The following is a 144179-nucleotide window of genomic DNA, read 5'->3' as shown; positions in this document are numbered from 1 at the left end:
GAGCAAACATGGCCAAGGGCTGAGTAAAACTTATTTAATAAACTTACTTCTTTCACATCTTAACAGACGCTTCCTCAGACTTTAATAAAACACAGCAGGAATCAGCATCATTTATACTCTGTATCACACATAGTTATGTGAATCAATCAATGCTCATAATATCTTAAAGCAACAAAGCATCCTAAAAAAATTCATATATATTATAATGCATCTAGTGTATAAAAACAATACTCTAAATCAAATTATTATATATATTTAAACACATTTAAAGAATTCTGTAACATCAAAGACAATAACAAAAACAACAAACATGATTTTAAATCCAAGAATATATTCCAAAACTAAGGTCTTAGCAAAATGTAAAGACATTGATATCTATTGAACTGCTCAAACCCTATAGTTAGATACTACATATCTAGAAATAAAAATTCATTAAAATCTTTTTAAAAATTCTTTTAAAAAATATTTTTCTAACCAACTATTATATCCAATGTCCTAGTGTTTCGGTGGCCTTTCTAATAAAAATGGTTTTAGCACTACTTTATCATTTAATCCAAACCCCTTGTCGGCTTGCATTCTAATAGTCCATTTCAGTTCTCTTTGTTCTGTGAGATTCTTGATATTGCCCAACCTATTATTGCGATGAACAACCTCAAGCACTAAAATAAAAACTTATGACTGCTTCCATGATTTAAAACATGTTGTGCTAGAGTGTTCCTTTCATCTTCCTTATTTATAGTGTAAATATGCTCTCTAACTCTCTCCCTCTGTGTACGATTAGTCTTCCCTACATAACAAGCAGAACATTTGGTGCATGAAGCTAAATATATTACGTCTCTCGTTTTGCAGTCAGCATAATGCTTAAATACATAGGTTACATTTGTAGTAGGATGAACAAACATGTTACTATTGCACATATATGAGCAGTGATTACAGTTTCTGCAACCAAATGTGCCTTGTCACTGGGATTGTATTTACTTAGTTTGAACATTGCCATCATTATAACATAGTAGTATCTTCAGAGACTTGCTATTGCGATAAGAGAAACTCGGTTGGTTGTCAACTATGTTTCTCAATTTCTCATCAGAAGTGAGCATTTGCCAGATTTTATTAATAACTTGAAGTAATGTTTTATTATTGTTAGTGTAGGGTAAGATTATTCTACACTTCTGAGTGGTGGTTGATGTCCCCAGTGGAGGATCATGAGATCCGTCTCTATTGTAATTTCTAAAGTAAGGTCTCCCTTTATTAGTTTTATCTATAAAATCAGGTTTACAAAGTTACTCATATTCATGTGCCTTATAACCTCTAGCTATAAACTCATCTTTCAAAGTGCCTAATGCTTTCTCACAACTTGTCTCTGAGCTAGTAAGGCATAGAGATTCTAAGACCTTGGCTCTGTATAATGTTTTTGTAAAAATGCCTAGGATGCATCCTTTTTCTGTGAAGGAGGCTATTTCTCCTACAATCCTTTCTAAACATTTCGGTGTAGATCTCCTCACCTTCCTTCCATATGGATAGATCCAAAAATTCAGTAGTCTCAGCAGACCATTTTCCAGTAAATCTGAGAAAATGTGTGGTGGAATTAACATAATCCAAAAAGCATAACAACTCACTCTCAGAGCCATTTCGAGTAAGGAAGACACCATCTACAAAACGTTTGTAGTAAGGTATAAACCTAAAATATATTTCATTGTTCAATATAAACTCCTTCTCCCATTGTGTCATCACCAGGTTTGTGCAGGAGTTAACGCATGGTGTACCCATGGCTACTCCATTGGTTTACAAAAAATATTTACCATCAAAACAAAAAACATTATTGGTCAGAATCAGATCTAAAAGCAGACAATATAAATGAATCTTATCTGTAGAGACATCACTGGTTCTTTGGAATTGTCTAATATAACCAATTCCTATCTCATTTGGTATCTTAGTGAATAAAGATGTCACGTCCAAGGTTACAAAAATAACATTCAATTCAAACCCTTCAATAAACACATAATTGGATAAAGTACAAAGAAAATCTTGCGTATGCCTAAGGATAGTGTTGGTTTTATCAACCAAGCACCTTAACTGTTTTTCCATTAAAATAGATATTGGTGCAGTCAACCAACCCTTACTAGATGAGTGGAGGATTAGAACAGTCCTTATGTATCTTAGGAAGACCCCTAATGCTAAGATGCCTCCCCCCCGTTGTAGAAGGAATTAGAAGTCCATAAAAACAACAAAAATTGATTGGCCAAAGAAGAGCCATAGAGACGATAGAGTGGACTATTGAGGATAAGAAAGAAATTATGTATTGTTACTATTATGCAAAAAGCCCAGAATTTCCAGACACAAGATATACAAAACAATTAAGAGAGAAATTAGAGGAAAGAAAAATACTTCCGCAGGAAAAACTGTCAGAAGCTTCAAATAAAAATGTACTTTCATTAATACAACAGATTTTTCTGTTTGGAAAAAGAAGCATTTGAGGAAGTGAGAAAATATAAACAACAAAACCTAGAGATATTTGAAAAATATAAAAAAGAAATATAGACATGGGAAAGAAAGAGAGATTTGATATGGTGCAATATTTATGCAAAGGAGAAAGCCAAGTTAACTAATATAGAGAAGGCAGTCTCAAAGATATTCGAAGAGAAATACAGGCAAAGGCATCCTGATATGGAAAATGTCACAATAAAAAGATTAAGAGCACAAATATATAATGTAGAAAAGATGATTAGTAAAGCAGAAAGTAAAGAAATAGAAGTTGAAGTTATGGAGTGCCTGCAAAGTAAAGGAGTTAACGTAGAAGGTCTAAAACAGACTACATCACAGCATGATGGAGTGAGTCCCCAGAATAAGGAAAAGCAAGGAGATCAGGAGACATGTGAAGAAGAAATATGAACAGGGGAAAGGAAAAGAGATTTAATATGGTGTAATATTTATGCAAAAGAGAAAGCAAAACTAACCAATACAAAAAGAGCAGCACCAAAGATATTTGAAGAAAAATATAGGGAAAGGAATCCAGACATGGAAAACTTTACAATACAAAAAATAAGAAGACTAAGAGGAAAAGTAGAAAAAGAAACTAGTAATGGAGAAGTCAAAGAAATAGAAACTGAGGTTATGGAACAGCTGCAATGAGAAGGATTCAGTGTAGTAAATCGAGTACAGAAAGCACCACAACAGGATAGAGCAATAGATATCCAAATTAAGGGGGAAACCAGTGGAACAGGAAGCAATTGGTCAGGTGCCATATCAAGATATTTTGGAGCCTTCCACAGGAAACCAGTATAAACGTTCATTTGAAGCTAGTCAGCAAGGAAAGGAACAGGAAACTGTGGAAACTCTGATGCAGTCAATGTTGAGGAGTGATAGTCCAGTGATTTCCCATATGACAAAACAACAGATGACAGAGGATGAAATTGAAGAGAATGTGCCACAGGAAGATGCTATAGAACTTTCTATAGAATGTCCACAGGAAACAGAAAACAAGGGATGTGCCCTCAGTATGGAAGAAAAGGAGTTAAGAGAAGAGTTGCTTGAATTAATAGACAAAGACAGATATATCAGGATCAATGAGAGAAATAGACTGCAGAAGGTTACTAAAACCCCAAAAGTCAGAAGCTTGATAAAACAAATGAACACAGTAATTACCACTGTCCATAGAGACCCATGCGATATAACAGAAGTAAACAGAATATATTACTGTGCTGCTAAATTAATAACTGATAAAGTTCTACCACAGTTACACAGGGTAGCAAGGGAAAAGAGGGGGCGAAAGTGAATACCATCATGGAAATATCGAATAGAAAAAACTATAAAGCAGCTAAGACAGGAAGTGTCACTGTTAGAAGATTATAGAATAGGGAATAGATCAACAAAAATACTAAGAAAGATAGATGTGATAAAATCAATGTGCAGTATTAGAACAGACCAGGATCTATTATGTACTATTGAAGATAACAAACTAAAAATTTCAAAACAGGCAGAAAGACTTAGAAGATACAAAGATAAATATAAGGGAGAAGCACAAAATAAGCAATTTATTGATGACCCAAAAAAGTTTTATAAAGAATTGGGAAAAAAGGTAAAAGGAATTGAAAGACCACCAATAAAAAGGAAGTAGATACATTTTGGAGAAGTATCTATGAAGTTCCTGTGGAACATAACAAAGATGATAAATGGATAGAAGAAGTAAAAGAAAGAATAAGACGTTTAAAATACAGAATATGAAATGGGATGAAATAACAGCCAGAGAGATTGAAACAAAGTTGAGAAAAGCCTCTAACTGGAAAACCCCAGGCCCAGATGCAGTACCTAACTTTTGGCTTAAAGTATTAACTTCTTTGCATGAGGACTTAGCCATGAGTAAAAACTATTTATATGTGCTCCCTGAACACACACCGCACTGGTTAACAACAGGACAAACAATGCTCTTACTTAAGAGTGAAGCTGCAAGCTACCCTAAAAATTATAGACCAATAACTTGTCTTCCAACGATGTACAAACTATACACGGGAATTGACGCTGACAGAGTTTATAGTCATTTAGAAGAAAACTCAATTATGGCAGTAGAACAAAAGGGCAATAAAAAGAAAGTCAAATGGAACAAAGGATCATTTGTTGTTAAACAAAGTTATAGTGGAGAACTGTAAGAAGGGGAAGAATCTAAGTATGGCATGGATTGACTACAAAAAAGCATTTGATAGTATTCCACATTCATGGATAAAAGAGTGCTTAAAATGTATAAGATACACCCTACACTGATTGACTGCATTACAGTAACCATGAAACAGCGGCGGACCGCTTTGCAATTAAGCCATGATAAAGGACAGATTATTATCCCAGGGATAAAAATTCAAAGGGAGATATTCCAAGGTGACTCTCTGTCATAGGTTCATAGGTTCATAGGTTGGTACTAGGCTATCGGCCATAGGGTCTATACAAGCCTAGCCATAACAATTCCCTAGATATTTCTTCCCACAATATTTACTTCTCTGGACCCCTGTCTAGCAGGGTGACTGACATGATCCCCGGGGTGAATTTCCTATCTCCCATCCAATCATCAAGGTTCCTTTTGAAGAGGGCCAAAGAGGCACTCTGGTTGACATGTATGGGCAGTCTATTCCAGAGTATGGGGAGTCTCTGGGACAGGAACCTATCCCTCCAGCATGTTTTGTTCATTGTGATGACAAAGTTTCGATCCCTGGAGTGTGTGGCTCTGAGAGATTGGGATTTCTTTAAGTGGAGCATGTCCAACAGCTCAGGGTTTGACATGGCCTTGTATGTTAAGCAGAGATCACCTCAGAGTAGACAATATGACACAGAGTATAGCTGCAGTTTTTTTCAGATGGTCAGCATATGGCATCTGCTTTAAGCCTGTGATTTTTTTAGTGAGTTATTTCTGTGGCCTTTCCAGCTGTTGCGGATGTCTTGTGAGGTGCATACCAAATGGGGCATTATACTCTATAATGTGTCTAATGAGGGATGAGTACAGTGGGACAATGACCTCCTTTTTTCTGGATGAAAAGTCCTTAGTGATGAGGTGTGCCACATAGAAGGATTTCCTGATTGTTGTGGCAATGTGGTTATCGAAAGTGAGACCACTGTCCACCTGTGTCCCTAAGTCTCTCATCACACTCTTGATGTTTAGTGTACTGCCACCTATGTGGTAATTCATGGGTACATGTTCTTTTCCAAAGGGGATAACTATACATTTCTTGGCATTAAGCTTGAGCCCATGGCTCTGGCACCAGGCACCTGTTTCTGTAAGGCCCTTTTGTAGAATATCCACATAATTTGGGGATTTAATAATGGCTCCCAGTTTGCAGTCATCTGCAAACTTTGTTAGCTAGAGTCCCTTAGTGTTGGCCTGTACTTCAGAGAAGTAGATGCCAAACAAGAGTGATCCCAGGACTGAACCTTGAGGTACTCCACTTGTCACTTGTCTGGAGCTGGATTTGGAATCAGCTACTTTTACAGTCTGGGTTCTGTCAGTAAGCCAGTTGGCAACCCATCGAGTGATGTAGGGATTTATGCCCAGCTTAGTAAGTTTATCTACGATTCCAGAGTGGGGAATGGTGTCAAAGGCTTTGGCAAGGTCCATATAGGCTGTGTGGACCGCCTTACCCTCGTCCACAGCTCTGGAGACTGATTCGAAGAAGTCAATCAGGTTCAGGAGACAAGATTGGCCCTTCACAAACCCAAACAGGGTGGGGTCCAGTGTTTGAAGGTTGCCAATGTCTTTGTTTATAAGTTCCATGATAATGCGTTCCATGCCCTTGCAGATCAGGCTCATCAGACTGATGTGACAGTAGTTCCCGGGATCCAAGGTGGATCCCCCCTTGTGGAGTGGGATAAGTGTAGCTGTGCGCCACTCAGTGGGCACGGAGCCTGAGGTGAGGCTATGATTAAACATGACACTTAGGTGAGGTGCCAGTTCATTTTGTAGTTCATGTAGTACACAGCCTGGGATGTCATTCTTAGCTTTGGAGTGTGCGGTTTCTACCTGTGTTGCCGTGATTACTGGAATTTGGCAATATTTTGGTATTGAGATGGGCCCTTTAGGGGGTGAGAGGGGGGGTGAAGTTGGCACTAAATCAATCTGGCAGGATATTGGCAATATCCTTGGGATCAGTATATTTAATGCCATTCTGCTGAAGCTCAGAGCAGATCTGAGCATTGCCATTTAGATTCTTGACATAACTATAGAATGCCTTGTGGCTGTCTTTGGAATCTTTGGCAATTTTATTTTTGTAACTAGCGTTTGAGGATTTTATGAAGGATCACAGCTTCTTACTGAGGCTGGTGAGGGAGTTTTTTGCATCCTGGGATTTTCCTCTTTTCTGCAACAGTTTCTTCCTTCTGTTGTATAGTTTGTTTATAGCAGGGGACTACCAGATTGGCTTCCTTTTTTTGGAGGAGAGCATCTTGGTTCTATTTGGGATGGCACAATGCATACATGAGTGGATGTGCTTGTACAGTGCCTTAGTGTAGGATTCTGCAGTCAAACTTTCAGATCCCGTCTGCATGGGTGTCATGAAGTTTGTCACTTCTGACTTCAGTAGCAAGAAGTTCGCTTTGGAGAAGTTGTTTAAGGAGGTTTCCTTACTGGGGGTGGGGGGTGGGATGTGGATGTCAAGGGTGATTTGCTTATGGTCAGACCTGACCAATGAGGGGGTGACCACTGGTGTGGAGCATCTATCTCCCATGTTGGTAATGACCAGGTCTAGGATACTGGAGCCCCTGGTGGGACAATGGATTAGTTGATCCAGGGCATTGGAATTTATGAATTCCAAGAACCATTGGGAAAAGGAGTTGGTACCCAAGTAGTTTTCCCAGTTAATGGGAGGGTAGTTGAAATCACCCAGTATTAGTGTGCCTGGTTGTATCTTAATATTTTCCAGTATGTTTAGAAAGGTTTAGTGAGAATCTTGGGGCATGGTGGGGGATCTGTAGCAAGCTACAATTTGGATTGCAGTCTTACCTAGTGTTAGTTGCACCTTGAGAATTTCAAATGCATTGTGTTGGGCAACTAGCCTGGAGGTGTGAATATCCTTGGTGAATATGGACACTCCTCCACCTTTAGTGTATTGGTCTTGGTTTTGTGGCTGAAAAGTGTGGTAAGAGTTGTAGCCTGGTATTGCAGGGGGTGATCTCTGGAGCCTTGAACCAAGTCTCAGTTAATGCACAGATATCGATGTTCTCCATTTTTAGGAGTGCCTCAAGAGTGCATTTTGAGGTTTAGACTTCTAGCATTGAGTAGCATTACCTTCAGATTTTGCATGCTTGTATCTGTTGCGGTGGTAGTTTTGTCCTTTGAACCTTGCCTAAAAAAGGCACTCTAGGGGTGGCAAGAGCTTTATCCAGTAACCTGAATCCCAGGGGTGACAGGTGCAGACCATCGTGTTGCTATTCTGCCTTGCCATTACTCCATTAAGCTGTTTACTTAACAGCTTAGACCATGGCTACAATTTGGCTTCTGAAAAACAACAAAGTCTAATGACTTCTCATCTTCTCTTTGTTGATGATTTAAAACTGTATAGCTCATCAGATGAGGAACTGAAAGCACAGCTGCAGGTTGTCAATACCTTTTCAGATAATATTGGAATGTCATTTGGTCTTGATAAATGTGCAAAAGCAACCTTTAAAAAAGGAAAACTGCAGCACCAGGAAAACATAAGTTTGGGACAAGAATGTAATATAAAAGAACTTGAGCAAGAGGGAGTGTATAAATACTTGAGAATTGATGAAGGATAGGCAATAAAACATGAACAAATGCAATTAAAGCTCAGTAAGGAGTACTTTAGAAAACAGCAATGACGTCTAGGAAGAAGATCCAAGCCATAAATCAGTTTGCTCTTCCTGTCCTAACTTATAGTTTTGGAGTGATTGACTGGCCCCAAAAAGTGTTGGATAGATTGGATATTAAAACAAGAAGGATGCTTCATGCTTACCAAATGATTTATAAAAATCATTGTATATCAAGATTATATATTCCCCGCTCCGAAGGAGGGATGGGCCTCCTTGAAATTGATTACATGTATAGATCTACAATCATGGGACTCCACACATATCTGCTGACCTTACAGGATCCAAATGTAGTGAAAGTTTTGAAACATGAGGAGAATAAATCTAAGATGACATCTCTGCTTAATTTAGCAGAAGGATATCGACATCAAGCAGGAATGGAAATTATACCAGAAGTAGATAAAAAACAGGCAGCAAATGAATGTGCTAAAAAACAAAAGAAAGAATATAAGGTGAAGGACCAGATGAGAAGGCAAGAAATGTGGAAAAACATAAATATAGTTGCAAGTATAGAAAACATTTGGAAGAGCCTCATGTTGATCAAGAATGAACACAGGAATGGTTAAGGAGAGGTGAAGTCACATCAAGAAATGGAAGGTTAATATTGGCAGTCCAAGATAGTGGGCTATGTGCACTCTGGTTTACAAAGTCCATTGAACATGTGGGAGAAACAGACATATATAGGTTTTGTAAAACTTAATTGGAAACAGTCACACACCTTGTTGCTGGTTGTGATGCACTAATGACATAGGGACTGTATATTGAAAGGCATAATAATGTGGCGAGACTGTTACACTGGAGATTGTGCAAATATTATGGTATTGAAGTGGCTGAAAAACACTGGAAACATGAGCCACAAAGAATCATAGAAAATTATGAAGTTTATATCACATGGGATTACCCAATACCAACACTTCAAAAGATGGATGCTAGAAAACCGGATATAGTGGTCCAAGAAAAGAAGACAAAAATAGCATTGATCTTTGAAATCGCCACACCCAGTGACTACAGTTTCTTGCGTACAGAGAGGCACAAAATCATAAAATACCTGGATCTGCAGGTAGAAATGAGAGCCATGTGGAAGAAAGATACTCAGACAGTTCTAGTAGTAGCAGGAGCAACTGGTCTTATAAAAAATAATTTACAATCGTATTTAAATATGTTACCAATTCATGTAACACCGTAACACCGTACAAATTGCAGAAAGAGTCATTACTGGGCACATTGCTGGTGCTCTGAAGAGCACTTTTGGCTAACATCAAAGAGTGAAACAATACTAATTTCATGAACTTTAATTGTACTTTGACTTAGGAATGGAGTCTATTACCATCATGATATTAGAAACCCAAAAGACTTGGAGAAATTAAAAAAACTACTGATATAGAGGTTTTCAACTAAAAATACTTATAAATATCAGGGCTGATTATATTTGAAATCAATAGCTCATAGAGGCTGCTATGTACATCATGAATCAGTCTATTCAATTGTTCATTACTTAATCTGGAGTTGACATCATGTTCATCAAGCATATCATTCATTTTCCTAAAATAATCAGCTGTAGTCATTATTACGATTGCACCCCCTTTATCAGCTGGGCGTATGGTAATTTTATCATTATTTCTTAAAGATTGCAAAGCACTATACTCATTGGAAGTCAGGTTATAAAAGTCTTGCTTCCTTTTATTTACATTATTAAAACTAATAATATCATTTTCACAAGCCTTTTCAAAGGCTTCCAAAAGAGGGTGTTACACAGTAGACCTTCTAAAATAAGCAGCATTGCTTTCACCATTACCATACAAAAAATGAAGCACTGCATTTCTACAGAACATTTTAATGTCAATAATGCTATCAACATTGTCCGTTTTCAATGAAGGAATGAAAGACAAACCTCTTTCAAGCAACCTGAGTTCATCACCATCTAAAGGGCAATCTGAAATATTGAGAACTAATTCAAAGGCAGTCTCTTCCAAGCCTTTTTGCTCTGCATTTTGTGGTTGTGATTCTCTGAATTTATTCTCCATTTCCTTTGTCTGCTCTGCAAGTGTGGTAACTGAAGTTGCTGCTGTTTTATAGGTAGCAGAAAAACTGGAAAAATAGGTTTCTCTTGTTGCTTTCGTATCTCTTTCACTTTCCTTCTAATGTCAGGTCTAACAGAGCTGGCTGCTGACACAGTAGGAAGTTCCATAGCTGCATTGGTCATGCCCTCTGGTATATGGATGCTTTCTGATTGGTTAGGGGGTGTCAGTCTCGTGGTTCGAATGTTGGCTGAAGAATTCTTCGTCCAAGAAAACACTTCACCTTTCTTAAAGTCCATAAAATGTCTATGCAATTTCTTTTTCTTTTGAAAAGAAGTGTCTGCTCAAAAGCAGAAACATGAGTAATTAGTTGCTCTATGAATACATTAAGTATAGCAAGTGATGTCACTGCATTCAATCTCTCTTGTAAGCTCGCTAGTTCAGTCTTAGGTTCACTGTCACGCACAACGCAATGCTGAATCAAGAGCCTCATATAACCATAACTGGTCTCTGTGTTTAACTTCTGCCACTTACAGAGTAAGTCCGGATAGGCAGTGCCATAGGTAGGCATTTTCAAGTTCCTCAGACCTCTTGGCACTATTTTAAAATTGAGACAGGCTTCCATATGTCTCCGTTGCCACTGAAGACGCTTTAACTGTAAAGTCTTGTTCTCTATATATCGTTTAATTAATAAAACATTTTCTGGATCATTTACCTAGTTATCTTCTTGTGTATCATCACTTTCAATAAAGTCCATCAAGGGATTATGGTCAACATAAAGTAGCTTCTGCAGGGCATCAATCCTACCTGCTGCTCCCTTACAAACAGGATTATACTCCAATTCAACCTCAAGCCGTCCGCCATGCTCCACCAGTCCAAAGAAATAAAACAATCCAAAGATAAACAAAAGACCAGCAAATTAAGCTCCTTTCAATAAAAAGTCCAATAAAAAAAATACAAAAAAGAGAGAGCAAACACAGCCAAGGGCTGAGTAAAACTTATTTAATAAAGTTAGCGCTTTCACGTCTTAACAGATGCTTCCTCAGTCTTTAATAAAACACAGAAAGAATCAACATAATTTATACTCTCAATGTATCATGGATAGTCATGTGAATCAATCAATGCTATTAATATCTTAAAGCAACAAAGCATCCTAGAAAAATTCATATATATTATACTGCATCTAGTGTATAAAAACAATACTCTAAATCAAATTATTATATATATTTGAACACATTTAAAGAATTCTTTAACATCAAAGACAATAACAAAAACAACAAACATGATTTTAAATCCCAAGAATATATCCCAAAACTAAGGTCCTAGCTAAATGTAAAGACATTGATATATATTGAACTGCTCAAACCCTATAGTTAGATACTACATATCTAGAAATAAAAATTCATTAAAATCTTTTTAAAAATGTTCTGCCTTTTATGTAGGGAAAACTAATCGTACACTGAGGAAGAGAGTTAGAGAGCATATTTACACTATAAATAAGGAAGATGAAGGGAATGCTCTAGTATGACATGTTTTAAATCATGGAAGCAGTCATAAGTTTTTATTTTTAGTGCTTGAGCTTGTTCATCACAATAATAGGTTGGGCAATATCAAGAATATCACAGAACAAAGAGAAACAAAATGGATTATTAGAATAATGATAAAGTAGTGCTAAAACCAATTTTATTAGAAAGACCACTGAAACACTAGGACGTTGGATATAATAGTAGGTAAGAAAAAAATATTTTTAAAGGAATTTTTAAAAAGATTTTTAATGAATTTTTATTTTAGGAAAATGAATGATATGCTTGATGAACATGATGTCTACTCCAGGTTAAGTAATGAATCAGTAATATCAGCTATTGATGTGGGATATAATCAGCCCTGATATTTATAAGTATTGTTTGGTTGGAAACCCGTATATCCCTAGCATTAGGGGCCTTCCTAAGATACATATGGACTGTTTTAATCCTCCACTCAGACCTACTGTGTCTAGTAAGGGTTGGTCGACTGAGCCAATATCTATTTTTATTGAAAAACAGTTAAGGTGCTTGGTTGATATAACCAATATCATCCTTAGAGATACGCAACATTTTCTTTGTACCTTATAGAACTTTGCATTTTCTGAAGGGTTTGAGTCAAATGTTATTTTTGTAACTTTGGACGTGACATCTTTATTCACTAAGATACCAAATGAGGTAGGAATTGATTATATTAGACAATTCCTAACAGCTAGTGATGTCTCTGGAGATAAGATACAATTATATTGTCTACTTTTAGATTTGATTCTGACCAATAATATCTTTTGTTTTGATGGTAAATATTTTTTGCAAACCAGTGGAGTAGCCATGGGTACCCCATGCGCTAACTCCTATGTGAACCTAGTGATGGCACAAAGGGAGAAGGAGCTTATATTGAACAATGAAAGATATTTTAGGTTAATACTTTACTACAAATGTTTTGTAGATGATGTCTTCCTTAGTTGGAATGGCTCTGAGAGTGAGTTGTTATGCTTTTTGGATTATGTTAGTTCCACCACACATTTTCTCAGATTTACTGGAAAATGGTCTGCTGAGACTACTGAATTTTTGGATGTATCCATATGGAAAGAGGGCGAGGAGATCTACACTGAAATGTTTAGAAAGTATTGTAGGACAAATAACCTCCTTCATAAAAAAGTATGCATCCTAGGCATATTTACAAAAACATTGTACAGAGCCAATGTCTTAGAATCTCTAGGCTTACTAGCTCAGAGAAAAGTTGTGAGAAAGCATTAGGCATTTTGAAAGATGAGTTTATAGCTAGGGTTATAAGGCCCATGAATATGAGTAACTTTAGTAAACCTGATTTTATAGATAGAACTAATAAAGGGAGACCTTACTTTAGAAATTACAATAGAAATGGATCTCATGATCCTCCATTGGGGATATCAACCACCACTCAGAAGTGTAGAATAATCTTACCCTACACTAACAATAATAAAGCATTACTTCAAGTTATTAATAAAAACTGGCAAATGCTCACTTCTGATGAGAAATTGAGAAACATAGTTGACAACCAACAGAGTTTCTCTTATCATGATAGCAAATCTCTGAAGAGACTACTATGCTATAATTATGGCAATGTTCAAACTAAGTCAATACAATCCCAGTGACAAGGCACATTTGGTTGCAGAAACTGTAATCACTGCTCATATATGTGCAATAGTATCATGTTTGTTCATCCTACTACAAGTGTAACCTATGTATTTAAGCATTATGCTGACTGCAAAATGAGAGACGTGATATATTTAGCTTTGTGCACCAAATGTTTTGCTTTTTATGTAGGGAAGCCTAATCGTATACTGAGGGAGAAAGTTAGAGAGCATATTTACACTATAAAAAAAGGAAGATGAAGGGAACGCTCTAGCACAACATGTTTTAAATCATGGAAGCAGTCATAAGTTTTTATTTTTAGTGCTTGAGCTTGTTCATCGCAATAATAGGTTGGGCAATATCAAGAATCTCACAGAACAAAGAGAAACGAAATGGATTATTAGAATGCAAGCCGACAAGGGGTTTGGATTAAATGATAAAGTAATGCTAAAACCATTTTTATTAGAAAGACCACTGAAACACTAGGACATTGGATATATTAGTAGGTTAGAAAAAAATCTTTTTTAAAAGAATTTTTAAAAAGATTTTTAATGAATTTTTATTTCTAGATATGTAATATCTAACTATAGTGTTTGAGCAGTTCAATAGATATCAATGTCTTTACATTTAGCTAGGACTTTAGTTTTGGGATATACTCTTGGGATTTAAAATCATGTTTGTTGTTTTTGTTATTGTCTTTGATGTTACAAAATTCTATGTTCAAATACATATAATAATTAGATTTAGAGTATTGTTTTTTTAAGATATTATTTGCATTGATCGATTCACATGACTATCTGTGATACATTGAGAGTATAAATTATGCTGATTCCTGCAGTGTTTTATTAAAGTTTAAGGAAGCGTCTGTTAAGATGTGAAAGCGCTAACTCTATTAAATATGTTTTACTTGGCCCTTGGGTATGTTTGCTCTCTTTTTTGTGGTTTTTCAACCAAAGAATCCACCAAATTAGCCCATTTCGTCAGTACAAAAGAGAAAAACATACTTTAGAATATTTGTTTGCTCAGCAAGAAAAACAATATCAGTCAAGTTGTACATCTGCTTAACAAGTCCATTGTTTTCTGTAGAGGTTGCTAATATCTCCTGTGACCTTGGTCTTGTCCCTGGCTTTGTCGATGACTCCTTCCTCATCAACTGGCACTTCTCATCTGCATGTTGGTGTTCCTCTTTTCTTGCGCAGTTTTAATTGTAATATTTTCATTAGAACTCTGTATATTAGAACATTACTGTATATATTTTTATTCTTGTTTTCTCCCCAGGTGTTGTGCCTTAATTGCCTCTGGCTGTTAGCACACACACATGAAATGAGTGACAAAAGTAACTGAATTTATTTTATCTTTATATATTTGTTATGTTCCTTTTCATGATTGCCAAACGTCTAGCCACCTTCACTTGGGCATTCATTTTCATCATCACAGTAAGAAAGGTTTTTGGTGCAGCTCTCATTCAGGCAGCCGTGAGAGGTTTTTCAATTTTAGGACCTAACCTCTCCACTGGCAGCTGACATGAAAGCTTGCTAAGACTTTCCCTGGGGATGAGTGCACACTTTCTCATGCTTTATGAAGGCAGCACATCCCTGCCCCCCCCCTCACACACACACACCTTCTGCTTTGCACCTTCTCTTTCTCTCTGTGGTAGGTATCAACATTGCAGCATGCTGGGTCACTTCTCCTCCAAGATGGTGAACTAGGGAGGACTGCTCACTTCCATCCTCCTGTACCTTGATCCTCCAGTTGACACACCTCTCAACAAAAAAAAAAATCAAAATGCCCTCCAGAGTTGTCAGAGTTAAGAACAATAAAAAAAGTCACTAGTTCCTTGCCATAGCTGATAATCATAACATCCAAGCAGTATTTTAGATAATTTAAACAGTCATAATATTAAACATAGTTTCTTAAAAATTACCTAACACTCTTATTGTCACTCAGCTCTGTCAGCACCATTGACTTACAGGAATTGAATGGGGAATTCAATGGCACATCTTCTACAGTACCAGTCATGCCCCCTAACAACCTTTGCCCTACCCTAGCTATGACTTTGGTAAATTAATGCATACTAAATGACTAAAGCCATACCTCTGAGCAGATGAGCACAGAGTAGAAATGCATCAATATGGAAGATGGGAAGGATCCAAATCACATAGGTCTGTACATTCCATTACCAGCACCACAAAAACTATACATACTTTTACAGACAGTCAATACAGACCTTAAAGTACAGGTGTAATATGACTGGAACCTGTCAGTTATTTGTGTGCTCTTTCAATGAGTGCCAGTGCTGAGAACTAAATCTGCTGAAAGTCACTTTCAGCTCCAATACAGTTTGCCTTTTTACTCCACTGCTGTGTGACCACAAGGTAAGTATGTATAAGGACAGAGATATACTAGATGTCCCTGACATGGGAAACCTTAATCTGAGACTTGCTAAAGTGACTTTCAGTGATTTATTTTTTGTATCTTGAGAAGCAGTCTCACAATCAGGTGATGTAAAAGTTCTTGGGGGTGATCAGACAGTCTGGTTACATAGACTATGCACTGCTTGATATTCAAGAATTATGTTTTGCTTGTTTCTTCTTGATAGATGTATGTATGTAACCAGGAACTTTTCTCCATGGGCCTCTGCTGAAAATGGACTTGTGTCCAGTCGGACTTTCCTGGTAAACAAATGTAAAATAAAATAATTGTCAACTTTATAAAAGACCACAGATGATCAGTTTGATGCAAATGAGTCCTTTCTAGTCAAGAACACTGTTCTTTCATGGAAGATCTTACACTAGTATGAGAAACAAGATCTCCTCTGTCTTAGCTTGTACTTCAAGTGCTTAAATCACCCCAGTGACATTTCCGTGTTCCATCTGGTGTAAATCTGTCTAGAGCTCAATATCAGGTTCCGGTTTGAATACCCCACACAGGAAGGAGTGCATGAACTAAGGTGAACTGATGGCAGCAGTGGTCACAGACTTGCAATAAACCACAACTAAATGGTCAGGATTCTTTGCAGTGTAGCCTAGAGACAGCTGGTAGAGGAAAGGTACCAATTCTTCACAAAAAAATCATTGCTTAAGTTCTTGTAATCTACTAGCTGAAAATAAGGTGGTCGCATACAGCTGAGCTGTAATCCTAACTGATAGAAGCAGTGATCAGACCAAGACATTAGGTCCACACCAGATCAGAGATCACAACAACTAGCCCAATTATAAAGCTCAATGAATGTCCTTTACAATTGCTTGTACAGGTAATCACCAGAGCAAACCAAAATCTCTGCATAATGCACAAGAATTAATTCAGAAGAATGATAGAATAAGAACCAAACCCAATAATGAAATTTCCCATAACAGGACAGTTATGGTAAATCAGCAGGTGGTGATCAGAAAGCCAGTAAACGGTTCTAGAAATGCACTCAAGCTACCCGATAGATGGCAGACGAAGAGAAACCTATGGTGCTTTGTTAGCTTTCTAAGGTGTTAGTGTAGTATTTAAAAATTGTCCCTGATTTTGGGCTTTTGTTTGTCAGTATTTTTGGCTTTGTCCCTCATGCTTGAACAATGAAGTTGAGAACTAGGCAAAAGAACAAAATAAACCAGTGACTTACAATAACTGTTTTTCTGCAAATATAAACAATACAAGACTAACAATAGCAAATACAATTAATAATAATCCCAGAATTGCTGCTCTGATGGTGTAGAGGGATGAAGTTCTAAATTCAGCCGAGATGACCTGGTTTTGGTTACTGGCTCAGGCAGATTGACAGAGTGGCAGGGTGGGTTGGTCACTTGCTTGTGATTCTCCGTAAGCAGAGAGATGGTCCAAACCAGAGAGTTGCCCTGAGATGCAACCCGTGATGGTGAAAGTGGAGAAAATGGAAAAGTGGGTAGGGCATAAAAAAAAAAAAGTACCAGACAGAAACACAGACAGCCAAGCCCCCGGAACATCCTTAAGATCCATGAAGGCTTTACTGGAAAAGCTCACTCATACTGTCATAGATTGCTGTGAGGGAAAAGGTTAGTTTGTGTTTGCTTTCTTGTATTTTGTATTGCTTCATTGCCTTCTATTTTGCATATTTTGTGTGTTTTCTTTATACTGTATTACTTGTATTCTGTGTTCAGTTTTATATTTAAACTAAGAAAGACCACAACTGTTAGTAACACAGAAATTAGAACAGGTCAAATAAGCTTAATTACCTGTGAACTGAGGGTATAGCTAGGAGCTAAACCTTCTATTCAAAGGGTAAAATAAAACATTTCAAAGATTTACTGGAAAAGCTCACTCAGACTCTGCTATAGACTGCTGTGAGGGAAAGGTTTGTTTTTACTTTCTTGTATTTTGTTTTGCTTCATTGCATCCTTCTATTTTGTATATTGTGGTATATTTTCTTTATGCTGTATTTTTCTTGCATTCACTTTCAATTGCATATTTAAACTAGGAAAGTGACTACAGATGTGTTTCTTTTTAGTCACACAGAAATTAAATTTCCCCCACCCTCTCACCCTGGTGCTGTTGTGTTTTTAAACTCAACTGTAATTATAGTTGCCTGTCCATTATGTTAAATTCACCACATATTTCCTTCCATCTCCTCTTTCACTGGCTATTGTCATAAGCACAACATTATCATTTTGTGAAATCACTCCTCTTCAGCTAACATTTATTGGCAATCCCAGTGTATTCCATAGAACCATAATAAAAAGTGATGACCCCCCCCTCCAAGTTATCTTGCTCTTTTATAATCAGTGGCGCTCCCCTTAAATTTCTAAAGCAACTCCCCTTTTTCATATCTTAACTGCTTAGTGCACACTGCAACTCTTAGCACATCAACCTATTTTCCATCTTACCTTTAAAATTTGCAATATCTCTTCCAAGACCACAAGTTATTGGAGAGCTCACACCTTGGAATTAGTGCTTCTGTTTTGCCCCTGGTGAGAAAAAGCACATACGTACTTTATTTCTTGGAAACTGCTGATCACCAGAAAGTCTGATAACTGTTTCATAGGTGCCAGTTTGGAATGTGTATCTATATTTTGATCCTTATGAGAGAAGGAGCAGAGGGTATTGATTCCTGATGGTTTCTGACTGGGCAATGAGTTGCTGTGTTGGACCTTCCTGATTGGTCTTGTTTCTCTTCAAGGCATCTACAAGGAAAAGGCTACGACAAGCCTACAGACCCATACATCATTTGGGACAAAACTGTTGCTCACCAAAGAGCTTGTGGCCTATTTCTCATCTTAGGATTGGCACTATTGTTTTGTTTCTGGTGACAGAAGAAACAAAGGAGCATTGTATCCCTGTAGCATGAAGCTGTGATGAGACCAGCACTAGTAGTATCCAGGCAGCAGTGAATCAGATGAATCCCCTCTTTTTATTATTCTTGACAAGCTATTTTTTTTTCTTTTTAGTACGCACTCTTTGATTAGCTGCTGTCTAACCTAACTTCAGACAATATCCTAAACTATTTCACCACTAAGTCATCTGGGTCGACTTACAATTTTCCCCTCAAGTGTTTGGCAGTGTCCTGTACAGACATAGGCACCTTGAGTTGACATTTGTCTTGTAAAAGCACCCTTGAAATTTCACCAATACCTAGTTGCACACAGGGCAACTATTTTGTATTGACAAGCATGGTCCCCAGACTTGCAAACCAGATACTGCTGACATTGCTTTATATTTTCTCTGCAACCATCTAATCAATAAAAAAGGCCTTTTGCCATGGATATGAACTTTCTCTGTATCTCTGTTACAACCTGGTGGATATGGGCATCCAGAAGCAATGCAAAAATTGTCTCATGATTGCTGACAACCAGCTAATTCTCAAACAAACTGATAAGATATATGAGTGATGTATTTATACAATGTCACTGGCGGCAATACTGTCACATAAAAGCGCTCCTAATATCAGTCAGGTTGTCAGTAGCACACACACATTGCACCCATCACACACAGCTCAAAACAGACACATAGACCCACATATGTTGAGGCACCTAAATGTAATCTTCCTAAACCCAAATACCTCCTAGAAGAAGTACACATAACAAATGCCCTCAGCAGCCCCACATGCACACTTTCAAAACAACACCCACATCAACACATAAAGCCACATCTCATGGAGCCTGTACTTCTTAGCCTGTAAGGCAAGCCACTACACAATCTACCATTCTGGTCACTGAAGACTCCATTGTGAGACACACTGATATCCTTGTCACAATGCTGAGTAAGGAGAGAGCCACGGTCAGTTGCTTATCAGAGGTTAGGATCAGTCACATTATGCATGCACTCAGGTCACTGGACCACAAGTACCAGTATGACTCACTCATAGTCAGTGTGGGTGTAATTGACTTGATATTTACCTCCCTGGACTATATGAAGAGAGGCATGAAGGGGGTCTCAGAATATGTGTCTCAGGTTAGTATGAGACTAGCATTGAGCAGCATTTTACCTTCTCCAAGGATAATGCCACAATAAGAACAGAAGATGACTGACTTTAATAATTGCCTTAATTTCTGGTGTAATTCTAGAGGGGCGCAATATTTGTTAGCATGGAAGGAGATGGTCAACAGACCCCACTGGTTTGCCAGAGAGATGGTCTGCACCTCTCCAACTCTAGGCTTTCAGATATTAGCTATAACAGTCCTCCCCATAGTGCCTTTATTAGGCAATGCCAAACTGAAAGTACTTCTGACACAACAAATCAAAACCAAGAAAATCTAAAGATGTTACTGCTCAATCCTAGGAGTCTAAAGAGGAAACTTTACTCCTTACAAACTCTCCTTACCCTAGAGAATGCTAATGTCTCTGCAATCACTGAGACATAGTTTAAAGTTGTGGACAGCACATGTGCAGTGCAAGGCTATAATACCTTAAGCACATTTAGACCAGCTACAACACAGACAGGGACTAAAAGTGGAGGTGTCTTGATTTACATCACAAATAAATATACCTCAAGGCTGGTTAAACATGATTATGCACTTGACCTTCTCCATGTTCAAATCACCGTAGGCAAAAAATCCATACCACTTCCTTGCAAGCTATGGGTCTCTTCATGGCTCAGGAGACCCCTAACATGTATTTAAACTTAATGGAAACACACAACATTTGACCCAATAACATATTCACGGGTGATTTTAATTATCCCACTATAAACCGTGAATCATATACAACACCAAACATGCAGAGAGATTCCTAAATTTTGTAAACACAAACTCCCTGGACCAGATTGTGAATATGCTGACTAGGGGAGAAAACATACTGGATCTGGTCCTGACTAATAGGGAAGGGTGCTGCACACCCACTAGTGCTACATCTTCTCTGGTAAGGTCAGACCACAAAACGGTATCTTTTGAAGTAAAATATAATGATTTCTCTGGTAAGATCAGACCACAAAACAGTCTGCTTTGAAGTAAAAATAAACCCTGATACCCCAGCTAACACTGGGATGTTCAGAAACTACTGTAAGGCTAACTTCCTACCATTAAGTGATAACCTGGCAAAATTTCAAGCCCCAATAAACTTTGAAAACACTGCTTGCTACATGGAACTGTTCATAGAAACTTTATACAAATATGTTAATAGCTACATAGAGGCAGCTGTACCCACCAGGAAGAAGTACAGAACTAACTGAAAAAAACAAACCACACTGGTGGAATCACAACATCAGTAGGCTATATATCAGATGGAAAAAAATCAATACAAAAAAATTAGGATAAAAGCATTCTCATCAAACTAAACACACTGAGCAGAGTGGATGAGAGTTGTTGACCACGACTGTTAGCTGAGATATATAAGTATTCTATTTTTTTTTCGATTATTTATACAGATTATTGTTTCTAACAATTAATATATAGCACTTTTATTGCCTGCTTTTTAGTCTTTGAGTGTATTTTATTGCTATTAACTAATCTGCACAAGTAACTGATTTTTTTGCAGTTAAAAGCATTCTGTATCTTTACAAATCTTTATCTGTTTAAAAACTTTCATTTGTGGCTTTCTCTAGTGCTTACTATCTGTAGGTTATTGTTTTTAGCTGAAGCCTTTCTATAACTTGGCCAGATTGTGTTAATTGTCTGCTGGCTAGTGGGGGCTGGTTCTTTTGTGTTTTTGTAAAAAAAAAAAAAAAAAAAAAAGTTGTTCTTCTGGTATTTAAGCCCTAACTTTGATAGGGTTTCTGTCTATACACACTGAGCAGAGTGGATGAAAGTTGTTGACTGTTGTTAAGCTGTTAGCTGATATATATAAGTATCCTGTTTTTTTTTTCAATTATTTATACAGATTTATACAGATTATTGTTTCTAACAATTAATATATAGCACTTTTATTGCCTGCTGGTGGCTTTGCAGTTGCCCGCCCCTACTGTAAATCTGATCTGTGACACTCCTCCCAGTCTAGAGTCATTAGCTCATTCTACCTAATACAGAGAGAACATTGGATAAGGCTTTTTGTTTCTCCTTTTTCCCTTTCAAAAAAAAAAAAAAAAAAAAAAAAATTTTTTTTTTGCCTGAATCTCCTTGTGTTCTGACTGTGCTTCTCAAACATTTTGGAAATATAGAGTATATTTCAGAGCATTTATTATAACTGTAATTGCCTTAATATTGCTACAACTCAAGTGCTCTAGGTTGCACTGTATCTAAAGTGTTTGTGTGTTTTAGCTACGTTTCTGTATATATAGACTTCTCTGTTTCTTTAACTAAGCTCTGCAAATTTGTTTTATTGCATTCCTGCCTGTATTTCTGAGTTTTTTGCACTTTTAAAGTTTGTTTTTGCTTAGTTTAACTGGTAGGCTACACACTCAAGTGCGCTAGCCGAATTAAAGCATTTGCTGTGTTTCTGTACCTAATTTCTGCTACTTTGTAAAAAAATATCCTTGTTTCCCGCCTTTACTAAACTAGAATAGTCCAGTCTTTAGGTATTGCTGATCTCTGGGCTGTGTCATAGTTCCTGTGTTACCCGTATCCTTATCTGGATAGGAGGAAGCTTCTTTGGTCACCAGTGAGAGTGGGATGCTCTGAGCAGCCTATCTGTCCCTTGATGAGTGGTTCCAGCCCAGTGACTTGTAGCTTATTGGCCATTTTGGGCCATTTCCTATCTCTTTCTAACCCCCTGATTTAAAGCCAGCTTTAGCGCCCTTTTGCGCTTGTAATTTAAAGTTTGTCCTGTTTGTTGCATTTACCTGTTGAGGCTACACACTCAAGTGTGCTAGCCTGTGTTACATATTTATTGCATTTTCCTGCTGTTTGTTGCAAAAAAAAAATTATCCTTGTTTCCCGTCTTTCCTGACCTAGAGTAGTCCAAATACAGGCTTTGCTGTATTCTGGACTTTAGGAAAGTTCCTGTGTTGCCCATTTCCTTTCTTGGATAAAGGGAGGCTTCTTTGTTCACCAGTAGCAGTGGGGAGCTTAGAGCAGCCTATCTATCCCTGGAGGAGTGTTCCCAGCACAAGAATCTGGTAGTCTATTGGCCATTTTGGGCCAATTTCTAGCTCTTTCAAGTCCCCCTGTATAAAACCCACTTTGGCGCGGTTTGTGTGCTTGTTACTACTCAGCCAAGCTCCTTCTGGTCCTGCAGAGTGGTGCTAGCAGCAGAGAGGCTAAAAGAGTGACTGCTAACCTGATAAAAGTGTTTTTTTTCCTGCTACTACCTGGGCGACTGTCTGATCTAGCTAAACTGCAAGTATTTCTGCTTCTTGAACTGTTTTAAACTGTTTAAAGTTGTTTTTGCACCTGCACTTTTAAAGTTTGTCCTGTTTGTTGCATTTACCTGTTGAGGCTACACACTCAAATGCGCTAGCCTGTGTTACATATTTATTGCATTTTCCTGCTGTTTGTTGCAAAAAAGAAAAAAAACAAACAAATTATCCTTGCTTCCTGTCTTTCCTGTCCTAGAGTAGTCCAAATACAGGCTTTGCTGTATTCTGGACTTTTAGAAAGTTCCTGTGTTGCCCATTTCCTTTCTTGGATAAAGGGAGGCTTCTTTGTTCACCAGTGGCAGTGGGGAGCTTAGAGCAGCCTATCTATCCCTGGAGGACTGTTCCCAGCACAAGAATTTGGTAGTCTATTGGCCGTTTTGGGCCAATTTCTATCTCTTTCAAGTCCCCCTGTATAAAACCCGCTTTGGCTTTCGCTGATTTTGCATAGCAGCATTGGCAGCGCCGCTTAATTGGGTTTAAACCATTCTCGGCTCCACAAAGTCTGCTCTTCACTTTTTCCCTTAGAACTGATCTAGTTCTCATAATAAACACCCTATTCCTACTCTAAAGCCTGGCACTTGCTCACTAAAGCAATTATATAAGTCAGCACTAAAAAATTAAAAGCACTACACCCTCACAAACTCCCCTTGAGTACCTTGTTCCCCATTGAGCCTTTTTTCAATTATAAAGGAATTCCCAATACTATTCTAGCATGTCCAAAGGTCAGTTGTCAATCTCCTCTCTGGTCCAGCTGGTGAATCTGGGAATCTTGAGGCAATGTTACAACTGCCTCATGTACACAGACAACCCTCTCCTCCTCCCAACAGATTCCAACACATGTGAGAGATGCAACCATATAGCCAAACTGGAGGCTAATCTCTCTCAACTCAGTACTGGTGTAACCAGTCAGGAGGAGAAGGAAACCACACTCACTACAATTCCAGTCTCACATAGACCTACCACGACAGCAAACCAAACACATAAACACACAAAAACATACTCGGAGGCTCTAAATAAAAATCTGCCTAAGCAGCAGAGACCTCCAAAGCAGACACCCAAGCAACCGCTACCCCAAAACAAAACAGGTGCAACACATAGCTCAAAAAGCCAGTGTGCCAAACAGTCACAGCCCTTAAGGCTAAACAACACACCTGATACACTTGTAATAGGTGACTCTATTGTCAGGCACACTGATGTCCCGCTCACCAGGCTGAACAAGGAGAAGGTCACGGTGAGCTGCCTGTCTGGCGCTAGGATCTGCCACATAACACAAGCACTCAGGTCACTCTAAGGCAAGTACAAATATGACTTAGTCATTGTCCATGCTGGTGTGAATGACCTGAGACGTACTTCCCTGGACTACATGAAAAGAGACATAGAGCAGCTCTCTGAGCATGTAGCCCAGGCCGGTATGACCCTGACCTTGAGTAGCATCTTACCCTCAACAAGAATGATGCCACAATATGAAGACAAAATGATCAATTTCAACAATTGGCTTAAGTATTGGTGTCATTCAAAGGGGATCCAATGCCTGTCAGCCTGGGATGACATGCTCGACAAGCCATGATGCTTTGCTAGGGACGGCTTGCACCTGTCACCCCTGGGCTTTTGGATATTGGCAAAGGCTCTTGCCACCCCCATAGTGCCTTTTTTAGGCAAGGCTCAAAAGACAAACCCACCTCCATAGGTATCACAAGTGATAAGAAACTAAGAGTAATGCTACTCAATGCCAGAAGTCTAAACCTCAAGATGCATGCACTCGAAACTCTCCTTAGCATGGAGAACATCGATATCTGTGCAGTAACAGAAACCTGGTTCAAGGCTCCCAAGAGCACCCCAGCACTACCAGGTTATACCTCATACCATGCTTTTCGGCCCCAAAACTTGGACTGAACCACAAAAGGAGAGGGAGTATCAATATTCGTCAAAGATACCCACACCTCCAGGTTGGTGGCACAGCATGAAGCATCAGAGACTATCCATGTGCAACTAACAGTGGGTAAAACTGCCTTCCAGTTTATAGCCTGCTACAGACCACCCTCCCAAACCCAGGAACCCCACTCAGCCTTCCTGAAAACACTGGAAAATATGAAGGTCTCTCCAAACACCATTATATTGGGTGACTTCAACTACCCAAACATAGACTGGGAGCATTACTCTAGCTCCAACACCCTAGCCCAAAGGTTCTTAGAATTTATAAACTCAAATGCTATTGAACAACTTGTTACCACTCCCACAAGAGGGGAAAACATACTGGACCTGATCATCACCAACATGGGGGCTCTATGCTCCAGACCAGAAGTGTATCCCTCACTGGTAAGATCAGACCATAAACTAATCTCACTGGATATTCACATCCCAACCCCACCCCCTGCCCAGAAAACCACAGTGAAAAACTTCTCTAAAGCAAATTTCACACTCCTCAAAAACCGAGGTGGAATCCTTCAAAGGCCCCGGGCCTGTGGAAAATACGTCCCAGACTGCAGAATCCTTTATAAACGCATTCTATGAACACCTTCAGGAATGCATGGCTCATGCAATCCCAAATAAAACCAAGACCCAATCCTCCAAAGGCAGGCATCCTGTCTGGTGGACCCCAGCCATAAACAAACTATACAATAGAAGGAAGAAGCTGCTACATGATAGAGCAAAATCCCAAAAAGGGAAGGCATCTCTGATCAGTATTAGCAAAAAACTACGGGCACTCATAAAATCATCTAAGGCCAGCTTTGAGAGAAAAATTGCACAGGACACTAAGGATAATCACAAGGCTTTCTTTAGTTATGTTAGGAACCTGGGTGGGAATTCCCAGATATGCTCAGAATTAGTCCAAAATGACAAAAAATACACCGAACCCACAGACATTGCCAACATCCTAGCTGACAATTTCAGTGCAAACTTTTCCCCCCCCTCCCCACCAAAAGGGCAAATATCTATCCCAGCAGAGTGCTGCCCCCCTGACATCTCAGATGCTCAGGTAAGAGCCGCCCTCTCCAAAGCAAAAAACACAGCATCAATGGGACCAGACAGTGTCCCAGGCTGCATCCTACATGAACTCCAAGAAGAGCTAAACCCAAACATAAAACTACTGTTCAATCTCAGCCTTACTACAGGATATGTACCCAAAGAGTGGCGTACATCAACAGTGGTCCCTCTCCACAAAGGTGGTGCCTCAACAGATCCTGGAAGCTATTGCCCCATAAGCCTGACTAGCTTGGTCTGCAAAGCTATGGAAAGGATCATCATGGACCTCATAAATAAAGATATTGGGGACCTACAGACACTGGGTCCTACCCAGTTCAGCTTTGTTAAGGGCAGATCCTGCCTCTTAAACCTGGTCAATTTCTTTGAAACAGTCACCAAGGCCATTGACAAGTGGAAGGTTGTCCACACAGCTTACCTGGACCTCGCAAAAACCTTCGATACAATACCCCACTCGGGCATTATAGATAAGCTCACCAGCTTAAATATAAACCCCTATGTCACTAGATGGGTTGCAAACTGGCTCAAGGACAGAACCCACATGGTTAGAATTGCTGGAGCCATGTCAGACTCCAAACCAGTTACAAGTGGCATCCCACAAGGCTCAGTCTTGGGACCTCTCTTGTTTGTTATATATTTCTCGGAGGTACAGGCCAACAAGGAAGGACTGTGGCTGACCAAGTTCGCAGATGACTGCAAACTAGGCACCATAATCGACTCTCCAGCCGACACAAGCATCCTACAAAAGGTCCTCATAGAAACAGACAAGTGGTGCCAGAGCCATGCCCTCAAGCTAAACGCCAAAAAGTGTATAGTCATCCCCTTTGGCAAAAACAAAGTGCCCACAAATTACCACATAGGTGGTAATCCATTAAGTACGGAAGAAGTAATTAGGGACCTGGGGATCCAAGCTGATAGCAATCTCTCATTTGTAAACAACGTGGCCAAAGTGGTTAGACAAACATTTTATATAGCCCACCTAATCATGAAGGGATTCATATCTAGATCAGGGGATGTCATCGTGCCTCTTTACTCATCCCTCATCAGGCCCATAATTGAGTACAATGCCCCTTTTGGGATGTACCTTACCAGACAACTGCAGCAACTGGAAAGACCCCAAAAGTACCTCAACAAGAGGATCAAAGGGCTCAAACAGATGCCATATGCTGCCCGGTTAAAGAAACTCCAGCTCTACTCAGTGGCATACTGCCTGCTCAGAGGCGATCTGTGCCTGACGTATAAAGCCATGTCCAACCCGGAATTAATGGACATGCTGCACCTCAGAAAATCCAAATCCCATCGAGCTATGTGCTCGAGAGACTTGAACCTCAGCACTGAAATAAATAGGACATGCTGGAGTGACAGATTCATAACCCAGAAGCTCCCTTTACTCTGGAATAAAATCCCAGTCTAGGTTAGGCAGAGTCCCTCATTGACTCTCTTCAAGAGGAATCTTGATGAGTGGATGGGAGATCGTAGGTTTACCCTGGGTATCACTTCTGTGTCACTGTTAGACAGAGGCACAGTATACTAACCTCGAAAAAGGGCATAGCAAAATTAATTTAAAATGGGTGGCGAAAGCCAAACACACTCTAGCTAGGCTTATAAATGCCCTAGGGCAGAAAGCGTAGTATGAACCTATGAACCTATGAACCTATGAACTCAAGAGGTCAAATAAAGTCTGCCTTAGCCAAATGTGAGGTAAATTTGGCCTCCTAAGCCAAGGACAACCCCAAAGCATTCTTTAGCTATGTCCGCAACCTCAAAGGCAATACAAAATTGTATGCAGAACTCATTGTTAATGGAGCCAGCTATACTGCTCCAGAAGATATTGTAAGGCACTGGATGACAAATTCAGCTCTAACTTTACCCCTCCCTTCCTCTCAACCTCTCCTCAGGAAATATCATCAAATATAACTCCCCTACTATCAATAGGGAACAGGTCCTCAATGCTCACCCTAAGGCCAAGAACACTGCATTGATGGGCCCAGAAAATATCTCAAGATTCCTTCGAGATAGCATGAAACATGACCTATCACTCCCTCTGGAATTGATATGTAACTGTATCCTCCAGACAGGCTTCATGCCTCATGAATGGAAAACAGCAACAGTCATCCCTCTGCACAAGGGTGGGACATCTACAGACCCTGGAATTTAGAGACCCATAAGTCTCATAGTCTCATTTTCAAAGCCATGGAAAGAATTATTATGGAAATTATCAATAATGGCATAGGAAACTTCCAGACACAGGACCCATCCCAATTTGGTTTTGCCAAGGACAATTCTTGCCTACTTTGAGAAAGTCGCCAAAACATTGGATGAAGGCAAAATGGTTCTCACTGCCTACCTTGTCCTCGCCAAGGCATTTGACACAATACCCCACTCAGGCACTTTTGGAAAACTGAAAAGGTTAGATTTAAACCCTTATGTTATTTGGTGGATAGCCAATTGGCACACAGACAGGACACAGGAAGTTACAATTCAGGAGACCACCTCTACAAAGAAGCTGGTCACAATTGGAGTCCTTCAGGGATCTATCCTGGGACTGTTTCTTTTTGGCATTTATTTCTCTGAAGTCAACGCCAATGTCAAAACTCTCTGGCTAACTGAATTTGCAGATAATTGCAAATTAGGAGAAGTCATAGAATCACCCACTGATACAAATGTCCCTCAGAAAGGGCTGACACAGACAAATGACTTGCGTTATAGCCATGAACTAAAACTAAATGCCAAGAAATGCATAATGGTATTCTTCAGGAAGTCATCCACCCCTGCTTACTATCATATTGATAACACACCCCTAAGAGTTGACCCAGTAGTCAGGGACTTGGGGGCACACATAGACAGTAATCTAGCCTTTGACCATCACATGTCTACAGTAATGAGGAAATAATTTTATGTTGTTCAACTTAGAAACAAGGGTATGGCATCTAGGTTCAAGGAATTCATTATTCCACTGTATTTGGCATTCATCAGATCTATCATTGATTACAATGCCTGCTTTGGTATGTACCTAAGCAGGCACATCCAACAATTGGAATGTCCACAGAGGTTCCTCACTAAAATAATACAGGGCCTAAGTAACATGTTCTATGCAGACCACCTCAAGGCCCTATCCTTGTATCCTGTCTCCTTCAGGCTGTTGAAGGGAGATCTGTGCCTGACATATAAGGCATTTTCTGACCCAACCCTGAAGGACCTCCTGCATATCCACAAAATAAATGGCACCAGAATTACCTATTTTAAAACTTAAAACTTGTCTGTGATATAAATAGGACCTGATGGAGAGACAGGTATGTATTCCAGAGACTACCCCATCTATGGAACAGGCTCCCCATCCATGTGAAGCAGAGTTCCTCCCTAACCCAATTCAAGGGTAACTTGGACAACTGAATGGGGAACAGGATATTCATCCCTGATTTGGCACCTATGTCTCTAATGGACACAGGGAGTCTGTAAATGGTTCCTCTCCAAAGCCCCTTCTTATAAATGTTTCACCTCTCCAGTCCCTGCTTAGACCTGTCAAGGATATCAGAACTTGTCAGAGATTTGGAATGCATGGCTAGGCTTAAAAAGGCTCTTGTGGTTGTTTGCCTAGTGCACACCTATGAACCCATGAATCTGTTTCCAGCAACGCTGGAGAAAGTTGGAAGGAGGGTGTTAGGAGGATGCTAGTAGACCCAGAGTGGATGTGGAACACTGGGGTCTGGGTCAGTATAGTGTATTCTAGACATAGACTTTCAGATGTAACTGGGCTTGACATTACCTTTGGGATAAGACAAAGGTCACTTTAAGTAACCTACATGAAACAGAATGTAATGATAGTTCCTGAAACCTTTCTCAGTAGTACAAATTTTCCTGCCCTATGATTTTTTTCTAGATGTTTCAGGTTCCCTGTTCAAAGGCTACAAATTTCAGTATTATACTCATCACAGGGTCAGAGTAATTAGGTATAAAGTGGTACAATGATCTCCCTAGAGCGAATAGACATTTCCTTTAGAGTTAAATTACCTATAGTCTGCACTTTGCTGATCTGATTTTGGTATCAGGTTTCTTTCTTTCTTTTCATTTTTGATATTTTTAGGTTATATGCACACACACACACACACACACACACACACACACACACACACACACACACACACACACACACACACAGACATACACACATTCACACACATTGGGTGTCAAACACAAATTCTTTGCGATGCCTTTTTTATTGACATTTGTCCAATATTTCATTTTTTTTCTAAGTACAGCATTCTGGTTTGGGGTATTGTCAAGTGGTAAAATGTACAATAATAAAATAAACAAAGGTACACGATGTTGTCAGCCTAAATACTTTTCTATATTTATTAACATTATCTCATTTTGGTGTATATGAACAATTATAGCTGTTAAGCTTTTTTTTTTTTCAAATAAAATGCAACCATTAGAAATGGTATCTACACACTTCCTAAATAAGGAATCTGCAAAGTAAAACAGGTTAGATTTTTATATGATGATGATGATGATGATGATGATGGTGGTGGTGGTGAGAAGCTGGAGACTTAAGTGTGAAGCAGAATTGTACCTATTTGTTGAATCGTTAAGCCAGTGGGCACAATTATCATTTTTATGGGTGACACTGTGGCACTGTCTGATTAAATGACTTGCTCAGAGCTACACAATCAAATAAATGTCGAAGAAATCAAAACCTTACCCTGAGCACAGGAGGCAGTTCAGTAACAGCTACAACCATTAGTCTTTGGCACTAACTAACCCAGGTGTTTATTACCTGATAGTCTTTTTCCTTCTAGGGAGAATTAGTCAGTAATTTATTCTACAATAGTGACAAATCAATTAACGTACATTTCAACAAGCACATCAATTATTATTGTTTATTTTATGTATTTAGTATCTCTAACTGACCACTGAGAAACAGATTCAGTCCATGTACAGATTAACCAGCAGTTAAATTATGATTATCTATTTTATGTATTTTCTATCCATAAAAGTAGACCTTTGAGAAACAAATTCAGTTAACATACAGTTCAATAAATACTTATATTTTCTATCTATTGCATGTAGTTTCTATCTGTCAAAAAGTCAGAACTTTATACCTTTATATTATGCTATTGATAGTTATGTAGTGAAAAACAACTAAGGGCTGGTGAAGTGGGTTTGCGAAGCTGCTTAACAAAACTGTATAATAAATTAAGTTATGTAAAATGACATGCTATTACAAAGCAGATGCAATAGAACAATTTCTCCTACTTCTTAGCTGATGTCATGTTATAATTTAGGGTTTAGGCTGTATGTTATGTCTTCCATGACTTTGATTTCATAAGATGTACTATGACAGCACTCTGTCATATTAGTAAAGACGTCTTCAATAAACAATCCCCAGGCCCATTTATGAATAAAAATTGTACTGAGCTCTGTTCCTATCCAGAAACCTACTGTGACCCTTGTTATCTAAATTACTAAATGTGACATGCTGTATAATCCTGGTATACATTTTGAAATGTAAAACATGATTAATGAGGAAGCACAGCTTTTAATTAGCATAGAGAGGAATCAAGTAAAACTGAAAGAACACAACAATGCATGCAAATATCAAGTCAATGTTTTAATTATGTGTTCATTATAGCTTCATCAGTAAATACTAGGCTATCAGTTTGCATACAAGCCTAACTGAAAACAAGGTCAGAATCAAACTCTGTACCTTGTATCAGTGAGATTAGGACCTTAACCATTATGCTAACCCTCCCCCAGTTAACTTCAAAGCCACAATGACATGGCCAGTTCTTCATACTATATGCATTTGTAAAATGTCTTAGACAGAAAACAAAGCGCATATGCCCTTCATAGAAGTGCCATAAGGATACAGCTTCTTTATTGTGTTTCTTCTGCATCTTTGATCTAAATACATATGAATCTGAGTATAATAAATTAGGGCTATTCCACACTATGATAGCTAACTGCGGTCAGGCATAATATTGCTGCACAGATCATTTTCCATTTTAATATTCAATGAATAAATGAATCAATAAAATAAAACAAAAATTCAGCCAAAGAGACCATGGAATCACCATCATACTCTAAGTGATAAATGCAGGGAACGCTTCTTGTACCATTAAGAAGATAAGAGGCATTAAAGCCACTGACAGTTCAATATCTGGAAACATAGATCTACAGTTCCTGGAATCTAACCTTTTAATTCTCCTATTACCGCTCATTAGAGCTGATGTGTTCCAGTACTCAGTGATTCCTGTAAGTAGTGTATGAGTACATGATGGTGTGTGTGTGTGTGTGTGTGTGTGTGTGTGTGTGTGTGTGTGTGTGTGTGTGTGTGTGTGTGTGTATGTGTGTGTCTATATGTGAGAGAGAGACACAGAGACACAGAGAGACACAGAGAGGTGGAGAGAGAAAACTGTTGGCATAAATACATCCATTAAGAATTCTCCAGGAAATGTAAGATAATAGTACATGAATTGATTGTCTTCAGCTTTTATCACAAATGATCTGTGAAAAAGACAACATTAAAAGTATTGTTATGTGTATTTTCTTGTATGATCCCTTGGAAATTAAAAACAAAATGTTCTTTAAAAAGAAGTCAGCCTATGAGATTTAGCTTTTGAAGTAAAATAATGCCGTTTAGTAACAGACTGTACTGAATTATGCAGTTTACGGAAATGTACAGCTTAAAGGTGACATAAAAGCTGCTTCTTTCATTGGCTTAAGGAATTAGCCTTAAACACTGTATAAGCTGTTCCCAAAACAATGATTCATCTTTTACCATGTCCATTTAACCTCTAAAACTGCCTACAATTTGTAGTTAAGGAATATCCTTTTTGGTTATTTATAGAAATTGTATTACTTGGTTACTGTTCATGTAAAATATGTTTGTTATATTTTCTGATCTCCTTTTTGTAAATACTTTCATACTCTTTATTTTAATGCATACTTTTTTATTTAGACAATATGGAGTAAAATACCTGCTGAGTTGTCTTAGTCAGTATAAATGCAACCTGTTCTTCAGGTCTGAATTATCCTAATCAAGTTGTACTTCTACCTAGAATCATTTATCAGCATCCTTATTGTAAAGGACCTATGTCTGCACACTAATGCCATGGAGACTATTGACAGATAAAGGATCCCTAGAAATGCATGCTTCCCTGTGATTGCAGCCTTGCCAGCTTTATGTACAGTGGAAACGTAGCAGGTATGTACTACCGATGATGATTATTATTACCAAGACTTGGATCACCTGTGGCTTTCATTATTACCTCTTCAAGCTGACTGCCCACATTTAGGGTTGTCTGCTACAAGTATACCTCTCCCAAACTTCTACTTTATCATTTTCCCTTATGTTTTTGTTATATAGGAGCATTACCACATACTTGTTTCACTGAAACTAACATGTTACAAACCCGACTATTCATCCAACCTTGCCGATGTCATTTCTTCTTACCTATCATATCTATTTTACTTCACTCTTCACAAACATATTATGTATTGCATGTTTGAGATAACAAGGAAACATACAACAATGATGGGGCACAATTTTGACAGGCAAGCAGGCATTTCTGGATATAAAAGTAATATATAAAATATATTATTATATAAAATATATTATATAAAAGTAGAATATAAAAGTAATAAATAAATATATATATATATATATATATATATATATATATATATATATATATATATATATTTTGTTATTTTTTTGCAAGGAGCTTATCTCCCCAGGCCTCTACTGAAAATGGGCATGTATCCAGTTAGACTAGCCCGGTCAACAAATGTAAAATAAATAAATAAATTGCTGAGGCTGTAATGGACTTTACATTATCAGTGAAAGAATTTTAAAACTACTTTATAGTAAAAGAAAAATCCAAGCAAAAAAGGCCACTTATCCTTTGTTTTAGATTGGGTTCAAGTCTGTAAATGAAGTCACCAAAGGGAAGAGGTATATTGTGTAGCTGCATGAATAATTCAAAGGGCATTCTGTATGCTTTTCAGTTCTTGGGTTATTGTACCAGTCAACAACTTGCTCGTGCAAGAATGACCAGTCACATCACCACAGTGTTATCCTGCTGGATAAGGACACATCCAGGAGGATACATAGTAAAAAACCTTCTGAAAGCATTCACATTTATGTGGTCAGCTGCAGGGTTTGCATCTGACCAAACACTGGTCACCTCTATGGAACATCAAAATGCTTTTAAGCATTTAGCTAGTAAAGCAAAAGCAACCACATCCTTTCAGAGCTTTTAGCCAGTCTGTTTAACAGCTTCAAAATGTACAGGGGCTGTTTAACAATTATCACCATATGATATTGACATCTACAAGTGGCTTATGACACATATTTGGAGCTATATTAAACCATAGCAGACAAAGACTTTCTGATAAGTAAGTGTTTTGTACAATTTTTTACACTTTTGGGGCAAAACATTATTCTCATGTGAGTGCCATTAATAAACAAATTGCTGTGCTAGTTCCAGATGAAACTCAAGTTTATTAGTGCGCAGTAAAGAAGGGAATAAAACATCAAATATGTAAATAATGAGAAGTGCAAATAAAATCAGGAATACCAACAAGAAAAGAAAAGGGACACAAGTGCAGTCGGCATGCAAATAAATAAAGAAATAAATAAAATCATTAAAGAACAATAAAAAAGGATGGTAAAAATATAACAAAGTCAGCAAATTCATGTTGAAATGCTTAATTATTTGTAGGCTATATTGTAGAGATGGATCTAAGCATTAGTGTAGGGGATTCCCTTAGTCACATAAGCAGTATGTCCTAGAGCTGTGACCCTTAACCAAAGGCATGGGTGCTGGAGGACTTCAACCATACCTCTGGAAATGGTAACAGACCCAGTCTGGCTGACAGCTGAGAATGAAGTGACTGACACCAGCTTTATGAAGATATTGTACACCCAGATTAATTTGTCCAGCTCTTTTGGGTTTTTAATACCATGATGGGAACAGAACCCTTTTCTAAGTCAAAGTATGATTAAAGTTCATGAAATTAGTATTGCTTCAATCTTTTATTTTAGCCAGAAATGCTCTTTGCAGCACCTGCAATGTATCCAGTAATGACTCCTGCTGCAGTTCATATGGAGTTACATTTATTGGTAACATATCTAAGTACAATTGTAAATTCTCTTTTATAAGACCTATTACTCCTACTACTATTGGAACTGTCTGGATATCCTTCTTCCACATTGCCCTCATTTCTGCCTGCAAATCCTGTTTTTTATGACTTTGTGTCTCTCGGTACTTAAGACACTGTAGTCACTTGGTGTAGAAATTTCAATGATCAATGCTACTTTTGTCTTCTTTACATGGACCACTATATCTGGTTTTCTCACATCTATTTTTGAACTGTTGGTAATGGGTGATCCCATGTGATATAAACTTCAGCATTTTCTATATTGCTTTGTGGCTCATGTTTCCAGTGCTTTTCAGCTGCTTCAATATTATAATCTTTGTAAAATCCCCCATGCAACAGTCTTGCCACATTATTGCGCCTTTCAATATATGCAGTCATTCTGCCATTAGTGTATCACAACCAGAAACTAGATGTGTAACTCTTTCCAATTCTATTTTATGAAACCTGCATTTGTCTGTTTATCACACATGTTCAATGGACTTTGTAAACCAATGTGCATGTAGTCCACTACCCTGGGCAGTCAATATTAACATTCCGTCTTTCAGTTTAAATTCACCTCTCCTTAACCATTCCTGTATTGAGTCCTGATCGACATGAGGTTGTTCCAAGAGTTTTTTCTACTTGCAACTATATTTATACATTTTCCACATTTCTTGCCTTCTTATCTGATCCTTCATCTTATATTCTTTCTTTCTTTTGTTTTTTGGCACATTCAACTGCTGCCTTTTTTTTATCTACTGTACTTCTGGTTTGATTTCCATTCCCACTTGACGCCAATATGCTTCTGCTAAACTAAGCAGGGAAGTCATCTTAGACTTATTCTCCTCATGTTTTAAAAACTTTCACTATCTTTGGATCGTGTGAGGTCATTGGATATGTATGCATTCCTATGACTGCAGATCTATACATATAATCAGTTTTGAGGATGCCCATACCTTCTTCAGAATGGGGAATATATTTATTTATTTTATTTTTATTTTATTTTACATTTGCTAACTGGGAAGGTCTGACTGGACAAAGTCAATTTACAGTGGAGGCCTGGGGAGAAAAGCTCCACATTAGTTTACAGTAATAGTTTTGACATATGTAGTTTAAAAAACAAATTATTATATAGAAATAAAATCAAATGCAGACAATCTTATTTAGGGCAGAAACAATATAACATAGAAATGCATTTCAGCAATGGGTATGCTGTAAGCAAACATATTTTAAAATAAAAAAATGATGCTAAAAAAAACACAATCAAGTGTAATATATTTACAGTAGAATAATGGTGGGAAGAAATGTTTTGGAGGTATAAAGTGGTAGAAAGAATCTATGTGATACCTGGGCATAGCCAGGAGTTCATAAGATGTGGCTTAAGGGAATTTGTGAATTGTAAGATAATGGGAGAAGAAGTCACAGATTGGGGGAGGTTATGTCATTTATTAGCTATGATATGAGAGAATAGCCCTTTCCCTGTAGTGTTGTTTGCCCTACAGACACAGAGGAGGGATTTGTCGGTAGAGCGGAGAGGTCGATTTGGTACATAGTAGGTTAGAAATTCTTTTAATGCTGGAGTTTTGTTAGGATATTTTAGAGTGTTGTAGGTGATGATTTGCTGGGTGGTAACTAAGTAATTGCGGGAGTTCTAACCATTGCAGCTCCTTTAGAACCAGACAATGATGAAATCTGAAACTGGAGTTTTTTAAAAACTTTGCAACTTTATTGTAACAAGACTCCAGTTTGTCTAGGTCATGTTTTCTGACCTGAGTCAAGACTGGTGCTGCATATATAAGTGTGGACAATAGGTGAGTTTGGGCTAGAGTGATCCTTGCTTGATCAGTTAGGAAGTTTTTATGTCTATATAGAGTTCCCATTTTTTAATGTACCTTTTTGATTGTTTGTGAAATGTGACCATCAAAGTGAAGATTTTTGTCTATTTCTACACCAAGGAGTTTAGTGTGGGCAGAGGGAGACATCACAGTGCCATTTTTAGAAGTGATAGAGAAGGAGGGAGGAGATGTTTTGGATTTGTTGTGGGTGAAAAGGAGTAATTTATTCTTACTGGGGTTTAGGATGAGCTGAATATCAGTGATCCATTTTTCAATGGAGCTAAAAGATTCCTGGGTGAATTGCTGTAGGGTGGATAGTGTTGGGGTTAAGCAGATTAGAGTCAAATCATCTGCATACTTTATAAATGAGGCATGTTGGGAGGAGGTGTGTAGATTATTGGTGAGAAGAGAAGTGGGCCCTGTATTGAGCCTTGTGGTATGCCTATGATAGTTGGAAGAAGTGGTGATAGAACACCTCGCCATTAAACAGATTGTTGCCTGTCAGATAGATAGTTTTTGAACTAGGCAATAGTGGGAGGAGCAAAGGATAGGGATTGACAGTGTCTAGTAGGATAGGATGTGAGACCATGTCAAATGCTTTGGAGAGATCTAAGAATATTGCAGATACAAAATTGTTCTTATTTCTGTGAAGGTTAACCAGATTGGTAAAAGAGAGAAGGGCGGTAGTTGGACTGTGGTGTGGGCGGAACCCATTTTGTGTGGTGGAGAGAAGATTATGTGTATTCAGAAAATTCATAACTTGAGAGTGAATACATCTCTCAAGTAGCTTAGATAAGGGAGATAAAATGGCAATGGGGTGATAGTTAGAGAAATCATAGGAGTTACCACCTCTATGAAGAGGAATTATATATGACACTTTCCATAGCTGAGGGATGTAGGATTCACGTATAGAATGGTTGATAAGGATTGAGACAGGGTAAGATAAGGATTCAGTGGCTTCTTTTAGGAAATTAGCAGGTAGGCCATCAGCTGCAAGAGTGGTGGGTTTTAGTTTTGAGAGGAGCTTTTTAATAGTAGAGGTGGGAACTGGAGAGAGCATAAGGGAAGGTGTATTGGTTGGGCTACAGATTGTGATAGATGTGTAATTGTTTTTGGAGAGTTGGCCAGATGATGTCTGAATGGATTCTGTGAAGTGATGATTAAATTGTGAGGCAATGTCAGTATTATCATTTGTTGGGGTGGGCACTGGAGTGGTAGTTTTTCCAGGTTTTAGAAGGGAGTTGCTAGCTTGCCAAAGCTTTGGGGATCTTTAGAGTGTTTGCTTTGGATACCTAGGAAGTAGTTTTGTTTGCTTTTTTGCCTCGTTCCTAAGTTGTTGGTAATTTTGTTTGGCTAGGCTGGTATTGTCCTTTTTCCAGGTTTTCCAGGCCTTATCTCTGGACTTTAACAAGGCTCTTGTATTCCTGCTTAGTCATGGGGCATGGTTTGCTTTAGTTCTATTTTTTTCTAATGGGAGCAGCTATGTTGAGGACACTAGTAAAAGTATCATTAAAGTAGTTGACTGCCTGGTCTAATCCTAGGGTTTTTAGTGGTTCCCAGTTACATTGTTTTAATAGTAAGTTGAGATCCTGTGGGATCCTGTGGGTTTAGAAAATATAATTTTTTTAAACAATGATTTTTATAAATCATTTGATAAGCATGAAGATTTTTTCTTGGTTTCTTGTCCAACTGATCCAATATCTTTTGGGGCCAGTCAATCACTCCAAAACTGTAAGTTAGGACAGGAAGAGCAAATAGGTTTATACCCTGGACTTTGCTCGTAGATGTCAGAGCTGTTTTTAGTATTAATTTCAGTCTTCTAAAATATTCCTTACCAAGTTTTATTCGCATTTGTTCATGTTTTATTGTTGATCTTTCATCATTTCCCAAATATGTATATACTTCCTCTTGTTCAAGTTATTTTCTATCACATTCCTGCCCCAGACTGATATTTTCTTGGTGCTGCAGTTTCCATGCTTTAAAGGCTGCTTTTGCACATTTATCAAGGCCAAATAACATTCTTATATCATCTCAGAAAGTTTTGACTGCTTGTAGTTCTACTTTCAGTTCTCCATCTGCTGAACTATACAGTTTTAAATCATCCACAAAAAGAAGATAAGTATTTACACTTTGTTGTTTTCTGGGAGCCAAATTGTAGTCATGACCTAATCTGTTAAGTACACAGCTTAATGGGTTATTGACAAGATAAAAGAACAGTGGCAACAAATAGTCACCCTGGAATATCCCCCTTTGAATTTTTATCCCTGGAATAATGTGGCCTTTATCATGGTTTAACTGCAGGGTGATTTGCCACTATTTCATGGTTGCTGTAATGCATTCTATCAGTGCAGGGTTATCTTATACATTTGTGAGCACTATTTTATCAATGAATGTGGGATACTGTCAAATGCTTTTTTGTAGTCTAGCCATCACAAACCTGGATTCTTCCCCTTTTTACAGCTCTCCATTATGATTTTATTCAACAACAAATTAGCCTTTGTTCCATATGACTTTCTTTTCCTACTCTACCATGATTTAGTTTTCCTCTAAATGACTATAAACTCTGCTGGCATCAATTCCAGTGTATAGTTTATACATTGTTGGAATGCAAGTTATTGGTCTGTAGTTTATAGGATAGCTTGCAGGTTTACTCTTAAGGAAGAGTATTGTTTTTCCTGTTGTTAACCAGGTTGGCTTCTGTTTGGGATGTGCATATAAATAGTTCTTGCTCATGGCTAAATCTTCATGTAAAGATGTCAATACTTTTAGCCATTAGGTAATGCATTTGGGCCTGGAGTTTTCCAGTTAGGAGCTTTTCTTAATTTTGTTTCAATCTCTCTGGTTGTTACTTCATCCAATTACATATCCTATACCTTTGAACTTCTTATTTTTTCTTTTACTTCTTCTATCCATTTAGCATCTTTGTTATGTTCAGACAACCCAGTTCCATGAACAGACAAGTTTATTGAAAAGGTTTAGTGCTTTCGTCCAACATTCTCATGGACTTCTTCAGAACACATTACAAAAAATTAATTCATTTAAATACCTAATCTCATTAATGCCATCACTCATATTCAAACATACAGCGCATCTTAATGCTACCGTACAAATATAAATACAAATATTAAGAACACATTTGCAGAACATAAATATAAAGTGACTCTCTAATGTTAAAATACACTCTGATGTTTTATTTGTTAAAAAGATAATAAGATAGAAAAAATTTAACTGTTTTAATTTCAAAACATTTAAATTTAAAATAGTGTATTAGAAATTCCTGGGCATGCTTGCCTAATGTACTTCTTTTATTACCTTGATTCTGTTTTTTTTTAAATTTTGGGTTTTGGGATGTATCAATTTCAGTGTGAGAGGTGGTCCGTGGAAAATTAACTTAAAGGTTTTAGAACTGAAATGACAAATAACAAATGACACTGGGTGCCGCTAAGTACCCGGGTCAAAATGAGATTATCTCTATAGATAGTGTTTTAAATGTTAGTATTTTATTATCTTTTTAACAAATAAAACATCAGAGTGTATTTTAACATTAGAGAATTAAAAACAAAACAAAATGAATTCTGCAATGTGCCTATAAAATGTATTAGTAACAACAAAGCTTTCAGTTCACAAACTCTTCATCAGTGTTAAAAACATTTAAAATACAAGCACATTTATATATCACATCTTAATCACACACAATAAAATACCTCAAAGTCAATTAATTAATTAAATGATGTTCCATTTAAAAGAACAGTACACATGACAAAAGAATAATAAAGCAGTATCATTTTAAACACCATTGTTTATGTTTAAGAACTAGTTTAAGTAAAATAGTATGGTTTATATCAGGTAGGGAATCAGCTTGAAATTGTAATATCCATTTATATTCCTTCATTTCCAATTTATTATTCAAATCGCCCCTCCTAAAATTTTTAGTAATTGTATCTATGACCCTGAAAGTAAAATAGTGTGTTGACCCAGTCTCATTAATGTGTTTCGCTAATGCATTACTTAAAACATTCCTTCAGATGTCAGAGTTATGCTCTGTAATTCTCTTTTTTAATTTCCTTGTTGATTTATCAACATAAAAACTAGGGCATAACTTGCATGTCGCAAGATAAACAACGTTAGGTAAACAGCAAGTTGTAAAACATTTAAAAGTCTATGTTCTACCAGTTATTGGATGTATAAAACTAGGATCTTATTAATAAGACCACAACAACAACAGTTATGGCATGGGAAGGTACGCTTCTTATTGAATTGCCTACCCATATAATTAACATGCATATCTTTGTAACACAACTGCTGTTTAAGATTAGAACAGCTACAGTATATAAACTTCGGTTTATCACCAGCTAGACATTGTAATTTGGACATTGTTCTTAAAATGCCCCAGTTGTCACATATAATCTTCCTGATGTCATTACTGCATCTATCATACGTAGTTATATAGCGCATAATATTTTCATCCTAAGCATTATGCCTGACATTCTCTTCTATCAAGTTACTAAAATATGGTTTAGCTACAGAATCTCTTAATGAAGTAACTTCTTGACTGATATTAGATAATAAGTCAATATCATAATCACTGCCTATAATCTCATGCACCAGATCATCCATTTGTTGTACATATGTATTGGAATCAGTATTCAATCTGCGTGTGTGCATCATTTGTCCCTTCACTGTCCCTTTAAAAACAGTGGGTGCATGCATACTCTTTCTATGTAAATATTTATTTTTGAGAACTGCCTTTTTGTATATAGATGCATGCAAACTAATACCATCATTATGTATGGCAATAACTAAAAATTCAATTTTACTCGTAGAAATGGTTGCCGAAAATTTCAAAAAATTAGTACTGCTCTTTAAAAACTCAGTAAATGAAATAAGTTCATTATTTCCATCTCCCCAAATAAGGAAAACATCATCCACAAAGCATTTAAAATGGGTCTTACTTTAAAAACATGTGGGACCATTATAAATAATGTAATTTTCCCATCTATTTAAAATAAGGGTAGCATATGTAATAGCAATGGGAGTACCCATCACTACCCTTGAAACTTGATGGTAATATCTATTATCAAAAATAAAAATGTTGTTTTTCAGAACAATTTCAAGTAGCTCACAAGTTGTTTCAATCTATCTATCTGTTAGTTGTCCAAATTCATGTAAATTCTCCCTAATGGATGACACACCATATTCATCCGGAATTACTGTAAATAATGATTTTATATCAAGAACAACCATCTGAAAGGATGCACATGTCTTAAATCTATACCATAAATGCAATTGTTTCAAATAATCAGCAGTATCTTTAATATAGCTTGTTAAATTCTCAAGATAAGGACTTGATACATTTTGCAAAAACATAGATATTGGTTTAGTGGACCAACCCCTCCCAGAGACTACAGATTTCATTGGGGGTTTTCCATTGACTTGTGCACCTTGGAAAGTCCATACAATATAGGTACAACAGGATAGGGAACTATAAAATAATTAAAAAAATATCAATAGTAATATCATCCATCATTTGTAGATCAAAAATTGATAGATTTATGTCACTAAGTTTATTAACACACATATCAGTAATTCCTCCAAAAGCACTTCAATCAGATAATATCAAATACATTGAATCCAAGTAATCCTATTTATTCATTACAGCATTCGCCCCACCCTCGTCAGCCTCTTTTATTATAATATCATGGTTTGATTCCAATTTAGAAAGAGCCTCATGTTCCTCACATGATATAAAATGTTTTAAATTTACTGTTGTAGTATCGGTGTAACTGTAGTTTGCAAATATCATGCAAGGCACTAACTACAGTATGGCTGAAGGAGATGCAAGTATTTCTCTGTTTACAATTATAGTTCAATGTTACTATAGAATCTTTAAAAGTCAGTTTTAAATCCAAATTATGTGTGAACAATTTTAAATCAGTTAATGCATCAGTCAAAAATTCAACATTGGCCGGAACAAATTTCAGGTCTTTTCAAAGTAACGATAAAGCCACAGCAAAATGTACAATTTTCTTTCCTTAAATTTCTTGTTATTCTTGCTATTTATGACATAATAATTAGATATATACCTCTTCATGTAACTAGAGTCTTATTCTTATTGTATAGCACAACCTTCTCACACATTATCTGAACTACTTACTAATGTTTTATCTATTCTACCTACCAATGTTGTATTTCAGACTTATTCCTTGTATCAGTTGTGTATATTATTACTGTTAGCATGTACTACTCTATGGGCAGGATTCACAAAGCCTCCGTGTAAGAGTTACAAGGCTTACACGGAGGCTGCAGTTAAACGGTGTGACGTCAGCATGTCATGTATATGCATGAGGGCATGCTGAATCACACCTAAGGCTTACACGGTACGTGGAAGACAGTAGGGGGCGTGTCCATAGGCTGAGCCCTGCAAGCGGACATGCCCCCAGAAGAGTAAATGTGCCTAAAGTAAACTCCCATGACAGAGTACATGGAAATGTGAATAAACACAACACAACACATGCCCCCACAGACTATGAACATAAAATTATATAAATGAACATGTTATATTTTTTTTAAATTGTAAAGATGTTTGCCCGTGAGTGCGCTCATTTGCGTGGGCGTGCCCGTAGCTCAGCCACAGTTAGCAGTAAGTGGAAAAGCATATAAGAACTAACTATGCAAAGTAAGCCAAAAAGCAATAGTGTAGTGGTAGAGACGTTGGCTGAAGAGCAGGCAGTCATGGTTCGAGCCCCTATAACATCAATTTTTATTTTTAGTGAAATAAGCATGAAACAAGTCCCTGACATATATGTACACATATAAAATTATATTTTATGTAAAATGTAATGAAATAGGCCATTTATTTTGAAGAAATGTGAGATAACAAAATAATAACAAATGCCAGATGTGCCTATAGCTGAGCTACAGTTTAACAAGGTGAGTGCATCTGCCTGTAGGTGAGCAGTGGTTTAACAGGTGCAAAATGAGTGCCCATAGGTGAGCAGTGGTTCAACAGGTGCAAAATGAGTGCTCGTCGGTGAGCCGTGGTTTAACACGCTAAAACTGTGTGCCCCTAGCTGAGCTGAGCGTAATATGCATGCTGACAGCCAAATGAGGTGTAAACCAGCGTAACCCGTTTGCGCAGAGCTGCGCACCACGCCAAAAAGCTAACCGACGGGCAACGTTGAGCAAGCTGTAACAAAACTGCCTTTACACAGACACACCTCCTAGCCTGTCTAGACAGTCATAAAATATAAAAAGCAGTGGCCAGGTTCAAACCCAGGATACCATGCACCATAGTAAAGGTACTGAACCACTAAGCCATGACAGCTGTACTTAGAAATGCAGTAATAGCAAATATATAGGAATGAATAGAAAGAGGAGCATGACAAAGCAGGTTTTGTGAAACTGATACAATTCCAAAATGGCCAATCACAGATAAGTGCGGGAAAAACAGCATATATAAGCCCCATAGGCGGGAATACACAGCATAACCGATTGTAGAACTAAATTGCAGCCAGAATGTCAGGAGTAGGTGAGGGTAGTTGCTTCCGAGCACAGAGGTGGGGCATTGAGGAGTCCAGATATATGGTTTGGCTCATTGTCCACAATCATGAGGCCCAACTCATGCAGGGCCAGGTCCTGTGGGGAGCATATAGGGCTGAGGCGTGGGACCAGTTGGCTCATGATCTCACCAGTGCCACAGGGATTCCAAGGACTGGTGAGCAGGTCCGTCACCACCATGCGGACCTGAAGAGATGTAAGCAGGACCAACTGAACCTTTGGATCCAGGAGGCCCGGCAAATGCCCAACGCCCCACTACTGAGTAAGTTACATCTAATTATGTATGTAAGAAATTAACCTAGCTGATATTATGGAGATGTGTATTCCAATATTACTTTATTTATATTACAGCTGCAGGTGTCCGTTCTGCGAACCACAGAGCCTATGGCGATAGGCTGGTGCGGTTGCGCCACCAGGCAGGTGAGTAATCATCTCCCTGTAACTGTAAATAAATATAAAAGTATGACAGTTAGCAAAAGAGTGCAGTGTAGTCACTAAGTAATAAAATGTGCAAGTAACAGTGTAAGAGTGTTTGCAAGTATTGCTTGATTACAAAAGTGTGTTGCAGTCTGTAATCCAAACAGAAAAATGAAAAGGTCTGAAATAAAGTCTGAAATAAAGATGCCCCACCTGTAATATAATAGTACACAACCTGCAGCAGGCTGAAAAATACAGCTGCAGAAGATTAGCAAAACACGTGTGAAATATATCCCTGTTGAAATACTGAAACATGACAGAAGTGAGACTGTTGGAAAGGATTGTAATAAGTACAGGTAAAACATGTCAATAAAGCTTAGAAGTAAGTACCATCCTGAATTGTAAAAATAAAACAAGTGAGAGAGTGTGAGAAAGAGTTATAAATCCACCAATAAAGTAGTAATAACTCCTGAATAAAGTATACTGCAGTCAGTACAGAATGAAATGAATGTGACAAGCAGAACCAAACTTCGAAATGTGTTCAAAATGTTCCTACAGCTGGAATGTGTATCCCAAAATCTGGATATGTTGCTCTCAGTCTGCAATATGCAGATAGTATGATTGTCTGAAATACCAAACATCCACAGTTGTCAATAGCTATATAAAGCAAATGTAGCAGGATGATGTAGCTGAATAGAGCCAGATATGAACATGTATGAATAAAAATGAAAATGTATATTGATGTAGCAGTAACATTCCTATCACCAACTTGAAGTAGTTATCACATAGGAAACTGTAGGTAGAACTGTAGTGTGTATATATCTGCAGCTATTTGAAATGTACAGCATATGTATTGGTATTTGAAGGTGTTAATCATATTTTCTTCACCCTACCCTATAACCACATATAATCCATTCCACATGAAATTGGTATGTGCAATCACAATTAACACCCCTGGACATCTGTCCTGTTGGGTCATACATATTTGCATGTACGTTGATGCATCTGCCCTGTTCATACATCCAAACCTGATAGCCTGTTGCCATCAATCAACCCTGCATGTTGTTGGACTGTGTATTGCTGTTCAAATTATGCATGTGTTATGCTCGCTGTTCAATGGTGTGAATATCTGGGTGTTTGGTTAATGGGAATACTAATGCATGCTGTTACAACTAATTGCGAATGGTATTGTATGTTACTAACCCAAACTGTCATGACATAATGCAAAACATAGGACGACAGGGAAGGTGGGTTCCAGCGGACCCACCTCTCCCACCTCAGCTGGCGAGTGCACCTGGCAGTAGTGCCCAGTCCGGACCCTCCTCCGGTGGCCCTGTGCCACCTGTGGGTGGACTCACTGCAGGGGATGGGGCTCGTCTCCTCTCTGCAAGTGTGGCCGGAGGAGAACCACCACTCACCCTCCATAGCGTCAGGACTGTGGTGTGTAGGGAGATCCAGGAAGCTGTTCTTGGGCCCCTACGCCAGCTTGAGGCACAGGTGGCACAACTAACAAGCATGCCTGTGGCCTGGCCTACACAGCCCCCAGCACAGCCCCGTCCTGGGCAGTGAAGGTACAGTGACAACTGCCCATGGGCGGGGATATCAGTTCCACTGTTGCCATCTGTGGGCTCATGGGCTCTGGATATCCAAACATCCTTCCCCTTCAATTGTGTAACCCCCACACGTGTCATACACCGCCCCTGTATGTGTCTTGTTTGTCTTGTCTGTTGACCTACCCAACCTACCTCCCCAGCTATACCGACTTCCTTTACCTGACATACCACTCTCACCTGAAAAAAAAAAAAGGGCACTCTGTACCCACAAAAATTACGCCCCATACATAGCTGCCCATTTCGCACACATGTCTGCTGGACATGGAAACTGTCAATTACAATTGGCTGTACAACATGTATTATTGTTGTCCTTACACCTCTCTCAGGGGTGGAAGGTTTCAAATGTCACACCAAATTACAAACATATGCACAGCTGTTGCTGATGAAGAAATGGGCAGCTATGGGCCTTACCTACATCCCTCCTGCAAAACCCAAGCTTGTTTCCCTACTGTCTTACCCTCTTTGTGACCCCTTTTTCACCACTTTCCTGTCTCCCCATTTTCATTTTTTTCAAAGAAAATAGTGTGGGTGTGCGCACGAGTAAGCACTTTTAAGCGGTTGTAAGCGGGTGTGCGCGGAGCTGAACGCCAGTGAGCATGCAGGAGCTCCGCACAAACCAGCGCTAACCCGGTTACAACTGCTTAAAAGTGCCTTAGTCACTCTGAATGACAAGTCCTATAGTCTGTTCAAAAGCAAAATAAAATCCCACTGTCAGGACCTTGGAAACAGTAGTCTGCATGACTTACCACTAAGCCATGACTGTTATATAAGAACATTGTGCTACAATAAATATATCATGTAATAGTAGGAATGAATGTAAAGGGAATATAGGATGTGTAGTACACAAAGCATGCCATGTATATTTACTGTCAAATCTAGTGGATTTCTATAATAGTAGTGTGTGAACAGAAACAGCCATGCTAGTTGGTAGCTAGTAGGTAATAATGTCAGTGTAGCACCTTGCAAGCCACACACCACAAGTCCCACAGGAAAGCACACACACCCATATTAACAGTAGTAGTAGCAGTTGTAGGTGCCAGTTTACATACACACTTAGTACAGGAAACAGGAGAGATGAATGGAGAAATGTTAATCTACAACACAGCCTGAATTATGAGAGAGATACTAACCTTTACACTCACAGAACAGTGTCCACAGCATACCAGCATGGTCTCTGCCCTTACAATCTGAAAGGGCAATGCCTATCTCACATACCTTTTTATAGCACTGTCCTGAAATCACTGTGAGAACTGCAATCAGTACACAACTGGCTGCATGCAATCAGCAAATGCTGGCTAACAATTGGTGCAGAGGCCATCACATGGACATATGCAGATACCTACAAAAGCATCCTGTACTCCCAGTCCATGCATGCAATACTTTCATTGCACAATCTGGAGGCAGAGAGAGAGAGAGAGAGAGAGAAAGAAAGAAAAAAAGAAATTAAAAACACAAACAAAAACTGCACTTAAGAAAAACTAAGATGAAGCTGTCATCAGTGACAGTATCAAGCTGGGCTAGCAGCAGCAGGAACCTATACAAACGGTAACGCAATCAGCTGTGACAAACACAGGTAATGTAAAGTAACAATTTAATAGTCTACATACTGTGAACCCTCCATATGTGTTATTGGTCTGTATCTATATGTATGTCTATGTGATAAGTTGTGTGTACATTGTTTTACTCAAAGGGGATGACTATACATTTCATGCCATTCAGTGTTAGGCCATGATTCTGGCACCAGTTGTCCGTTTCAGTGAGGCCTGTCTGTAGGATGTGTGTGTCAGCTGGTGTATCGACTATGGCGCCTAGTTTGCAGTCATCTGGGAACTTTGTCATCCACAACCCGCCCATGTTTGCTTTCACATCTGAGAAGTAAATGCCAAACAAGAGGGGTCCTAGGACAGAGCCCTGTGGGATACCACTTGTGACTGGCTTTGAGTCTGACATGGCTCCTGCAATTTTGACTTTATGGATTCTGTTGTTTAACCAGTTTGCAACCCATCATGTGACATATGTATTAACATTTAAGCTGATGAGCTTGTCTATGATGCCTGAGTAGAGTATTGTGTTGAAGGCCTTAGGCAAGTCCAGGTAGGCTGTATGGACTGCTTTGCCCTCATCAATGGCTGTAGTGACTGTTTTGAAAAAGTCAGCCAGGTTCAAAAGGCAGGATCAGCCCTTCACAAAGCCAAACTGGGTGGGATCAAGTGTCTGTAGGTCCCCAATGTCACTGTATATGAGTTCCATAATGAATCTTTCCATAGCTTTGCAGACCAGGCTGGTTAAGCTTATGGGGCAGTAGTTCCCAGGGTCTGTAGAGGTGCCTCCTTTGTGGAGTGGGACCACTGTTGCTGTACGCCAGTGTTCAGGTACATATCCCGCAGTAAGGCTAAGGTTAAATATAATTTTTATATGTAGTTGTAGCTCCTCTTGGAGTTCACATAGCACACATCCAGGGATACCATCAGGTCCCTTTGATGCTGTGTGTTCTGCTTTGCTGAGGGCGGCCCTCACCTGGACATCTGAGATGACAGGGAGGTTACATTCAGCTGTGATAAGTATTTCTTCTTTTGGGGGAGAGGGAGGGGGGATATTTGCACTGAACCTGTCTGCCAGAATGTTGCCAATATCTGTGGGTTCAGTGAATTTTATGTAGTTGTGTACTAACTCTGAGCATATCTGAGGCTTTTGGTCCATGTTTCTAACAAAACTGAAGAAGGCCTTGTGGTTATCTTTAGTGTCCTTGGCCATATTTCTCTCAGAGTTGGCCTTGGATGTTGTTATAAGAGAACTTAGCTTTTTACTAGTGCTGACCACAGATGCCTTCCCTTTATGTGATTCTGCTCTGTCTTGCAGTAGCCTCCTTCTATCATTATACAATTTGTCTTTGGCTGGGTTCCACCAGACAGGATGCTTAACCTTTGTGCATAGGGTCTGGGTTAGAATTGTGTGTGCATGTTCCATGCATTCTTGGGGATGTCCGTGGGAAGCATTTGCAAAGGGGTCAGCATTGTGGGTTGTGGCTTCCACTGGCCCAGTGGGCTGCATGGATACCATCTCAGTCCTAACAAGTGAAAATCTGTCTATTCACATATATTTCAAAGTAGTCTACTGTGCTGGTGGTGGTGGTGGGATATGTATATCCAGGCCGATTAGTTTGTGTCCAGATCACACTAGTGGATGACGTTCCACATACAGTACCTTGTTATGAACCCCCAGAGGTAATGTTGGACCTGTCTCAGTGTGCTGACTGATGGGGCTTGGTACTATGTTGTATGAATGTGGCAGGTATTGTTGCACAGGTGTCGGCTGAGCACTGATATCTGGCCATGTACATGTGTATCCACCAAGAGACACGCACGTGCTACATATGGGAGTAGTAGTATATCACTACAGTTGAGTATTATGTATAGTATGTGTGCCATATTTTGCTGTCATAGTTTGCTGATATCCTGTTTGTGTTCTCTTTCAGGGACATGGCGCATCAGCGAAATCCTGCCTACTCTGCTGCAGAAGATGAAGAGATACAACAGAGCCTGTTGCGGGATTATGACATACTGTTTTCCCGCACCAGCCAGAATCAGCAGGAGAGGGCTGCACTGTGGCAAGACCTTGTCCGTAGGGTAAATGACATTGGCACGCATAATAGGACATATGAGCAGGTACGACATCACTGCAGTGATTTAATCAGAAATGTCCATCAGCGTGCGTTGGATATCCACAGGCAACAGGTCACCACAGGAGGTGGGGTGGCCACACATCCCCCCTCACCAGACTGGAGGGGCTACTCCTAAGTGTTGTGGCTCCAGCCCAGGAACATCAACAGCAACACACCTGCATTATGATGGAGGCTGGAGCCACAAAGCAACACGACATGGAGCGTGCAGGTAATATGCCATATGTACACTTGACTGTTCTGTACACTGTTAGTTTATGCATGTGTAAGGTGTGTCCTTAGTATGTAGCTGTCAACATAGTATATAATTGTGCAGGTGTGATATTGCCAATATCAGCAGCTGAGATGTGAAAGGCAACTGTTGTACTACTGAACTGTATCATACGCAGTATCAATGGCACAGTTGTGCCCACTGACATTAATCCCCTCATTTCTGCAGGTCCCTCCGGTGTTACAGCAAGGCAGCCCATCCATGCTGGTGAGTGTGTATTAACAATACCTATAATAGTCTTGATAGTGCTAGTAATAATAGTGTAACTCAGTAGTGCTCTGTGTGTATACTGCGGGGTGTGCATGTGTGCGTGTGTCCACATGTGCATGTGTGCATGTGCATGTGTGCATGTGTGCACGTGTGCACGTGTGCATGTGTGCAAGTGTGCATGTGTGCATGTGTCCACGTGTGCATGTGTACATGTGTGCATGTGTGCATGTGTGCATCACTGGTAACATTGTGTAGACATTGTAAACTGTTTTTCCTGTCTTCCTCCCACAGGTTCTGGTGCTGCTCTGGTGTCCTGCAGCAGGGAACCTGAATCTGGTGCCACAGGTACTGATAATGATGATATCTATGTAATGGCACAGGAAGGTGTGTCAGGGTTCGTCATTGGTCAGCCAATTGACAGTACACAGCTGTCAACCCCATCATTGCGCACAGTCATCCTGCCAGTACATCCTATGTCACCAATGTTCCTAGGTGATGGACAGGATACAGTGGGCATTGACCAGGGTAATGTGGTATCTGTGGCACATGCTTCCCCACACAGCAGCCATGGGCAGGGTCCTGCGATGGTACCACACAGACAGTTGCCCATGGGTTCTCGTGGGAGCATCTGTGGGCATACTGCCTCTGGCAGACATGCCTAAAGAGGTCTGTCAACCTCAGCTATGTTTCGGGCTGTCATGCAGGCACAGTCACGTATGGAAAGGTACACCAGACAGGGTCTGAGGGAGCTGAGAGCATGTCGCACATCCATGACTGACAGTATGCGTGACATTGCGGATGCTATCCGTAATTTCACAGATGTCATAGACAGATGTTGTGGGGACATATTACAGCAGTTCCACAACTACATTTCCATGAGCCAGGGCAATGGTGGACGGTTGCAGCATCAATGTGGCCGTATGCCAGCAACAGCAGCAGCTGGCAGTTGGCACGGATGACAACAGGCCCGCAGATGCCCCCATAGTGCCAGCAGCAGCCCCAGCAATGCTGGGTCTGTGCTGTCATCAGACTGCCCCAGGAGACCACGTGCATGTGGCTCTGGACAGTCCCAACAGGGACCTGTGTCCAGTCAATGAACACCCGCTTCTGATGACAGTACCCAGTCTGGCTTAGTACTGGATACGGTCCGTAGCACCCCTGCCAGGCAAAGGTACCATGTCCGTGGCCACAGACACTGATCTGTATGACCTGGAAGGTGCAGTCTGTGACTGTCCACAAACACCAGTATATGGCAGCCATGAGGTGGAAGTGAGTGCATGCATACACACATGCAAAATGTTAACACCTAGGGCTACCACATACATGCACACACTGCATCAACAGTGCCCCACCCTGTACTGCTGTCCCTCACCAACACACATACACATACATGTCAATTGGTGGTATCAGTGGCAGACTCAGGCATACCTAGTTCACACCCTGTGCATATGATGAAACTGTGCCACCTCCTGCAATCTCTAACATCAGTGCAGGAACAGGTTAACATGTTGCTGATGCACATGGTGACTACATAGAAGTGTATTAATAGTATCATGTTGGTAACAGTACAGTGTGCTGATATGATTGTGTGTATATCCCAGCATGCCTGATGCAGTAACTGTATGACTGTCCTGAATTGTTATCTACACCCATAGTAAGTACCATAGTGTAACAGCTGCACATTTTTGCATACTGGTGGTAAGGATGTCAACAGATAGCCACATACATAGGTAGCACAGGGGAGAAGGTAATGCAAGTAGTGATAATCAATGATGGACATGTACACTTATGGTGGCATGTTGCCCTCAACGACTATGCAATGTGGATGTTTGCTCATGTTGATATGTGTGCAGTACCAATTTAATTTAAATTAAATTAAATTTTAAATAATTTCAGTTTTACCATGGATATCTGAGCTGTGCATTCCTGGGTACATGTTTATAGTGCCTGCATATTTGCACTGTTACCTACTGGAAGTGGTACCCCTTCTTTGTTGTACAATGGACTACTTCCAGCCCTGCTTACTGTAGCTTTGTTTGCATGCATGTTTGCTTGAGGTTCCCTGGAACACTGATTCCACCTGCAATGTAGATTTACAGAGCTTCTGTGGATTCCTAGTGACATCTGCATAGCTTACTATATGTATGTCAATGTCTCACTTGACAGAACGTCACTGTCTGTCCTGTTCGCATGTACGTTGCCTGTGACACATTGCATATGACTTACCTGGCATTTGCCCACATGTGCAGTCATAAATGCCAGCGCTATGAAATCAGAAGCAGTACACCCACACATACTCACCTTCAGTATGTTGTTCCCCATTGGCCCTATGTGTTGGTAATCACCATGGCAATCACTCTACTATGGTAGCATGTGCAAAGGTAACTTGTGAATCACCTCTATGGTCCAGTTGTGGAATATGTGAGTCATGTGGCAATGTCACAGCTGCCACATGTATGCAGTCAACCCTCTCCCCTGGCTAGGAATGTACAACACATGTGCGAGATGCAATCATATAGCCAATCAAGGGACTGAGCACTCTGAACCCAGTACTGGCATACCCTGTCAGGTGGCATGACATACTACAGTGACTACAATACCAGTCTGACATAGACCTGCATTGACAGCAATCCAAACACATGAACACACTGGGGCATACTTGGAGCCTCAGAATAGCATCCTGCCTGAGCATCACACACCTCCGCAGCTGGCACACAGGCATACGTTAAGTCGGAACAGAGCACATGCCACACATGGCACACACATCCTGTGTGCCAAACACTCACAGCCTGTAGGGCTACACAACACACCTGCTACAGATGTGTCAGGTACCTCTCTTGGCCGGTGCAGTGGGGTCCTGCTCAACAGGCTGTACATGGTGAAGGTCACAGTGATATGCCCGTGGGGCACTATGGTCCACCACATAACACATGTGTACAGGTCAGTCAGAGGCATGGGCACATATGACTCAGTCATTGTCCATGCCACTATGGATGACTTGAGACGTACCTCCCTGGACTACATGATAGGGAACATAGAAGGGCTCTCTCAGCATGTGGCACGGGCTGGTATGAGCCTGACCTTGGTTGCCATCATACCCTCACCAGGTATGCTACCACAATATGTAGGAAGGGTGTTCTATGTCTACATTTTGCTCAATCTCCAATGTCATTCATAGGGTATCCAATGGCTGTCAGCGTGTGCTTACATGCTAGGGAAGCCACAATGATTTGCGAGGGGCAGCTTGCATGTGTCACCCATGGGCCATTGTATATTGGCGATGCCTCTTGATACACACATAGTGCCTTTTGATGCAGGGCTCAGATTACATAGCCACCTCCATGGGTATCACACGGGATAAGACACTAACAGTAATGCTACACAACACCAGCAGTGTACACCACAAGATGCATGCACTGGACACTGTCCTCAGCATGGTAAACTGCAATATCTGTGCAGTAACAGATTCCTGATTCACGGCTCACAGGTGCAACCCATCACTGCCAGGTTATACCTCATACCATGCCTGTCATCCCCTACACATGTACCACACATGAACAGGGAGGAGGTATCTCACGGCACCACAGATACACACACCTCCAAGTTGTTGGCACAGCACAAAGCATCAGGGCCTATCCATGTGCAGCTAACAGTGTGTTGGACTACCTTCTGGTTCATAGCCTGGCACACACAGCCCTCCCATACACAGGAAACCCACCTGTCCTCCCTGACAACACTGGGAATATGACGGTCTCTACATATGTCTTTATATGGCTGGACTGCATCCAGCCGAACATTGTGTGTGAGCATTACTGTAGCTACAACACACTAGCTGAAAGGTTCCTAGCATGTAGTCACTGAATTGCAGTGGAACAACATGTTACCACTCCCACAACAGGTGGGAACATGCAGCACCTGTTCATCGACTACATGTAGACTATATGGCCCAGACCAGATGTGTATCCCCCGCTGTTAGGATGATACCATATACAGCTCACACTGTATATACACATACCGCATGCAGCCCCTGCACAGTAAGACACAGTCATAATGTTATGCAGTGCAAATACCATTTATTCACTTGAGGCATGTGTCAGACATGGGAACTATTGAAGGTCACAGGTATATATGTGTATGTGGCACACACATACATCATATGTGCATTGCCATTGCTGGTTTAAGCAATGTCATGCATTGTTATGAACAACAACCCACACATGGGCATTTTGTGTGATACAAACACACGTGGCAGTTGTGGGTTTCCAGAACATACCTAACTGTGCTTTGACAGTAGTAAGAGACCCAGTAGCGGAGCGCACTATTTGCATTACTGGGCGATTTGCCCTGTTTGGCTGTACTTATAGTGTGGTGACATCACCTGTGTTTACTGGGGGAATATGCAGCATCTGGTGTATTGTAGTAGTTGTAGTAGTTGCCAAAAGGAACTGTTCTCTCACACTTGCAATTACACACACCCTACTACCCCCCACACACACACTTGCCATTTGTAGGATTCATACCCCTACCTAACTATGCTATGATACTTGAGAAAGACGCATTAGCGGAGCGCGCTATTCAAATTACTGGGAGGTTTCTCTTCTCCGGCTGTACTTATAGGGTGCTGACATCATCAGTGTTTGGAAAGGGTAATGTGCATCATGTAGTGTGTTCTCCTAATTGCCAAAAAGCACATATCTTTCATACAGAATTGCACACACAGAAACTCCCCTCATCTAAACACACACAATTGCCATTTGCAGAAGTCAAACCCCTACCTAACTATGCTATGACACTTGAGAGAAACGCATTAGAGGAGCGCGCTATTTGAATTACTGGGAGGTTCTTCTTCTCTGGCTGTACTTATAGGGTGCTGACATCATCAGTGTTTGGAAAGGGTAATGTGCATCATGTAGTGTGTTCTCCTAATTGCCAAAAAGCACATATCTTTCATACAGAATTGCACACACAAACTCCCCTCATCCAAACACACACACTTACCATTTTCAGGATTCAAACCCCTACTTAACTATGTTATGACAATTGAGAGATACACATTAGCAGTGCGCGCTATTCAAATTACTGAGAGGTTTCCCTTCTCCGGCTGTACTTATAGGGTGCTGACATCATCAGTGTTTGGAAAGGGTAATGTGCATCATGTAGTGTGTTCTCCTAGTTGCCAAAAGGGACATTTCCTTCATACAGAATTGTACACACACTAACCCCCCTCCACACACACTGAGCATTTGCAGGATTCAAACCTCTACCTAACTATGTTATGACACTCGAGACGGATGCATTAGCAGAGCGCGCTATTCGCATTACTGGGAGGTTTTCCTTCTCCTGCTGTACTTATAGGGTGCTGACATCATCAGTGTTTAGAAAGGGGAATGTGCATCCTGTAGTGTGTTTTCCCAGCTGCCAAAAGGGACATTTCCCTCACACTGACTTGCACACACAACAACCCCGCTCACCCACACACACACTCACACACTGTGCATTTGCAAGATTCAAACCCCTACCTAACTACATTATGACACTTGAGGGAGACGCATTAGCAGAGCGCACTATCCAAAGGGCAGGAGGGCTACGCCTAGTGGTGTTTGCCTTACAAACACAAGGTGCAGGGTTTGAGTCTCACAAGGGATAATTGGCTAGGCATAAAATGGCTCACAAGGGCAGTTAGCCTAGTACTAACCTATGAACCTATAATTACTGGCCACTTATTCTGCACCTGCAGTATTTATAGGGTGCTGACATCATTATTTCTACAGAGGTATGTACATCTAGTACTACCTGTCAGGTGGGGGATAGCATATATATGCATTTGCAGCCACCTACTTCTGGGTCAGATATGCACATCGCACTGGCAGGTTATGTTCTATACCATGCTTCGTGACCACAGGACCTGTAACACACAACACAACCAGTCCAGACCACCCATCCCACATCCAGGACACACACTTTGCTTCCCTGGGAACAGTGCCAGGATATGCAGGTGTTCACATACACCATTCCAGTTGTTAACATCAGGTACAGGCATATTGTGTGTGGGAACTACTCAGGCCTCTACAACATTACCCTACAGCCACTACAATGTGTGAGTCCATGTGCTATGGCAGAACCACTCACCACAGCCACAAGGGGGAATACATATTGCACCTGACCATCTGCAGCATGGGTACTCACTGTTCCACACCAGAGGTAGACCACCATTGTTGATATCTGACCATACCCACCTTTCCCTGGACATCCATATCCCATCCCCACCCCCAGGCAAGGTTGTCACTGCAAACAAACTGTATTTATCAAAAGCAGACTTTACACTTGTGAAGACTGGGGTGGAAGACTTCAAAGGACCCATGCTGAGGAGTATACAGGCCACTCTGCATAATCCTTGACAATTGCATTCTATGAGCATGTGGAAGGTTTGCATTGATCATGCTATCCCAAATATACCCATGACTGCTCCACAACAGGACACCTGTCAGGTGTACACTAGCCATATATGAGCTGTCCAACAGACAGAGTGAGCTAATACATTGCAGAGCAGTAGCCCACAGAGGGAGGACATCTCTGAACAGTACTGGCACGACACTTCAATCCCTCATAATCATCACGACACAGTGTTGACAGTGAAATTGTCCAGACAATGCAGATAAGGCTCGCCTCAGTCTGTTATTGATGCCCACTTACTGTTAGAGGTCCTCAGCAACCCTCTTCCAGCACACACCAACAATGTGCATGTGGCTTAGCAAATTCAAACCCTGGGATCTCCACTGTGTCCCTGCCTGACAGAGGCACAGCACACTAGCCTCACACGGTGCCTTATGTGACCTACTTTACAGTGGCACAGTAGCCTACTGTACTGGGGAGGCAGACGCCAAGCACACTCTGGCTAAGCTGTCATCCCCTAGGGCAAACAGCCTAGTGTTGACCTCTACACCCATATGTTTAATTGTCAGATGCATATTATTTTTTGCTGATAGACTGTTTGCAGGTCTTTATTGCCATAGCATTCCCTGTTTGTATGAACAACTTGTGTATCTGTGGAAGATGTTTACATATGGGAGGGATCCACTATATCACGTATGTCTCTGTAGTCATTTAACTGTGTGCACTGGCCAGATTGCTGTAATGTGGTTGGTTCCTGGAATAACACGTACAAATACCAGATATGTGTGGCCAACTGCTAAACTGAGATTTGGCCTAAGTGTGTGAGCATGCCCAGTTCAGCCTTCCCATGGCATGTTGTCTGACATATGTCTCATTTATCAAAGTGTGTGAGCATGCCCAGTGTGAGCTTTCCATATGTTGAACTCTGCAGCCCACCACATTTGTGGATGAGTGTGAACTTCAACAATATCTCCCGTTTATGGTTGTGTGTTGTGTGTCATGTTGTGCAGTTACTGTCCAACTGCTTTGTGTGTGAACACAACAGGGATTATACTGTGCCTGCAGGGTTTGCATGGGATACTTTGCATACAGTTGTCAACATCCTTTCATAATGACCTAACACTGTGGTACCGTATAGTGTACTGGTTCAGTACTTTCACTGTGGTGGACAGTATCCTGGGCTTTAGTCCTATCACTGCTTTACATTTCCATAGTGAGCACAACAGCCTGGTTAGGGGCCAGTTGTGCACATCTGACCATTGTTGCATTATGTTCAGATATGAACTACTTATACAAGGCTTGTCCAACATTGGTAGTGTATTCCACAACATAGGTGTACATTGGCAAACAGTAGCAATGTGCCCTAGGCCATTTCTAATGCTAGTCGGAGAGTGTGTTTGTTCTTCGACACACATTGTAAGTGGAGTTTGCCATGACATATGTCATGGTTAGTATACTGTGCCTCCGTCTACATGTGACATAACAGTGATACCCAGGGTAAACCTACCATCTCCCATCCACTCATCACGATTCCTCTTGAGGAGAATCGATGAGTGACTCTATGGATAACCTGTACTGGGAATTTACTCATGAGTGGGGGTGGCTTCTGTGTTATGGATCATGCAGTACAGCTTGTCCTATGTATGTCAGTGCTGGGGTTCAGGTCTCTCATGTGCATAGCTCACTGCCATTCAGATTGTACAAGGTGCAGCATGTTCATTGATTCCAGCTTGGACATGGCTTTATACATCAGGCACAGCTTGCCTCTGGGTGGGCAGTATGGCAGTGTGTGGAGCTGCAGTTTGTTTAATCAGGCAACACATGGCATCTGTTCAAGCTCTTTGATACTCCTGGTGAGGTACTGTTGGGGACTTTACAGTTGATGGAGGTGTCTGCTGAGGTACATCCCACAGGGGCTATTGTAGTCAATTGTAATGCTGATGAAGGATGACTGCAGAGCCACAATGACCTCCCTTATCTAGATCTGACAACCTTCATGATTAGGTGGGTATATGGTATGTTTCTGTATACACTACAGCCACATGTTTGTCCAATGCAGGATATCTATCACCTTGTGTCCCCAGGTCTCTCATTACATGTTAAGTACGTAATGGGTTAACACCTATGTGGTAATTGGTGGGCACTTACTGTATATCCATGGGGGTTGACTATACACTTTTCTGCAATTAGCTTGTTGACATGGCTATGGCACCAGTTGTCTGTTTCTATGTGGCCCTTTTGTGGGATGCTTGTGTCAGCTGGAGGGTCAGATATGGTGGGCAGTTTGTAGTCCTCTGTATACATGTTCAGACACAGTCCTTCCATGTTGGCCTGTGCCTATGGGACATATATACCAAACGAGGGAGGTCCCAGGACCAAGCCTTGTGGAATGCCAGTTATATCTGGTTTGTAGTCTGACATGGCTGCAGCATGTCTGACCATGTCAGTTCTGTCCTTGGTCTGGTTTGCAACCCCTCTACTGACATAGGGGTTTATATTTAAGCTGGTGTGCATATCTATAATGAACACGTAGGGTATTGTATGGAAGCCTTTGCAAGGTCCAGCTACGCTGTGTGGACCACATTGCCCTCATCAATGACCTTAATGACTGTTTCAAATGAGTCAAACATGTTTAGGGGCAGGATCTGCACTTAAGAAAGCCACACTGGGTAGGGTCCAGTGTCAGTAGGTCCCCAATATCTTTATGTCTGCGGTACATGCTGATCCTTTCCATAGCTGTGCAGACCAAGCTTCTCAGGATTCTGGGGTGGTAGTTTGCAGTATCCATTCAGGCAACACCTTTGTTGAGAAGGACCACTGTTGTTGTACACTGCTCTTTGGGTACATATCCTGTGGTAAGGCTGACATTGAGCAGTAGTGTGATTTGGCATTCCATTCTTCTTGGAGTCCATGTTGGACTCAGCCCAGGACACCATCTCATACCATTGCTGCTGTGTGTTTTGCTTTGTAGATGCTGGCTGTTACCTCAGCATCTGCAATGTCAGGGGGCCAGCAGTCTGCTGGGATAGATATTTTGCATTCTGGGGGGGGGGCTTGCACTGCACTGCACCTGTCAGGTTGTATGTTGGCAATATGTGTGTGTGTTTGGTATGTTGTTTGTAATATTTGTGTGATTCAGAGCATATCTGTGAATTCCCAACACGGTTCCTACCATCAGTTGAGTAAGCCTTGGGATTATCCTTAGTGTCCTGTACAATTTGTATCTTCATAGGTTCATAGGTTCATACTAGGCCATCCACCCTAGGGCATTTGTAAGCCTAGCCAGAGTGTGTGTGTCTTTCGCCGCCCCTTGCTATGTGAATATTATGGCCATTTATGATTTACTTTACTGTGCATCTGTCTGGACGTGACACAGTGAAGACCCCCAGTGTACATCTACGATCATCCATCCACTTGGCAAGATTCCTGTTGAACAGTGTCAGTGAGGGGCTCTGCCTAACATGGAGTGGGATTCTGTTCCAGGGTGTGGGGAGCCTCTCTGTGTTATGTATCTGTCCCTCCAGCACATCCTATTTCATTATGTGTTGAGGTTGACATCTCTCACTCTCACAGCTCCGATGGCTTTGAGTTTTCTGGGGTGGAGCATGTCCATTACTCCTGTGTTGGACATGGCCTTGTACAACAGACATACAATGCTGCTGTGTAGGCAGTATGTGACTGTATTCAGCTGAGGTGTCTACAGCCAGGCAGCATATGACATATATTTGAGACCCTTTATCCTCTTGGTGAGGTACCTTTGTGGTCTTTCTAACTGCTGCAGGTGTCAGGTAAGGTACATCCCAAATGAGGCATTGTACTAGATTATGGGTCTGATAAGAGAACAGTACAGGGGCACAATGACCTCTGTTGACATAGATGTGAATCCTTTCATGATACAGTGTCCAATATAGACAGTCTTCCTAGCCACATTGGCAATGTGAGTGTCACATAACAGGTTACTGTCCACTTGTGTCCCTAGGTCCCTGATTACTCCTTCCATACATAATGGTTTACCACCTATGTGGTAATTTGTGAGTACCTTGTTTGGTATTTGGTGGGACATTCATACTGTCCAGTGTCTTCAGGACGGCTGGGTGGGGTTCCTGTGTGTGAGAGTGTGGTCTGTAGCATGCTACAGACTGTACAGCAGTTTTGCCTACAGTTAGGTGCACATGGGTGGTCTCTGATGCTTCGTGCATTGTCAGTTACCTGGACGTATGGGTGTCTGTGCTGAATATGGATACTCCCCCTCCTTTTATGTTTTGGTCCAGGTTTTGGGGCCATAACGCATGATATGAGGTATAACCTGGTAGTGCTGGTGTGCTGTCAGGAGGCTTGCAGCAGGTTTCTGTCACTGCACAGACATCAATGTTCTCCATACTGGGGAGGGTCTCAGGAGCATGCATATTGTGGTTTACACATCTGGCATTGGTCAGCATTACCCTTATGTTTCTTACCACTTATGTTTTCTAGGGTGGTGGGTTAGTCTTTTCAGCCTTGCATACGTAAGGCTCTATGGAGGTGGCAAAAGCCTTATCCAATATCCAGACACCCAGGGGTAACAGGTGCAAGCCATCCCTGGAACAGCAGCATGGCTTGTCAAGCATGACATCCCAAGCAGACAGACATTAGATCCTCTTGGAATGACAGCAGTAATTGTTCCACTTGTTAAAGCTGATCATTCTGTGTTTGTACTGTGGCATCATTCTTGGTGAGGGTAGGATGCTGCAAATGGTCAGTGTCATACCGACCTGGAGTACATACTCAGAGAGCTCATCTATGTCTCTTTTCATGTAGTCCAGGGAGGTACATCTCAGGTCATTCACGCCAGCATGGACAATGACTGCATCATATTTCTACTTGCTTTGGGGTGACCTGCATACTTGTGTTATGTGGCGTATTGTAGCAGCCTACAGGCTGCTTACTGTACCCTTTCCCTTGTTCAGTCTGGTGAGCGGGACAGCAGTGTGTCTGACTATGGAGTCACCTGTTACAACTGTATCAGGCATGTTGTTTCTCCTTCTGGCCTGTGACTGTTTGGCACACCAGCTTTGTGTACTATGTGTTGCATGTGCTATGTTTGGAGGTTGTGGTTGCTTGGGAGTCTGCTTTGGAGGCCTCTGTTGGTGTGGTGTGTTTGTAATTAGGGCCTCCGGGAATGTTTTTCTGTGTTTATGTCTTTGGTTTGCAGTTGTGATAGGTTTTGTGGGACTGGGTTTGTGGTGTGTGTGGTTACCTTCTCCTCCTGACTAGTTTTGACAGTACTGAGTTGAGGGAGCTCAGCCTCCGGTTTGGATAAATGGTTGTATCTCTCACATATATTTGTATTTCTTGGGGGGGGAGTTGAGGGTTGTCTGTGTACTTGGGGCAGGTGTAACATTGCCTCAGGATTCACAGATTCAACTTGTTGTAGCTGGCCTTAGTGGATTGTATGTGTGGACATATTTTATTGCCATACTACTGATCAGTGATTACTTCCCTTTTTATGTTTGCTCTATCATGTAGTAGCTTCCTCATTCTCTTGCATGGTTTGGTAATGGCTGGAGTCCAGCATGCCAGATGCCTGCGTGTATGGCATTGTGTCTTGTTGTTATTTGTGATTGCATAATCCAAGCATTCCTGGCTGTGTTCATGGAATGCCTGTATAACAGGTTCTGAGGTGTGGCCCATATTTTGCACCTGCACAGGGCCTTTAATGAATTCCACATCAGTTTGGAGGAGTGCAACTTATGCTTTACACATGTTTTTCACTGTGGTTTTCTGGCCAGGGACTGTGGTCAGGATGTGTATATCCAGTGTGATTACTCTGTGGTCTGGTCTTCCCAGTGAGGGATACACTTCTCATCTTGCCATCCAGTACCCATGTTGCTGATTATCACATCCAGTATGCTTACCCCTCTTGTGGGAGTGGTACATTGTTCCTGGGCATTTTGGTTTATGGATTCTAGGAACTTTTCTCCTACAGTGTTGGAGCTAGTATAATGCTCCCAGTCTATGTCTGGGTATTTTCAGTCAACCAATATAATGTGGTTTGGGGGGGCTTGATATATTCATGTATTCCAACATAGGCCAGGTGCAGTTCCTGGTGTTAGGACAGTAGTCTGTAACAGGCTATAAACTGGGAAGCAGTTTTAGCCACTGTTACTTGACCATGGCTAGTCCATGCTGCTTCTTGTTGTGGTACCAACATGGGGGTGTGGTTATCCTTGACAATTATTGCTAGTCACCCTCCTTTTATAGCTTGTTCCATGTTTTGAGGCTGTACAGCACAGTATGAGGTGTAACCTGGTAGTGTTAGGGTGCTGTTGTGAGCCTTGACCCAGTTTTCTGTTACGGGAGAGATATCAACATTCTCCATACTGGGTGAGTTTACACTGCACGCATCTTGCTGTTTAGACTTCTGGCATTGGGTAGCATTACATCTAGGTTCTTATCCCTTGTGGTACCTATGGAGGTGGGTTTGTGTTTTGAGCCTTACCTATTCAGGGCACCCTGTGAGTAACGACAGCCTTTGCCAGTATCTATGAGGCCTGGACTGCTAGGTGCATGCCACCCCTAGCAGGTGGAGCATCATGTCATGCTCAGCATGTCATTCCAGGCTGGCACACGTTGGATCCCCTTTGACTAACTGCAATACTTCAGCCAATTATTGCAATTGATCATCCCATCATCATATTGTGGCATCATGCTTGGTGAGGGTAGGATGTTAGTCAGGGTCCTCAAGTGTGTATATACTACATGGTGTTACATTACTTAACACATGGCATTCATGCCTCAGGTGGTGCTGCAGGGCTGCCTCTGTTGGATGCACATATTACACTCCCTGTACATGTTTGAGAGCAGGTTATGTCATTTTAGGCATCCATGTTATTATATGAGTGAGTCAGAGAGGGGTATCATTCCCAGGGTTCCTACTGAGCCAGTGTATGTGCTATGTGTTGCCTCTTTGCCAAGGCCAGGGCATACTGGGCACGCCTCCTTCTGCCTACTGGGGCAGGCTCAGGTTGTTCCTCCTCCGAGTCACGCTCTGCCTGTGATGGCCTTGGCAATGGTGGGGGCTGTTTGGCCCGGCCCTATGCTGGTCCTGCTGCAGCTGTTTTTGCAAGATCATATTATGTAGCATAGCACATACCATGACAATTTGGGTACATGTAGTTGGTGAGTACTGCAAGGCTCCACCAGATGTCTCCAGACACTGGAACCATGACTTGAGCAGCCCAAACACACGCTCTATTACATTACATGTTTGTGCGTGTGCCTCATTATGGTGTTCCTGTTCAGGTGTGTGTGCATTTCTGATGGGTGTCATCAGCCACGGCTCCAGTGCATAACCTGCATCCCCCACTAGGTGTCCGTGTGGGATGTCCCCATTGGCAAATGTCTGGTACAGCTGCGTCAAATGCCAGATATGGGAATCATGGTAGCTCCCAGGGCAGCCAGCACACACATTCATTATTATGCCCTGGGCATCACACATGACCTGGCAGTTGATGGAGGGGAAGCCCTTGCGGTTAATGTAGGCCCTACCCCGCTCACTGGCTGGTGCTTTGATGCATATGTGCATGCAGTCTATTGCACCCACTACCTCAGGGTATTCCATTATTTGCTGGAAGAGACGCATATTGCTGGTCAATACCTCACGGGCATTGGGGAAATATACATGATCACCGACATGTGCTGACATGGCATCCAGGAACTGGTGCAGTACCCTGGAGGCTGATGCCTGTGATATCCCCATCATATCACCAGTTGGTCTCTGGAAGGTACCTGTTGCTAGTATTCTTAGGCCAACACATACCTTGGTTTCCACTGGGATGGGTTCCCCTCTGTTGGTTCTGTGTGTGAGGCGTGGCCTCCACAGCTCGACAATTTGCTGCAGGAGGTCTCTGTCCACTCTATAGTGCTCTACTATCTCCAGCTCATGTAACCCATGGTAGATGACCCTGGGCCTGTACACTCTTCTCCGTCTCCTCACTGTGGGTAGTCTGGCACCATCAGCATTGTCACCACACTCAGCAAGTCACCGATGTCTCCTTATGACAGCTATGGCAGCCCCTAGCATTTCTGCTCTGAGTTCAGCTTTTTCAGTTTTCACTTCTAATAGCTTACTCCTGTCTTGCAGTGTCTCTTGAGAGAAACATCTTGCACTGCTGTTTGCAGAGTTTTAAGTGCTTGGCTGAGCTACTATTCTGCCTGTGTAATTGCCTGCTTCTAATTGTTTTCACCTGCTAGCTCCAGCAGTATTCCCTGCTAGCTTCCTACTAATTCTGTTGCTTCCTTTTTCCTTTCTGTTTCCTCAGGGGGGAGCAATGCGCATACTAGCAGAAATACGCTCACAGTGGCTTACATGTGCGCACACATGCTTACACGGTTCAGAATCTGCTTATTCGGGTTAAAACGCGCACACCAGTGCAAACAGTCTTAGAAGTCTGCCAACATGCTCCCATATGCTCAGTCTGCCTTACACGCACGCACACTGCCCTACCCGCGCCTCATGGCATGCACACGTGCGCATGCACGCCCAGCAAGAAACTTTGGTGTAAGCAACAGTGTACACCTTCCATTTCTTGACTTTCCCATGCTTATCTTGTGGCACTCCTCTTTCCATGATATGTGTCTGACATCTGTCATGTAACACTGACCTCCAATGAACTGCATTTCTTTCTACCATTCCCCCCTGTGATGTCACCTATCTCCTACTCTATTCCTCCCCCTTATGTATCTCTTACACTACTCAGAATATGCTCATTTGCTATGTGACAGTGGAATTCAGTATCCTAACACTCATTTACATCAGATTGCCTACTAATGCTTAGTTACATCTCTTAGACTCAGCTTCCCACCTTAGCAACCACTAAACGGTGGCCATGTTGTTTTTGTTCTGCTGGTCCCTGCATTGTAAATCCATGTATTGCATAAAACCCACATTTGTGGGTTTATAACCTTCATTTTTATGTTTTATACAGCGCTACCAGTTTGCGCGGGGCTGCGCTGCGTTTAAACATCGGCGATCGTCGAAAAAAAAAATATTATTTTTCATATTTGCATCGGGGTACCTTGCCAATGGCCACATATTTGGCCATTGGCATGCTGCCTGACACATATGCACTCTTTATTTGGAGCTGACATGGCTCCATTGTGATTTTTGCAGAAACGTACTCAGTTGTCAACTGAGTACATTTCTGCAGCTAAAACAGCTCTTACACGGGCTGCTTTCTGCTTCGTGGATCACTACTCTACCTCATTTGCATGCCTTTCGACTGCAAGTGAGGTATTTAGCATATCCACGCCCAGTCCGTGTAAGAGATGTTTTAGCTGATCTCTTACATGGAGTTTCGGACTGTTCCTGGATCGCGAGGCTTGCATGGAGTCTTACACGTCTCTTACACTCCGTGCAAGCCTTCGTGAATCCTGCCCTATGACTTTTTTTTCTTTTTATATAATGCACTGCTCAATGATATTTTTGTTTTTATGATAATGTACTGTTCTATGTAATGAAAGAGCTTTTCTCCCCGGGCCACCGTTGAAAATGGACCTGTGTCCAGTCAGACTTTCCCGGTAAACAAATGTAAAATAAATTAAAAAAAATTCAGCTGGTGTTAAAACAACATCTGAGAGATTAATAACACATTGCTTGTTCACTGTACCTGCTTGACTTGTCCCTCTCTTCATTTGCAATGAATGTCCTCTGGATACATCCCATTTCATCAGAACTTCCTCCTCTGGTAATTTTAATCTCACAATATGTGGGCTATGTTGAAAACCCAAAACTGCAGAAGTAGATTCATTTACAGGCAGTGCTTGAGGAGGTGGGGAATTGTGGGAGGTGCCAGATTCATTACTACTTGTCCTTGATGAAACTTCATTGGTCGAATGCAGATTTAGTAGGTTAAAAGCAAGGTTTCTGGGTTGGGTTTAGTGGTGTATGTATATCAAGTGCATACACAGAACCCATACTATTTGTTTTTGCATCATTATTTACCCATTTATTAGTAGATTTATTTCTATTATTAGTCCAAGGCCAAGAAAAAATATGACCATTGTTGAAATCATTGATGTCTCTGTGTAATTTATTGCTTTTAACACCTTCAAGATTTTTATCATATTTATGTAGTCTAGAGAGCATTTTATCATATTCAGAAGTATAAATGGCAAACCTCGGTATAGAGGAAATGTCACCTTCTAATTTATTAATCTCCTTTTGGAGTTGTGTTTCAACACTAAGAAAATAATCATTCATGAGTGTCATAAGCAGCTATGTTGGTTGTTCAATTAATTATTTGTTAAACTGCTATCATGCCTTCACTTGTCATTCAACATGGTCTCATTAGTCAGATTCAAAGTCATTTAAGTCTCGCAAAGTGTAACGATATGCCAGAAGCCATTTTAGTCTTTCAAAGTGCAACGAAATGCCCGAAGTTGTACAAATCTCTTCAAACTGCAAAAATGTACACAGTAAGTCACATAAGCCTCTCCAGGGTGGAATGAATGTTTAAAGTGCTACAGGTACTTGCATTTACTTTTATGGCATATGAAATGAATTTTGTAAACCGAAAAGTGTATAAAGAGTTTGCATTTACTTTAACAGCAGTAAAGACAGATTTTGCAGACCTGAACCTTTGATGTTTGATGGCAATGTTGCAGAGATTTGGCATGTGTTTGAACAAGAATATGATATTTTCATAGCGGCTACCCATTCCGATAAAGATTTACACAATCAAGCATTTATACTTCTCAATTTAGTTGGGCTCAGAGGTCATTGAGCAAGAATGTTCTTTAGTATATGCACCTGCTGTGTATGTGAGTGAGGTTGAAAACCTCCCTATTATTGCTCAAGCAGAGATGTGGGAAGACCCAGACTGTTTTAAAAGTAAATTCAGGGAGCTGTGTATCCCTCCGACAAATATAATAATGGAAAGGCATACATTTAACACAAGGAATTAAAAGCTTGGTGTAACTGTTGAAGCATAAGTTACTGATTTGCTGAATAAATCAAAAACGTGTAAATTTGGAGACTTGCAGGATGATTTAATAAAAGACCGTCTTATGTGTGGTATACATAATGATACAGTGAGGAAAACTGTACTGCGTGATAGTGAATTAACACTGAGCAAAGTTATTGAAGTTTGCCAGATACACTAGTTCACAGAAAAACATACAAATATGCTTGATGTAACTGCTACTGCAAATGTTGATAGTGTGCAACAGAAATTTAAGGCAACAAAGCCTCAGAAGTGTAAACCAAAAAGTTTTACCTTATTAGCTCCTATTGTCCTATTGTTAATTGTCCTAATTGTGGAGGCAGTCATGAATCCAAACAAGAAAATGTTTAACTTATTGTTGGCAGTGTCACAAATGCAAAAAGTGGAATCATTTCAAAATGTTTTGCAAGTCAGCACTGGCTAATAGTAAGATTAATATGAAGCAAGCAGTGAATCCAATCAAGACTGTGACAAGCTCGAATGGCAGTGTTGAATCTTTTTATGTTGATGGTGTTTCTATGGTTGGTGTAAGAGTTAACACAGTAAATTCAAGAGTGTCAGCAAAGAGTGAACTATTTTGTGCTGTGCAAATTAATGGAAAACCAATAGAGTTCAAAGTGGATACTGGATGCAAATGCAATGCCATGTCAGTAAAAGCTTACACAAAAATAAAAGCTGGAGAGTATTTTGATTCCATGAAGTGTACAAAGTTAGTTGCTTATGGTGATGAAGAAATTCAGATGGGTGGCACTGTAGTCCTTTCTTGCCATTTTGCAGGTGACAGCTATGACTTGCAATTCTATGCAGTTCGCAGAGATGTAGTCATTACTAGGCCTTGAAGACAGCCTACATATAGGTTTGATTTCTCTCAGTAAGAAGTGGAATTAATGGACATGCTCCACCTCAAAAAATCCAAATCCACCAAAACCACTAGAGCAAGCGACTTAAACCTTAGCATGGATATAAATAGGACGTGCTGGAGGGATAGATTTACTCAGAGACTCCCATGCTGTGGGAATAAAATCCCGATCCATGTGAGGCAGAGCACCTCGCTGGCTCTGTTCAAGAGAAATCTTAACCTGTGGATGGGAGATCGTAGGTTTATCCCGGGAATTATCTCTGTGTCACTGCTGGACAGAGGCACAACAAACTAATGGGCACAGTATTTTTTCATATAAGGGGTGACGTAAGCCACAGAAATTTGGGCTAGGCTTATAAATGCCTTAGGGCCGATAGCCTAGTATAAACCTATGAACCTATGAATCATTTAAATACCAATGAAAATGGTAGTTGTTCACAACATATTTTCAAAGAATATGCTGATCTCTTCACAGATAAACTTGATAAGTTCCTAGTTACATATTCCATGAAGCTGAATCATGAGATAAACCCATTTATTTGACCAGCATGTAAGATTCCAGTAGCAATGCAGAGTAAAGATAAATGCATTTCTTCATCATGGCTTGATGAGTTAAGAAGCCATACTGCTAAAGACCCAATTTTTCAAAGACTGTCATGTTATTAACCAAGTATGGCCAACACGTCAGACAAGCTTGCCACTTGAACTTCAACAGTATTTCCCATACAGAGATTAACTCATTGTGGAAAATGGTATCATTATGAAAGGCCCGAAAGTGGTAATTCCTAAATCATTGCAAAAGGAATACATAACAATCCAGCACAGAGGTCACCCAGGCACTGAATTAATTAAAAGTAGGGCAAGATGTATTGTGCTTTGTCCCTCAATGTCCAAAGATATTGAAAGAGAGACACTTTCCTGTTCAGTTTGCAACAGTCCTAAACCACATCAGCAGGAAGAACCTCTTCAGATGCACCCAATTCCTGATTCACCATGGTCCACAGTTGCTATAGACATTTTTGAATGTAATGGTCAACACTATCTGGTACTAGTAGACTCATATTCTGATTGGTTTGAAGTTGATTTACTTTGTAATTTATCATCTATCGCAGTGATTACAAAATTAAAGAGGCATTTCCCAGTTCATGGCAGTCAGCATAAAGTCATATCAAATAACGGTGCACAATTTATTAGTCAACATTTTAAAGAATTTGCTACATATTGAGATTTCATTCATGTAACCAGTAGTCCAGAGTATCCACAAGCTAATAGTTTAGCTGTGCATGCAGTTTATAATGAAAAGACTTTGATGGAAAGGTCCAAAAGGAAAGGAACCATTGTATTTCTTAATTTAATGAATCTTTGAAACATTCCTCGTGACCACACGCTTGGTTCACCAGCTCAAAGACTAATGTCAAGACAAACGCGAATAACTCTTCCAATCGACAAATGGCTGATATTGCCAATCTCAAAGAGCAATGAGGTAGTCAAAGCTCAACTATCGAAAAAATGTTATTTGCAAAAGGTGTACTATGACAAAACCAGCAAACCTCTTCAATCATTATTGCAAGGTGAAGTCTGAATGCAAACTTCGAAAGGTCATGATCACATGGGCATTGTAAAATATATTTGTGTTGAACCAAGGTCTTACATAATTCAATCCAAAGGTGTTGATTACAGAAGAAATTACAGACACATTTTGCCGGCCCCAGAGCTGAAACTACAACAGACTGCGTGTACCAGTGATTCTTGTTCTTTGACTAAATCATTAACTGTTCAAGTTCCAGAAAGTGGACAGTTTTGTCTGTATAATTCTGATATACAAAATTATATTTCTGTGTCAAATAAATCTCTTGAGGTAGATTGTATTTCTAATGATACTCAAAATGTATATGTGACAAGGGCAGAAAGATCCTAGATATCTACAGTAAATTGCATTTGTACTCAAATAGCCGGTATTGAAATGTTTATACAATGTCTAATTCTTGAAAGTGTCTCAAGAAATGTCAGTGCAGATTTGTGCATGTATTTACAATAGGCATAAAGTAAAGGTAGAGAATGTAGAACAGTGTGCTAAGCTATGCTTTCTGTACCTTATCAGCCACTGTAGTTTAAGGAACTTTCCAGGTTGGGGGGGGGGCGGTATTAAGCCAGTTGTATTGAGCATGTGTTACAAGTAAGATGCAGAATGTTCCTGCAGAAGCAGCTATGTCAGTTGTACAATAAACTATCTGTTGAACTGCCATCTTGCCTTCACTCATCATTCAACTGTCTTCACTGTCAGACAACGGTTGAGCACCTGATATTTCTTTTTTATAAACTGACAGCGTACCTCTGCTGGAATAAACCAGGGAAACATAGGGTAGGACAAGACTGTTTAAACCAAGTTTCAGTTATAATTCCAACATCCACTTTGTTCTGTGCAATCAACGATAGCAATCCAAGGCATTCTATTTATCCTACTCTTAATAATCATACTGTTTCACTAGCCATCTGGATGTTAAGAATATAAGGACTAAGATGATAGCACCTGATACCAGATTTATTATCTTGCTAGTGGATATGTCATTGCAGGTGCAGCTGTGATCCAAGAAATGTTTTGGCTCTGTTTCCACTTTACAAACATTTAGAGTTAATGCCTTGGATAGTATAAAATTATATTTATGACCAAGATTTGTGTTGAGGGAAGAAGGAAAAAGTGTTGACCATGGTAGTATAGGGCTTTGAATAGACCTGACAGTAGGAATACCCAGGACTGCAGAGACACAGCTAGCAATATGCGCCTATTTTAAACCTCCCCTAGGTACTGGCAGTCATAGATTGCACTCATACAGTAATAAAAGCTCCACCTGATCCATTTTGTGGTAAACTCTGCACAATATACAGAATTATCTGAGTTTTTCTTTTCTAGAATGTGGTCTTTATATAAACTCATATCTGAAAACAAAATCAATATACCTCATTCAAAAATTCTCGAGGCATTTATCAGTTTCATGAAAAAAACTGGTCTTCTTAAGCATGTAGTGGTACAATGCGCAAGGGAAACTATTAGGAATAAAAAAAGTTCTTAGCACATAGCCTTTAACCTCCATCATTTACTTTAGACCCTCTGTAAGTAGTACTCAGGTGTTGACTGTTACCATCACTCTCTGCGTCTTTTGGAAACAAATAAGTCTGTTAGGTAAATTGCTAATGATAAAATGCGGAGTGCATCATGCAAAAAGATATAATGGCACTGTCCAGAGACACTAAAAGAGAGCAGAAATTTAGGGCAGTGCCACTATTCATCAGTAAAAGTGTTAAGCAGCACCCTCTGGCTGTAACATATAATGGAAGCGTAGACTACAATGTAGGATGAAGATGGACTGGATCTAGACCAAAATCATATTATTATTGGAGTTACCATCTGTCCAATTAAGATAGAACAAATTACAAAAGTAATACTAAGCTCCATGACTGATGCTGATGCATTACTGTTGCACAGAAGGTCAAGATATCATGAAAAATTAATTTTTATTTCTGTTTCAGGATACACTTATCCTTTAAGTGATAGGTTTAAGTACTTCATCAGCAAGGGTAAACCATCTAAGAGAGACGATGCAGGAAAGCAGCAGGGGAAACCACATCCTCTATCTTCAGATTATCAAAGCTACTAGTGATATATAACCCACTGGAAAAAAATGCCAGGAAGGCTGGAGTAAACAGAAACAGCATGCCCATTATCAACTCTGATGATGCAAAACTGGACTAGATACATGACAAAGTGAAGGTAGATGTAATTAAATGTATAAAATGCATATGTTCTTCTTATGTTTACTTTTTAATCTAGTTGATTTTTTTTCTTTCCATCTGCTTATAAATGGAAAACACTGACACAAATTCATAATCAGATTGTGTAGTACATAAGGGTATTTTGCAGGTTCTCTGATTCTTCGATTTAAGTTGTGCAGTCATGTGACAGTCTGCACAATGCAGTATGCAGCACATGTAAATGAGTGCATGCATTTCTGGGAATAAACTAGATAATGAAATGAGTAAATATTGTGATTTAAATAAAAAGAATAAAAATAATAAAAATGTCATTGTTCACAGACGTCATTAAAAATTGTTGCATACCTCATTGTATGTCTTCATGTAGAGGTGCATCTAATTTTATATCTTTCAGCTTTGCATCCTGTAATCTTGTTTATAGTTACAACTTTGTGCACAGAACAGCATGCAATTCCTTTAGCTGCTACCACTGTCACAGACAGTGACTTAGGTACCATATTGCAACTGAATAATATATAGTACATCCCCATGGAGTGGATCAGGATATCATTAGGAGCTTGGGTTTCCTATTTCACCAATATGCTGAATCTATGTGACTGCATGGTTTTCCTGCCTGTCGATACTAATGCATGTGTATCACTTACCATTTTAGCCACATGGACCTTTCAATAACCTGCTAAGAATACTCTTGCTACTTTGCAGGCATCTGCCTCATGAATACTCAGATGTCCCTTGATACTATGCTGCTACATTTGGAAGACCATATATGGTTCCCCAGGACTGCAGGGGAGACAGCTAGCACTATGTCTTTTCTATAACACTATACTCCTCCCCTAGGTACTGGCAGTCATAGACTGCACTCATGTGGTAATAAAGGCTCCCTCCACCTGATCCATATGCTGACAGGTATATTAATGTGAAAGTCTGCCATTTCCAGACCTGTTGAGTAGTTTGTGGTGCACAGGAGATGATTTCCAGTTTCTGTGTGTTAGATCCTAGTAGTGCACAGGATTCTCACATATGACATATTTCTGTCCTATATGCCCACTTTCAACATGGTGACTTCCCACAATGCCAATTAGTTGGCAAGTGCTGGCACAATATATAAAATCAGTGCTGACACATACATACACACTATACATGTACAAGTCTTTAGACCCACCAAAAAATGTTCAGGTGGTGCTAGTTATCTACCTTCAACCATGACTCACATGACCGATACACAACTCTAAAACCATGGTAGAAATGCATAACAATAGTCTGTGCCCAGACAGGTCACATTATTGAACATGTATTTGGCCTGAAGAAGGCATGATTTCATTGCTTGCACACAGCAGGATGTTTAAAGTATGTACTATCCAACATGATTATGCTCCTTCTATATGTTGATGACATGGCAATCTACAGAGCTAGCGCTCTGCAGCAGGAAATTCCAACTCATCTCCATGCAGCCATCCTAGAAATAAACAATTGGTCTTCACAAACAAAAAATAAATCCATGGTCATTCAAACAAACAAAAGAATAGCAAAATGCCCAGTCACCCTTCAGGTCACAGACCAGTTTAAAAACCTTATCAAAACAAGCACACCCTTAATTGTCTTCTATTCTTGTCTCGAAAACTCACCAAATTTCACTTGCAACCTACCAGAACAGCCATAAGAAAGAGGCATTCTGCTTGCTTAACTTGCTGGAATATGGCTGACCACCATTTGCTACTGCCTCAAACAAAACACTACAACACTGCAAATCATCTCCGATGAAGTATGCCTCTTCTTTGCCATCTCCCCTCTATATGTTCATCATTGCCATTCTGTCAAAAGCCAAAAGGTTGTCAGTACAAGGAAATGGCAACCCCCCCCTTAGCTCCATGTTCTTCAAGCAACTCCTATAAGATACCCCATTTCCACATATCATGAGATTCATTACAAACACTTCAAACAACAAACCGAGGAGCCAGTCCAAGGCAGGGCTAACATACCCTCCAAACTTACAAAGCAAAATTACACAGCTCTGTCCATAGCTTTTTGATCTTGGCTCCATGTTACTTCAGAGAATTACTCGGCTGCATAAATGCCTTACTACAGGTATTTCCAGAGAAGAGCACATGGGTAATTAACATGTGCCTTTTCCCCAGCATGCCTCATTATCATTTAGAACAACCACTGAGACAGACCATTATGGCGCTGCACTTCACCCTGTTAAAGCACCATAGTAGAATTGTTTTTGAATTGGAAATGGTTACTGAGAGTTGTACACCCTGTGTACACCTCACAGTAACCTCTCTGAATCGGGCTGTATGTCTCCTTTGAATTATGAGTTGTAGAAGACCAACTTTCAGAGTAACAGCATATCTTTCCCATAGAACTTGTGAAGCATTTCAGCAACAAGTGTTGCAGCATCTGACCTAAACCAGATGGGCAGGCTTAATAACTGACAAAAGACATATCACAGCAAAGTTTCAGTCTGTTTCCTGCTGCTCATACTGAACTGACAGGTGAACCTAAGTTGGCTGCATATGCATATGCATATTATATTTACACATGGATCACTACTGCCTCCATAGACTAAATGTCCTCCTAATTTACGCACGCTCCAGGTAGGAATAAGATTGTTTACAAAACAGTGGCAGACTGTATAACATTATAACAACAGCTGCTAAACACATATACATGATTTAAGCAGATATATATTTTTCATATGATAGATATATGTTATTTTTAATTTAATTAATTATTTTGTTAAATGTTGAACTAGTCATTATGGACCCCTTTCAGCCACAGCCTGGACCACAGGGGTAAGGGTGAATGCTGTATATATGGACACTTTAAAGAAGCCAATTATTCAGCTAGCTTTTAGAAGATATGAAGACTTGAAGAAGCTCATGTAAACACAGGAAGGATATGCAAATTCCATATAAGCTGTGATTGGAGAGTGGATTGGACTCTTGACCCTAGAGCTAGGAAGCAAAGGTCCATGGCAGAGTATGGGTAAAAATGGATTATACAAATCCTGCCATAGTAATTTCTGCTATATAATACGAACATATTTTTATTGTATTAAATGTTTTTAGTGGTAAATGTACTCTAATGAAAAAGATCCCCTATTTTCAACTGATTTATTTTATTACATTGCTCAGTCTCCAAATTCTGCTAGATATAACCAGTGTCTCCTCCCTTTCCTCGGTCAGCTCATATGTTCCACTGAGGGAAGTGCCGGTCATCTTTGGAGTGAAGACCTACAATCCATTTGTTTCTGTTCAAGAAGCCTAATAAGCCCAGTCAGAATTAGGTGATAGGGAGTAGGACAACTTTCCAGGTCCAGCAGAGTGGCCTTGCCCTAACCCTATGGGGCAGTCATCCTGCAGCCTCCTTGAGCTCCAATAACATTGCCTCATACAACCACACAGGATTTCCTAAGATATATGGTATGCCACTACAACTGTGTGTGCTTGTCAGGCTCATACTTGGGGTGCAACACCTAATTCTCCCTCTGGGTGTCTCCTAAGTGACAATCCAAAGCCCCCCCCCTCCAGATGGGCAAACAGGCAGTGGCTATTCACTCTCATTCTCATGACCTGATCTCTCCATCACCCATGCTGTTAATCAAAAACACGTCATCTGGGTCACAGTCAGGGCTTTTTCCCTTTGTGCTATGGGTCTGCATTAATTTACTTTTATTTAACATTTGTGTAATGGACATAATTCTTACATGGTATTTTATTTAGTTTAACAATAAATGAATATAGTTATTTATAAATTAATAACTTTTAACACTTCTACATTTATTTTGTTTTTACTTGATATAGTTTATTTTTAATTACTTGTACTTCATTATACATGAACTTCTGTGCACAAACGTGTGTTATTTTGTTTCAGTATGTCTGCATAAGTATGCACATGAATGAGTGTGTGTGTTCCACTGAATCTGATTGTTCGTGTATTGTTTAAAATGTATGCTTCACTTGCTAATATTATATTTGTTTACTATCAATTGCAGGATACTCTGGTGCAGGTGAGCCCATGGTTGCATTTGCAATTTTTATATTCTGATTGATCATGTATTCCTTTATTTAATAAAGATTTGGTGCATTGCAATTTTTATATTCTGATTGATCATGTATTCCTTTATTTAATAAAGATTTGGTGCATGTTTCGTTTCTTTCTCCTATTCTTATTTTGTGAATTGCAGTGCATTTGCATATGAATATGATTACTCTGGTGACTGTGTGGCAATGTACATTCTTATATATCTAGCTGTGTATGTGTGTGTGCGTGTGCATGTGTGTGTGTGTGTGTGTGTGTGTGTGTGTGTGTGTGTGTGTGTGTGTGTGTGTGTGTGTCTGTGCATGTGTGTGTGCTACATATACATTTATATGGGTTAAGTGTAGTTTGCACCTCGTTCAAAGTGGAAGTCCAGTTAAACTGAACAGGTAGTGTTATTTTACTAGTAACAGCAAACCAGGATCCAAAAAACCACGTTTATTCTCTTATCACTCTAGCGCCTCGGCCACTGTAAGCCTTCAAGGAGTAAAGTATCAGTAACAAAACACACTAAATTAAATTTCTCTACAGGATGTATCCTCTATTTGATGTATACTTATTTTCTATCTTTCTATTTATTATTAATATAACTATTTCAATTTTTTCTTTTTTTTACATATTTTCACTATTAATTCATGAGTTCTATATTCTTCTGAAGTATATTTCTAGTTTCTTTCTTTAAAAGAATTTCAAAGACATAACATCATTGCTTAACAATAAAAAAAATTTGCACCACCAAGCTCTAATAAATAAAATAATCAAAAAGTATGGATTTTTAAATGAAGAGGATCAAATCTCCTTCCTCCTAAACTTCTTAATAAACTTGTAATTGGGCCTTGTAAATTAACAAAAAAAAATTCACATTGACTGTCCACACTGAACCCATCAAAACAAACCCATCAAAATTTTTGTTAATTTTTTTTTTTTTTTTTGTATATGTTCTTGCCCCTTCACTCCCCCATTCACAAAAATATTAAATATCATATGTATCTGTAATACACATTTTACATTACAGGGCGCTTAGGAAGAGAGAATAAGTGAGTGTTTTTTTGGATCCTGGTTTGCTGTTTCTGTGTTGTGGTGCTGTGCTTCCTTGGTTTACATCAGTTCTAGTCGTTGCTGCTTATTTTACTAGTAACACTGCAGTTTCACGTCTTTGATGTTATTTATTTATTTTAATTCTGAACAAGTTTGGAATTATAGCAATTGTAACTAAAATCTGGTTGCAATTTACTGTGAATGAAAACATAACTGCTTTCGTATGAATGTTTGAATCTTTTTTTCACTGTGACTACCAAACTGTTTTTTTGGTATACAACAGATTTTACTTCATGTTTGGAATTTAGTGCAGTTTTATAACTGGCAAAATCTTTCAACTGTACAATATTCATTTGATGGACATAATGAGCATATACGATTCAGACTATGTGAATAAATAAAAATAAATAAGAATAATTGGAAACAGACTATAGAAGGTATTAAGCATGGTATGCTAATATTTTCTGCCACTTAAGGTCCAACTAAATCTAAGTAAAGAAGTAAGTGGGGAAAAAGTAATACACATACTGAACATCATAAAAAGGATGAGAAGGGATATACCAGTCTCAGAAACTGGTAATATAGAGCACTAGAGTCTGCATTATTATTATTATTATTATTATTATTATTATTATTATTATCATTATTATTCTTAGCATTGGTATTTGTATTATCAGCTAATAGGTACATCCACCACCATAGAATTACGGTTAATAATTTCAATGAAATGAGCATCAAGAAGCACAATTAGTTCATGAATTCCTCAACTATATGACCAGTTATAGAAACAATGCTCTAGGATTCTGAAAAAGGCACAGTTTACAGCAGTTGTCTAATGCAGTTCAGTCAATGACTGACATATTGGTAAAAGTCAATTCAGAGACAGCTATGGCTGCAAGGAAAAAGATATCATTACTGGCTCATTGACATGACTCTGAATTGCACACTAGCCAACATTGCTCCTTAAAAGCTCATGCATCATGTTGACAGACACACCCCACCCCTACACACACTCACACACACACACACACACACACACACACACACACACACACACACACACACACACACACACACACACACACACACACACACACACGCACACACACAAACTTCATTCATGCTACTACACACATGCATACACCCATGTCTATGACAGACACAGGCTAACACTCCCATCATGTCTTTACTGAACTTAGTTGCACCACAGGTACTCCCATAGAACTGAATAGGTGACTGCTGTGATTTTATGGTGGTCAATTTTGCCTCTACAGTGTAATTTTATTGGGCTGAATGATTGAATCACAGTGTAAACCATGAGCTGCTGGCATTTCAGGGGAGAGCACATGGCTAATTAGCATTAGCCTTTCCTATGAACTGTCACATTATCACACAGCTCTGCTTTCTAGCTCTCTCTTCATGCTGTGGCCACTGCTAATGGAAAACCTCAGGGGTAGGGTCATCAAAGAATCAGGAAGGTTTACAGCAAGGGGAAAAATATGTTTGATGAAGCTACTGACCTCTCCAAATTCCAACAGCACTAACTGCTCCTTTTTTGTTATATTACTTTTGTTGTTGTCTCACTAGACCCACCCAGTGTGAAACTTGTAGTATCTCAAATCACAGGCTGCTGTTTCTCTTCTCTTTACTTCTTCACCTAATCCCTCTTCAGAGGGGTTCTCTCAATATTAGAAGCCTAATCTAACTCTTCCTTTATTGTTTCTATGGTTGCTCTCACATCTTGATCTTTGTCAGTTTCAGATATTCTGATCAGGTGTATATTATAACCTCAACCAATTAAAAGAGCAAATTCTCTTTAATTGACCCCTTAAAATTGAAAGGACTAAATCCTGAACACACTGAACGTGATATTTTTCTCAGGGAAACAAATTGCTGCTCCGCAAAAAAAATAAATAAATAAATAAATAAATAAATAAAAACAAAATAAAGTGGGGGCCTTTGCCCCCCACACCCCCTTACTTAAATATACCAACTCTGAGATCGCACCACAGTTGAGGAAATGGCAAAGGCCCGAAAACGGCCCAGTAATTTTTTTCCTGGAAAAAAAAATTGCTGTTTCGTATGTTTGGGATTTAGTGTTTTTCAATTTTAAGGGATCAATTAAAGAGTGTTCGCTCTTTTAATCATTCGAGGTTATAATATAGCCCCTTCTGATCTTATGTCTGATGAGACATTTCCTATCACTTCCTTGTTGACTTGTTTCATAGTTTTACAGAAGTTTCCCTAAAGTATGAATTACTCAGTGTTTCCCCTACATGGACCCTTATCCTAATTGTCTTGGACCCTTACCTTAATTATCTCATTCTACTCTTGGTCTTCACCCTATTGCATTCTCTCCTCATGGCCCTCACTACTCCCCACTTTTTCCCACTTTTCCTCATTTATATCTCTTGCTCTGCTGTCTTGCAGCATATATTCTGTATCAATCTCCACCCATCGCCTTCTGCTGTAAACCATCCAAATCTCTAGTATTTTCTTATTTATATTTTCCTAGTTTAACTCTTACTCACAGCTCTTCTCTACTCAGTCTGCTTGAGGACCATTGAGACCTTTTTCCTCTCTAGTTATTCCCATTTCCCCTAGCCCTATGTCCTCACCATTGTCATTCCCCTAAGCCTACTAATTAGGGTGACCAATGTTTTACAATCTCTACAACGTACCTCTCTCCACATTTCACAAAGTACCACTGTAGCCACATATTCTGCACACCTCATCACTTCTTCTGCTCCTCTTGTTTCCCTTTCCTCTGAACTGCCTGCTACATAGACTGAAGACATAGATTTCTCCTTCCTCCAACATATTTGTCATTTCTATCCTATTCTTACCCCGCCTTTTGTCTCCTGCAGTTCTTTTTCTAATGCTTGCAGTTTTCTTTCTGAGTCGCCACTCATAGGCACATATATTCACATGGAGCACAAGACGACAGCAAGTTTCTGAGTGAAAAACGCTAATGGAACATATGAAGTACAGTTATTTCTGTCAAGTTATTTCCAGCTACATTGACTGAAACCTTTGAGACCTTCCACCATCATTTATCTGAAAAGAAGTATGAAGTATGGGTATGACATTGATCCATATGATTTTTAAGTACAAGTATAAACCATAACATAGAATGGATAGAAGGGGGTATAACTAACAGATGACCAACTTCATTTCCAAAGGGATATTAACGGATATTTTTTATAATAAAGAATAATATATATCTGGAACTGTCTGAAGAACTCACCTGTAGAACAGAATTTAGTGATTTAATCTGGTGAGGTATAAAAGGCATTATTTTTCACAGAAAGCAGCACAGCTTTAGATGACTGATTGCTAATGAGTGCATCTTAGTAGACTCTTGTCTTCTTTGTTGCCAATATAATGAAAATCAGAGTGGCACCACCATCCTAAGACCCTTTTCAGCCATAGCCTGGGTGTAAGTTACAAAGCAGTTACATCAACTGTATCGTTGGTTCTCTTCAAAAACAGTCTGAATGATTGGATGGGTAATCATAAATTCACCCCAGAGGTTCCACCTGTGTCCCTCTTGGACAGGGGCAATTGGTGCTGATCGTGGAAATGAGGGCAGAACTTGGCTAGGCTTGTAAGGACACTAGGGCCATTAGCCTAGTAACTTCCTATGATCATATATCATACTGAGCAAATATCTTCCAATGCAAAGCATTTAAAATCTTTGAATTACAACCAACTACATCAAGAAGTACCATAAACAAATATTTGTGAGCCATTAAATGAATACTGAAAACTGTATCAGTCTTAACATCATAGAAAACATTGATTTTTATATTAGTAACAAGATTGTATAGAAAAGTTTTTTTGTAATCACTGAGGCACAACATTTAGCAGTGATTGTTGGAAATTACAACAAGCTGTCTACAAAGACAGTAATGGTTATAATTACTTATATACAAATGACTTATACTGCTAAGACAAAGCACCCCATGGCTGTGTACTTTTGTTGCATACTTAGACCAGTGCTGTTTGCTGATCTCAGCCATGCATTTAACTTGGTAAATCACAGCATTCTGGAAAATTACGTGTGGTAACTTGGGTTTTTTCACATATAGGTTCATAGGTCCATGGGTGAGTACTAGGATAGCTGCTCTTCTGGGTCATTTTAGCCTATCCAATTTCCCTTTTTGTGCTCAAATTAACCTATCCCATTTGATTAGAAAATGGTCTTATCCATCCCTTAATCGTTAATTATATATAGGTTCATAGGTGTTTACAAGACTAACGACCACAAGGGCCTTTTTAAGCCTAGCCATGCATCTCAAATCTCTGACAAGTTCTGATACCCTTGATAAGTGTAAGCATGGGCCTGGAAGATTAACCATTTACAGGTTACCTGTGTCCATTAGAGACACAGATGCCAAACCAGGGAGGAATTTCCAGTTTCCCATCCAATTGTCCAAGCTGCAGTTGAATTGGGTTAGGGAGGAACTCTGATTTACATGGATGGGGGAGCCTGTTCCATAGAGGTAGTCTCTGGGATACATACTTATCTCTCCAGCAGGTCCTACTTATATCACAGGCAAGGTTTAAGTCTTTAGAATGGGTAATTCTGGTGCTGTTTGTTTTGTGGATATGCAGGATGTCCATCAGAGTGGGGTCTGAAAATGACCTGTATGCCAGGCATAGATGTCCCCTCAAAAACCTGTAGGAGACAGAATACAGGGATAGGGCCTTGAGGCGGTCTGCATAGGACATATTACTTATGCTCTGTATTCCTTTAGTGGGGAATCTCTGTGGGTGTTCCAACTGTTGTATATGCCTGGTTAGGTACATACCAAAGGGGACATTGTACTCAATGACTGGTCTGATGAATGCTGAATACAGTGGAACAATGACCTCCTTGTACTTAGATGCCATAGCTTTGTTTATAAGTTGTGCAACATAGAATGATTTCCTCACCACTGTAGACACATGATAAGCAAAGGCTAGATTACTATCTGTGTGTGTCCCTAAGTCCCTGACTACTGGGTCAGCTCTAAGGGGTGTGTTGTTAATATGATAGTGACCAGGGATGGATGACTTCCCAAAGGATACTATTATGTATTTCTTGGCATTTAGTTTTAGTCCATGGCTCTGACAACAGTTGTTTGTCTGTGTCAGCCCCTCCTGGAGAACATATGTGTCAGTGTGAGATTCAATGACAGCTTCTAATTTGCAATCATCTGCAAATTTAGTCAGCAAGGGACCACTGACATTGGCCTTGACTTCTGAGAAATAAATGCCAAAAAGGAGCGGTCCAAGGACTGATCCCTGAGGGACTCCAATTGTGACTTGCCTCTTTGTAGAGGTGGACTTCCCAATTCTAACTTTCTAGGTCTTTTCTTTGAACCAGTTGGCTATCCACCGAGTGATGTACGGGTTTGTACCTAACCTCTTGAGTTTGTCAACAATACCTGAGTGGAGTATTGTGTCAAATGCCTTGGCCAGGTCAAGGTAGGCAGTGTGAATGATTTTGCTCTCCTCCATTGCGTTGGTGACCTTCTCAAAGAAGTCCACCAGGTTGAGTAGACATGATCTGCCCTTGACAAAACCAAACTGGGTTGGGTCCAGTGTCTGGAGGTTTGCTATATCTCTGTTGATCATCTCCATGATAATTCTTTCCATGGCTTTACATATAAGGCTAGTGAGACCTATGCATTTGTAGTTTCCAGGGTCTGCAGATGGTCCACCTTTGTGCCGAGGGATGATTGTTTCCTTTCTCCATTCATGAGGCACAAAGCCTACTTGGAGGCAACAGTTAAACAGTAATTCCAGAGGCCCTGATAGGTCATGTTTCATGCTATATAGAAAGTATCCTGGGATATTGTTTGGGCCCATTGATGCAGTGTTTTTGGTCTTAGAGAGAGCATTATGGACCTGTTCCCTAGTGATAGTAGAGGGAATTATATTTTATGATATTTCCTGAGGGAAGGTTGAGGGGGAAAGAGGGAGAAAAGTTGGGACTGAATTTATCAGCCAGGAGGTTTGCTATATCTTCTGGCTCAGTATAGGTGGCTTCATTTACAATGAGCTCTGCACACAATTGTGTATTGTCTTTGAGGTTGCGGACATAGCTGAAGAATGCTTTCCGGTTGTCCTTGGCCTGGGAGGCCAAACTTACCTCAAATTTGGCTTTGGTAGACTTTATTTGTCCTCTGAGTTGTTTGTATCATTTGATGAGAGTGCTTTTATCCTGCTGGATGCTGCACCTCCTAATTTTTGCCATGATTTTCTTCCTGTTGTTATACAGCTGATTGATTTTGTGATTCCACCAGGGTGGCTTGTTTTTTGAGTTAGTTCTGTACTTCTTCCTGGTGGGTACAGCTGCATCTATGCAGCTATTAACATAATGTAAAAGTTAAGCACACAATTTTATTCGAATCACTTTTCGTCCAGCTAGTAGCCAAACTTCTTCAGACAACAAGATAAAATAAACTACTACATCCAGCTCCATTAATACTTCATCTAAATCATTTGTTGTACAAATTGATTAATTAGTAGGAAACCACTTTAAAGAAACAGGTTCTTAATGGATATACATGAATACAATGCAAAAATGAAAACTGTGTTAGGTGGTAACACGTATGAATCATCTAGTTTAAATGAGTTAAACATTGCTTACAAATGCATTAATGTCTTTTTGAATGACTTGTTTTTAGAGGGGACTATTGATTTGGGAATTAGTTGTTTCACCTAAAATTCCAAGTTTGTTTGGACTGCCAAAGTTACATAAAGATATTTCGAACCCCCCTATGTGGGTTTTGGCTAATGCTAGGTCTTCAATTACTTATGTTATGGCCAAATTGGTAGACAATATTTTAAAGAAATATGTGAGGAAAGAGTCTCAGATATGTAAAGACTCTTGGTCTTTAGCAGCAATTCAAAGTTTTCCTTACCATGAAAATATAAAATTCTTAACAGTGGATGTCATTGATTTATATTTTTCAATCCCGCATGCTTTAGGTATAGAATGGGTAGTCAAACGGATGTTGGCACATGGTGCTGATGGAAGGGAAGTACATTTGTTTCAGGAATTGCTGGACATCATTTTAGTTAACAACTGGACATCATTTTAGTTAACAACTTTGTGATGTTTGATAATGATATTTATTGCAAAAGGTGGGGGTGGGTATGGGTTCCCCCTGTGGGGCCAGCTTTTCGAATCTTGTAATGGCCTAATGAGGACATCAGTATATACACTGAATGTACCTGAAAACCAAACGAGGATCAAGTTTTACACAAGGTTTTTAGATGATGTCTTTATTTTGTTTGATGGGATTAGTTTAGAGGTGGACAGCTTCTTGGAGGGAATCAGTGGCAACACTGAGTTTTTGAAATTCACTCACAAGTGCACTTATGAAAAGATTACGTATTTGTATATAGAGTTAAGTAAGGATGTTTCTAATAAGTGTTTTGTGGCTGCCATTCACCGTAAGGAAACTTACTCTAACTGTATGTTACATTATACGAGTGCCCACCCCCAGTACCAGAAGAAATCTATAGTAAAGGGCCAAATGGTCCGAGCTGCACGTATGGTAACAAGAGAGGACGGAGTTCTTGAGGAATGTGAATTACTCAAGGGAATGTTTTTGATGAGAGGGTACCCTGAGGTGTTGGTATTGGATATTTTTGAGGAAGTTTAGAGTAAAAGGAAAGCAGGTATTTACAAACCTATATTGACAGGGCACTGTGGTGTTTTGGATAAGGTTGAAAGTGAAACAACTGGTTTGAGTCCCCCCTTTAAAGAGTTTGTCTTTGATGACCAGAAGTCAAAATATGTGATGAGTTTCATTACAGTATTTAGTTTGGAGGCTGAAGCAATAAGGTCAATTTTACAAAGGAACTGGAGTGTGTTTACCTTTGAGATGGATTTAACTGACAAATTAGGTGATAGACCAACAGTAATATACAAAAAGGGGTAACAACTTAAAGGGTATAATGGAAATGAGTAAAAAAGCTCGATGCAAAATTGCTGGGACATTCAAATGTGAGTCTCGTAAGTTTTCTGGACATCAAGCAACTGGGAGCAGTGTTGCCATTAACAGCAAGATATATAATCTTGAAGGAAGGTACACTTGTTCATCTAAGTCAGTGGTTTACCTTGTCTCATGTCAGCTTTGCCCTGCGTTTTACATGGGCAAAACTGACAGGAAACTTGAAGACAGGATTTACGAGCACCTGTATAGTATAAGAAAAAAACAAGTTGGAAAATGCTCTAGCTAAGCACTGTGACCAACACCCTACACACTCCTTTGTTTTTAGAGTATTAGATCAAATCACGTCCAATGTTAAAGGGGGCCCATTTCAACTCCTGTTGGAAAGGCAGGAGTTGATTTGTCAGTTAAAGATACAATCATATAGGGCTCCTGGTTTGAATGACAAAGTTTCTTTGTCTTGTATTTTAAAATTAAGAAGTCTTTTACGGTGAATGTGCACACATTAGGAAAGCCTTAGGGCTATGTACATTTTTAAAATAAGTAAATAAGTATTTTTGGTACCATATTATATATTTTTTAACATGTATTTATATGTGTGTTTAAACTGGAGGAATGTATTTTATTTCACTTTTGAGGAACCTGTTTCTTTAAAGTGGCTTCCCTACCAATTAATCAATTTGTACAACAAATGATTTAGATGAAGTATTAATGGAGCTGGATGTAGTAGTTTATTTTATCTTGTTGTCTGAAGAAGTTTGGCTACTAGCTGGACGAAAAGCGATTAGAATAAAATTGTGTGCTTAACTTTTACATTTTGTGGATTTTAGACTTCGCAGTTTTCACCTTGAGTCGCCACTTTTGTTGCTTTTTTGGGTTTGGTTTTTGGTTTCCTCAGTTTCATCTATTAACATGCTTGTACAGGGTTTCTGTGAACAGTTCTGCATAGGCAGAAGTGTTCTCAGGGTTTATGGGAGCTTGAAATTTTGCCAGGTTCTCACTTAATAGCAGGAGCTTAGCCTTAGAATAGTTCCTGAATATTCCAGGTTTAGCTGGGGATCCAGGTTTTATTTTTACTTCAAAGGAGACCATTTTGTAGTCTGACCTTACAAGGGAAGGCATTACAGCAGGGGGTGTGCAGCAGTCTCCCATATTAGCGAGGACCAGATCCAGTATGGTTGCACCCCTAGCTGGTGTATTGACTAACTTGTGCAGGGAGTTTGTGTTTACATAATCCAAGAATCTCTTTGCATGTATGTTTGGTGTCGTATAGGATTCCCAGTTAATAGTGGGGTAATTAAAGTCACCCATGAACATGGTATTGGGTTGGACGGTTAGTGTTTCTAATAAGTTTAAATACATGGTATCGGCTTCCGGAGTCATAGAGGGAGGACATATAGCTTGCAAGGAAGTGGTACTGGATTTTTGCCTGTGGTGATTTGAACATGGAGAAGCTCATGTTCATTGTCCTGTCTGACCAGGCTTGAAGTATATTTATTTTTGATATAGATAGAGACACCTCCACCTTTAGTCCTGCCTGTGAAGTAGCTGGCCTAAATGGGTGGAAGGCATTGTAACCTTGCACTGTTGGTGTGCTCTCTGCAGCTTTAAACCATGTCTCAGTGACCACAGACATCAGCATTCTCTAGGGTAGAAAGAGCTTCTAATGAAAATAATTGGGATCATACCATAGATAATGTGATGGGACCTTTCATCGGATAAAGCATTTAGGAACTTACCTTGACCCTTAGTAGTGCAGGGACAGTCCTAGGGTAAATTTTCTGTTTCCCATCCATAGATCCAAGTTGCACTTGTATATGAGGATGAGATTTGTTTTATGGGTCTGTTCCAGAGGAGTGGTATCCTTTCCAAGACATACCTGTCCCTTCCAACTGTTCTGTTGATGTTGCAGAAGAGTTTTAGATCCCTAGCCCAAGTATTTCTGATGCCATTAGACTTACTGATGTGCAGTAAATCCATCAGTAGTGGGTCTTAAAATGCCTTTTATGCCAGATACAGATCACCTGCATCTGGCATAAAAAGCAGACACAGGTCACCTCTTAGCAGTCTGCAAAATGCTGAGTGCAGTGACAGTGCTTTGAGCTGGTCTACACAGAACATGTTGTTTAGGTCTTGTATTTCTGTGGGCTTTCTGGCTGTTGCATATATCTGGAGAGATGCATTTCAAAGGGGACATTACATTCAATGATTGGCCTAATGATGGATGAGTAAAGGTGGATAATGATATCTGTAGATCTAGACACAATACCTTTGTTTATATGATGTGCAATATAGAAGGACTTTTATACAACAATGGGCACTTGTTGGTTCACTTCACCAGTTATGTGAAGGTTAGGTTTCACAGAATAAGGCTGGATTGTGCACTTCCTGGTAGCTTGGTCTGACACAGTCTTTATAATATTCTTTCTTTTCGTTACGCAGTAGTTACATGACTTTTAAATATTATAACTTAAGCTTTAAGTAGTGTTGGCATGATGGTTAATAGCGTCATTGTTTAAATGCTGTGCCAAAAGCTGTTTGATTTTTAACTGCCTGTGAGCATCTAGTTAGAACTGCAAAAAAGGGCTAAAGTTACACATATCTATGTGCTTCATTGAACAACAGATAGGGACCTTTTAGCATTCAAAAGAAAATGCGACTTTCCATCTGCTTCGGGTGTCTGCCAACCAGTCTCTGCTCTATAAGGAGCTTATTATTATAATCCTCTGTATTTTGCTGACATGGTGCTTAGTTTGTCATGCAGAATATAAAGGAGCCTTTGTTTGAGCACCTGTCATACTGCATAAGGAAACCTGCTGCTGTCAAAACGAATATACATTATGACAGTCCTGTGACCCATATTAAATAAACAAGCACCAGAGCTGAATGTGTGACCTGCAGAAGGATCATATGTGCATGTACTAGAACTTGTGTTATAAGGCAAGGTCACTTCCTATTCAGTTTTCATGGAACTGCTTTCGTCTATTACACCATGAATAAATCCATATGGTCTCCTTCCATACTCTCCACAAATGCCAGCACTATCCTTAACATCACTGCAGGACTAGTCATAACATTCATGTTTCAGTTCCATAAGTACCCAAAGTTTGTAAAAGTATTCTTCTTTAACCATCTTGAGATCACCTCCTTAAATCCTTCTTCAGGTACCTCTGAGAGGATCATTTTGCTCTAAGTGGTAATGGCTGGCTTTCTGCCACAGTCTGGCTCCTGGATCCCTGTGCCTGTCCTGTTGGGTATCAAAGTCCAAGAGCCATCATACACACAATGTATTCACCCTGCTGTCATCCTCTCTTCAGTATCACTTTCATTTTGTATGACATTTCACAATTTTATTAGAAATTAATTTCAGATCTGATATATTTCTAATCACTTTTCTCCTGTCTGCAACTAATTTAGGGTAATTTCACCTCCTAGGATGAAATGGGCTAAATGAATGCAATTATGATCTGTACTCTGTTGGTTGTACTATATTCTTTTTCCACAGATCAGTGCCTACATTATATTTACTGTCTTTGAGTTTTCATTGTGTTTTTATTTATTTATTTATTTTCTTCCTGTATTTACTGTACTTGCTAAAGCAACTGTGATTTTGCTGTGCATTGAACCTTATTACATCTCTCTTTAGAGGCACTGATTGTTCATTGTCTGGAAAAATATCAGAATGTTCTGAACTTTTGACCAAATGCTAGAAGAACATGAAATTTTGTGGAATTTGGCATTTTAGACATGACACTCCATAATAACTAGTATATGTTTTTGTATTTCCTACTTTTAAAACTGTCAGTTGTTTTATTGGGTGTTGTGTACTTATGACTGGTTTTACTTTAGCGTATATTAAGATGCAATAAAATGTTATAACAGAATCACAATAATGACTGAAAATTACACATAATGATGGGTATAATTCATAGAATTTCAGCATATTGAATGTTTAGGTCAGCATTCCTGGTTCTAATGAACTGTACTGTCCTAGACTTTAATTAACGTTTGGCAGGTTCTGCTAAGTGTACTTGTCTAGACATTAAAATCAAAGTACAGATGTTCAGCACTGACCCATACCACTTCAAATGTCCACATACTGAATTTCCACTGAGCATGTTACTAGAACTCCTTTGTGACCTAGAAGTTTCTAGTTGTTATATATCTCAGATTTAGTCATCACTGGTGAAGGAGTAACAGCCAGAAGACTTTATGTAATGTGTAGTAGTATTGCAATATATTGCGTATGACTGCTTTTATAGCTGGTTTCTTAATTTTTACAAAATGCGAAAAAAGCAGAAGCTACACATTTCTGCCTACCTCTCATACCTCTCATTAGTTTGGCTTTATAACATAATGCCTGCTGTCCTTCCACCTAGATTTTCTTTATAAGCTCATTTTGTTATTAAAAAAAAAGACAAAATCAATTACAGCCAAAAGATTTCAGGACAGCCAGACTAGTGCAGAGTATCATGTGTTCTTCATGGCCTCTATCTATTGAAACAATTTGTCTTATCTGTTTAAAACAAACAAAAACACTTTATGTTGTTATCTTTTTAAATAAGAAATATAGTGTTATGAACACATTCTGACATGGTATTTGTGATAATACAAAAATGCTTCACCGAGTTATGACCACAGCAGCAAACTATAGAAGAAACATGGACAGTGAAACTGGAAAGACAGTGCCAAAAATAAATGTTACTTCTTTTACTTAAATGATTACTATGTACCTGCAACATTACTAAGACATTGCATGCACAAGTTACAGTCAAACCAATGGAGTAAAACTTAAATAAGTAGAGCGGCTCAGTGGACTTACGAGAAAACTGTATCCTTACAGCACTATGTGAAAAAAATATTAATTATAGTGATGTGCACAATATATTTCAGCAGTACTGCATATACAGATGTTACAAAACCGGTCTTTCTGGACTAATAGGTGTGTGTGTGTGTGTGTGTGTGTGTGTGTGTGTGTGTGTGTGTGTGTGTGTGTGTGTGTGTGTGTGTGTGTGTGTGTGTGTGGATAACAGCAACAAGCAGGAAGCCTTTATTTCTTTGTTTGGAAGACTTAAGCATTTCGCTAGGCAACACCTGCCTGGCACTGCTCTGTCTGTTGTGCAGGGTGTGAGGCCATATCACTAGCGTGACAAGCAATATAACTTCTGGCGAAATGACAAACTGCAGAATGAAAGCTATCCTTGCACTTTGTGATCACTCAGTTTATGGTTATTACTGTGCTGTTAGTTTGGTAATATCCTCTGCCCTGCACAGAATTTGGGAACAAGTTACATGTAAATAGACATATGAATTATGTGAAGTACTCTGACATTATTAGTTTATTAAATGGTTGTCATCAAGATAAACAAGTTCTGTTTTAAGGTTGGGCAACAATTATTTTTTACACCAAGGTACAAACTGTCTCTTAATTAAATAAGCACCATTATTCAGAAGTGCAGAGTGTTGACAGGTACTTAGCTCTTTATCAGGCTTTTTAAGGTTTATATTTAAACCTTTGCTCTGTTTTAACATGGGTCGAGGTAGGGAAGATGTTTGCAGTAGGGAATAATACTGAACACCTACCTCGACCCATGTTAAAACCGTTCCTAGATTGATTATTTTGTCTTCGACATCCTTGTTTACGACCTTATACGTTCGACTATCCGACTGTCGCCCAAGTGCTGTTTGCATTTTCAATAGTAAACCATATATATATATATATATATATATATATATATATATATATATATACACACACACACACACACACACACACACACACACACACACACACACACACACACACACACACACACACATATATATATATATATATATATATATATATATATATATATATATATATGGGAACACTTCACATAATTGAATTACTGAAATCTCGAATTTCATATGGTCGAGACCATATGATCGAGATTTCAGTAAATCGAATATGTGTAGTGTTTAAAAATAAGAGTTTACTTACCTTAATACATTGCGTGCACACAGAGGCAAGGATTCTTGTACGCTCTGTGTACGTAGTGTTTTATTTCTTTTGCGGTGTTGACAGGAAATGAGAAATCTCCTGTGTTGCGCTTCTGCATACAGCACAAGATGGGAGATTTCCCATTTCCCCACTGTAGCGCGATCTTGGAGTTGGTATATTTAAGTAGGGGGGGGTGCAGGGGGGCAAAGCCCCCCTGCAAAAGCGAAGTTTGTCTTTTTTTTTTTTGGTTTCGCTTCAGAAGTTCGAGTTTACAAAACTCGATCTTTTGGTTTCGGTTATTTGCAGTTCGAGATTTTGTAAATTCGAGCTTCTGAAGTGAATATATATATATATATATATATATATATATATATATATATATATATATATATATATATATATATATATATATATATATATATATATGGGCAGCTCAGTGGAATGATTTCTGTTTCAGGAGCTGGCATTCAGTACTGACTTGTGCTTATTGTTCTGGCTGCCTGTGTGGAGTTCCCATGTTATCCACATGTGTGTATTGTTCTCTGTGTACTCCAGTTTCATTATTTTCTTAAAAAATGCCTCTTGATTGGCTAGTCTATTTTTTTACAGAGTGTATGTCCTTTTGCATTGTTGTCAGCGTTGCAGATGAAAAGGGCCTATGTGCCAGAAAACTTATTCTGAGTAAGCTCTCTACCTATCCATGATGTACCCTCTGCTTTAATCACGTGTATCTTGAACAAACTCGCTTTTTGTATGCAGACACATAGTCCAGTAACACACCACTCTCTGCAAAGTAAAGTTTCAGTTGTCCTTTTTAATCATTATCCTTTATAGAGTCAGTTGGTGGTTACCTTTGAAAATAAGTGTCACAACAAATAGCACACTCACCTTTGGTGCAGAAGGTTGTGAGCTCTATTCCCAAGCTAGGTAGATTGATGGGTGACACTGCAGTGCAGCATAAGGGGGGGTTACACTCCTAAGTTTGCCTTTCTTTGAATGAGAAGTTAAATTAAGGCCCCATCTGCCTGAGCTGGTGGTAGCTCAGGTAGATGTAAATATCCCATGGCACCAATTAAAAAGAGTAGAAGAACTTCCTCAGTGCCCTGGCCAAATTTCATCTAGTAGTATAAATGTCACCTTGAGTCTCCCCTAAAAAGAAACTACAAGTTTAGTGGGACTAACCTGGTCAACACAGATTAGTGGGTTGGGGTGTGTATAATGGGTAAGATTTTTACCTCTCAGACACAAGGTACAGGGTTTCATTCCCACCTTTGAATGGGAAATTGATCAGGCTTAAAATGGCTTACAAGGACAACTATCCTAGTAATTACCTATGAGGCCTATCTATGAGTAATGATTTCACAACTTGCCTGCTGTCCCATCCTTAACTCATGAATTCCTTTCCTAAGCACAAATGTAGTATTTACTTTTTACAGTTATATCTTTCCTACTGTCTGCATTTTCATGTTCCTCACTCACTCCCTTTCCTGGTACCATCTCTGTAGTCCTTTGAATGCCTTCTCAAAGTCAGGTGTTGCTTATTAAATACAAGTTTATAAAGGCCCAGATTCATGAACAGCAACATTTCATGCTAAGTGCATGACACCTAGAGGCGAGCCCACTAACTGGTATTTATTAAACAGCTGTGAATGTTGCACTTAGGTGGCAGAATGTGCTAATGAATGTATAAGCTGGTGAAATACACACTAATGAAGCAATTCAACATGGCAGAGCAATTCAGAAATGTATAAAATGTGCATGTTCATAGAGCTTTCCCTTTTGGCCTCAGTTCCTATGCTCTTTGGAATATAGCCCTGAACGCACTTAGAAAAAAATGACAGGGGTTGCTGCTGTTATTGTTAACCTATGTGTGCAGCAGATGAGGAAAGCTAGTAGTAGAATGCAGAAATCCAGGAAATTATCAAAAGAAAGAAAAAAAGAAGGAGTGCAGGAAAAAATGGGAGTCAGAAAAGATGTCTTAGGCTAATAAGAAAAACACGTTGGCTAAAAAATGGCTAAGATAATAGTTGAAACAGCAAAGAACAAGGCTTTAGAGGCACTCTTCCATTTTATGGAAATTGACTCAACAGATTTCGCAAACTCTATCAGGTTGCAAGGCAAAGACAGAAAAATAGTCATCAGGCACCCATTATAAGGAATGCCAACAACGCCTTGGTCACCAGTTGTCAGGACATTAAAGGGAGATGGAAAGCGTGCTTCCAGCATCTTCTGAATGAAGAAAACCCCACAGAAGCTGTATAATGAAAGAGGAAGACGCCTACAATGAAAAAGGAAGATGATCCAAAACTACAAAAAATAAGAGCAGCACTAAAGAAAACGAAGTCAGGGAAAGCAGCAGGCTCAGATGTAGATATGACAAAAATAAATGCACCACCAAAATTCACTAATCTCCACAAATAGTTAAGTACGGTCCAAGCTGAAAATATGACAACCAAGGTTTTAAGAAAACTATTAATTTACTCCAAGACTCAAGGTAAGCTTTTGTGATGAAAGCGTTTGCCTCGAGTCTTGGAATAAATTAATACTTTTCTTAAAGCCTTGGTTGTCATATTTTCAGCTTGGACTGTACTCAGATGTAGATATGATCAAGATGTTGGGTGATTTAGGGGAGAAATGGCTGTATGGGGTACTCATAGCAGAATGGAAAGAAAGATGCACCATTTCAGTGGGGCCCCAACAATATCCCTGGTTGCTTTCTAGTAGCCTAACATGTAACCTAGCAAGACCACTTGAGGTACTCTACAACTACAGCTTCAAAACAGATTACATGCCAAGTGAATTGAGGGCTGCGATGGTCATCTCTCTTCAAAATGATGGGCCATCAACTGACCCCGGGGACTATAGACCCATCAGTTTGATTACTCTAATACGCAAACCATAGAACAAATTATCATGGAAATGATCAACAATGGCATTGGCAACCTACAGACACTGGACCCACCCCAGTTTGGCTTTGTTAAGGAAAGACCTTGCCTACTTAACTTGGTAGGCTTCTTTGACAGGGTCACCATGGCTATGGATCAAGGAAAAATGGTGCATACTACCCACCTTAACCTGGCCAAGGTGTTCAATACAGTACTCCACTCAGGTGTTGTTGACAAATTGTCAGAAGTAGGCATAAATCCCTACATAACTCACTGGACTGCCAGCTGGCTCAGAGCTAGGACCCAAGAAGACAGGATCAGTGATATCACCTCCACCAGGTGACCTGTCACCAGCTGAGAACCCTAGAGCTCTGTGTTAACTCACTCCTGCTTAGCATATACTTCTCGGGAGTCAAAGCTAATGTCAAAAGATACCAAATTTGCAGATGACTATAAACTGTGTGCTGTCATAGATCCCCCCCCCCCATGACATCAGTATTCTACAAGACGGTCTAACACAAACAAATGAGAGGTGCAAAAGCCACAGATTAAAACTCAATGCAAAGAAATGCATCACAGTTCCCTTTGGGAAATCATCCACCCAAACTAATTATTACATCGATAAAGCACACCTAAAAGTTGACCCAATAGTTAGAGATTTTGGAACATACATAGATAGTAATCAGGCATTCGACTAACATGTAGCTAAGAAAGTAAGGAGATCATTCTGTGTCTGCCAGATCATAAATAAGAGTATGCCATCCAGGTCCAAGGAAGCAATAATACTATTCTACTTAGCCCTTATGTAACAACAAGAATGGCTTCACCTAACATGGATCATATTCTTAATCAACTAGCTTTAATGAAAGAAGAGGAGTGAAAAACCTTTCACAAACTGCTTCATCAGATCTAATACAATCTTATTCAAATGCTAGGGTCACATGTACAGATGACATAACATTAAAACTTAAAGAGATATCATTTACACTTCTGTTGTAAAAATTTCAAAACAGATTTCAAATTTACTGCATCATTTAATCCAGATAATGCATCAGCATCTAATTCATTAATCCACTTATATTCCAAATTTTCCATTTCAGTTACTAAATCACCTTACCTATACGACTGATGTCCTATCTGAATGCTCATAAAACAAAAGGATTGCCCTTGACCTGCAACATCTAGATGTTTAGATAAGGCATTAGTTTAAAGTGTCCTGTTATATCAGGTATATAATTACATATCATGCCCTTCAACCTACAATTAGTTTTACCCACATAAAAAGCTTCACAGCCCATACACAGAGCATGTTATATCATATTCTTTGTATTACATGCTGCGGTCCCATTTACGAAATATCTTTTTCTACTCACTGGTTGTATAAAATGATCCATCATTCTATATCTGTATCTATCTATATATATAGATATCTAGATATGCATATGTATATGTATATGTGTGTGTGAGTGTGTGTGTGTGTGTGTGTGTGTGTGTGTGTGTGTGTGCGTGTGTGTGGCACACACACACACACATACATACATACATGTATATTTATATGTATGTATGTATGTATATATATATATATATATATATATATATATATATATATATATATATATATATATATATGCATCTTAAACTAAAAATCCTGGAGACCTGGAAGAAATGACTCCACACGCTGCAAGTCATTACTTAGCTCTTTCATTCTCTCACTTTATTATAACATTGAACTTGTTCAGAAAACAGAATACCAACTTTGTCATGAACCACATTTACCTCTACCTATCTCACTAGACATGGAAGACATTTGATTCACTATTTACAATAACTGCAACATTCTCCTGAGCAACCCCGAACTCAGCAGAGCCCTGGACCCCCAGCCTATCTTCTGTTTCAAGATGACAATGTCATTCAAGAGCTGGATAAAACCTGGGGCTACCCAAGAGACAGAATAGGACCCACCCCCGTTAAACCCCCAGACATCCACCCTTGTGGGCACTGCACTTGTTTTGCCAATTTATTTCCATTTGTACATCCCTCACTATTGGAGCTAGAAAGGCCCCCATTCGCTTCACCCAAAGGTACGATTGCAACACCACCAATGTGATGTATTTGGGGTGCTAAACCCACTGCAAAGCATTTTTTTGTGGGCAAGACCATTCGCAAACTCAACAATATGATCAAAGAACATTACCAGGCAAGCAGAAGGTTAGATACCATGAATACCTTGGCCAGACATGGCACAATAAACAGGTCCCACACCACCTTTGAGTTCCTAGTTTTAGAGAAGGTTTCCCTGTTCTGTGATGAGACCAACACCAACCTCCTATTTGATGTCAGGGAACTTAAATGGCAAATTGATCTCAAGGAAGACACATCCCCTGGGCTCAACGGAAACGTAAATATCAAATGCATTCTTAAATGGAATAGATAAATGAGGACAGACCCCAATCAGCACCTCCTCTAGCACAGTGTCAATCAATGCTTCTAGTTATTTAAAATATGCAAAGTTGGTATTCTGATTTCTGAAGAAGTTCAATGTTATAATAAAATGAGTGAACGAAAGTGCTAAAAACCGACTTGCAGTGTGTTGAGTCATTTCTTCCAGATCTTTAGTTTAATGTTTATTGTTTTTACGTAATTGGGTTTGAGTGTGTGTGTGTGTGTGTGTGTGTGTGTGTGTATATATATATATATATATATATATATATATATATATATATATATATATATCTCTACACACACACACACACACACACACACACACACACACACACACACACACACACACACACACACACACACATGTATTCACATATATACAAATATTTCAGGAACAGACAATAATGTCATTCTAGCCTGCCAATACACTTATTCCTATAATAAGTGTCCAGGTTGTTCTAAAAATGTCTAACTAGTCCTTCCTTTAATATAATGTGTTAGTTTATTCCATACATCAATTAGTACACCTTTTATTCCTATATAATCTTCTACATAAGTTTTCTAATGATACTCTACTACTTTTTAACAACCCGAGATGGGATCCGTACAGATCCCCGATGACACTTTCTGTCGAAGCAGAAATCACCGAACATACATAACCAAAAGTGCTGTTCACCGAAGCAGCACTTTTGGTTATGTATGCTGGTTGTGCCAGTCACACTACGGTGCAGTTAAGGGAGAATTCCCTTTTCCCCACTGCAGTGCGACCTCGGAGTGAGAATATAAAAGTAGAGGGTGTGTGGGGGGCACGGACTTTTACGAAAGTGCTTTTTCCGTGAAAGCGCTTTTGTTAAAGTGCATTCCGTTATTGTGGATTCGGAATATTGAACTTTTGTTCAATAGTCCTTGATCCCCCCCAGACATTCCAACAGGTAGTTGTCTCTAAATACCCTATATACCTGAATAGGGTCTCCTCTTAAATATTTGTATGAGACACTATACTAATTCAGATATTTTAGGCTTCTGGAATAACTTAAATTTTCACATTCATGGACGCCTGGGGCATATTGCTACTGTACTCTTTCTAATTTACTCATGCTTGTTTTCTTATAATGTTTTCATATTGTTATTCTATACTCATGTTTTGGGTCTAATGAGACTAATAACCAATGATTTCATTATTCATCATTTCCTAGACATTATAAATCTTTTTATATAGCCTTTAATTCTATAACTACCATTAACCATAATTAGAAAAACTCAAAACTAGATCTACCCATATATGTAGGTCCTTAAATAAATCTACAGTTTCAATAATTTTGAGCTGTATTAAATATCCACATTTCAGTCTATGTCTCTCAAATCTCATGTGCTTAATTGTTGATGTATTTATCAGCATATTGTTCTCCTGTGCCAGAATTGTCAATTTAGTTGTTATTTTGCAAATATGGCCTCTCTGTAACACGTGTAATCAGGTAACTCATTTTCATGTCATCTGCATACAGGCTGTAGAATACCTCAGATGAAAAATACAGATCTGAAGAAAAAAACATAAGCAAGTATGGACCTAGGACAGAGCCTGTGGGACACCCTGACTGTACCAACAATGGAAAGAAGCCCAACATACAGCTGCTATGCAATTTGTAGAAATTCTATGTGGGTTTTATAACAGAACCATTGATGCTGAAATGGGTGCCATCAGTGAGATTACTGGACGTATTAAAGAATTTGAGGGACACCAAATCTATTTAGTTTGTCTTAATAAATTAAATATGGAACTTACTAATTTGGAAACTCAACTTAGAGATAAGAAAAAGAAAAAGTTTCTTAGGGAAGTTTTGGATTATTAACAAGGGGACACGTTCTCCAAAAGTAAAGAGAAACATGTTAGGTTTACTAATAAGTATCCCACCAGTAGAAAACGTCCAAGATCTATTCTTAAGAGATCTGGGGTACCCGATACTTCAGGTGAGGATTCTTCCTCAGGGCCGGATAATGATACCCTTTCTTCCACAGGCTCACCAGCGCAGACACGTAGGAATTCAAACAATTATATGCAGTTAAACCTAGAAGAAGGAGTAGGAAGCATAGGAAATGAAGAGAATACAGAGGGTTTGCTTCGCAAATTTTTACATAAGTAAAAAATGATAATGTTTTAAATATTCCTTCCTACTCCCTCTCCTTTGTAGAGAGGAGTATTCTGAATAAAGGTTTAACATATATTCCTGGGTTTTTTGTATTTGAAGAATCTTTTGCAAAAGATGTTGTTGACTTCTGTTGAACTCTTAATTTGAGACTATTTTTTCAATCAGATGTAGAATCATGTGATGATGACAAATTTGGATACCATATGTCCTCTTTTGTTCCACCCATGAACCACAATGTGTTATTATTTCAAAATTCCACTTTAAGGGACCTGCATTTTCAATCCAGGTCTTTTCAGGCTAAGGCTAGTAATGTTACAAAACAGGAAATGGCAATCATTTCCAAGTTGGCTGAAAATCATAACATTGTGATTCTAAAGGCGGACAAAGGAGGAGCTGTGGTTGTACAAAATTGGGATCAATATAATTTGGAAGCAAATAAGCAATTGAATGATCATAGGTACTATTTACAACTTGATTATAATCCCACTAAGCTTTTTCAAAAACAAATTGATGACTTCCTCACATTATAGGTTCATAGGTTCATACTACGCTATCTGCCCTAGGGCATTTATAAGCCTAGCCAGAGTGTGTTTGGCTTTCGCCACCCATTTTAAATTAATTTTGCTATGCCCATTTTCGAGGTTAGTATACTGTGCCTCTGTCTAACAGTGACACAGAAGTGATACCCGGGGTAAACCTACGATCTCCCATCCACTCATCAAGATTCCTCTTGAAGAGAGTCAATGAGGGACTCTGCCTAACCTAAACTGGGATTTTATTCCAGAGTGAAGGGAGCCTCTGAGTTATGAATCTGTCCCTCCAGCATGTCCTATTTATTTCAGTGCTGAGGTTCAAGTCTCTCGAGCATGTAGCTCGATGGGATTTTGATTTTCTGAGGTGCAGCATGTCCATTAATTCCGGGTTGATCATGGCTTTATACGTCAGGCACAGATTGCCTCTGAGCAGGCGGTATGCCACTGAGTAGAGCTGGAGTTTCTTTAACCGGGCAGCATATGGAATCTGTTTGAGCCCTTTGATCCTCTTGGTGAGGTACTTTTGGGGTCTTTCCAGTTGCTGCAGGTGTCTGGTAAGGTACATCCCAAAAGGGGCATTGTACTCAATTATGGGCCTGATGAGGGATGAGTAAAGAGGCACGATGGCCTCCCCTGATCTAGATGTGAATCCCTTCATGATTAGGTGGGCTATATAAAATGTTTTTCTAACCACTTTGGCCACGTGGCTGTCAAATGAGAGATTGCTATCAACTTGGGTCCCCAGGTCCCTAATTACTTCTTCTGTTCTTAATGGATTACCACCTATGTGGTAATTTGTGGGCACTTTGTTTTTGCCATAGGGGATGACTATACACTTTTTGGCGTTTAGCTTGAGTCCATGGCTCTGGCACCAGTTGTCTGTTACTATGAGGCCCTTTTGGAGGATGCTTGTGTCTGCTGGAGAGTTGATTATGGCGCCTAGTTTGCAGTCATCTGCGAACTTGGTCAGCCACAGTCCTTCCATGTTGGCCTGTACCTCCGAGAAATATATACCGAACAAGAGAGGTCCCAGAACTGAGCCTTGTGGGATGCCACTTGTAACTGGTTTGGAGTCTGACATGGCTCCAGCAATTCTAACCATGTGGGTTCTGTCCTTGAGCCAGTTTGCAACCCATCTAGTGACATAGGGGTTTATATTTAAGCTGGTGAGCTTATTTATAATGCCCGAGTGGGGTATTGTATCGAAGGCTTTTGCGAGGTCCAGGTAGGCTGTGTGGACCACCTTCCCCTCGTCAATGGCCTTGGTGACTGTTTCAAAGAAATCAACTAGGTTTAAGAGGCAAGATCTGCCCTTAGCAAAGCCGAACTGGGTAGGATCCAGTGTCTGTAGGTCCCAAATATCTTTATTTATGAGGTCCATGATGATCCTTTCCATAGCTTTGCAGACCAAGCTAGTCAGGCTTATGGGGCGATAGTTTCCAGGATCCGTTGAGGCACCACCTTTGTGGAGAGGGACCACTGTTGCTGTACGCCACTCTTTGGGTACATATCCTGTAGTAAGGCTGAGATTGAACAGTAGTTTTATGTTTGGGTTTAGCTCTTCTTGGAGATCATGTAGGATGCAGCCCGGGACACCGTCTGGTCCCATTGATGCTGTGTTTTTTGCTTTGGAGAGGGTGGCTCTTACCTGAGCATCTGAGATGTCAGGGGGGAAGCACTCTGCTGGGATAGATATTTGCCCTTTTGGTGGGGAGGGGGGGGGGTTTGTGCTGAACCTGTCAGCTAGGATGTTGGCCATATATGTGGGTTCGGTGTATTTTTTGTCATTTTGGACTAATTCTGAGCATATCTGGGAATTCCCACCCAGGTTCTTAACATAACTAAAGAAAGCCTTATGATTATCCTTAGTGTCCTGTGCAATTTTTCTCTCTAGGCTGGCCTTACACAATTTTATGGGTGCCCGTAGTTTTTTGCTAATACTGATCAGAGATGCCCTCCCTTTTTGGGATTTTGCTCTATCATGTAGTAGCTTCCTCCTCCTTCTATTGTATAGTTTGTTTATGGCTGGGGTCCACCAGACAGGATGTCTGTCTTTGAAGGATTGGGTCTTGGTTTTATTTGGGATTGCATGATCCATGCATTCCTGAAGGTGTTCATAGAATGCGTTTATAAAGGATTCTGCGGTCTGGGCCGTATTTTCCACAGGCCCGGGGGCTTTGAAGGATTCCACCTCGGTTTTGAGGAGTGTGAAATTTGCTTTAGAGAAGTTTTTCACTGTGGTTTTCTGGGCAGGGGGTGGGGTCGGGATGTGAATATCCAGTGAGATTAGTTTATGGTCTGATCTTACCAGTGAGGGATACACTTCTGGTCTGGAGCATAGAGTCCCCATGTTGGTGATGATCAGGTCCAGTATGTTTCCCCTCTTGTGGGAGTGGTAACAAGTTGTTCCATAGCATTTGAGTTTATAAATTCTAGGAACCTTTGGGCTAGGGTGTTGGAGCTAGAGTAATGCTCCCAGTCTATGTTTGGGTAGTTGAAGTTGCCCAATATAATGGTGTTTGGAGAGACCTTCATATTTTCCAGTGTTCTCAGGAAGGCTGAGTGGGGTTCCTGGGTTTGGAAGGGTGGTCTGTAGCAGGCTATAAACTGGAAGGCAGTTTTACCCACTGTTAGTTGCACATGGATAGTCTCTGATGCTTCGTGCTGTGCCACCAACCTGGAGGTATGGGTATCTTTGACGAACATTGATACTCCCCCTCCTTTTGTGGTTCAGTCCAAGTTTTGGGGCCGAAAAGCATGGTATGAGGTATAACCTGGTAGTGCTGGGGTGCTCTCGGGAGCCTTGAACCAGGTTTCTGTTACTGCACAAATATCGATGTTCTCCATGCTAAGGAGAGTTTCAAGTGCGTGCATCGTGAGGTTTAGACTTCTGGCGTTGAGTAGCATTACTCTTAGTTTCTTATCCCTTGTGATACCTATGGAGGTGGGTTTGTCATTTGAGCCTTGCCTAAAAAAGGCACTATGGGGGTAGCAAGAGCCTTTGCCAATATCCGAAAGCCCAGGGGTGACAGGTGCAAGACGTCCCTAGCGAAGCATCGTGGCTTGTCGAGCATGTCATCCTAGGCTGACAGGCATTGGATCCCCTTTGAATGACACCAATACTTAAGCCAATTGTTGAAATTGATCATCTTGTCTTCATATTGTGGCATCATTATTGGTGAGGGTAAGATGCTACTCAAGGTCAGGATCATACCGGCCTGGGCTACATGCTCAGAGAGCTCCTCTATGTCTCTTTTCATGTAGTCCAGGGAGGTACATCTCAGGTCATTCACACCAGCATGGACAATGACTGAGTCATATTTGTACTTGCCTTGGAGTGACCCGAGTGCTTGTGTTATGTGGCAGATCCTAGTGCCCGACAGGCAGCTCACCGTGACCTTCTCCTTGTTCAGCCTGGTGACCGGGACATCAGTGTGCCTGATGATAGAGTCACCTATTACAAGTGTATCAGGTGTGTTGTTTAGCCTTAAGGGCTGTGACTGTTCGGCACACTGACTTTGTGAGCTATGTGTTGCACGTGTTTTGTTTTGGGGTAGCGGTTGCTTGGGTGTCTGCTTTGGAGGTCTCTGCTGCTTAGGCAGATTTTTATTTAGAGCCTCCGAGTATGTTTTTGTGTGATTATGTGTTTGGTTTGCTGTCGTGGTAGGTCTATGTGAGACTGGAATTGTAGTGAGTGTGGTTTCCTTCTCCTCCAGACTGGTTACGCCAGTACTGAATTGAGAGAACTTAGCCTCCAGTTTGGCTATATGGTTGCATCTCTCACATGTGTTAGAATTTATTGGGAGGAGGAGAGGGTTGTCTGTGCACATGAGGCAGTTGTAACATTGCCTCAAGATTCCCAGATTCACCAGCTGGACCAGAGAGGAGATTGACAACTGACCTTTGGACATGCTAGAATAGTATTGGGAATTCCTTTATAATTGAAAAAAAGGGCCAATGGGGAACAAGGTACTCAAGGGGAGTTTGTGAGGGTGTAGTGCTTTTAATTTTTTAGTGCTGACTTATATAATTGCTTTAGTGAGCAAGTGCCAGGTAACTTAAATGCAATGTGTTACAGGTAACTTAAATGCAAAAATGACAAACAGTAACTTTCTTTCAAGTGAAACAACGAAATAAGTACAGTAAACTATGCAGATATCACTAGGGATCCACAGAAGCGCTGAAAAGCCGTGTTTAGGTGGAATTAGCATTTCAGGGAAATAACAAGCAAACAACAACAAGCATACAAACAAAGCTAGATTCAGCAGGCCTGGATCTAGTCTATGCTGCAGCAAACAAGGTATACCAATTTCGGTAAGAAACAGTTCAAATATGCAGGCACCATAAGCCTTTAACCAGAAATTCCCAGCTCAGAAGGGCAGAGTCCAGCCTCTCCTCCCACAAGAGTGCAGACCATGGACCCTCTTAATGTTAAATAACTGTCCTGAAGCCTAAGTGCTTAAACCAGAATTAATACACTTTTAGAATAACAGACACTGAGCCCCCAATCAGCAGTTCCCAACTTAGAAGGATGTAAGCTACCTGTTCTGCCACTACAATGCAGAACACAAACCTTCTTAATGTAAAACAACTGGTCTGAAGCCCAAGTGTTTAAATAAAAGGCTTTGAATGAGTTACACCAAGCAGTAACAAATACAATTGAGTACTTTTAAGATGACACAAAAGCAAAATAAAGTAGGAAGAGACACAAATACAGTAAAAGCAGGCACAATTTTTTTTTTTTTTGAGTGAACAAATGAGATGGGCCTAGGAGGAGTATCCAAGTGCAAATTTACAAGAGGGGCGGGCAGTTTCACACCAAAACAAAAACAAGGAGGGTGGGTGGGGACCTACTGAAAAAACAGAGTCACAACTTCCAGCTAGATATTGCTCAATGCAACACAAACAAATTAATTTAAATTGTGTATTATTTGAAAAAAGTGCAGATAAAAATTTAAATTGTGTATTATTTGAAAAAAGTGCAGATAAAAATTTACTTAACTTCACTTATGCTTTCAGTTGATTGCATGCAGGTCTTAGCTGGCCAAAGCTCACAGTTTAAACATTAGCTGTGGAGGAAGGCATCAATATTGACAAAGTAAAAAAACAGCTCACAATTGTGGACCCCAGGGGCCAATATATCTATTTCCTGCCTAAAATTCACAAAAATTTATATCATCCCCCTGGCAGGTCGATTGCCTCTGGGAGAGGCTCTTTGACTGAGCCTTTGACACAATATCTGACTAAATATTTGAAACCCCTGCTTGTGTGGGTTAGATCCAGTCTTAAGGATACCACTGAATTTTTACAGATCATCTTGGAAATGCAACTTGAACCTGGTTGGTGGCTTTGTACATTAGATGTCAAAGCTCTTTATACGAATATTCCACATTGGGCTGGTCTTGAAGCCCTTGAATACTGGCTGTATAGGTCAGGACTTTACCGACCAGGTTTTATTACTCTCCTCCTTGGTTTGTCTGAGCATGTATTAAACAAAAATGTGTTTTTCTATCGTGAGGCATGCTTTTTACAGATTAAAGGAACAACAATGGGTGCCTCTTTTGCCCCCATATATGTGGATATTTTATGGCATATATTGAGGAACAACTTTTGTATGATCAATCTCATAATTTGTATATTGATCAGATTGACATTTGGAGAAGATATCTGGATGATTGCTGGATGGTTTGGAGGTCAGATGAGGAATATCTTGGGGAATTTGTTGAATAACTCAATGAAAATAAGTGGGGGATCGAATTTAAGGTCAATTGCAACCAGGATAGGATCACCTTTTTGGATGTAATGGTTATCAGGGCCCCGGATAATACCCTCACTACTGAAGTATATAGAAAATTCCCCGAGTAGAGCTTTCTGCTCCATGCCTCCAGCTATCATCCTCCTCATATATGCAAAAATATCCCTAAATCACAGTATATGAGGGTAAAATGTATATGCTCAGCCGAGGATTCATATTTAAATTTCAGAGATGACCTTACTAATAGGTTCAAGGAAAGGGATTATCCAACAGGACACATTACACAAGCACAGAATGTGGTTAATGAGATGAATAGGGATGAACTCTTAAAATATAAACAGAAGGATTTTGACACCACAGGAAAATTTAAGTTTGTGACGACATATGGGCAGAACACAGGGGCACTTATTGATAGTGTTTGTTGGAACTGTAATATTCTTATGGAAGAAAATAGATTATCAGGGTTCCTTGGGGATAGGTGCCTTTTCTCATATAGAAATAGGAGAAATTTAGCATCATATTTCTACCATTACAAACAAAGCTGCCCTAAATCAAGGGACAAAAAACAAAGTACCATTGAAGGGGGATTGTTAAGGGGAGCCGTCCATGTGGGCACTGTAGGCATTGTTGTAGAATGCAGAAGACCATTTGTTTTAGTAGTAAGAATACTAGTACAGTATTTGAGATTCCTTTTTTTGCCAGTTGTAGTTCGGAATGGGTTGTTTATTTAGCAACGTGTCAATGTTCAGCCTTTAATGTTGGAGAAACGTCCAGGGCTGTGAGACATAGAATATCTAAGCATATGAGTGAAATTAGGAACCAGCGTGACACTAACGCTCTCTTTAAACACACTTTAACTCACAAGACAGCATGTTTTCAATTTACAATTATAGATAAAATTTTTGGTTTGCAACAAAATAAATCTGGCTGGCATGAATTACTCAATGTTAAGGAGAAAAAATGGATAATCAAACTAGGAGGGCTTTTTGCACCTGGGTTAAATGAACATCTGTGATTGGCTTTTGGATTGATGACACACTATAAATGGGGTGTATTTTTTTTGTCTTTTCACATTGATACATGCTTTGTATATGCAAGCCGAAACCAATCTGTTTGGTACACTTTATTGTTATTCTGTCTCCATGGTCTGCTGGTCATATATTTTGGTCTACACCCTGACTGTAACCTACAATTTCACCTGTTCGGTTGCTGTATGATACTTGTTGTGATGCCCCTGCACTGGCCTAGTAATCAAGGAACCTCAGTCCTCACCACAAGCACCAGTGAGGGGCATCCACATTGGGAGGATAACAAGTACACACACAATAAAGTACAATTTCCCTTAAGAGCACACAGAGATCACATTCAGTCTGGGACTGTTTCTCTCTTTCTCTCCAGATCCCCAATAAGACTCCCCACTGACACAGCTATAGGGTACAGATCTCAGCCTAGTGGTCAAGCCAAGGATGGTAGGGGGTGGTCTTTAGGTGCTTCACCCCACAGTACTTCCACAGACAAGTCAGCAGGTCTGAAATGAAATTGGCACCTCTGTCATTCAGTATTTCTTTTGGGACTCATTCATAAGACAGAAGAGGTCACTTAAGGTTAATCACTTGTTAACAGAGGGGGTGGAGCTAGGAACTAAAATTTCTATTTAAGGAGTAAACTAAAACATTTCAGAGCTTTACCAGAAAGGCTCATCCAGACTCTGCTACACTTTGCTGTGAAGGAAAGGTTAGTTTGCTTTTATTTTTTGTATTACTGTATTGCCTTTCTATATTTTGAATACTGTAGTTTGTTTTCTTTACCTTGTGTTTTGCTTGCATTCTGTTTTAACAGCATATTAAAACTTCAAAAGAGACCACAGCTCTCTCTGTTCTGGGTCAGGCAGAATTTTTTCCCACCCACCCATTTAAGTTGTCTTGTTAAATACCACTGTCTTTCTAGTTGCCCGGCTCTTATGTTAATCTGACCATATATCTCATTTCTCTCTACTTTCACTGGCTTATGTGAGTAATCACAAAATCATAATTTTTGAAATCCCACCCCTTCAATTATTTAAATTTATTGGCCATCCTACAATATTTCATAGTACCAAAATACAAAAGTGACCACCCCTTTCAATCCATCTTGCTGTTTTAAAAATAGTAACTCTCCACTAAACCTTAACTTTTTAAATAGGTAAAACTCAAGTTACCTACTTTCACATTTAACTTCTCTAGTGCACACTGCAGAGTGCATTCTTTTCAATCTTACCTTTAAGCATCCCTGTGACTAGCACTTTCTCTAATACCTGCTGGAAAGCACTAGGAAGCCTTAAACTCATACAAACACTGAACTCTCCTTGTTAACAAGGAGAAATTAATAGTAGGCACTAAACAGCCTATAATTGCAAAGTACCTTGCTAAGGAAACAGCTCCTATACTTTACAAAGAAAAAAAAAGCCCCAAACCAGGCATGTCCAAGGGTCAGCTTCCAGTGATTTCTCCTGTCCACCTGGTGAATCTGGGCATACTGGGGCAATGCAGCAATTGCCTCATGTACACAGACAACCCTCTCCTCCTACCACCCAACACTACAACCTGTGAGAGATGCACTTACATAGCCAAAATGGAAGCAAAGCTCTCTCCACCCAAGATTGTGCTAAACAGTCAAGGGTTAACACCCACACTATACCTCAAGCAACACATAGCCCTTCTAAACCCGCACCACCAACACCCACATATAGCAACACTAAATCCACATATGCAGAGGCCCTTAACTGTAACCTGAAGCAACAAAGACCTCTGAAGCTGAAACGCAAACAAACACCAATCACAACCAATGTGTCACATAGTTCACAACACCAGTGTGCCACCCAGCAATAGCCCCTAAGGCAAGACAATGTACCTAACACTTTAGTCATAGGTGACTCTATAGTCCGGCACACTGATGTCCCTCTCACCAGGTTGAATAAGGAGAAAATTACAGTCAGCTGCCTTTCGGGTGCCAGGATCTGCCACATAATGTATGCACTCAAGTCACTCCACAACAAGTACAAATATGACTCTGTCATTGTCCATGTCGGAGTGAATGACTTGAGACGTACCTCCCTGGACTACATGAAAGAGACATGGAAGAGCACTCGGATCTTGTGGCCCACGCACGTATGACGCTAGCCCTGAGTAGCATCCTGCAGAATGATACGACAATATAAGGATAAGATGATTGACTTCAACAATTGGCTAAGCTTATGGTGTCATTCAAAGGGGATCCAGTATCTGTCTGCCTGGGATGACATGATTGACAGACCACGATGCTTTGCCAGAGATGGTCTGCATTCAGGTTACTGGCTAAGGCTCTTGGCACCGCTATAGTGCGCTTTTTAGGCAAACTTCAAAGGACAAAACCACCACCATAACAGGTACAAGCATGCAAAATCTGAAGGTAATGCTACTCAATGCTAGAAGTCTAAACCTCAAAATGCACTCTCGAGGCACTCCTAAAATGGAGAACATCGATATCTGTGCAGTAACTGAGACCTGGTTCAAGGCTCCAGAGAGCACCCCTGCAATACCAGGCTACAACTCTTACCACACTTTTCGCCACCAAACCAGGACCAAACACTAAAGGTGGAGGAGTGTCAATATTCACCAAGGATATTCACACCACCAGGTTAGTTGGCCAACACAATGTGTCTGAAATTCTCCAAGTGCAACTAACACTAGGTAAGACAGCAATCCAAATTGTAGCTTGCTACAGATCCCCCACCATACCCCAAGATTCTCACTACACCTTTCTAAACATACTGGAAAATATTAAGATAGAACCAAACACCATAATACTGGGTGATTTTAATTACCCTGCCATTAACTGGCAAAACTACTCATGTCCCAACACCTTTGCACAACGGTTCTTGGAATTCATAAATTCCAATGCCCTGGATCAACTAATCCATAGTCCCACCAGGGGCTCCAGTATCCTAGACCTGGTCATTACCAACATGGGAAATCAATGCTCCATACCTATGGTCACCCCCTCGTTAGTTAGGTCTGACCATAAGCTAATCACCCTTAACATCCACATCCCACCCCCACCCCCAGTAAAGAAACCACCATAAAAACTTCTCCAAAGCCAACTTCATGCTACTCAAGTCAGAAGTGACAAACTTCATGACACCCATGCAGATGGGAACTGAAAGTTCAACTGCTGAATCCTACACTAAGGCACTGTATGAGCACATCCAATCATGCATGAATCGTGCCATCCCAAATAGAACCAAAATGCTCTCATCCAAAAAGGAAGCCAATCTGGTGGTCCCCTGCCATAAACAAACTTTTACAACAAAAGGAAGAAACTTTTGCAGAAAAGAGGAAAATCCCAGGATGCAAAAACTCCTTACTAGCCTCAGTAAAAACTGAGATGCCTCATAAAATCCTCCAAAGCTAGTTACAAAATAAAATTGCCAAAGATTCCAAAGACAACCACAAAGCATTCTATAACTATGTCAAGAATCTAAATGGCAATGCTCAGATCTGCTCTGAGCTAAAACAGAATGGCATTAAATATACTGATCCGAAGGATATTGCCAATATCCTGGCAGATCGATTCAGTGCCAACTTCACCCCCCTCTCACCCCCTATATGGCCCATCTCAATACCGGAAGATTGCCAAATTCCAGTAATAATGGCCACACAGGTACAAACGCACTCTCTAAAGCCAAGAATACAGCATCCATGGGACCAGATGACATCCCGGGCTATGTACTACATGAACTACAATATGAACTGGCACCTCACCTAAGTGTCATGTTTAATCATAGCCTCACTTCAGGTTTCGTGCCCACTGAGTGGTGCAGAGCTACAGTTATCCCAATCCACAAGGGGGGATCCACCTTGGATCCCGGAAACTACCGTCCCATCAGTCTGACAAGCCTTATCTGCAAGGCCATGGAGCGTATTATCATGGAACTTAAAAACAAAGACATTGGCAACCTTCAAACACTGGACCCCACCCAGTTTGGGTTTGTGAAGGGCCGATTTTGTCTCCTGAACCTGATTGACTTCTTTGAATCAATCTCCAGAGCCATGGACAAGGGTAAGGTGGTCCACACAGCCTATCTAGACCTTGCCAAGGCCTTTGACACCATCCCCCACTCTGGAATCATAGATAAACTTACTAAGTTGGGCATTAATCCCTATGTCACCCAATGGGTTGCTAAATGGCTTACTGATAGAACCCACACTGTAAAAGTAGCCGACTCCAAATCCAGCTCCAGACAAGTGACAAGTGGAGTACCTCAGGGTTCAGTCCTGGGGCCGCTCTTGTTTGGCATCTACTTCTCTGAAGTACAGGTCAACACTAAGGGACTCTGGCTAACAAAGTTTGCAGATGACTGCAAACTGGGAGCCATTATAGAATCCCCAAATGATGTGGATACTCTACAAAAGGGCCTTACAGAAACAGATGCTTGGTGCCTGAGCCATGGGCTCAAGCTCAATGCCAAAAAATGTATTGTTATCTCCTTTGGGAAAAAACATGTATCCATGAATTACCATATAGGTGGCAGTACACTAAACACAGAAAGTGTGATAAGAGACTTAGGGACACAGGTGGACAGTGGTCTCACTTTCGATAACCACATCGCCACAACAGTCAGGAAATCCTTCTATGTGGCACACCTCATCACAAAGGGCTTTTCATCCAGAAAAAAGGAGGTCATTGTCCCACTGTACTCATCCCTCATTAGACCCATTATAGCATACAACGCCCCATTTGGTATGTACCTCTCAAGACATCTGCAAAAACTGGAAAGGCCTTAGAAATACCTCACTAAAAGAATCACAGGCCTAAAGCAGATGCCCTACGCTGACCGCCTTAAAAAACTCCAGCTATACTCTGTCTACTCAGAGGCGATCTCTGCTTAACATACAAGACCATGTCAAACCCAGAGCTGTTGGACATGCTACACTTAAAGAAATCCCAATCCCTCAGAGCTACATGCTCCAGGGATCTAAACCTTGTCATCACAATAAACAAAACATGCTGGAGGGATAGGTTCCTGACCCAGAGACTCCCCAGACTCTGGAATAGATTGCCCATACATGTCAAGCAGAGTGCCTCTTTGGACCCTTTCAAGAGGAACCTTGACGATTGGATGGGAGAAAGGAAATTCACCCCAGGGATCACGTCAGTTGCCCTGCTAGACAGGGGTCCAGGAAAGTAAATAATGTGGGAAGAAATAGCCAGGGAATTGTTATGGCTAGGCTTGTACAGGCCCTAGGGCTGATAGCCTAGTACCAACCATAAACCTATGAAACCTACCCTGCTGAAAATCTCTAACAAAGCATTTGTGACCTTTTCTGCCTCAGTGGAGGACATAACCACTGCCTTAGGGTATCTTGTAGCATAATCTACTACCACTAGGATATACCTTCTCCCTGTGGAGCTTGGAATATTCAGAGGCCACACAATATCCATAGCTACCCTCTGAAATGGCTCCTCAATCACACGCAAAGGCATCAAAGGAGCTTTCACTTTGTCTCCTGCCTTGCCTACCTTTTGGCACTGGTCACAGGTCCTGCATTACTCTGTTACATCTCTGGAAATTAAAAGCAAAGAGAAGTTCTGCATAATACATCTCTTTGTACATTTTATACCCATATGAACTGCAAAGGGAATATCATGGACTATGGCTAGAAGTGCCAGATGGTAGGGTCTAGGTACTACCAACTGCTGTATTCTCCCACCTTCTAGCACTCCCTCAGGGGTCTACTCTCTATACAGTAATCCTTTGTCCCACTATACAGAATGTCCCTTCCCTTGAGAGTCAGGTGCTTCACTAGCTACCTCTCTCAGGCCTTGTAATGTAGGGTCTGAGAGCTGAGCCTATCTCAACTCTCTCTTTGTAACCCTTCCCAGCTCCCCTTCCACAGGAAGTCTGGCATCCTCTGACAGCGGTGCCTCACTGTCAGCCTGGGTACTACTACTCACCTCTCCCTTTGCAGTCACTCTGTCCAAGGGAACATCAGTACCCACAAGCAGCTTTGGCTCACCTTCAGTCTCACTGCTACAGAGTTGCTCCCTCCCTGAAGTAACCACCTCACCAGTCCTGGCTGCAAGTATATGGTCTGCCTGGGTCTCCCCCAATCTACCAGACCCACATGCTTCTCTCCAAACCTGACTGCATGTAACGGCATGAGCACATGGTACTGCGTTATCAAACTCATTCCCTATCGGGACATCTGCAGGTATAGCCTCAAACACACCTATTTGCTGGCTTCCTTTTCCACCCTCCCAGTCAAGGTGAACCATATTCAAAGGTATTTGGAATGGGTTCCCTCCTAAAGCTCTGACTGGAGTAGACTGCCCTGGCAAGTAGTGCTTCTCTGTAACCATTGCAGGCTTCACAATGGTTATGTCAGAGGCTGTGTCTCTCTTAGGAATGGCCTCTTTGCCATTCACTACAATGGGATATAACCTCTTGTGGTAGTTTGGTACCATTGTTGTCTCATGACAACCTACTGTTGGCATTTTGTCTTCCCCACTTACTTGCTCTCTCACCATTTGTTCCCCACCTTGCTTCCATGGACATCTATATGCCACATGGCCCCACTGGTTGCATTCAAAACATTTAACCCTAGGTCCTGGATGTGTACCTGGACTAGTGGCTTCCCCTGCTACTGGCAGATTCTGTTGGGGCAGTCTGGGCTGCCCACCATGGGTTCCTTTAGACCCATGAACAGCACTGGGTGTCCCTTTCCTGTGCAGTAATGCCCTGCTTGATAGGTATTGGTCTCCCTTCTTCCCCAACTCATCTGAAGTAGCACATTGTCTATCAGCTAACCAGATCCTCATGTCCTCAGGAAAGTGCTAAGGGCTTGTTCCCTCACCAAAAGGTCTGCCAGCCCTTCAAAAGTGGTGACCTGACATCCACTTACACACCTTTGAAAATAAGTGCATAGTTCAGCAATATAGTCACACAAACTTTCATCTGCTTTGTGTCAATGCTCACAAAACTTTTTCCTATAAGTTTCAGGTGTTAGCTTAAAAAATTCTAGCAAACAATTATTTACAGCATTATAATTTAAGAAATCATTGTCAGACAGTTTGGAAAGTACATTTACAGCTTTACCATGGAGCAAGGGCGTCAGGAACCATGCACAGAGCCTTTGGTCAACATCATACTGTTTACATACCCTCTCAAACATGTGAATGAAACTATCACAATTATCCCCCTGTGTAAACTGTGGAAGAAATTTACTGACTTTTTTCGCTTCTGGGGTTTGGTTACTCCCTTCCCCATTACCTCCGTGACTCTGGTAAAGAGTCAGCATCTCCTTTTCATGCTGCCTCTGCCTCTCCTTCTCCTCAGCTTACAGGTGTATCAGTTTCTCATTCTCCTCAGCCTGTAGACATCACAGTTTCTCTGATGCTTTTATTTCCAACCGCTTGGCCTCCAACTCAATTCTCTTTAACTCCAGATGGATTTTTCAGTCCTCTATAGAAAAGTTGAGCTGTCCATTCTCTGAGTGTTGTACATCTCCACGGCCAGTCTGACCATCCTCCTGGTTGCTATTCTCTAATGCAGCTGTGACCAAAGCTGCAATTATGTCTGCTTTAGTCAGGTTTCCATGCACCAGTCTTTTAGCCTGGCACATCTGAGCCAATTGGCTCTTTGTCAGTTTGCTATACTCCTCTGCTGACATGCTTGCCTGCTCTCCCTGACTAACTAAGCTAACAAAAGAAATAAAATAATTGTGATCTGACCTCTGAATATTCACTGCATGGCTGATTTAGAATGTAAAAACACTTTCAGTGATTACTGTACACAAGCTACAGGAATTCACCATCCACACCACTACAAGCCAATTAATATGTGATGTGGATAACTCACCACTATCAACCAATTAATATCTGATGTGGATATCCCACCACTGCCAAACAATTCATATGTGTCACCCATGCACTGGCCTAGTAATCAAGGCACCTCAATCCTCACCACAAGCACCAGTGAGGGGCATCCATATTGGGAGGATAACAAGTACACACACAGTAAAGTACAATTTCCCTTAAGAGCACACAGAGATCTCAGTCAGTCTGGGGCTGGTTTCTACTTTTATCTCCAGATCCCCAATAAGACTTCCCACTGGCACAGCTATAGGGTACAGATCTCAGCCCAGTGGTCAAGCCAAAACCTCCAGCACTCCTCTCTGTCAAACCAGTGCTTCATGTGCCTGCCCAAGTAGCTGACACACACTTTGAGATATGAGTTATATACAGCCACACAGACACTCCTGGGGAAGGCTGGCACAGGTTCTCCTGCTATGCCCCTTTCTGTCCAGGCTATAAGGTAGTAGTCCACTGCCACCAACCACTATTTAGCAACTACTAATAAAGGCCCTTACCAAAGGGTGTCCAATTTTACTGTGCAATATTATTGTCCAATTAGTAAGTGTGATGAACCTCAAGGCTATTGGAGTGGCTTTGTACAGTATCGCCAAATGCATGCAAGTACTCTACAGCTTAAATTATCTCTACATAAAACAGCCACAGTTGAAAGATTTAAAAATATTTAATAATAAATAATAAAAACACCACACAATATGTATTACTTTAACACAATGACATTAGAGAGTTCAGAAATCACAGGAAATACTTTAAAACAATATTGTAGGATAGTCTGACATAAACACAGAAAACAGCTAGACTAATCTGGCTATTTCTATCTCTAAGAGAAATCACTGTTCTAAATACTACTTACATACAAAGCAAGCAAGTGCTGGTGAGTGGATGTTCTTACTAGAGCCAAGACAAGATACAAAATACTCACTCTTTCTTTCTGAGAAAGTCTTAAATTGATAATGCACAGTACTGCTGAGTCATTTCACATTACATCATTCTTGACACCTCTGCTGATGTTTCCCAGGCTCACAGAACTCAAAATTTAACATATATTTGTAATCTTGCACCTGCCAGGAAACCACAACAATAAAGGATACTTTACGTGTAAAATCCAGTAATTATCTCTGTCTTAAAACAATAGAAATAATTTCCTAGCCTAGACATCCTGTCTCCGAGCTTAAGATCAAACACAGGTGTAAAATTCTTTACTTAACGGCTTTCTTCCAGTAGTGTGCACTGTGGTTACATTTTTGAAGCACAGAACATACACAATTTTCTTTATATTTGTTACACAAGCCTGTGGATCATATTAATATTTGTAATGACATAGAAGTATTTACAAAATTCTATCTAGCTAGGCTGGCAGCCTTCACACTTGCCATATCCTATTTGTAAGCCATGTAACTATCCATCTTATAAAACTTATATCAATACCTAGTTTACTGATCAGTGTTTTGTGCATGATCCTGTTAAATGCTGAAGTCTATATAAATTGAATCACAGCTCAGTTTTTCATTTACAGCTGTTATTATATTGTTATATAACATTGTGTTACAGGTGCTTATAGATCCATTTGCAACATGCAAATGCTGATATAGATTTTCAAGTCCCAGCCTTTCCAATTCTGACAATAATTTATCCAAAATAACTTTCTCCATTATTTTCCATAACATGGAAGTAAACACGTGGATCTGTATGACTCTAGAATTGTCCTGTTCAATTCCCCCTTAAAATATTTTTAATAAGTGCATATGTCCAGTCCTGAGGAATTTCCCCATACTTAAATGACCTAGTGAATAACAAATATAATGGCATAGTAAGGTCATGCCAAAGTGTTCTCATGTCATTATTACTAATTTTGCCTCCTCCCTGTATTTTTATTTGGATCCAGTTTGCATTGCTCTTTTTTCAATATAATCTAATTTATTTCAGTATGTGAAGTTACCCTGATGTTACTAGGACAATTTATCACCCCCTTTGTCCAGCCAGACTGGTTTGCATAAGATTTTGTAAAGATGTCTATAATCTGTTGTGTTTGAGAATACATTTTAGAACCTATACACAGTTTATCAGTTTGTATGTCTTTACTCCTACCACATCTTGTGTATCTATAAAAAGGTTTCCTATTATGCTTAATATCTTTATATATATTTACTTCAACTTTTTCTTGATATTGTTTCACATTATTTTTAATTTGTCAGTCCAGCTTATTTCAGTTTTCAAAGTTATAGTTCAAACTCTTTTCTATTTGTTATATTTTTGTATCTCACCTTAATCAAGTATTGTGTTCTTTTAGAAATATTTCCTCCTGATCTTGTGTGCATAGATCCCGATTTTAAACAGTTTTTTTTTTATTTTTTGCATTCAAACAAATATAACAGTGCATCTGTTGCAAAACTTCTCTTCCATTATGTTGACAAGTACACACTATCTTGTATAAACGTGTGCCCAAAATTAGGCTTGGATGTTCAACAAATGTCCATTTTTTTAAAACGGGGCACTTTTTATGTAGAATTTTACCCCAAACACCTTTTTGGTCATGATGACCTGACTCTTGTTTCTATATGCCTTTTGTGAAAAATATGCCCTAAAGCCTGTTTAAGCTATGCTGTCTTAAGACGGTTGTAAGATCCCAAAAACAGTCAGAAGTCCTTGAAAATGAGATCATTTGTGCCAACATGAATAAAAACAGTACCACACTTCCTTACATTAATAAGGCCTATTTCTCATACTGTATTTTTGCTCCTAGTAAGCATAACACTATTTGATGTTCATTATCTTATCTGCAAATTTAAGTATCTTTTCCACTACTAACTGAATCTTCAGGTAAAAGTATATAATTTCTGACTAGATCTGAAGAATCGCCAACCTCTAATTTGGTATTATCTGCTCTATCAGTTGCTACAAAGGAATGATCTTCATCACCATTTGTCTTACTAATGTCACTGTTTTCAATGTTTATTACATTTCTAAGCCTCCAATTCTCATCCAGTTGACGTTGTACATCTGTAGCTTGAGCCATGTTGTCAGCTTTGTTTTTTTTTCACTTTTTTCTTATAGTGATGTTCTTCAGTCCTTCCAAGTTCAGTTTTGATTTCTTACTTTCCACCTGCCCGTTGCCTTCTTCCCTGTTGGTAAAATAGTGCCTTTTTCTACTGATGGAACGCTTTCCACTTGAGCAATGTTATTACTCCCTGTATTCTGTGTGTTACATAACAAAGCAGTGCTGTTTTTAGTATAATTTCTTTTTGCATTAAATATATGAATCAATTTATTTTTCTTCCACACTGTTTGTTGTGAACGTCTGCCTTTCCTTCACTTTTTATTTTCTTCATCATGTTCTGAATCCCCAGATTGCTGAATATTTGTATCCTGAATTCCAAACTTGTCATCAGTAGTATTGTGCTTAATAGGGGGTTACTGATCTTTACTGACAATAGACACTTCCTTTCCTAAATGTGTTATATTTGCTCTTTGCCTAACATTATTTATCTCACCAGTCCAGTCACTAATATATGCAACAATAGTTCTCCAAGCTGTGCCAGTTGCACAAGTACAATCGTCATCAGTAAGTCTAGATTTACTACTAATAATTGTAAGCAAATCATCCAACTTTTGACATGAGGAACACAGATCACCAGTGTTATCAGGTGTTACCTTTAAATATACATAGCATTTACTACACTGTACAAAATACTTGCGCTTTAGCAAATCAGTAATGCCATACTCATTTAAGGAATCCATTTCCAGCTACAAACGAATATAGAATTGTAAAAGAAAAGAATGATCAAAATTAGTTAACACAGAATTCAAAGAAATTTTAAGTCAACTTCTATGAGAAAATCACACTAGCAATATGAAACTAAATATTAAATTAGGTACATTAAAGTTGCCACTCTGCCCTATCATGCCAGTTGTACAAGTCACACAAACACTGGATTTCTTTTTTACTATCATTCATAATAACACCTTGTTTTAAAAGTAAAGATCAATAAATAGGTTCATAGGTTCATAGGTAGGTACTAGACTATCGGCCCTGGGGCCTATAAAAGTCCAGCCAAAAAGGTACCCTGGCTTTTGCCACCCATGAAAATTATTTTCCTGTTCCACTGTTGAGCAGAGCCACAGAGGTGATCCCCGGGGTGAATTTCCTATTTCCCATCCAATCATCAAGATTTTTCTTGAAGAGTGCTAATGAGGAGCTTTGTTTGATATAGATAGGTAGTTTATTCCAGAGTATGGGAAGTCTCTGGGTCAGGAATCTATCCCTCTGGCATGTTCTGTTTATTGTGGTGACAAGGTTTAGGTCCCTAGAGCGTGTAGCTCAGATGGATTGGGATTTCTTTAAGTGGAGCATGTCCAACAGCTCTGGGTTTGACATAGCTTTGTATGTTAGGCAGAGATCCCCTCTAATTAGGTGATAATCGATGGAGTAAAGCTGGAGTTTTTTGAGACGGTCTACATAGGGCATCTGTTTGAGGCCAGTAATCCTCTTTGTGAGGTATTTCTGCTGCTTTTCCAGTTGTTGTAGATGTCTTGTGAGGTACATACCAAAAGGGGTGTTGTACTCTATAATGGGTCTAATGAGTGATGAGTAGAGGGGAACAATGACCTCTTTTTTCTGGATGAGAAACCTTTTGTGATGAGGTGTGCCACATAGAAGGATTTCCTGACTACTGTGGCGATGTGATTATCAAAGGAGAGACTACTGTCCACCTGTGTCCCAAGGCCTCTTATCATACTTTCAGTGTTAAGTATACTACCGCATATGTTGTAGTTCATGGGTACAGAGTTTTTACCAAAGGGGATGACAATGCACTTTTTGGCATTGAGCTTGAGGCCATGGCTTTTACACCAGGCATCTGTCTTAGTGAGGCCTTTTTGTAGGATGTCCACATCATTAGGAGTTTCGATTATGGCTCCTAGTATGCAGTCATCTGCAAACTTCATTAGCCAAAGACCTTCTGTGTTAGCCTGTACTTCAGAGAAGTAGATACCAAACAGGAGAGGACCCAGGACTGAACCCTGTGGTACTCCACTTGTCACTGGTCTGAATTCAGATTTGGAGTCTGCTACTTTCACAGTGTGGGTTCTGTCAGAAGCCTAGAGGGGAGAGGTGCATACCATCCTTGGCAAAGCAATTTGATCTGCTAACCATGTCCTTCCAAACTGACAAATATTAGATCCCTTTAGACTGATATCAGAAGGACAGTCAATTGTTGAAATCAATCATTTTTTGTTCATATTGTGACATCATCCTCGGTGATGGTAATATACTGCTCAAAGATAGGCTCATACCAGTCTGAGACACATAGTCTGAAAGCTCCATAATGTCTCTCTTCATATAGTTCAAGCGCATGCACCTTCAGTCATTTACACCTACATGAACCATGATGGATTGATACTGGTACCTATAGCATAATGAATGATTGTAGTTGTGATCTGGTGATACCTAGTTTAGTGAGTTTATCTATAATTCCAGAGTGGGGGATGGTGTCGAAAGCCTTGGCAAGATCTAGATAGGCTGTGTGAACCACCTTATCCTTGTCTATGGCTTTGGTGACTGCTTCAAAGAAGTCTATCAGATTTAGGAGACATGATCTGCCTTTTACAAACCTGAACTGGGTGGGGTCCAGAGTTTGGAGATTACCAATGTCTTTGTTTATAAGTTCCATGATGATACGTTCCATGGCCTTGCAGACCAGGCTCATCAGGCTAATGGGGCGGTAGTTCCCAGGGTCCGTGGTGGCTCCCCCCTTGTGGAGTGGGATAACTGTTGCTGTGCGCCATTCAGCAGGCACAAAGCCTGAGGTGAGGCTATGACTGAACATGGTACTTAGGTGGGGTGCCAGTTCGTTCTGTAGTTCATGAAGAATGCAGCGTGGGATGTTGTCTGGTCCCATGGATGCTGTGTTCTTGGCTTTGGAGAGTGTGGTTTTTACCTGTGCAGTCGTGATTACAGGAACTTTGCATTTTTCCGGTATGGAGTTGAGGTCTTTAGGGGTGAGAGGGGGGTAAAGTTAGCACTGAACCTATCTGCCAGGATGTTAGCAATATCAGTTGGGTCTGTATATTTAGTGCCATTGTGCTGTAACTCAGAGCAGATCTGAGTGTTGCCATTGAGATTCTTGACATAGCTATAGAATGCTTTGTGGTTGTCTTTAGAATCAGTGGCAATTTTGTTTTCGTAACTAGCTTTGGAGGATTTTATCAGGGCTCACAGCTTCTTACTGAGGCTGACCAGGGAACTCCTCCACTCATGGGATTTTATTCTCTTTTGCAACAGTTTCTTCCTTCTGTTGTACAGTTTGTTTATGGCAGGGGACCACCAGATTGGCTTCCTTTTTTTGGAGGATAGCGTCTTGGTTCTGTTTAGGATAGCACGATCCATGCACTCATATAAGTGCTTATAAAGTGCAATTGTGTAGGATTCAGTAGTCGTAACTGTATTGTCCATCTGCATGGGTGTCATGAAGTTCACAACTTCTGTCTTAAGAAGCATGAAGTTGGCTTTGGAGAAATTTTTTACCATGGCTTCCTTAATGGGCGGTGGAGGCAGGATGTGGATATCTAGGGTAATTAGCTTCTGGTCGGATTGGACCAATGAGTGGTTGACTTCACATGTGGAACACCGGTCACTCATGCTGGTAATGACTAGATCTAGGATATTGTTGTCCCAGGTGGGGGTGTGAATAAGTTGATCCAGGGCATTGGAGTTTATGAATTCCAGAAAGCGTTGAGTGAAGGAGTTGGTACATGAGTAGTTTACCCAGTTAATTGTGGGGTAGTTGAAATCGCCCATTATAAGGGTGTTTGGTTGAACCTTAATATTTTCCAGTACATCAAGAAAAGAGGAGTGGGAATCCTGGGGCATGGTGGGTGATATGCAGCAAGCTACAATTTGGATTGCAGTTTTGCCCAGAGTTAGTTGCACTTGGATAACCTCGGCTGCATTATGCTGAGCAGCTAGCCTGGAGGTGTGGATATCCTTAATGAATATGGACACACCTCTGCCTTTGGTGTTGCGGTCCAGGTTACATGGCCAAAAAGTGTGGTATGAGTTATAGCCTGGTAGTGCAGGGGTGCTCTCTGGAGCCTTGAACCAGGTCTCAGTCACTGCACGGATATTGATGTTCTCCATTTTAAGGAGTGCCTCAAGTGAGTGCATTTTGAGATTTAGACTTCTAGCATTGAGTAGCATCACCCTCAGTTTGTGCTTGCCTGTTCCTGTTACAGCAGTGAATTTGTCATTTGAACATACCTAAAAAAGGCACTATAGGGGTGGCAAGAACCTTAGACAGTATCCGGAATCCCAGGGGTGACAGGTGCAGGCCATCTCTGGCAAAGCATCATGGTCTGTCGACCATGTCATCCCAGGCAGACAGATACTGGATCCCTTTAGAATGGCACCAGAACCTTAGCCAATTGTTGAAGTCACTCATTTTGTCCTTGTACTGCGGCATCATTCTGGGTGATGGCAGAATGCTACTCAGGGCTGGGGTCATACCTGCCTGGGCTACAAGATCGGAGAGCTCTTCCATGTCTCTTTTCATGTAGTCCAGGGAGGTACATCTCAGGTCATTCACACCAACATGGACAATGACAGAGTCATATTTCTACTTGTTGTGGAGTGACCTGAGTGTGTGGGTTATGTGGCGGATCCTGGCACCCAACAGGCAGCTGACAGTAACCTTCTCCTTGTTTAGCCTGGTGAGTGGGACATCAGTGTGCCTGACTATAGAGTCACCTATGACTAGTGTGTTGGGCACATTGTTTTGCCTTATTGGCTGTGGTTGAGTGGCACACTGAGTCTGCAGGCTATGTGTCATTTGGGTTGTGTTGGGGGTGGAGGTTGCTTGCATTTCTGCTTTGGCGGTCTCTGTTGCTTGAGCAGATTATTATTGAGAGCCTCCACGAATGTTTTTATGTTTCTATGTGTGGATTTTGGTGGTGTAGATTTAGTGAGACTGTGATGAGTGTGGTGTGGTGCAAGTGTTTACCTTCTCCTCTTGACTATCAAGTTCAGTCTTGATTGGAGAGAGCTTTACCTCCAGTTTGGCTAGATAAGTGCATCTTTCACAGGATGTAGTGTTGGGTGGTAGGAGGAGAGGGTTGTCTGTGTACATGAGGCAATTTATACATTGCCCCAAGATGCCCAGATTCATCAGATAGACAGGAGAGAACACTGAGAGCTGACCCTTGGGCATGCCTGAATAAAAAAATATTTTTCGCTAGATAAGTGAGGAAAGTGAGTACAAGAGCTGTTTTTCTCTAAGCAAGTGAGGAAAGTAAGTACCAAAACTGTTTTCCTCTAGGTAATGAGGAAGGTTGAGTGCTGTAGTAATTAGTAGGTTATTTAGTGCTTACAAGTTCTGAACAAGTGCTGATCACGAATAAGCAAATTCAAGTGCTAAAACTAAGAATCTGCATTTGGACTAAACTAGTTACAGGAAAGGGGGGGAAACAAGTGCAAATGCGGGCTTTTAAATCAGAAAGTTGAGCGAGATGGAAAAACTGCCCAAATGGCCAATAACTACAATTTCTGGGCCAGAACCACTCCTTAAGTGGTAGATAGGTTACCTAGTGCTTACCACTCCCACTGATATGCTAGAAGGCTTCCCTCCAACACAGAAAGCTTTGGGGGGGGGGCTCAGAAGCTTACATACAGTCCTGGATACAGCAAATCTGAATCTGGACTACACTAGTTCCAGGAAAGGTGTATATATATATATATATATATATATATATATATATATATATATATATACATACAGAAAAGTAGCTAAAACATCAGTAAAAACAATTCAAATGCAGTGCAAGCTAGCACACCTGAGTATATAGCAATGTTAGACCAAACAGTTTAAAAAATGCAATTAAATTAAAAATTACTAAAAACAAGTGCAGAAGGAGTTTACAAAACAATATGGATTATTTTAGATACACTCTAGATTGTCCTGTCTACAGTATGTATAAATTTATAGCTGACTAGGCCCCTTAGGATGGCTAGAGTTTGTCTGTCAAAATTTCTAACTACAAATAGTAAAAATTGAGTTAATAAAACATAAATCAGAGTTAAAAATAAAATATAAATAAACAAATGACCTCATAAAATTGTAATTTATGTAAGACTAAACAACCAAGAACCACAGAAATGTAAAAAGGACGAGGCTACAGCTGGTGAATACTTAATCAAAGGAAAGTCGCCATGAGTAAAAATAAAAAAAACTAAAACACTTTATTTGCATCACTCAGTCACATTTATCACTTATGTCCCTTTAAATATTCAATGGGACTTCTTTAGAACATCCATTCCACAATTCTACTCCTCTTTATAAGGAGCACTCAATCACTAGCAATATGTCACAGTCATTTCTTAAAGGCATAGGAAAAAATATATTTAAAAAACTTTGCTTTTTGCATCATACATTATAAAATTATTGTAACACCACACCGTTAAAAAAGTGCATTCTTGTTTTGACTCTTCATTTGAAAAACTAATAGATGTTAAAAATTACCTTGACAGAATGGTTTAATAATGACATTATAATGTTAAGTATTCACCAACTGTGGCCTCGTCACATATATGCTTTTGTGCTTCTTAATCACAAGCAAACACGGGATTGTTTCAGATATGCTTTGGATTACGTGTGTGTGTGTGTGTGTGTGTGTGTGTGTGTGTGTGTGTGTGTGTGTGTGTGTGTGTGTGTGTGTGTGTGTGTGTGTATCTATCTCTCTCTATATATATTTATCTATATCTAGTCTCTATCTATCTGTCTGTCTGTCTGTCTATTTTATTTATTGACATTTGAGTATTTAGAAAGTCTGATTGGGTAGAAGCCCATTTTCAGTGGAGGCCCAGGGGAGAAAAACTCCAGATTATTACAAAACATTTTAAGAACAATAATTTCACAATCTTCAAAAATAAAATAAAAACATCTGCAGCTTAAATAGTTATAATAAATTAGACATAATATAAAAGCATTGGTTAAGAATCAATACAAGTTATATGACAATCATTTAATATTTTGAAAAATGTTAGACAGTTTGTAATGAAATTAAAGGTAAGTTAGTCTAATACAATCAGAAATTGCAATATGAAGTGAGGGGGAAAACAGGCTTAAGGTATATTTAGGGAGAAAGTCAGGGAAGACAGTTTGATAGAAGTAAGGAAGTAAGTGAAAAAATGAAAGTTAGGAGGTATAAGGAATGAAAAGGTACTTGTTCACATTTAGGGATATAGTTTATCCTGGTTTTGAGCAAGAACAGAGCAAGATTTTAAAAGATGGAAGAGAGGGTATTGACCTGATGGATGCAGGTAAGGAGTTCCAGGCCTTAGCAACCATGTAGCAAAGCTTGATGGAAATTGTATTAATACTTTATGCATGCTAGTAGAACTTGTTTTGGAGAACAAATATGCAAATGCTGTTATGAGTTGGTGGGAGCTTAAACGTCTTTCTTCCCGCACATTATTAAAAAAGGTGGGGGTTTATAGGCAATATATTGATGATGTTTTTTTGTTTGGTTGGGTACTTTTGAAGAACTTAAATGCAAGCACTTAATTTTTTTAGTTCACATTAAGATGTATAGGAACTGTTGTTGATTTCTTAGATTTGGAAATTACTATTAATATGGAACAAGGTATTTTCAACAGTAATATTTAAAAAAATACTTTTGTTAACAACTATCCAATGTCAGGTAGCATACACCCCACATTTATGAAAAGAAATGTGGTACGGAGACAAAGTCTGGTGCAAAGTCTGTTGATCTAGCACCTTTCTAAATTAAGGGTAATTCCTGTCCTTTATTTTGGTCCTGTGTCTCTCATTATTTTTTTTTTGATTTCTCTGACTCTTGAGCCGAGAGGCTAAGAGGTAAGCTTGGGAGTTGCAGTGAGTTGCACACTGTATTCTTATAGCAGTGAGCTGAGAAGTCACATTCCTCTGTGGCAGTTATTTATGTATTTATTCATTAGCGTGATCACAGTCTAACATCTGAGATGCATAGTCACAGTCATATAAGTGGCTATAACTGATGCTTATGTGTGTGTGTGATTCTGTGCTTTAAATTATTGTTAGTGATTGGTATTATTTTATTTTATTACAGGCTGATATGTAAGCTGTACACAGCCATTAAGTGGGACTTTACTTACTGTGCATGGGTGCTGTTGGTTGGGCTATGGCAGTCTGGGCAGGGTGTGTGTGTTACAGCAGCTGATTATTGGCACAGTGATACAGCGAGAAGCATTGCGCTCTCAACAGCATTTGGTTCTCTGGCTGAGTTTTTGGCTATTTGGAGTCTGCATGTACTCTCTCCCTCTGTCTCTGTAAATTTGATATGGGTGCTTTGGTTTTTTTCCCTCAGACCCACAGGTATATAATGTAGGTTTGTGGCCATTTGTGTTTTTACTTTCATCCCAATCTGACACTAGAGGGGTACACAGAAGATCGCTATCATTTTTTTAGGAGGGTAGGGTAGGCAGGCAGACAGAATTCCTAAACAGGGTTTATATATGCTTACAAGCATTTGTCATTTCAGTTTATTGGGAACAAGTTTTGTTAGTTTTGAATACTAAGCTTTTGACACAAGTTATTTTTCATTGAAAGAAAAAAAAAAGACTGAATTAGTTTCTTTACCTATGATTTTTGTTCAGACCATCACTGGATGAAAAGGTTATAACAAAACCCTTAAGAGGCACCTCGGGGCGTCTCGAATCCTATGACTTCTGGGGGTCTAGTGGCTTTCTTGTAAGCTTTAAGTCTCCAAGTTTGTAAATTCTTTCTTTGTTCCCAGATCACTGGGTTAATTCAGTTACTTCCTCTACACTTATTCCAGTGGAGTCTTGCCCAGTTAGGTAGTATTTAAAGCACAGGTTTAAATGATAAGTAATATATAATTCATAAAGATGTTATAATGAGTGGGTACTGAAGAAGTCAGTAGATGAAAGTTAGTGACCCCATCTGCTGTTTGATTACAGGTAGTGGCCATTGGCCTGTTGTGACCTGTGATGATAGAATCCCACCCTATTCCAATTAACTCCACCACTTCACTTGCTTCCTGCAGCTCCCCTTGCTTTGAAGTCACCTGCCACCACAGTTTTTGACTCAGTAGAATTAAGGTATTTATGAGTTTCTGGACTTTTATAAATTACCAGGAATCATGAACAAATCAATTTAAGCCATCTGTATTTACTCAGTAGTGAAAAACTAGGTGAAAGAATCTTCTCAGAACAGTTTGTACTAGTAATGGAAAACAGATAAGCTTTACTTTGTTTTCAGGTCTATTCACTTTGATGATAGAGTCACTAGCTAGAAGACTGCAGGCAGAAGACAAAATAGGAGAGGTTGCCCTGGGAAGATGACACTGAACATATATTAATGTTTGGAAATGACTATCTGTTACTTTTGAGAGATCTGGTAATGGATGACCCCATGATAAAAAGCTCCCCAGTGAACTTTCAAACAGTGCCAGGGTAATGGCCAGTATAGATAAAACATTGATGCTTCCAGAAAATAACTGGGACAACCTCCTTATCTTGTTCCAAAATATGGGCGATAGTCACACATTGTGACTAAACATGTTAGCATGCAGTGTGCAACCCATTTAGCAGGATCTGTTCATCACAGCACGTATATGGTAGGGACTGAAACTATCATTAATGGGGAAAATAAATGGTATACAGATTCTACAGACTTACAGATCTCTTTAGCAGACTAATATTTTTATTTTATTTATTTATTTTTACATTTGTTAACTGGGTTAGTTTGTCGGGGTTCTTAGAAGCCCTTTGAAGGCCTTTTAATGGGAAAGATATAGGGCAGTCTTCAATACTATCTGCAGGGAGAAAAAAAGAGGACCAGCCATCCAGATCTCATGGTATATGGACTAACATTCAACAATCCAATGAATGCTAGTGGTCCAGACATACAGCATCCTACATGGGCAAGACTGAGGCAAATGTGTTAGACAGCTGTTCCTTGTTATCTTGGCATGGTACCCATCAAGCCTGCAATCACATTTAAGGAATTGTTCTTGATTGTCAGTTTCCAAATCTGATAGAGCATGGAGGAAGTCAAGCAGAGACTTCCCCAAAGCATGAGGGTACTAAAACCACAATACAGATGAACCTTAGTATTCAGCCTGATAAATAACAAGTAAGAATGGGATACTAGAAAAAAGTAAGAATTTATTCATTTGGAAATGATGGACAGAAATGTCCCAAAGCTGTGCAGACACCAAAACCACAGTGTAGGTAACTGAGAATTCAGACTGATAAATAATCAACAACACAGGGATCAAGGAACAAAGTAAGAATTTAGACACTTGAAGACTTAATACTCAAAATAAAAGGCTCAATGGGAACTAGCGTCAAATCATTTGAATAATTAAGTGAGGAATTTCATTTTACTGATGAACTATTTTGGAAATGCATACACTAACCAGGACATACTCTGGAATTATTTTCATCAGATATATCAGCCTCCGACTTGGTGGTGGACTCAGTCTCAAAGTATGACCACTTCCTGGTCCCATACCTCTCAACCTGAAGGCACTAAAACAGGCACAAAGGATCTTATAAAGTAAGTACATTTAACCTCTCAAAAAATCTGACATAATTTGCATGCAGTTTGTGTAGTGAATAGCAAACTCCTTCCACTTCCAGAAGGACTGTGATCTTTTACTCAGAAATAAAAGAAGAAAAGAGTGAGAGCAACAAAATGTGAGTATTATCATGTCTTTGCTGTGAGATTAGAATATTGCAGAAAACAATACTCCCTTTTCTCTGTGTTTTAATTTAGATTTTGCATAAGCAAATAACACTAGTGCATGAGAGACTTTGTCTACTAATAAACCTATTTTCACTTAATCTTAGCAAATGCATATTCAAAGCAGTATATCAACATACATTTAACAAGACAGTATGTTGTATCCATAAATTGGAATCACAACTCTGTCTTGATAAAAGAGGTGGTGGTCATTGTGATGATGTGAGTTATTGCCAGTTATGCCAGGAAAAGTAATGCAGTAGATGTGTAACATATGCCAGCAAAGCTATCTGGAGTTTTGTAAAGAATTATAACTTCCAGATGCTATAACACATCTTAGCAGAATTCTATGTGTGTGTATTATGACACATATGTGCTAGATTCTGGTTCATTTTCTAATAAAGGGGGGTAGTGTGAGATCCAGAATCAGATGACTAGATGTATATGATGTCATTCTGTAATCCAGCACTGAAATGATGTTTTAATACTAGATGAGACAGAAGTCTCAAAGCAGTCTGTTTGTGAAACCTGGCAAAGAAAGGACCACTCACCCACTTCATCTTGCCTTTCTTTATTAAGTAAGTGAGAAACAGTAATTCTTTAGATTTGTCAAGAAAATATAGAGAGATTATTTAAGTATTATTTTTCTGTATCTGTGTGAATCTTTCCATTGGTGTTATTTTTAATATTTCTTGTAGCTGAAACTCTGGTGTTTATTGCAAATAGATATTTAGTATTTTCTTGTGCTGTTATTATTTATTATGTGGCTTGTCTTTTAGAGAATATTTTAACATTTGAGAGTACTTATATTTATTTGGTGACATTGTGGCCACTCCTGAAAGCCTTGCTGCATTGGTCAAACACTACCTTTTGTATTAGTGTTAATTTTACTCAGTATAATTGGATACCCTTGTTAGAGCCTTGGAGTAGCAGGCTTTGGAGTGCTCTTGTGGCTGTATCTACCTTATAGCCTGGGCAAAAGGGGCATGGTTGGTAAATCTGTGCCAGCCTTTCCCAGGTGTGTGTGTGTGTGTGTGTGTGTGTGTGTGTGTGTGTGTGTGTGTGTGTGTGTGTGTGTGAAAATCAAATCTCAAGGAGTGTGTGTCAGCTACTTGGTGCAGGGACACAGAGCACTAGTTTCACGGAGGGATTGGTGGAGGACTTGGCTTGGAATACTTGGCTGAGGGCTCCACTCTACAGCTGTGCCAGTGAGGAGTCTTATGTGGGCCCTGGATTGATTGATGGAAACCCAGCCCCAGGATGAGAGTGCGTTCCCTGTGAGCTCTTAAGGGAAATTGTGCTTGGTACAGAGAGCTGCATCTGGAAATACTGTGTGTATCCATTTTGCTCTAAGTAAACGTCCCTCACTGGTGTCTGTGGTGAGGGTTGAGGCTCCTTGATTACTGACCCAATGGAGAGACGTCACAGTCATTATTGTACAGGATATGTATAAGCAATCAGAAATGGCAGGACAACTGATCCATAATGAAGTTCCACAGGGAAGTTCCAGAAGTATCATTATCCATATGAGCATCAAGGCATACTATCAGTTACCTCTGTATATACATTAGACATTCCAAGCTTTTTATTCTATGTAGCCAAAAGAGGCAAAAAATCTCCAAAACATAGTTTTCAGTGATCATTTCTATCACACATTTGTAAAAAGAGCAGCAGACCTATTTACTGTGGCAAAGCAGTACCTTTATAGCTATTATACATCATAAGGCTGTTCTTAACAATCAAATATTGTACTGTATTTACTATATTATGAGGCTATGCAAATATTTATGATTAGACTGCAACTGAAACAACTTCCCCTCTGTACAGAAATAAGCAGTATTATGAAATTCCATTGCCAGCAGAGAAACTTTGCAAATCCAAATATTTCTGTCTAGTAGCTATTTTGAATTGTCTAAATATTCCCATCTCAGCTCATTACTAGCCTCTAAGTTACCATGCATTGGCTTCAGTCCTTCAACATTATTTGTCCAAGGTGTAGACAATTCTAGGACCATCTTTATGCATAAAATCTACTGCTTCTGGTGCCATTAAATCCCACCTAGTATTGCATCTGGTACCATCATAGAGTATGCATCACATTACATTCTACTGCATCTGCAAATGCAGTCATCTTTCACTGCATAATTACAGCTGTATAATAATTAAACACTTTTGCCAAAATAAACCAACTTATATGCAAAAGCAATTATTTGTATATTAAAGCAATTGAATGCCATCATGACTCTGTTCACTGTGTAACCCAGTAGGGTCTCTTACCTTCTTGCTCTGGATGCAAACTGCAAAAGCCACACAAAGAAGATAAGAAACAAGTAATTTTAAGCAATAAATTACAAATAGGCAGAGGCTAAAAAAAGTAATTTTAATGACCATGCAAAATTTTCAAAAAGAGCAAGGTGATATGTACAAATTTCTGTTTTATACATTTTGGTTTAGTTTTACCTATTTGCAGACCAATTAAGTTCACTGGACACAAATGTCCCTTTTCAGTGGTGACCTGGGAGCATTGTCTGGTTAAGTGATTTGCTCAGTGTCACACAGTAGGAAATGAAGGTGAAAGGAATCAAACTTAGGCAGTAGAAGCAGCTTATTAACAGTTCAACTGACAGACAGAGGCAACAATCATTTTCTAAATCTTTTGAGTTGCACTCCTAGGCTTAGTAAGATCACACACCTAAGGTATGGATTTGCTATGTTCCCACAAGATTGATGTTATTATTTGTGAAATATTGTTAAAAAATAAATGACTAGAAACCAGTTTTGTCAGGGTATAAATGTTTTTACTGTAATAGGCATTCTTAAAAAAAATCAGGTGGAGGTGTTATGATAGTTATGAGACCTGTGATTATTACATGTTCAGTGATAACACCAATACTATAGATTGTGTAACTGTGTCAATAAAGACAACCCTGGAAGATATAACAATTTTTGGAGTGTATAGACCACCAAAGTCAAGTGCTGATGACCTAAAAGAATTCCTACATTTATTGCATGAAACACAGGAGGGAAGAATAATAGTGACTGGGGACTTAAATTTATCAGAAATATACTGGAATAATATTTTTTAAACACCTTTATTGAATTATCATTTGTGACATAGGCAGATTTACATTCATATAAAAGTAATCAAACTATATTAACATAACAAACATTATACTTCACTTATATTGCTATATATCATATAACCTAAACAATAGTACATAAATTATTCAATTCCTGACTTATTTTGTTAAACAAGAAACTGATAAACTGTGTGTAGATTCTAAAATTTATTCTCAGACATAACAGATTATAGATATATTTACAAAGTCTTATGCAAAGCAGTTTGGCTACACAAAGGGAGCTGATAAATTGTCCTAGTGACATCCAGGTAACCTCAGATACTGAAATCAAATTAAGCTACATTGAAAAAGAACTGTACAAACTGGATCCAAACAAAGCATAGGGAAGAGATGGAATTAGTAATAATGACATAAGACCACTTCAACAAGAACTTACAGTACCATTCTATCTATTATTTCGTAGGTCATATAAATACAGGGAGATTCCTTAAGATTGATGACATGTACTTGTTAAATCTGCCTTTAAGAGAAAGGGTAGTGGGACAAACCCAGAGTCATAAAGATCCTTAAGTTTACTTTCGTTTTGTGGAAAAATAATGGAGAAGGTAACATTGGATAAGTTATTTTCAGAATTGGAAAGGCTGGGACTTGAAATCATATATCAGCATGCATATGTTGAAAATAGATCTATTACCACCTGTAGCATGATGTTGTATAAAAATATAATAATAGCTATGAATGAAAAATTGTGCTATGATGTAATTTATATAGATTTAACTTCAGCATTAGACATGGTCGTAGACAAAACACTAATCAATAAATTAGAACAACTAGGTATTGCTGTACTTTTGATAAGAAGGATAGCTGCATGGCTTACAAATACTCAGGGTGCCCCACAGGGCACTGTCTTAGGTTCATACTTGTAAACCAAAAAATGGAGAAACCACACTGAAGACAGAGAAATAAGGTTTCTCCATTTGTTGGTTTACTAGTTCGTGTATTTCCCTTTTGTGTGAAGTTTGTCTAGGCTCATACTTGTTTAGATTGTATCTTTCAGATATAGCTTTTTCTGCTGAGGTGTTTGATAGTCTGTATGCCGATGACTTGAAACTGGGTAAACTGATTACATGTGTTACAGATAGGACAAGTCTGTAAAAGAATTGACCATATGGTCACGCATGAATAATATTCTGATGAATACAACAGAAACTAGGCACTTGAGATTAGGAAGGCATAAATTAAAGGGTAAATATTTAATACAGCACAGAGTGATTGAAAGTGTAGATTCATTAGTACTCAGGTATATGGGTAGATTTAGCTTTGAGTTTTTCTAATCATGTTAATCAATTGATTAATTATAGTTAGAGAACTATATATTGAATGAAAAGATTTATAAGGTCTAAAAAAACAAGCATGAGTAAACTGGAAAGAGTACTGCAGAAATATACCCATGGCATCAACGGATGTGAAAACTGAAGTTATTATGAAAGACTAAAACATCAGAATTTGTGCAGTGTCTCGTGTAGATATTTAAGAGACCTTATATAAATATACAGGACATTTACAGTCAACTACCTCTGAGAATGTTTGAGGTTATCAAAAAGTAGTACAGAATCATCAGATTACCTATGCAGAAGATTCTATAGGAATGAGACATGTACTAACTGGTTCCCTGAGGAAGTAGCCGATGCATGGAGTAGGCTACCAAATTACATTAAAGGAAGCAGTAGTTTAGATATTTTTAAGAACAACCTGGACAGCTGTTATGGTGTATTGGTAGGCTATAAGAGCATTAATGCCCATGCTTGAAATATTTGTATGCATGTATAACATATAATGCCTGTGCTTGAAATATTTCTATGTATGTATGTATGTATGCATGTAAAACATACTCAGCAGTCCTCTGTCTCCTCTACGTACAGCTTTCTGCATTCCATATTTTTTTGTAAAACTGCAACTTACTTCAAAGTATATGGGTTGTTATTAAGCAATTAACCAGATGGATCAATAGTAGCCTAGTCACTGCAATTTCCACTATAAGCTAGCAAGATTTGTGGGTGTAACTGAAAATGTATGCTACCCATCCGTTCATCCAGGTTGCATTTGAAGAGGGTGGGGTAACTACTTTATTTAATATGAGTAAGGAACCTGTTCCAGAAGAGCAGAATTCTTTGAGTGAAGTATCTATTAGGCCATCAGGTTCAGATTATGTTACAGTGAAGTCTAAGGTCTTTATGGGTACTTATGATGCTGACTGTATTATGAATATAAAGGTGGTCTCTTAGGAAAGGTTTATTTGAGGTATTTAGATCTAGGCAGAGGTCATCCCTTAAGAACCTGTATGAGACAGAGAACAGAAGAGCTGTAATGTGTTCTGCAAAGGAAATGTTAAGGTCTTTCAAGTTGGGTCACATGTCTGGGCAGGTACTTTCCATACGGAGCATTACATTCAATTATGGGCCTAATATGGGAGATGTACAGAGGCATGATAACATCCTAGGATCTGGAGGAAATACCCTTAATAACAAACTGGGCTTCACTGAAGTATCTCCTATCAGTTGTGGCTATACGGTGGTCAAAGGAGAGCTCATTGTTAATAAATATGTCTAGGTCTCTGACAAGTGTGTGTGTGCATTTTGTGTGGGATGGTACTATTAATGTGGTAGGAATAATGGTGTTCCTGTTTGCTGATATCAAAATAATACACTTTTTCAGCATCTAGCTTGACACCATGGTTGTGGCACCATTTGTTTATATGTCTTTGTCCCTTTTGTATTACTTGGGAGTCCCCAGGGGAGTTGTTGATGTCACCAAGTTTGACAAGAAGACTCTTGATATCAGCTTTCATGTCAGAGAAGTAAATGACAAACAGCAATGGTCCCAGTACCAAGATTTAGAGGATATTGCTGATAACAAGCCTGTTTGAGGAGAGTATACTCTCAAACTTAATTTGCCATGTTCTGGCTGTGAGACAGTTTGCTATCCATTGGGTAAAGTAAGGATTTACTTTATTTTGGTATGTTTATCTGCATGATAAATGGTGTCAAAAACTTTGGCTAGGCTGAGATAAACTGCATTTACCAACTTGTCATTACCCAGGACCTTGCTGACTTTTTCAAAAAAGTTGACCAGGTTTAGTAAACATGATTTACCCTTCACAAAGTCAAATTTGTTTGGGCCAAGGGACTTTAAGCTGGCAATTTCCATATTTCTCTATCCCATAATAACACTTTTGATTGTCTTACAGATAAGACTTGTGAAGCTTATGGATATATAGTTACCTGGATCAGTGGTGGGGGCCTCCCTTGTATAAGGGAATGACTACCATATTTCTCCAAACTTCTGGTATAATGCAAGATGAGAGTCTGAGGTTGAACTGATTGTCACCCAGCCACACTGAGCCTCATAGAGCCAAGATTTTTCATATTAAAGAAAGAGAGTATTTAGGATGTGCTTAGAGGTGATTTTGGGGGGAAGCTGATAACGGGTTAAGCTTATCAGGTATAGCTAGCAATTATTGTGACTGGTACCATACTCGAGGAGAAAAACACATAAACAAATAAATAAACAAAAGCTTTTTGCTCCTTTTAAATTGTAGCAACCTCTTTCTACATTGCAAGAAGGTGTCAAAGTGTATGCCACTCACAAAGTGATTCACTTCTGACATTTGACCACTAATGCAGTACCAGCATTCTTTGCTGATCTGGTAATGCACCGAAGATGCAAAATATTGCATCTCTTCAGTTCTGATCATAAATGAAATGCTGACATTTAGAAAATGAAGACCAATTGGGATCTGTTGATCCTACCCCTGTAACACTTTGCACCCAGGAGAGCAACCTTCTTTGCCTTATCCTAGCTAGGCCTCTAAAGCATACGTAGGCTAGGTGGAGATAGTGGGAAGAAGTTTGAACTTAATTTTTTACTGAAATATTTATTTTTTGCTTCTTTCTTGGCCTTGAAACTGCACCTTAACTTTTTGACTCTGTACTGAACTTTAAAAACGTGTATTGTATTTACCGTATTTGTTGTACTAATCTTTGTGGAGCTTTTCTCCCCGGGCCTCTGCTGAAAATGGGATGCATGCCCAGTCGGACTTTCCCAGTAAACAAATGTAAAATAAAATAAATAAATTCGTCAGCTAACAGGCAAACTATGTTTTTAAGGGAGAGAAGGCAGAGTTGTTATGTAACAGCTTAGGGCAGAACTGGATATTGTTTCTAAGGTTCCTGATTTCCTGATATAACTGAAGAAGTCTTTATAATTGTCTTTGAGTTTAATTTTGAGGTGTGAGTTTTTCAGTTTGTTAGTAAAGAAGACTATTTTTTTTCTTTTGTTATAGCCCGTCTTTATGCTAGAGTTACACCAAAAGGGTTTAATCCTAAGAGTGGATAGAGACTGATGTAATGCATTTATTAAAGTGGGAATAGAACTCCTCCATGAACACAGCAATGTTTTGCTATTGGCTCTTCAAGGGGAGATGGACTGTTGAAACTCTTTAGGTCATCATACAGAGGAAGTAAATTGACACTCCTAGTCAATACTGCCTCTCCTACTACTGAAATGCAAACAATTGGAGGCCTTTTGACAGCACAAAAGTAGCTCATAGCTCACCCTTGTATACCTTGCCATTGACAATTTAGCAAAATATTTATTTCAGTCCATAATCCATGACAACAGGCACCAAAACATTTAATCTACCACTCTGTCTAGGATCGCAACTCAGCAAATTCATCTTCAGGAACTTTACCATCAATGTAAACCCCCTTCAATCCTTACCCATTATAAGGGGATGTGTAATAAAGCCAAGAATATGGTATATAGCAGCAAAATGAACCTGTCTGTTTCTGGAACACCCTTCACCTCAATAACCTAAAGCTGTTCTGGCATACTGTTTATCACCTACTATGTCCAGGCAAACTTTCTCAACCCAGCCTTAGCTGTCAACTCTCTGAATTTCTGTGTCCAAAGTTGTCATTCATTCAGTGCAGTCTACTATTCAAGGACATCAAACCTACACTATAGATTTACTTGGTGTCATGATAAATAACTAGTCACTTGAAGCGGCATCTGTGACATTCCCAATCTGGGCCAGCAATCAAGGAGCCTGAATTCTTACCACTGGCAATGGAGACGGATGTTCATTTGGAACAAAATTGTATACACTCAGTATTTCCAGATGCAGATTTCTGCATCAAGCACAATTTCCATTAAGAGCACACAGGGAACATAGTCAGTCTGGGAGCTGGGTCCTCCAGGTCCCCAATAAGACTTCTCACTGGCACAGGTGTAGGGTTGAGACCTTATCTGAGTGTCCAAGCCAAATCCTCCAGCACCCTTTGTGTGAAACAGTGCTTCATGTCCCTGCTCCAAGTAAATGACACACACACACTTTGAGATTTGATTTTCACAGGCGCACACACACACACACACACACACACACACACACACACACACACACACACACACACACACACACACACACACACACAACTGGGAAAGGCTGGCACTGATTTACTAGGTATGCCACCTTCTGCCCAGACTATAAGGTAGTTCCACTGCCACCAGACACCTGAAAGACAGCTACTCTAAGGCTCTTACAAGGGTACCCAATTATACTGAGTGAAATGAATATTAATACAAATGGCAATGTTGACCAAACAGCAAGGCTTTCCGCAGTGGCCAGTGATGTCACTAAATAAGTATAAGTACTCTCAAAGATTAAAATATTCTCTAAAAGAACATCACAATGAAAAGTTAAATATATTTAATAATAAATAATAAAAGACATGAACATACTAAATATCTATTTACAAGAAACACGAGTTTCATCACAAGACATATTAAAAATAACAAAGGTGGACAGGTTCACACAGTTGCAGAAAAACAATACTTAACTAATCTCACTACAGGACCACCACCGCTCTCCTCTCCTTCTTAGAAACCATCAACAAAGCCCGTGACACTGGCTGTACAGTTTCCTCTCTTCTCCTAGACCTATCAAAGGCTTTTGATACTATCTCTCACAATATTCTACTAACTAAACTTTCCAAGCTAAATTTATCCCTTTACTTAATTAATTGGCTCACCAGTTACCTCTCTGATAGGCAACAATCAGTTAAGCGGAAGAATGTTAGCACCCCATTCCTCAGCACTACAGCTGGTGTACCTCAGGGTTCCATTTTAGGGCCACTACCATTTAACATTTTCATAAATGACTTCCACCATGCCATTTCCAATACTAAATTTATTCAATACGCCAATGATTCAACAATAATCTGATCTGCCACTTCTATTCCCACTCTCATAAAATTAACTCAAGATGCATTCTCTTCTACTGAAAAATGGATGCTAGATAATCATCTGGCACTTAATGCAACAAAAACCAAACTCATGATATTTACCCCTTCTAAGACCATCATCATTGATAAAGACACATTCATCACCACTAGTCACAATACTACTCCTCTTGAAATAGTATCCAATGCAAAATTACTAGGTGTCCTCATTGATGATCAGCTGAAGTTTGATATTCACCTACATACAAACATTAAAAAAACACATCAGAAACTTGGAATGCTATACCGTCACAATCGCTACCTCTCCTCTTCTATCATAACAATTCTCTCCACCACATACCTCATCCCATCTCTCCTATATGGGGCCCCACTCCTTACTAACCTACAATCTTTCCTTAAGGCCAAACTAACCTCCCACTACAATAAAATCTCAAAATTTGCCACAGGTCACCAATCTTCCACTCACCACTGTATTGCTCTTCATAAACTGATTTGGCTATAGCTGCCCCACTATCTCACTTATATCCAACTCATCCAAGCTCACAAACTTATTTTCACTCCCTCACTCTGCCACTCTCTAGCTTCCACCTTCAAAATACACATACCACATAGACTCCTAAGATCAAAGACTCAAAATCTTATTGAATTACACAAACCTGCCCGCCCACCAGGTAAACATATATTATCATTTTCTTTAGCACACCTTGGGAACTTACTGCCACCCCTGATCCGTTCCACTAGCAGTCACTCTTCCTTTAAAACCATGCTCTACTCACACTTAACATCCCACTGAGAATGCTACTGTGCTACTCCTCCTACATTAACCAGATCTGAAACCCAGCCTCTCTCTCTCAGTACCAGTTCACTTTCTTCTAAAGTAACTAAAAACTTTCTTTCTTTTCTCTTATCACTGTAAGAACCTACTTTAACAAATAATACTTATTATGCTTATTCTTCCTTTAAATTATATTAAAAATCATGCTTGTAGTTGTACTTGTAATACTGTACAAAAGTGTTTATTATAGCCTGTGTATTCTGCTGCATGTTTATTATCAAAAATGTTTGTATATTTGTATGTTTTGGAGCTTTTCTCCCCAGGACTCCATTGAAAATGAGCTATCTTAGCCCAATGGACTATCCTGGTAAACCAACTCTAAATAATAAATAAATCTAAAGAATTATTATTCCCTGGTTACTTACTAGAGCAAGGCAAGATGAAGTAGGTGAGAGATCCTTCTGTGTCAGTTTACAAAAACAGATTGCCCTGAGACTTTGGTCTCACCTACTATTAAACATTTTTATTGATAGATTACAGAATGGCATCACATACATCTGGTCATCTTATTTCTGGTGCTCATGCAACCCCCCACTGCCAGAAACTGCCAGGTTTAGCACCTACGTGTCAATAATACACACACACACACACACACACACACACACACACACACACACACACACACACACACACACACACACACACAGTATTGCTAAGATCTACTGCAGCTCCTAGAAGTCATAAAACAATTTTAAACCTCCACCCTTCCAGAGTAGCAATTAGTTCACCCCAATGACAATTCAAGAAGCTTCCTAGTTCAGACTTTTTGTCTCTGGCTGCACTGAGAACTGTAATATAACATCTTTATGACCTAGGCCCAGTAATTTAATTTCTTACTATTTTTGAAAGTCAGATGGATTGAGATTAACCTCTTCTGTTCCAGTATCCTCTGCTACAATATATACATTTCAACAGTTACAGTAATACATGTACATTTCTTCCTCTGTCCAGCAAGATACACTGGTGATACATTTTTAACACAAGCAACTTTACAAATACATTTGCAACACATAGATCTGTGCAAATCAGTTTGATATTCAAATAACATATAATTCTTTACTAAATTCCAGATAGCTGTGCTGACATATGTTACACATCCACTGCCTTCTCCTGCCATAGCTGGCAATACCTCACATCATCACAGCTTCCACTGAAAGTCACATAAGGAACAAATGTCTCCAGCTCATGGTTCTTTCGTTTTGTAAAACACTCAGACCAGATATATTAAGTCTGTACTGTCAGGAACGAGTACTGATGTTTTAGTAGATGAGAAGCAGGCAGAATATCTCTGAGCTGGATGCAGTTTTACTGTTAGGCTAGTAACAGCTGTGTAGATGTAAAGTACTACCTATTAATCAAATTATTACTTAAACCAAAACTCCTCAATTTTGGAGTGGTCGGTTACCTCCTCAAATAAGTTATTCTCTAAACTGCCTCCATACTGTGCTATATCCAAACCACTGAAGTGAAGAAGGACATATTTTCTATCTTGGTGAAGTACTTGATTAAGAACAAACAAACAAGCACCAGCAAACCAGTTCTCATTGAGACTGCATTCTGGAGACTTCTCATCTATCCCCAGCACTACGATTATATCCACTCCTTCAAACACATGCTAATTGGAAACAGGAACCTTCTTACGTCTTTATCAGTCTGTTTGCTCCTCAGTTGGAAAATGCAAAAGGAGGAGGCATGATTGGAATAAGCCAGCTTGGGTCAATTTTGGTTGGGGGTGAAACGGGAAAATGAGAGGTAAAATTCAGATTAAATCAGGTTGAGGTGAGATTAGAAAATGGAAAGGGGCTAAATTAGAGCTACAAACAAGTACATGCATATAAAATGGTGCAGCTTAGAAGTGTCATTTGTCCACTTTGCTTTAGATATCTCTGATTTTAGTTTCACTGATCCTGAGCTTATGAATTATGGAGATGTGAGTAAAATAGCATGTGTTGAATTATTGCCTGTGCTCCATCAGTTTCTTTTAGAAACTAGTGATGACAATCTAGACCAGTTAGGCTCTGACTGCAAGAGATAATTATTTATTGTTATTAACTTGCTCACACCCTTTTCTTCTCATGGAATATAAGCCATGGCTTGATGCTGTTAGGTGAAGATTGGAATGCTAATGGAAGGACTTTGGAATGATAGAATGAATTAGCATTACACTAAAAACTAGTTCATGATCTGCAAAAGGCAGCTTTTCTTTCCAGGGAGCTCCTTGCAGTGAAATCTGACCAGCCATTGTCTTTCAGGTAATACTGGTTAGATACCATGCATTTCAGTGTGTATATCAACTCAAAGGGTCTTTGGGCTCATCATTGAGAACAAGATGCTAAGGATGTTACCCTTATGTCAGATGTGCCTTTTGAAAAACTATACATAATCATGTGTGTTGGCTAGGGATTACTTATCCCCACTTGGGGTGAATGTCAAGTACCTACTTCTTTGTCTAAATTTGAATATTAGACATGAAGTAAGCATTTAACAACACACTGTCTGGATCTATAGGTTTATAGGGTCATGCTTGTCTAGACTAGCTCTGCTTTACCTAGATATCATGCATTTAGTAACTTATCAAATTCTAGTGTCGTTTTTGAAGTTTTGATTTGTTTGTTCATTTTAAAGGAGGTCATGATGATCTTGGTCATTAATAAATGTTTGCTGTCTTTTAGTGTCTTTGTAATTGCTGACATATGTCTAACTTACATTTAATGACCAAACAAATTGATAAGGTAATTTCACACAACTTGACTCACCTTTAAGAGTTCACAGTGTCTTACAATATTGTCAGCCTGGTTTTAGGACTCAATGTATCAGTTATCAAGGCTGTGAAATATCTCCTCATGGTTATGGGTGACTGTTGTTATTCTGCTTTCATCCTGTTTGTCTCAGTTCTCTCTACAGTATTTAGGATGGTTGATTATATTATCCTTATGGAAAACTTCTCCCTACCATATTTCCATATAGTCTTTACTCTGGGCTATGCAGTACCATAGTTTTTTTTTTCTTGCTCATGCTCACTGCGTGTATGCTACCATCAGGAGTATTCATCAGAAAGAGACATCTGCATTATCATTGTTATGTGAACGATACACAGCTTGACTTCTCATTCACCCAGGGGCATGCTGTGAGTATAAACACAAGATTTGGATACAATCTGTCAGTAGTTAAACCATAATCATCTGAGCTTATATACATCTAAAAGTGGTACCTTGTCTTCCTGTTTTGCTTAGATTGATGACTGGCTGGAATTTGCATCTGAGGTATAAAACCTCGAAGTGGTCATCAGTGACTAGAATTGGTGATCAAATACTGGTCAAAAGTTAAGTTATCCTCTTATCATCTGAGGCATACCACCTAGATTAAGCATCTGATCCTACCAGATAAGCCTTCTGCTTTGTCTCTTCATGCCTTGCTTATTTCAATGTAGATTACTTGGTGCTTCTTGGTGCAGACACTTGAGAATCCTCTTGAGTTGCTGCATGGTTATTTACTGGTGTTCTTCATGTTCTAAGTTCTGAATCAGCTGCCTGTGCATTTTCATATAGCTTTTAAGATCAGGCTGCTTTTGTTTTTGACTTTGAATGACTCGGGTCTGTCTGAGCTAACAGACCTGATGGTTCCCTCTCACAAGGGCCATGTACTTCACTTGGCCACCCAGGGAATGTTAATAGTGCCTTGAGTATAGCTCAAAAATTCTAGACTGACATCATTTGCATATCAGATGCCCCCCCCCCCCCGGAACCTACTATGACTGTTACTTAGCCTATCCAGATGACTCAATTTACACATTGCATTTAATTATTTGAGCTCTAGCACTGATTTCTTATGTTTCTATTTATTTATTTTATAGTTTTATTTCCAGGTTGAATTATGTTTTGTACTCTAGTAAATTAATAAACTTGCATTTTGAATAATTAAAATACTGCTGACAGACATTGTACACAAGTGGTGAAGTAAACAACTCCCTAAGATACAACGTATCCTGAGATTTAAGTTTGTCACACTGGGCCAAGAATATGATTATTGACTGTCACAAGTAAAGGGTACATATATTTATAAAGGCATGGTGGACCGACAGGACTGGGAGGCCAGAGCAAAGACTATTAGAACAACAAACAATTATCTAACTGCCAAAATCACCTTCAGTGTCATTACCATGTTATTACATTGAAAAAGGTTTTAAGCTGACATTCATTCTAAGTCTATATCTTCATGCTGTATATCAGAACCAACCTATGATGTGCACCAAAGATTTAACTAAGGATGCAGGCTGCCCACATTGCTCCCAGAATCATTTGGACTATCTACATAAGTTCTGGTGGTGTCCCACAACTCCTTTCTGCAGCATTTCTCTGCATGCATAGTGTTGCAAACACTGGCGAAAAAATGATATGATGTTCAAGGGAATGTTGATTACTATGGGACTGAGATAGGAAAGCAAAGCTTTTATACACATAAATCAAGGTGCTATTCCAGTTTGATGCAACAACAAGGAAATAATAACCCATGAGCTTAAGGAATATTTTGAAATAGTAGCAAGGGGCTGTTTCAATCTCAGCACTACTGAGCAAGGAAAATCATTTTGAGGAAAAGTAAGACCCAGATAGTATAAAGCCTCTGAAGAGTTCAAGAACTGACTATGTTCTGAAGCTACCAGCTCTGCAATAACCTAAGAAACAAATGGCACTCCTGCTCAAATTTGGATAGATAATCAGAGCTATCAATGCAATGTTTACATAACAAACAAAGTGTGGTATGGTTAAGCTTATATTTAAGACAATGTTCATATAAATACAAAAAATATAATTATCTCGACTTGGCAAAGAACTTTGACACAATCCTACACTCAAGTATTACCGATAAACTTAGCAAACTGAATGTAAAACCCTTTATTGTAAGATGTGTTGCCAACTGGCTCACAAACTGGTCACACACTATCAAAGTTGTTAACTCCTCATCAACCAGCAGACCTGTCACCAGCAGGGTGCCACAAGAATCAGTGCCTGTCCCCCTGCTGTTTGGTATATATTTCTCAGAAGTTCGGGCCAAAACTAAGGGGCTAAGGCTGACCAAGTTTCCGGACAAATGAAAACTGGGTGCAATTACTGAATTCCCAAATGATGTCACTGTATTCAGAAGGGTCTCACACAGACCAAGGACTGGTATATTAGTCACGGTATGAAACTGAATGCAAAGAAATGAATCATCGTTCCCTTCGGTACAAATAATGTCCCTGCACACTATCAAATCAACCACCTTGTGTCTACTGTTATAAGGAAAGCTTTCCACATAGCTTACTTGATTAGTAAAGACATCACATTGAGAGCAAAAGAGGTTATAACCCCCTGTACTCGACATTTATCTGCTCCATAATTGAGTATAATACCCCATTCGTTATGTACCATACTAAGCACCTGCAGCAATTAGAGAGACCTCAGAGGTTTCTAACAAAGAAGATCAAGGGGCTCCAGCATGTACCTTACATGGACCGACTAAAATCTCTGTCACTATGCTCCGTATCGTACAGACGTCTTAGGGGAGACTTATGCCTGGCCTACAGAGCAACCCAAGACCCAGACCTAATGAACTTACTGTATATCCATAAATCAAATGGGTCTAGGGCTACCAATTCCAGGGACTTAAATATGACCTGTGACTTAAACAGGACTTGCTGGAGGGAGAGATTTAT

Source organism: Protopterus annectens, chromosome 1.part0, assembly GCF_019279795.1.
Source record: "Protopterus annectens isolate FY-2018-M chromosome 1.part0, PAN1.0, whole genome shotgun sequence".
NCBI classification, from domain to species: domain Eukaryota; kingdom Metazoa; phylum Chordata; order Ceratodontiformes; family Protopteridae; genus Protopterus; species Protopterus annectens.
This window is presented reverse-complemented; position numbering follows the sequence as displayed.